Below are 144,179 nucleotides of genomic sequence, written 5' to 3' on the forward strand. Positions count from 1 at the left end.
TATCTATTACTCTGTGTACATTTTTTTTTTTTGTTAGTTATTTTTTATTCATTTTCTAATTTTCTTTTGAAACAACAAAATTTCAATTAAGTTCCCATTATATGTATTTAACATAATGCGGTGAATATGTATCATCAATCTGAAAACAACAGACTACACGAATACAACAACATAGAAAACAACAGACAATTGAATAACAAAACCATGGAAAACAACAGACAATTAAATAACAAAACCATGGAAAACAACAGACAATTAAATAACAAAACCATGGAAAACAGCAGACAATTAAATAACAAAAACATGGAAAACAGCAGACAATTAAATAACAAAACCATGGAAAACAGCTGACAATTAAATAACAAAACCATGGAAAACAGCTGACAATTAAATAACAAAAACGTGGAAAACAGCAGACAATACGAATACAACAACATTGAAAACAACAGACACTTAAATAACAAAAACATTGAAAACAACAGACAATTAAATAACAAAAACATGGAAAACAACAGACAATTAAATAACAAAAACATGGGAAACAACAGACAATTAAATAACAAAAACATGGGAAACAACAGACAATTAAATAACAAAAACATGGAATACAGCAGACAATTAAATAACAAAAACATGGAAAACAGCAGACAATTAAATAACAAAAACATGGGAAACAACAGACAATTAAATAACAAAAACATGGAAAACAGCAGACAATTAAATAACAAAAACATGGGAAACAACAGACAATTAAATAACAAAAACATGGAAAACAGCAGACAATTGAATAACAAAAACATGGGAAACAACAGACAATTAAATAACAAAAACATGGAAAACAGCAGACAATTAAATAACAAAAACATGGGAAACAACAGACAATTAAATAACAAAAACATGGAAAACAGCAGACAATTAAATAACAAAAACATGGGAAACAACAGACAATTAAATAACAAAAACATGGAAAACAGCAGACAATTAAATAACAAAAACATGGGAAACAACAGACAATTAAATAACAAAAACATGGAAAACAGCAGACACTTAAATAACAAAAACATGGAAAACAACAGACAATTAAATAACAAAAACATGGAAAACAGCAGACAATTAAATAAGAAAACCATGGAAAACAGCTGACAATTAAATAACAAAAACATGGAAAACAGCAGACAATACGAATACAACAACATTGAAAACAACAGACAGTTAAATAACAAAAACATTGAAAACAACAGACAATTAAATAACAAAAACATGGAAAACAACAGACAATTAAATAACAAAAACATGGGAAACAACAGACAATTAAATAACAAAAACATGGGAAACAACAGACAATTAAATAACAAAAACATGGAAAACAGCAGACAATTAAATAACAAAAACATGGGAAACAACAGACAATTAAATAACAAAACCATGGAAAACAACAGACAATTAAATAACAAAAACATGGGAAACAACAGACAATTAAATAACAAAAACATGGGAAACAACAGACAATTAAATAACAAAAACATGGAAAACAGCAGACAATTAAATAACAAAAACATGGGAAACAACAGACAATTAAATAACAAAAACATGGAAAACAGCAGACAATTAAATAACAAAAACATGGGAAACAACAGACAATTAAATAACAAAAACATGGAAAACAGCAGACAATTAAATAACAAAAACATGGGAAACAACAGACAATTAAATAACAAAAACATGGAAAACAGCAGACAATTAAATAACAAAAACATGGGAAACAACAGACAATTAAATAACAAAAACATGGAAAACAGCAGACAATTAAATAACAAAAACATGGGAAACAACAGACAATTAAATAACAAAAACATGGAAAACAGCAGACAATTAAATAACAAAAACATGGGAAACAACAGACAATTAAATAACAAAAACATGGAAAACAGCAGACAATTAAATAACAAAAACATGGGAAACAACAGACAATTAAATAACAAAAACATGGAAAACAGCAGACACTTAAATAACAAAAACATGGAAAACAACAGACAATTAAATAACAAAAACATGGAAAACAGCAGACAATTAAATAAGAAAACCATGGAAAACAGCTGACAATTAAATAACAAAACCATGGAAAACAGCAGAAAATTAAATAACAAAAACATGGGAAAACAGCAGACAATTAAATAACAAAAACATGGAAAACAGCAGACAATTAAATAACAAAAACACGGAAAACAACAGACAATTAAATAACAAAAACATGGGAAACAACAGTCTATTGAAATGCAAAAACATCAAAAACAAAAGTCTATTGGAATTCTAAAACATAGTTTTTGACCCTGATGATAAACTTAGTAAATAATCAATCATGAGTTAAGAACACATATTGATATTAAGCCACGTCAATGGAAACTAATTACGTATACACAATATTGAAGAAATACGTACATGTCTATTTTAGCGCCATCTATCAGAAAACCATAAACGAGGAACGAATCTTGTCGAACGTGCAGTAGTTTTCATCTAAGTGTACACAGTAAATTCACAAATATCGATGTTTATTGTGCCCCATTCTTTCAGTTCGGGCAAGGATAATGTGGGTGTTGAAGCATAGACTTGAGTCTGGTTTTGCAATATTTGATTTTATATTACCAGACTTAAATTACCAAGACTGTAGAGACCACGTACCGTGAGACTGAAGAATTCAAGTCGTACATTTAATAAATTGGACAGTATCACATACTTTGAATGAGGGTAGATATTATAAACTTCTTGCATATCGCATGGACAACTTTATTAAACACAACTAGGACATGTGAACTATAAAGGTACTCAAATTACTTGGGAGGCTGACCAAAACTAAAATCTACCACATACATCAGGCACACACGTAGATTTTATGAAAGTTGGCCAAAACAAAGACTTTTTTTTTTTTTTTTACATCACACACGCAGGCAGGTTTTATGAAAGTTGGCTGAATAAAAAAAATCGAACAAATACATGTAGTATAATAGTGTTAATAGTTTTGAGAAGGAAAAGACTTGGTACATATCTTCTAGATAGCATTAACAGGTGTCCTTTACTTGTTGTTTGCTTGGTAGACGGATGCACACTAATCATATGTAATTCATCCATTTACCCCTCCTCTAGATCCGCCGCTAGAATAAACTTTTTGTAGCTATCATTTGACACAGCTCTGAGAACGGAAAAGGTGATCAAGGTACATTTCTAATTGAAACGTTTACATGGGGGCTTTACACAACAATCAGTTGTATGTAACACGGACAGTGATGAACCAAACCTCATTCGTGACAATGCAAAATCTAATAAAGCTACCAATGGTGACATTGCTTACTGATTTTGCCCTTTATGCACTAATGGTCTTACGTGATCTATGTACAGTAACAAGAGGGTAGACCTTCTCACTTCATTGAATTCAATGTTGTTTTGGCAAATACTATCACAATATGTCATTGTGTGATAATCAGATTTTCTGTGTATTGGTACCTGATCCCCGGTCTGGTAATTAACAGTCTGATTAAAGTCAATCACACGCCTTGTACCATGTCTGTACAGAGCGGCATGTCTCTCCTGTGGATAGAAATTGGTGTTTGGAAAAATATCAATTTCCGGATTAGAAGCGGCAAAAGCAAATCATTAAAATCCTCCTCTTAGGTGATGCGGTATAATTCTTAAGAGCAACTATTAACACAAGCATGTCAGGGGCAACTTTAGACTAGAAGAAAGTGCCACAAAATTGCACATTTCTCTCTGATAATCTAAGTTAAAATTTTGATAGCTTGTTAATTTGAACATGGCACGGACATATTACGCCATAATGAAATTATCATTGCCCGACCAGGGAATGCATTTTGATGCAATCTTGGCGCTCCTCATTCTGAGCACCATGCCACTTTTGACAGACAACCGCTGATCACAGATGATGGTGTATCGTGAAGAAATCCGGGTTAGTGAATACCGTGTAACTTCTGACATACCTCAGTGTGGTACCAACTCTATTTTTGTCCGACTCCTAACAAAATGTTCAATACAATACAAACACACACACCTTTCATGTAAAATGTGCTTAGTACTAAAATTAAATGAATGAAGTATGTAAAGATACCCCTTTTCTCATTTGTTGACAAAAGTCATAAGCATCAATTTCTGTGTATGCTTCGTTTTTCACTACTTAAATTCATGCTATTATACATGCTTTTAATCCGAATATCAAAAACATTTTTAAACAATCATTTTAAACTGTGTTTGAGGAGAGTTGTATTTTTTTTTTTTTAAAAAGCGACTATATATAGTTGCGTCAGACACACTACGAACAAAGAGGAAAGAAAAAAAAAGTAAAAGCTACCAAATACTTTTTTCTTAATATTCTAATCCACTTTGATATCGGTTATGACTTAGTCATGGCAGTCTGAGTCTAAAAAATAAATCAAACTCCTTACCTGAAAATATCGGTAAGCGCCAGTATTGTTCCGTCTTAACCAGACACCAGAAAACCAACAATGATGCTGTACGATTAACCAGACGGCGAAGCGTATTAAAACATCGGTGGTGGTTGTTCTAACAAGACGTTTTATTTGATTGCACAAACGCTTCCCCTGCAGAGTACATAATCCTACGAGACCAAAGACTATCTAACAGTGTGGAATCTCCCGACTTGACGAGCATGTAAACCAGCAGGATTTGTCACAACAAAGCATGTCAAATGTCGTTCCTTATACCAGGAACCGCTGTAGTGGTTGGCAATGATTTTATGAACAGTGTATTGAATGACTCTTTTTCTGCAGTGAACTCAAATCGTCAGATCGCCTGGTGATCGATGCCACCAAGTGTATTGGCTAATATAATCCCTCCGCACCGAGAGAGTAACGCCGGTACAACGGAGTAGACTTAATTGTAACTAAAATAAAAGCGAGGATAACATTGAAGCCTTCTTTGGGGACTTGCTTCTAAAGTAACTTTTTGTCTCTTTAAACGAAATCAACGTCGGCTTTCACTTTGCACTGTGTCGATCAATACGACACACAACTAAATTCCTTTTTGAAGACAGAATAATTCCGACAAATGAATTTAATAACGGATCCGAACAACTTGTAATGCACATTCAATAGTCAGTACCCCCTTTCCCATGAATAAAGCTAATTTCAACGATCGTTTTCCACTGGGTGATGAAATATGCGTATCTTGAAAAGTTTATGATATTATCACCAATAGATGCGGTCTACAGATCAATGAAGAACCTTCCATTTAAAGTCATTGTACTTAATGAGTATTCCATCTGTAGATCATCTGAGTCCAAGGCTCAAGTGAACTCTTCTGACCAAGTTTTGCCCGGCGTCAGTCTGTCTGTAAGTCCAACATAAATTTTTCAGAATTTCAACTTTTATTCCGAAGACACCGGACCATTTTCAAATGATGTTGTCACATATATCCTCAAGTAAAACGGGTTTAAGTTTATGGTGATATTTTTAAAAAACAAAGAAACATACCCTTCTCAATGGAAATATAGTCAGGAAGTAGCAAAACTAGGAAGGGGGTCATTTAATTAAGAAATTTCATGTTTAACAAATTACGCGAGGGTTTGAACTGCGATGCTTCATGAAATGCCTATGCAAAGTATGGAATTCCCAACGGTTAAAATTAGGGTACCTGTAAAGTGCGAAACGAAACGAAATCTACCGAAACGAAACTAAATCTACCGAAACGAAACCCACCGAAACGAAACGAAACCCATCGAAACGAACCGAAACGAAACAGATTGTATAACCGAATTCTTTTAATTATAATAATTAAAAACGGTATATTAGGCCCGTGTGAACGTTACCACATATAAATAAAATTCGCCTCCTCTTTGATGTAGGCTTTCGCCTTGACTGATACAAAGTTTAAAAAGTTGGAAGGGGGGGGGGGTGATTAAGCACAAAGTACGTATCCGAAGTTGATTAAATACCACGTGTAATCAGTTTTGGTCCATAAATTTCAGAACGGAGGGTTACAGTCTTATAAGTCAGAGATCTGGGGAAACACACTAAACGAGGGTGGGGTTGCCGGCGTTGGATCCACCTTTGGGCATCATACATGTTTCAGTATTTTTGGCTCTAAAGACAAATCTATGTATACATGTGGATATTGTGTATTTGTATGTAGTATATCAAACGGTGGATTCTGAGTATGTCCTCCCTTTATCTTTGTAATTTCTGCTTCCCTTGTTCATAAGCCTTTTGATTTTACAAAATGCTAACATCCTCCTGATATCATTGCATAACACATTTCCGTTTTCCGTCCCATTTTCAATTCCCCGTCTTAGCAACATCCTAAATGTATAGAGTTATCTTTATACTCACTACATACAGTGTATCCATAATAATTTTTAATATATGTATATATATCTTACCGAATTGCATTCATATAATATGGTATACTATTTAATGTTTTTCTATTATTGAAAGCACTCGTACCTCAGCAGTTAGAGATAAAATAAGGGGTTAAGAGATCTTCCTGCTTTCAACTTTCTCAGACACCAGCTTCTTCAAATAATGTATCTATACCCAAAGGCGGATCCAACGCCGGCGACCCCACCCCTCGTTTAGTGTGTTTCCCCATATCTCTGAAATTGCAACCCTCCGTTCTGAAATTTATGAATCCGAAACTAATTGCACATGGTATTTAATCAACTTCGGATATGTACTTTGTGCTTACTCAACCCCTTCCAACTTTTAAAACTTTGTATCAGTCAAGCCGAAAGCCTACATCAAAGGGAAGGCGAATTTCATTTATATGTGGTAACTTTGACTGGGGCCTAAGATACCATTTTTAATTATTATAATTAAAAGAGTTCGGTTATACAATCTGTTTCGTTTCGGTAGGTTTCGTTTCGTTTCGGTGGGTTTCGTTTCGTTTCGGTAGATTTCGTATCGATTTCGTTTCGCACTTTACAGGTACCCTTAAAATTAGTCGTAAGTTTTTATCAATATTCATTGTTCACAACTCAGCGCATTCATGACGAAATGATTTTCATTACTATTTTTAAAGATATTAAAGGCAAAAACATTAGAAATGTTGATATTTAAAAACGTCACATCTCGGTGTAACTTGTCAATACTCCATGTAGAAGATTCGAGTTTGTTGAAATTATGGCTCTGGGGGTTAGAATGGAACAGCAAGAAAAATTAATATAAAAGGACATTTACCAAAACATTCTGCAAGCATTCTCTTAAAGTATAAAACCGTACACAGGTCTAGAAATATTTTCGGGGGAGGGGGGGGGGGGTCCACCCTGGTAATTTTGATACTAAGGATCTAACATTTAATATTTTGAAATTTCATCGACCTACTTCAAACTCAAACCATTTCTTACAACATGTAACCTAGACCTTCTGAACTGGGGAAAAGGATAGGGGTAATTTTAAAATCAATAGAGACTCTTGATATGAAGTTTCATCGATGAAGCTCAACAAACAGTATTAGATATGATCCAGAAAAAAAAATGTGTTGCAAACAGACAGACAGACAAACAGACAGATAGACAGAGGGGCGTATATACCCCACGCTTTTCTAAAAGAAGGATACATATTAAAGCATCAATTTGCAAAATAAGAGCTCACCTATTGAATTTTCCTTGTCCCAGGACTATTCAGGCTAAGACAAACTAACCCGTATCAATAGTAATCATTTTGCATCATAAAGAGATTAATTAACAGAAACATAGTCAAAATCACATAAATGATCATGATTTTTTAATTATTCAAAGGACCCCCTAACGAAGTAAAAATTACTATAGCAAGCTATTATTTGATATAGTTTACTTGGGTAAAAATTTTGATGTTGCTTTAATTTACTATAGTACAATATATGATACTTTAATTTACTATTGTACAATATATGATACTTTGGATTACTACAGTACAATATATGATACTGTGATTGACTACAGTACAATATATGATACTTTGGTTGACTACAGTACAATATATGATACTGTGATTGACTACAGTACAATATATGATACTTTGATTGACTATAGTACAATATATGATACTTTGATTTACTATAGTACAATATATGATACTTTGATTGACTATAGTACAATATATGATACTTTAATTTACTATTGTACAATATATGATACTTTGGATTACTACAGTACAATATATGATAATTTGATTGACTACAGTACAATATATGATACTTTGATTGACTATAGTACAATATAGGATACTTTGATTGACTATAGTACAATATATGATACTTTGATTAATTACAGTACAATATAGGATACTTTGATTGACTATAGTACAACATATGATACTTTGATAGACTATAGTACAATATATGATACTTTGATTGACTATAGTACAATATATGATACTTTAATTTACTATAGTACAATATATGATACTTTGATTGACTATAGTACAATATATGATACTTTGATTGACTATAGTACAACATATGATACTTTGATTGACTACACAGTACAATATATGATACTTTGGATTACTATGGAAAAAATATATAATACTTTGGTTTATTTTGATACTAAATTGAATATTTAGAAAGAGCAGGTAGTCCTTTACAAAACTTGTAAATTTAATTATCCCAGGGGTAGTGGTTTTGGTATTAAGATGGAGCCAAAATGGTCAGGTATTAAATGTGTAAACAGTAGAAATTCTTAACTTCTTCTTGATAACTACCATTCAAATTCTTTTCAAATTTGATACACGAGTAAATAATTTTTGACGTGTTGAACCGTTTTCAATCAGGGAACAAACACATCGTGGACCACCACTTAAAACTGGTTGTTGACGGAGTGTTCTCTGATCGATAAACTCAAACATGTCTTTCCCATCAAGTTGTTTCTTCTTCCACGACGAAAGTAGGTGGGGGTAATCTGATGTAGATGCTGTTACCTTGTAGGAAGAACGCCATTAAGTCAGATTCTCGTACATCCAACAACCAAGTTACAGATCAGTGTTGCACACGCCTCCGACTTAGATGACAATTTCCATAGAAAGTTCGTGATTAACAAGTAAAGGTAAAAGGCCCTCTTTACTGTATCTGGTGTTTTCTGGGTATACAGATTTCAGTTACAAAGCTTATTTACTTACCACCTCTAGAGATGTTTTTTGGCGTGAGTATGTATCGGGGTTCGTTTTGGGTGAAACCTCGGCTCGTGATTGGGATGAGAAACTCGGTGAATTCGATACAACATGAAATGAATCTAAACCATTTGAAATTGCACTCGATGCAAAGATACATGTTTGCTAGAGAGCAACACGTGTTCTTATTGATTACTAAGCGTATTATGCCTTTGTAAAGTTCTCGTGTTCTACGAAGAACAGGATTTCAAAGTGGATTTTACAACAAAATGCACAGGATATTTTAAAGCTGACATGAATACTTAGATGTAGTAGAATTTTCAATGACCGCCATATTTCTTTGTTTATCCACCATATGTTTTTTTAAAATAGCAATATCACCCCAAAATTTCCTATTGGTATCACCAAAATCTGAAACTGATGACGTCAAAAATCACCATCACACGTTTTGTGGAAATTGATCGACTATATCACATACAAAACTGTGCACACAATAAATAATGTCACTTTATGTTTGTATTTTCCCAGTCAATAATTAATTTGTTATCATCTAAGCTAGCTAGTATTCAATTGGGTATTTAATGGATATAACGTTAGTTATCATTGCAGTTTTTGCGATTGGGGTTTAACATGATTTTTGCGTTTTCTTTTTAGAAACTGTCTGTGTCTATTTCGGCGAGGACAATGTCGTAATATTATAAAATTCTACACAATTAATTGATCAAAAGTGTTTGGCAATGTTTCCCTTTTCAGTTCCATGGCGTTTGAAATATTCTTCTACAATGATATTTCATTTTAAAGAAGTCAATTTTGTATCATCCAATGAAATCCATTGCAGCCATACTGAAATTCGAATCCCTCCAAAAAGTAATTCACTACTACGGAACCACCGTGGAAATTATATGACTGGGAATGCTGTCATTTAGTAGTAGTACATTTCCATTACTCCATGTGCTAGGAGTTTGCCACTTTCAACCCAAGACCCATCAGCTGACTAGGAGCTTGGTCCTACAGTGTGCAAGGTATGATCTTAAAGGGACTGATTCACGATTTCCCCAAAAATTTTGTTTTTCCCCTTTAAGGATCAAAATCTACTGTCTAATGTGTTTAAAAGATTGCACACATAAAAATTAAAGTTATACATTATCAGTATGTTATTGTTTACGAAATTTTCAAAAGAAATGGATATCAATTTAAGTTTATTATATCTTTCACATTTCAAGCATTCTCTAGGTAAAATGTGTCATTTAAAAGTTAAAATTTGTGACTATGCAAAATTAAGATGCTTTATATTACAAAATTAATATTTCACTGGTTTGTTTGTATACATAAAAAGACTCGAGTCTTTGTTTACATAACACAGATTTAAGCCTAAAATATTGCTTTTATTCTTACATTCAGAAGGTCAAAATTAACAATAAATGGCTGATATTCTTAAAGGGAAAGGAAACCCTAACCACATAGTTGCTTTTATGAATAAAGTGTTACTTTCTGATATTGTAAATGACAGTCTTTAACAACAAATATCCTTGCTTAATGATTAAATGAATATTAATCTATCATATATTTTAAATTACCCGCCGCTAAGAGAGCGGTCATTGGAGTTTAACTTATGACGTCACACATTCGGTTCCGGTTCATTTCGTCAACACCATTGTAAACATGACAAGTCACGAACAATTAAGTTTGGAGCCGTATTGATTTGAGCCCGTTATTTCACAAGAGAAAACGTTCAGTCGAGTCGCAGACCAGGCAGACGGTGCAGTTTCTTCATATAAATGTCTCGAACCTCAACTACAAATGATGGATCCACCGTTTACATAGGCCTAATAGTCTTTTCTTTTCAGATGACTTGGTAGGGTCAGGAATTTCGAAAAAGAAACAACTTTTTCCCCAACTCCCCTTCGCATTAGTGCGATGAATTAATAGCTTGATAGGAAGGTATCAACATATTTATTCGTAAAATCTACCACATGCACATCTTTGATGATCTTATAAAGAAGCTCATCAAAACCGGAACAGACGGTGTGACGTCAAAATCATTGATTTTTGTGGTCTTGAATACAAAAGAGTTCCACATCATGGCAGCCTCTATAGATGACGGGAATTTCAATTTTCAACGTTTTCAAATTAGTACTGAAGCTTACCTAGGCCGTACTTAGCAACATAATAGTATGACAAATTTGTATAATATAATTAAACCTATCATTTATCATAACAAATTCAAAATATTTTTTTCTTCAAAAATCGTGAACCAGTACCTTTAACACGATTTGATTATGTATAGCTATAAAATTCCAGAAGGAGGCAAAAGTGATCTATTTTTGGGTTACGACCCCCCCCCCCCCCCCCCCCCGCGCGATGTCTCAGATGACCAGGTTTTATGGTCTTAGACTCAGTGGAAGATATGACACGAAAAACCTAACAGACGGACAAACAGACGGGAATGGCCACAATACGACCCGTCAGAAGACAGGCATCTAATTCATAATGCATGTAATTAATATGATACATCATTATATTCTATATCATTACATTTATATTCTTATTGAACTCCTACACACACTACAACTATGTTCATTCAAGCATTCATACGATTCATTAGTACAACGTTCATCTCATTCATATTCATTTGGGGTCAATGGATCACGTTTGTTTGTTCGGTTTTTATGTTTAAGCGCTGAACGTAAGCGAAAATGTGCTCACTGCCATCAGTCGATTTGCAATCGATTCCCTAACGCTTCCGGTCCAATGCATCTAGTGCGTAATGTTTTACTAAAGAAAACTGACTAAAATTGCGTCGTCAGTTATTAGGAAACAGTTATGGTCAGTTTTCAAATTGAATTCAACCATGTGTGGTGTGTGCTAATTATAATAAACGCATATTATCTTGTATTTATTTCTTCTTCTTTTCATCAAGTTTTGATGGGTTGTACGTTTAGAACTGATGGTAATTATTTTGAACAATATTACACCAAAGTAAAGCCAAATTTCACGCTTATATAAGAAATCACACGCTTAAACCACTAAATACTACAAGTACTTTTAGTCTATGTGATCCCTTTGAGAATTTTTCAATCGTCGAGATGCACCAACTATAACTAAAGTGCAAAAAAAAAAAAAAAAAACCCACCCAAACTAATGCATGGCGCTCACAGCCATAGCAGTGAGGATCCTTTATTGTGTCAATGCTTGCCACGGGACCTCATTTGTCATCCAAAAGATACTCCATCGAAGTCAACGGTTTTAATTCAAAAGATTAGGATACGATATATTATTCTACTTTGCTCTTTAAGCAAGAGGTTCAATGGACATCACTGGACACCTTAGCCCGCTGTTGTTCAGCTATTGTGTTTTTTTTTGGAACATCTTTTTTTTCATTCTTTATTTCCATAAAAATTTTGACCCCATATTGTGGCCCCAACCTAGCCTCAAAGGGTCACGACATAATCGAATTTGAATGCACGCAACATGGTGATGTCTTAACGCCAAAATGACTAATATGACCTTGCTTTTCTAGAGAATGTCAAGGTCAGAAGGTCATATATTATGGCATGAAATGAAAGGTCTTGTAATGAAAGCTCTATCTTAAATAGTTCAGGAAACATTGAATAGAATATTTTTTTAAAGTGGGTCAAATTACAAGATCACGGTGAGAAGTATCAATTGAAAGGTATTCCAGTAAAGAATTTATAATGCAAAGTATGAAACCTCTAACTTAAATAGTTCAGGAAGTATTTAGTAGATAGGCTTTCTTAAAGGTAGGTCAAATTCAAAGGTCAGGGTCACAAGGTTAGAAACAAAACGTTTTGTGACAACCAATGCAGATATGAAATATGAAGCCATATCACTCACTATTCAAATGTTATGAGTAAGGTTAAAGTTTTCGAATTTTTGGTCAAACTCCAAGGTCAAGGTCACAGATCATGTATGAATATAAGGCTTTACCATAAGGATTTTATATGCAAATTATAAAAGTCCTACCTTGACAAGTTAGGAGATATCAAATATTTTAGATTTTCTTAAGAGTAGGTCAAACTCCAAGGTCAAGGTAAAAGATTAAAAATTTTGGTACCAAAATATGGTCTTGTCACAAAAATAGAATAGTTGCGGGGACGTAGAAAAGTATTGAATGCACACTTAGGAGTATTTGCATTGTGATATGATTTAATGCGACCCTGCTACACTTGAAAAGAATTTTTAAAAATCAATTATCTGTGTACTCTCATGTAAAACTTTGATCTCCTATTGTAGTTCCACCTACCTCCGGTGGTCCCTGAATTGAACAAACTGACTTTGAACTATCTAAAGAAGTAAATCATGGCCCTGCTGCTGTTGAGATGAAGATACGAATAGATGCTTCCCTGTATACTCTCATTAAACACTTTGATCTCCTATTGAGGCCCAACCCTACTTCCAAGGACCATAATTTGAACAAACTTGAATCTGCACTTCCCAATGATCCTTGTATAGTTGTTCTTGAGAAGAAGATTCTAAAATATTTTTCCTAATATATCTCCATGCAAAACATTGCTACCCACCCCCCCAGGAGCCACTATCTGAACAAACTTGTATCTACTCTATGTCAGGAAGTTTTCGTGTATATTTCAATTTTTCTGGCGCAGTTGTTCTTGGAAAAGATTTTAAGCGATGTTTCCTATATATCCCCTTGTAAGACTTTGACCCCCTATTGTCGCCCCACCCTACCCCCGGGGTCCATTATTTGCAATTTTGAAAATTCATTCATTAAGGAAGTTTTCACATAAGTTTTGTCTTTTCTGGTCCTCAGCGGGTCCAGGACAGGGCCATGACAGGGGCTCCAGGCGTAGCCTCCTGCCGAAAATGGATTTAAGCATTCTGAAATGCCACAAGATGGCCGTTTTATCTTCATATTGATTCAGGCTTGAGGGAACATTTTAATCCCCTGATTTTAACCTAGTCGAAAATTTCAAAGGAAAATTAAGATTACAGCCAGGATACAGAAAATTTTGAATATGCATGAACAGTGCTTTATTTTTGTTGGGGCTCTGTATCTTTATCCATATGTTATGGGGAACTTGCCGTTCATTGAAGAAGCATGGGTCGCCTTGGACTGTTGATTTGGTCCAGACAAAGGATGCAGCCTAGTACCGTTAATTCAATGTTATGGTAAATGGAAATAGCATACCAAAGTGACCCTAACCAGAAAGTGTGGAGATAGGCATAGATGACCTTTTTAAGGCATAGACGACTTATTAATTCATTTGTTTGATAAAATCATGTGTAGGCCCAGGCTTTTGTGCTATCGTTGATGTTACGCCCCTTTGGTCCATCGGTTCTTTAGAAGATATTTAAAAGATTCCACCATATTTGAGTAGGGCGAACACGGACTCCTGGAAACACCAGAGGTGGAATCAGGTGCTTATGAGGAATAAGCATTCCTTGTCAACCGGTCACACTGGCCGTGAGCCCTATATCCTGATCAGGTAAACGGAGCAATCCTTAGTAAAAATCAGTGTGTAAAGGATGGCCTAACAATTGGTATGAAATACGACAGACAGCATTCGACCCAATGACATGTTGTATTTGTATATTAAATCGTTATGAAAGGTGGATATAACGAAAAGTGATCAATCTCATAACTCCTATTAGCAATATAAAATAGAGAGTTGGGTAAACACGGACCCCTGGATATACCAGAGGTGGGGTCAGGTGCCTAGGAGGAGTAAGTATCCCCTGTTGACCAGTCACACCCACCGGGAGCCCTATATCTTGATCAGGTAAAAGGAGTTATCGGTAGACAAAATCAGTGTGCCAAGATCGGCCTAACAATCGGTATGAAACACGTCATACATCATTTGACTTAATGATAGGTTGTATTGGCAAACTAGATTGTTATAACGACCATAGAATTTGCGAAATGCTGATTTTAAACGAGACTGTTGAAACCCCTGCACTGTCAACTTGTTTGTCAGTAGCCTGTTTCGATTTGAAAACTGATCATACGCAGAACAAGCTCTTGCTTATCGAATTGAGATCTATACACACCATATGCAGGTGATAATGGAATATTGCTACATATATATGGGAAGTTGACGATAGAGAAGCTGAAATCATCCCATTGTCATAAAGTTGAGTTGTTAGTTTGCCGGATACTTTCAATAAAATATATAAGTATGAAGTAGAAGTGGACGACTCTGTGGTGTTTTTATTTCGAGTTCACAGGGATATATCGAATCCACATATGAATGAAAATTATTATAAACATGTATTTAAATGTCGAATTGAAGGCCACAGCAAGAAATTTTTCTTCTCGTGTAGATTGATTGATTGTCTCGCTCGAGAATTTTTCACTCATATAGAGACGTCACCAAGATCGGTGAAGGGCTTCAAATTTAGACCTATGCTCGGCGCTTACGGCCATTGAGCAGTGAGGGTTCTTTAGCGTGCCACACCTACTGTGACACGGGACATCCGTTTTTAAGGTCATCGAGACATTTAAGGACCCGTGACATTCACACCTGATGCCGAGCGTTTGGCGATGGAACTGTCACTACCTGTTTTAACGACTTAGGACTGTCGTGGTCGGGATTTGAACCCCGGCCTTCCGCATGCGGGGCGAACGCTCTAACCTCCCGGCCACCGCGGCGGTTCTTCTCACGTAGAAGTTTTTTGAATAAATTCTGCTTCACAAGAATATAAAAACAAGGCTAAGAAAGGAGCACAATTCGTGCCCATGGGAATTCCAACAGACTGTTGGAAGACCTGATCACCATAGACTACGAAGATATTGTCAATGAGGAACTCCAGCATATTTTTATTTCAACTTTAGAGTACTTGTGCGTGGAATCAGAGTGGTGTTTAACAAAGAAGTTTTTTTGGATGATGATCATTAGATACGAATACTCCCTTTTCCATTTTTTATTGAAGAAGCAACTGTCTATGTCAAAAAGTCTAGTCTTTAATTTATCGTGAAGAATCGTTGTGTAAAGTGTTGAAAAGTCATACGTTTTGATGTTGCTGTTTTGAGAGAAAAAAAATTGCGATTTCAGATTTACCAAAAGTTCCTTAGAATTGTTTAGAATCCACATCTGATTTGCACCACTTCTGGCATGTGTTGTAGCACAATAAGTTTGAAGTTTCTCCCTCACGACTGTTAATATTTTCGTGAGGAGCAAAGACAGGGGCTTGGGAGAAAATTTACTCGATCCAGCAATGTATCTTTTTTGTAAGGATTTTTGTGAAGTTTAGGAACTGTCGTAAATGTGGTCTTGTCTTGAGAACCCTTTGCTTGACAGAAATCAAAGTTAGTACACTGGTACATTGTGAGGAGTAGATGACCCCTATTGATTTAGAAGTCACATGGTCAAAGGTCAAGGGTCATACTGGACACATGAAGATACTGTCTGCTCAATATCTTGAGAAGACTTTGCTTAAAAGACATCAAACTTAGTACACTGGTACATTGTAAGGAGTAGATGACCCCTATTGATTTTGAGATCACATGGTCAAAGGGCAAGGGTCAAATTAGAATAGGAATATATTGTCCATTAAATATCTGGAGAACCCTTTGCTTGACAGGCATCAAACTTGGTACACTGGTATATCACAAGGAGTAGATGACCCCTATAAAATTTGGGTTCAAATTGTCAAGGGTCAAACTGGATATAGTGATATATATTATCTCCTATATTTGCTTGATTGACATCAAACTTGGTACATTGATACATCATAGGGAGTAGATGACCATTATTAATTTTAGGTCACATGGTCAATCCACTTGGATATAGGAAGACATTATCTACTCAATACCTTGAATTGATCAATTAAATGATGCATGTGTATAACCCTTTTCAATTTTGCAGCACGATGAACATATATGTTTTACAAACATTTCTTGTTCTGTTTTAATTGGCCTATTCAAGAATCAAAACTGGTTTTCTTTAAAGAGATCTTATAAATTTTAGGCCAGGAAACCGTGAAATGATAGGTATACATATATTCTGTTCGAGATTCTGGCAATAGCTTGCATTTTATGCCTCCGTATTAGAATATTATATATATAATTCAAATATAAGTATAGGAAAATCTACACAAGTAGTAGAATAATGAAAATATCACAAAGCCGATTGAGTATACCTACTTTCTGTGGAAACGAGGGGGTTATTTATATTCGGTCTTTCGAGGGGGATGGGAAAGACCGAATATAAATAACCCCCTCGTTTCCACAGAAACTAGAGTATACCAGACTGTTCGGTAGTTTCGGTAATTCTTCAGGAGTCAATACTACTGAAAAATTATAGAAACTAGTCAAGGTCTTTACATCTAAGATTCTTCAGGAGCTGATATTCCTAAAAATAAAAATTATAGAAACCATTCGAGGTCTTTACATCTTACATACATTTTTACAGACAGATACTAGTTGAGTATACTCTCAATCGGCTTTGTAACAGGAAGGAAGAAAATGCATCGGACCAGACCGGGATTCGAATTCAGTAATTTAATATATGTATCACGATCGAATAAACAAGACTGGTTAAATAATCAATATAAGCGCCATTCCGTTCAATTTATGTGCCATTCCGGTTTTTACACCGTCGTCCCGGCTATTAGGCGCCATTTCGGAGTCTACTCTCCAGCACAGCAAGGTAAATTTATTACTTTCATTTTTACAACTACGTGTATCATTCCCGTTCTTCAGGTCGGTCCATATAAACATGCTGTTAATTAGGCAGAGTAATATATAGTATATGTCATTCGATTTGTATTTTGTAATGTTTGCCCTCACTGTGACCACAGGGCTGTGACTTGCTTAACTTTTGACGCGCGACTTGTTCTGAACTGTATAAAATTATGCTCTTTCCTAATCTCAGCGAGATTCGTCGAGGCTGGATAATTGGACTGACGCCTCTTCCGAATCTCAGACCAGTGTCACATAAAGTGATTCGGGAAATCTTGCCTGAACTTCGGCCGCTTGTTGCGATTAAAATGGGTTAAATTGAATTTCTTGCCCGCTTCAACTTTTCGCCTCAGACATCCTATTAACTCCCTATCACAATGAAACATGCATTTCTTACCTTTACAAGGTGTAAATCCCACAGTAATTCAAGTTGGCTATTTTCGAAGCCATTGCAAACGGCCACCATTTCATATTTTACCTTCTCAACACTGAAGAGTTCCGATAGTTTAGGACGCCTTCTAATAGATTGATTAAATATTACACAGTTTTCTTTTTATTGCTTTTAATTTTTATGCTTAAATGCTTTGTACAAAGTAATTGTCAACCAGTAACTTCTGTATTTTCAATCATAGTACAAATTGTCATGAAGTAGTATATCGGAACTCTTCAGTGTTGAGAAGGTAAAATATGAAATGGTGGCCGTTTGCAATGGCTTCGAAAATAGCCAATTTGAATTACTGTGGGATTTACACCTTGTAAAGGTAAGAAATGCATATTTCATTGTGATAGGGAGTTAATAGGATGTCTGGGGCGAAAAGTTGAAGCGGGCAAGAAATTCAATTTAACCCATTTTAATCGCAACAAGCGGCCGAAGTTCAGGCAAGATTTCCCGAATCACTTTATGTGACACTGGTCTGAGATTCGGAAGAGGCGTCAGTCCAATTATCCAGCCTCGACGAATCTCGCTGAGATTAGCTCTTTCCATGTCACTAATTGTGGGGTAAAAATGCCCAAGTCTTGTTGTAAAGCTTTCAGGTTTGTAAAATTGTGTGAACAACACTGCCTTTGAACATAAAACGCATTTCAATATAATGATAATTTTAAATAAATACATGCGTGGATCCTCTAAACACCCCCCACCACCACCAATGCGTGCCTATCTAATTTTTGAAAAATGAAATTCATATAACAATCCCATTGTAGCAATGGCATGTTTCAGAATAGAAAATTAGAACAATATTTAAAATATTGTACATAATCCTAATTTTAATACAATGATGAAATATTTCAGCATTCACATATAATTATAGAATAAATTGCAACATTGTTGAGCCCCTCTCCACTGTTGTTGTAAGGATATATTAAGATTTATTCACAAATTTAACTAGAATTAAATAATGATTTTTCAGTTGCTAATAGCAAGTGGCATGGTTATCATTGGGGGGGGGGGGGGGGGGGGGGGGGGTCATCGTGGTTTGCATTTAAGCAGCTCTTATTTTTAGACGCGGAAAAAACAAAGATTTAAATAATAATGTTTTCGATTCGGCCGAATTTCATTGATTTTTTATATCTTTTTTTAAACAGCTTTAATTCAGTGTGCCCCCATCACATAGTCACAGGTTAGTCTCTGTACAGTGTGCCCCCCTCACATAGTCACAAGTTAGTCTCTGTACAGTGTGCCTCCCTCACATAGTCACAGGTTAGTCTCTGTACAGTGTGCCCCCCTCACATAGTCACAGGTTAGTCTCTGTACAGTGTGTCCCCCTCACATAGTCACAGGTTAGTCTCTCTCTCTCTTTTTTGTTCGAATAATCAATTCCTTTTGAGACTTTAGTATTTTAATCAGATTTGTGGTTTGCAGAGGATTATACACAAATTGTATTTGATGCCATATTACGTATGCCTTTTGTATACGTATATTGTCACGGTAGCATGACTTTTACAAATGGAAATAACAAGTATTTAGATCCACCACTGTCAGTCTTATTATGACGCACGCCAAACGTAGACATGACGTCACACATCTTAGCCTGCCTTTCATAAACATTGCACTTCGTTAAACATTACGCCTTATGGTGCACTTAATTTTCGAACTAGGATACCACAAGATTAGGATGATAATCAACGTAAGTTTACAATCATAGTCCAAGGTGTGACGAGGGACTTCTGGGATTGGCGTCAAAAAAATCTTCTTGTTAAAGGTTTCGATTTAGCTCGGATTATTTCGTGCGCTTTTGTCATTAGAGCTCGCATTACGAGCCAACGCTCTGCGCTCGCTATAACTGTACACATCAAGGTAAAGATGTGTCAAAGAAATTAAAAGAAAAAATATTCTGTGAAGAATGTTCAGATTATATTGTCCAATTTTTTGTGAAAGGTCTTAAAGTTTAGTCAAGAAAGTAAATGTGACTTTGTGGTTTAATTTTCTTTTACATGGATTCTCATTATTATGTTATCTCTATTGTAGATATGGTTCAGATATTGTTTTTACACCCAGACTTGGGAATTGGTGGTGCAGAAAGGGCTGTTATAGATGCAGCACTGGCACTGAAATCAAAAGATCACCAAGTACAATTCGTAACATCTCATCATGACATTTCACACTGCTTTCAGGAGACCAAGGATGGAACATTAAAAGTTACAAGTGTTGGAGATTGGCTGCCACGGAAAATCTTTGGCAGATTTTACGCGCTGTGTGCTTACATCCGAATGCTCTATGCAGCACTTTATGTTATCATTAGTCCCTCTCTCAACTATGACATTATTTTTTGTGACCAAATATCTGCATGTATTCCAGTGCTGTTACTATCCTCTGCAAAAATTTTGTTTTATTGCCACTTTCCTGATTTGCTTCTCACCACAAGAAAAAGTTTCTTGAAGACTTTGTACAGAAAACCCCTAGATAGACTGGAGGAATACACCACTGGGCTGGCCCACAAAGTCCTTGTAAATAGTCATTTCACAGGTACTGCTTTCAACTTGGTTGTACATGTGCATTAGAGGTGCAACGATTCTCCTTGTCCAGTGAATTGAAAGTCGTATTTTGGGATGCTGATTTGAATTCCAACTCGTGAGATACATGTATATTGACTGTAAGGAAAAAAGTACCAAAGGAATAAAAACACTTGAAAATATGTGTTACGTCGATTCGTCCGATGTTCGACTTAAAGAGATATGCATTACATTTTATTGCTTTATTTCACTGTCACGTATCTCTTTATGTTTAACATCAGACGAGCTAACGTAACAATTCTCAGTTTAAAATCATTAAGAAAAAAAATTAAAACCCCAGTTGGACTCAATAGTGTGATCTTATTACCAGCCTAATGTTTTGATCCACTGAAGTAACAAGATAGATGATGAACTTTAAAAGGACAAAGAATATATATCTCTTATTTGTTACAATGACATAAAATTGAGATATGTTATTCCTCCTTGACATATTTTATTTGGCACAGAAAATGATTAGGACATAAAAGTTATAAATCTTGTATATTTTAAACATTGATTAGGAGATTTTCAGATATATATGATTTCTATTTTAATCAAATTGATAATAGGTCTGATTTGAAAATTATACTGATCCGAGATATACATGAATCTTTGCAACTTTAATGTACACTAAGGACATGGACAATATGTCTCCATATTGATGTATTGAATGTAACAATGCCTATATTAAGATTTTATCCCCTTTCAATGGAATGGGAAGGAATATAATAACTAACTTTATGTACAAGTGTGGGTGATCAAGTGCTTCCGTAACACTGATAAATGCATGAGACTAGATGCTGTTTCACTTTGCATTGCTCTTGTAATATTACTTGCATTTTTAGGTCACCCGAGTCTCTTGACTGACTTATTGCTATCCATGCCCAATTTTTGTAAACTTTTAAATATTTTTTACTTCTCAGAAACTGCATTGCTAATTGTCACTAAAATTTCTGTGGAACATTTTTTTGGATAGGAGTAAAAATTGTTAATTTAGTGGTCCCTGCCCTTTTGGGGCCATAAGGGTAGGACTCAAAACCTCTTTAAAATCTTCTTCACTCCTGACATAACAAAATGAATGTGTAGTTTTACTGACCATAAAAGCTGCTAACATAATTGTAAAATTCAAGGTCACCGAGTCAGGAGTTAAGACTCTAGGGTGGGGATATATGGATCATAATTATAATAAAAATTATAAGATATTTAACAAGAAGTGTTTGTAAAACACTTTAGTGGATAATTTTCAAAGTAGGTCAGAGGTCAATTTCATGGTCACAAGGTCAACAAATTTGGTTCTAATGGAAAAGTTTTATCACAAGAAATGCACATGATAAATATGAAAGCCATGCCTAAATGGTTTAAAAGAAATGGCTTATATTAGAATTTTCTAAAAGTAGGTCAATGTAAAGGTCACCAGGTCAAGACTTTTGTACCAATGGAAAGGTCTTGCCACAAGAAATACACTTGCCAAATATGAAAGCTGTACCTCTTATGTTGTAAAAGATATGATCAAAGTGAAAGATTTTTTTTTTATTTTCAAAACCTTGGTCTAGGTCACAAGGTCAATGTTAAGGCCACCAGGTCAAAGATTTTGATACCAATGGAAAGGTCTTGCCACAAGGAATACACATGCCAAATATGAAAGCTGTATGTATTGTAATCTGTATTGTAAAAGATAATGACCAAGGTTAAAAGTTTTTTGTCAACAGACAGGCTAAAAACTAGATGCCCCCAAAACTTAGAGTTCTGGGGGCATTAAAAACCTTTAGATCATCTAAGAAATAAACTAGGTGCTCTGTTATATTGAACATAGTGGCCTATACCTGAATTATGAAATTCAGTAATCAAGGGTTACGGCACCAGGACAGGGCTACAAGAATCGTACAGTAAAAATGCGCTTAAATCATGCACTCCAGAATTTTAACAATCTGATTAAAATCAGCTCCTCGATCCGCTCCTTTATTTCTTTTGATTTTGTAATGGCTACTTGAGTAGCGACAAATCAAAAGAAATAAAGGAGCGGATCGAGGAGCTGATTTTAATCAGATTGGAATTTTAAGCACAAGAAACTAGGTATGTAGTAATAATGGGCATGGAGAGCTCAACTTTCATTTACTCCTGGGCATCAAACAAGCAAACTGTTGGCATGATAATAATGAGCAATGACCCCTCTTTGAAAACTAAAATTTCATTTGCCCAGTGTTCAGGCCCCAGGTGGGGCCGAGTTGATCAATCATAATTTTTAAAGATGCATTATTTTTAGAAATTGTCTATACTTCTGGACATTTAGCATAATAATATTGAGCAATGTTAGAGCCCTCTTCATTCTACCAAACTTCAGAAATCCATGGAGTCTCGATTGAGGCCCATTTTGGGGAAAAGTTGAATATTTCATTAAAGATCTTCTGTTTAAAATTTCTAGACATCCAGCAGAAAAATTGTTTGTATATTATAATAATCAACTGGCCTTCAACTAAAATTGTGAAATTCATGTCACATGGTTAAAAAGTAGCTTCTGGTTTCAGGATAGGACTGTTTTGATTAAATGTTGACAAATGGGTTAACTTCTCTTAAAAATTTCCTCTTTATTCCTGTACATCAGGTACATAAACTATGTGCATCTTTATGAGCATTTGGTTTTCTACTAAATGTACTGAATATTTAGGGACATATCTCCCCAGCTCCCCAAATTGGGAGTGCTCCAAATGAAACCTCCCATTAATGTACTGCATAGTATGGAGGAGAAAGCATGAGTAGGAACATAGACATTATGAACTCTCATAAGCCACATTGGAGAAGTGTTCAAAAACTATCTTACACCCTCCACCCCTCAGATCCACTATAACTTTAAGGAAAACAATTGGACCAACCTGTCCCTACAATATGCACATTTGCAAATGGCATTGAAATATTGTACAAAATTTCAAGTCTATTGGATAAGCCATATAGGAGGAGAAGCGTTCACAAGCTATTTTAATATACTCCATCCCTCTTAGATCCACTATAACTTTTACGAAAGTAATTGGATCCTCCCATCCCACAAATATGCACATCTACAAATGGCAATAATGCATTGTGCAAATTTTCAAATCAATCCAATAAGCCATATAGAAGGAAAAGTGTTCACAAGCTATTTTACATCCCCCACCCCTCTTAGATCCACTATAACTTTTAGAGAAATATTGGATCCTCCTGTCCCAACAATATGCACATCTGCAAATGGCAATGAAGCACTGTACAAAGTTTCAAGTCTATCCAATAACCCATATAGGAGGAGAAGCATTCACAAGATTTTGTGACAGACAGACGGATGGACGGAGAGTACAACAACAATATGTCTCCCCTGAAAGATGGGAGACATAATTATCAATTATGCATGATAGTTATAATACTGTATATCTATCATCTAGTACAAAGTATCAAAATGGAGAAGTATAAAAAGCAAAGGTAACACAATGAATTCTAAAGACTAATAAATTGTACACACTCAGGTGACCATTAAAGCCCATGGGCCTCTTCATTTATATTTGCAATAATTGTAAAATATCACGATGCATATCAACTACTTTACCATGCACAATATCGCTAGATATCTGTATCACACCAGCCCTAATGTATAAACAATGTTTTAATGGATACATTAGTCATAATGTTTCTAATCTGTTCTCATTTATTTTCTTTAGCTGGCATATTTAAAGAAACTTTCAAGTCACTGGGTCATGTGCAGCCTGCAGTTTTGTATCCAATTCCCGACTTCAATGGCCTGAACAAACCAGTAGATGAAGAGTTCATAAAAAGCCTTCCTCAAAAGCCTTCTTTATTCCTTTCTATAAACAGATATGAAAAAAAAAAGAACATATCTCTGGCAGTAATGGCTTTTGGTAAGATGTCACATACGGTAATGGATCATAAGAATTTTGTTCAATAATTGAATCACTCTACAGATGTATAGTTAGTGAAACTTGATTGTTGTCATCTTGCCATGTCAGATTTATTTATTTATTATTCATTACTAGATCTATGTACTGGTATATACACAAATAATATATTCACAACAACCTCCCATTGAAGCATCCTTTTCTAAACAAAAATATAAAGTTTTCACAAATAAGAAATTATCTACATTACATGTAGGTTTATATTGCGAGAAGAACCGGGTATTTGATACGGATGTTGTAAATTTCAGAGCTACTGGTAGAGAAGCACACAGCCTCAAATGCTCACCTAATAATTGCTGGTGGCTATGATGAAAGAGTGTCTGAAAACAGAGAGTACCATAAAGAGTTGACGGACCTTGTGGGCAAATTGGGCCTCACAGAAAATGTGACTTTCCTCAGATCAATCTCTGATGCACAGAAACGGTCCCTGCTGTCTAGTGCCACCTGTTTGCTGTACACGCCTGAGAACGAACATTTTGGAATTGTACCAATTGAGGCCATGTATTTACGATGTCCAGTTATTGCAGCCAACAGTGGGGGGCCCCTGGAAACTATTGCTGATGGTGCAACTGGTTACCTTTGCGATGCTGCACCTGATCAATTTTGTGATGCTATGAGTAGATTTGTGACAGATGAGAACTTGCATAAGAAGCTGGGATATGCAGGAAAAGAGAGAGTGATAGAAAAATTCTCTTTTTCACAGTTTACAGAGCAGCTTTGTGGTATTGTTGAAGAACTTGCACAAGACAAATCTCACAATATTTCTCCTATCTGGATCTTGACATTCATCTCTCTGATCTTCATAATAATCATTACAATGTTACCTTGGTGGTAATTGACATGCAATTTCGCATTAAATGTACATATTGTAGACATCAATTTTTTCGCACAGTACAAATTTCTGTGATATCTGGTGTCCTAAAAAATCTACAGAGTTTGGTACCAGTGGATGTAAGTTCAGTTGTAAATCCTGATTTTAAATCTAGGAAATGTTTGCAAAAATCAAACGGTGTTAGGCCTATAATTGAATGTGAAAATTATAGAGACGTTTAATAAACACTCCAGTTTACACATGTACATGGATATCATTATTACTTAATTCAAATTAGAATAATCAGAAAATAGGCTGTCTTATTTGAAGTACCGTAAATTACAATGTACTTATACAGGAAAATTTTTGTCCAAAGTTATTTCTTGCTAGTAATCAATGAATTTATTTTCACTCAATTTTAAATTCCCCATCTAGGATATGGATGAAAATGAAATGGCGGCAACATTTACTGTGTGTGCAGTATGTTCTTAAAATGAATGCACTTAATCAAAATCAGTAGTTATTACATCCATGTTCAGTTTGTTTCAAACTGTCAATAATTCACTGTGCATGATAAACATCAATGAATAACCCTCAAGCACGTGAGGACTAACTACCGTATATCAGTTTTTTTCTGCGTGTATCTAATATCTGCTTTGTTCGTGAGGATTTCTGAATCGTGGAAAATAAATCTGCGTAAATTTGATACAATGTTTTGTTTTTGTAATAGAGTTATATAGCATACAGGTAATAGTACGGTGAAAGTTCTGTGGTCAGTGTGCTTTGTTTCCCCCTATATCTGACAAGTGCCAGGTAATGGGTATGTAAGCCTCAATGTTTATTTAATAATTAAAGGACAAGCTAATTAAATGGGCCACATTCTTTGCTTCATTTATGTATAATTATACCCGAGCTACTCATACCTGTAACGGTACATGGTTTATGGCTGTTTTAAACTGAAAATGATTATTGATAAATATTTTGCATTAGTACCATTACAGCTAACGAACAGCGATTACGTTACTATACCGCCAAATTGTACATATTTATAATATACTTGAGTGTAAACAAAAGTGCAAAATTGTTTTTGGAAACTGGTACGCAGCACAGGTGTGTGATCAGCTGAGCGCGTCTTCCGAAATTGATGAGGTGAAGGTCGATCTATCTCTCACCTGGATGAAGTCACTTTGAGCGAAATGGCTGACAAAACTCTCTGATTACATATGTACATGCGAACAAAACCTGAAATCGTCAGAGATGGATTCAGAGAAGCAGTAATATCATCCATATTGAGATTTGATTATAATTGCGACAGTAACTCGGAAATTGTGTAAATCGTTTCATTCACTGCATAAAAATTAGGAGTTTTTCATACAAATGCTGGCTTTTTCCCCAAATTCCTGCATAAGTTTAAATAATAGTGAATTATATTTTTGCTAAGACTTTGAAATAGTGAAAATTTGATTCGCGTAACTTTAATATACTGTTTTAGGTACCGAGTTGCGGAAAAAACATGATGCAGAAAAAACCTGATATACGGTACTTCAATCTTGTTAACTTTCATGCACGATAGTATATTCAAATGTCTTAAATAAGGATAATTGGAATATTTTCTGTCAGATGGGATAATTGCAGTTAAAAGTAAAAGCTGTTTGAGCAAGTTTAAAAATGGTCCAAGTACAATTCTCAACGAATCATGGGGATCTGCCAATTGTTGCAGTAATGTTGACCAGGCATACTGAATTTTTTTTATCTCGTACAACAAGTCCATGAAATCATGACCTCATGGACAAAACCGAATGGGTGAAGTTACAGAATTATGACCTGGGGACAAAAATATGTCTACAGTATGTTCAAGTACAAAGATACATCCGACATTAAAACTAGCCAAGTTATGTTGATATATTTTATTGGGAATGAAGCCATTATACATTTGAGGTGTATTAATAAAACAACAATGTTATCAGACAACCAGATTTCTAATGAAAATGTCGATTCTAATCCTGTAAGAATGAAGGTAAATTTTCTTTTCAGTCTACTGTTCACCCTTACTGCAATCTGACACAACACTTGTACATGTCCATTGCATGACACACATCCAACTAGATGTGGAACCATCTCAATTTCCTATCAGTGATTGGGAGGACACAGTTAAAACAAATTGACCTGCAGTCTGTTAATTTGTCAGGACATTTGAATCACACTTTTTGTTTTTTCCATAATGGTTCATCATGATCTTCCTCCTTTTCTTTATCTTCCTCCTCCTGGAAGATTTTTTGAGGCTGGGTCCTAAAATGATTTGTAGAATTTAGATGTCAACATTTTTCATGTAAAAATAAGATCAAACCAGCTCATGATAAAATACAGGTAAAGTATTTAGCATTCATTGGATTTGAAGGAAACACTTCATGCTTAAACTGCATTAGAAAATATGCTGTTATAATTCAGAATACGGAGAAAGAGATAAGCTGTTGTAAATATACATTGCAATTAAGAATACGAGTATGGTATGTTAATTAAAACTTGTATAGTTTACTTGTTGTAAGCTGGGTCAATCCAAAATGGGTTTTCTGCAGCCTCCTTGGCATGTCTTAAAATGGCTGCCCTAGGGTCATTTTCGTATTTATCTGGTTTCCGCTTCACCAGACTCTGAGCCACATACTGAGCTAGTGTGGCTCCTTTCACACCCAACCGACCACCCTCACCTGGGGAGAAAATGCATCTCATTACACAAAACATCATCATCATCTGAACTTCAATGTAGACTTCTAATTACAAAAATATGAGATGATAAAGTATCCACATTTAATTTTACATGTGCAACACTGTAGAGGGTACACATGAAAGTTTTCAGTTAATACACCTGAAATGGATTAATTGTGTTCATACCTGGTCCAGTCACAGGCAATTCTGGTCGCTTAGATTTAATGGGGTCCTTCCTAACTCTCTCTTCAAATTTCTTGGTACTGGTAGATTTGGTTTCTTTGAACATCGGCAAAGCATAAGCTGCAAGGAGGAAGATCATTTTTGCATATAAATTTTGAAAATAGAATCATTCATTATAATGAGTGTGGAATAATGAAATTTCACCCTTGGGACAAATTTTATGGTCTAGGATGAGGATTTGCCGAGTCTTGAGATCATGAGTCTTGACCCCCGAGTGGAATTTCACTGTCCCTTGTAAGTTTATAATGAATGATTATTTTTCTCACATGATATTCACAGTTTAGTGCATTAATTCAGTAGTTTTGAGAAAATTCAAATCGGCAAAATCCTCACATCAATTTCTGCCATTTTTTCTAAAACTAGTATGCTCATCTTTGAACGAGACTTATTATGGTATAGAGATGTCTGTATGTTTGTCTGTCCATGCGTATATGTTGCAATTTTGATTAATTTTTTCTTCAATTTTTGAGAAAATTACAGGTTGTTAAACTTGGTCAGTTTTGATGAAATATTACAGAGAGGACATTTCTTCTTTAAACTCCTCCCACAGTTTTCAAGTGAGGACATTCTTACTTTACAGAATGTGTTTATGGGTATTGTGGATGTGGCAAGGATTTTGATTTTCTTCAATTTTTGTTTGTTTTAAAGAAAATTGCAGGTTGTTGAACTTAGTAAGTGTTGAGGATATATTACAAAGCAAGTACATGGTTTGTCCATTTAACTTCTCTTACAATTTTCAAGCAAAGGCCTTTGTAAACAACTTGATGTGTGTATTCCAACAACTTTGATTCAATCCAATTTTCTAATTTTCTTTGTTACATGAAAATATTACTGTAACAGAATGTAATTTTGGGGTAGTATTTGACACAGGGCTCTTGGTTTGTCTTCCTACCATCTGTTACAATTTTAAGACTATGATACTTTTTTCATCATACGATGCAAAAAAAAGTATATCACAGCTATCGTAGATGATGGCTGATACTACCTTAAGTAAAGTTCTACAACTCGTGGCTTAGAAATACATCCTACATGTACAAAAACTTGTGAATGGTGTAGACCATTTCCGATACTCGTTTGTCATCTTCTTGATATACATGTATAATTTCTGAAATGGGTTTGAATTTTATGTAGTAATATTACTGTAATTCTTATATTGGTCTGGTTAACTCAATGGTTAGATCACAAAAATAGTAATGCAAGGGTCCCTGGTTTGATTTTCAATTTTAGCTGAAATGTCACAAAAAATTATTGTTGCATGTTTCCTTAAATGCAAAAACTAAGTAGACAATCCGAAAGAAGTATACCTGAAAATGATTTACACTTTATTTAAGCTAAAAAAAAAACAACCCAAGGCTGTCTTCCAGAGAGCTATATCAAAACATGTAAATCATAGACAGGAGGCTCATTCAATCATCAAAGTTGGGTTGAAATTCAAAGATTGAATACACTCAATGACATTCAAATCTAGGCATGCTATGTACCTTTTTTTTTTTTAATTTACTCATAAATTTATTAACATTACAACTAGTAATTCCCATGTCAAAATCAATGAAATTTGCACATCTTCAATACCCATGCATCACTCTGAATTGATCGAATTCAAGCTTGAAAATTGTGAGAGGCATTAGAAGGACAAGCTGTGTTCTCTATAACTGTACTAAAACCACCCAAAATTAAGCAAATTGCAATCCATGAAAAGGAAACCAAAATCTGTGCTATGTACTTCTTCAATACCCATACAAGTGATGTTGCTGTATCAATAAAGGTTCCGTCTAAAGATGGGCATATAAAAAATACTCTTAGTATAATAATAGATAATTAAATAATGCATTATTTTTATGGCAATAGACTTACGTGTGATTATTTGTTGAGATGCTAAAGCTAGCACCTGCTTAGATTTCCTGGGCTGTTTCACCATGCACAGCATTGCTCCCCTGTTAAAAACATTTAATGATGCAAATTGCAAAATAACTTTTTGAGTCAAATACCATACAACTACATGCATTGAGTTAAAGTTGTACCACAGCAGTATAAAGGATAAATCTTACCTGTGACTTTTATCAGGATCATAATACAGATGAGCCTTTCCATCACTACAGCCAATGACTATCTGGTTTAGTTTGGGATGCCATATACACCGTACAACACTCTGTCACGAAACATTGGTAACAATCACTACCCAATTAAAAGAACCACTCTGATGTGTACTTTTCAATGGACATACCCTTTTTAACAACTAGCACATGTATGACTATTCTATAGATCTTACTTAACAAAGTATTCAATATTTACCATTACCAAAATTCTATAAATCTTACTTAACAAAGTATTCAATATTTACCATTACCAAAATCAGATGGTTAAGAATAGTCCAACACATGGTTAAGAAGAGTCCAAGACTGTAATCTTAAGAAAACTTACTGATTCAGCCACAGTAATTTCGGACACTATATCTAATGACTCTCGTTCCATGAAAAGAAGCTGACCATCTCCCTGTTTCTTTACAGAGGTTCCTGTTAACACCATTCTGTCATTAGGACTAAAAATGCAGTCAGTCCTGTAAGATAAACATGTACATGTGTTTATATCCAAGTATACAGGTTGATTCAAAATATCAGGTACCCTTTTTTTAAATTTTGACTTTAAAAAGTCATGGATAATGAAACACTTTTTAAAAAGGAAGAAAATGCAATGGACATAACTGAGATTTGAACCCAGGCAGGTGCTCTACCAACTGAGCTATCTAGCATCGGTGATTGAACCCAGCTGACCACCACACTACTATTTACAATATACAAGAAAATATGGGAAAATGTTGACATCATAACATACCTTGTTAATTCAGTATATCAATTCAGAGGCCTGCTGAAATTGTTCAATTGTATTTCGAGACTATTTTTAACTTAAACATTCACCATTCTCATACTCATTCACCATTCTCATACTCATTCACCATACTCATACTCATTCACCATACTCATTCACCATACTCATACTCATTCACCATACTCATACTCATTCACCATTCTCATACTCATTCACCATACTCATTCACCATTCTCATACTCATTAACCATACTCATACTCATTCACCATTCTCATACTCATTAACCATACTCATACTCATTAACCATACTCATACTCATTCACCATACTCATACTCATTCACCATACTCATACTCATTCACCATTCTCATACTCATTCACCATACTCATTCACCATTCTCATACTCATTAACCATACTCATACTCATTCACCATTCTCATACTCATTAACCATACTCATACTCATTCACCATTCTCATACTCATTCACCATTCTCATACTCATTAACCATACTCATACTCATTCACCATTCTCATACTCATTCACCATACCCATACTCATTCACCATTCTCATACTCATTCACCATTCTCATACTCATTCACCATACCCATACTCATTCACCATTCTCATACTCATTCACCATTCTCATACTCATTCACCATTCTCATACTCATTAACCATACTCATACTCATTCACCATTCTCATACTCATTCACCATACTCATACCCATTCACCATACTCATTCACCATTCTCATACTCATTCACCATACCCATACTCATTCACCATTCTCATACTCATTCACCATTCTCATTCACCATACTCATTCACCATTCTCATACTCATTAACCATACTCATACTCATTCACCATTCTCATACTCATTAACCATACCCATACTCATTCACCATTCACCATACTCATTCACCATTCTCATACTCATACTCATTCACCATACTCATACTCATTAACCATACCCATACTCATTCACCATTCTCATACTCATTCACCATTCTCATACTCATTCACCATTCTCATACTCATTCACCATACCCATACTCATTCACCATTCTCATACTCATTCACCATTCTCATACTCATTCACCATTCTCATACTCATTCACCATTCTCATACTCATTAACCATACCCATACTCATTCACCATTCTCATACTCATTCACCATTCTCATACTCATTAACCATACTCATACTCATTCACCATTCTCATACTCATTCACCATACTCATTCACCATTCTCATTCACCATTCTCATACTCATTCACCATACTCATACCCATTCACCATACTCATTCACCATTCTCATACTCATTCACCATACCCATACTCATTCACCATTCTCATACTCATTCACCATTCTCATTCACCATTCTCATACTCATTAACCATACTCATACTCATTCACCATTCTCATACTCATTCACCATTCACCATACTCATTCACCATTCTCATACTCATACTCATTCACCATACTCATACTCATTGACCATACCCATACTCATTCACCATTCTCATACTCATTCACCATTCTCATACTCATTCACCATTCTCATACTCATTCACCATTCTCATACTCATACTCATTCACCATTCTCATACTCATTCACCATACTCATACTCATTCACCATTCTCATTCACCATACTCATTCACCATTCTCATACTCATTAACCATACTCATACTCATTCACCATTCTCATACTCATTAACCATACCCATACTCATTCACCATTCACCATACTCATTCACCATTCTCATACTCATTCACCATACTCATACTCATTCACCATACTCATACTCATTCACCATACTCATTCACCATACTCATACTCATTCACCATACTCATTCACCATACTCATTAACCATACTCATTCACCATTCTCATACTCATTCACCATTCTCATACTCATTCACCATACTCATACTCATTCACCATTCTCATACTCATTCACCATACTCATTAACCAATCTCATACTCATTCACCATACTCATACTCATTCACCATACTCATACTCATTCACCATTCTCATACTCATTCACCATACCCATACTCATTCACCATACTCATACTCATTCACCATTCTCATACTCATTAACCATACCCATACTCATTCACCATACTCATTCACCATTCTCATACTCATTCACCATACTCATACTCATTCACCATACTCATACTCATTTACCATACTCATACTCATTCACCATTCTCATACTCATTCACCATACTCATACTCATTCACCATACTCATACTCATTCACCATTCTCATACTCATTCACCATACTCATACTCATTCACCATACTCATACACCATTCTCATACTCATTCACCATACTCATACTCATTCACCATACTCATACTCATTCACCATACTCATACACCATTCTCATACTCATTCACCATTCTCATACTCATTCACCATTCTCATACTCATTCACCATACTCATACTCATTCACCATACTCATACACCATTCTCATACTCATTCACCATTCTCATACTCATTCACCATTCTCATACTCATTAACCATACTCATACTCATTCACCATACTCATACTCATTCACCATTCTCATACTCATTCACCATTCTCATACTCATTCACCATTCTCATACTCATTCACCATACTCATACTCATTCACCATACTCATACACCATTCTCATACTCATTCACCATTCTCATACTCATTCACCATTCTCATACTCATTCACCATACTCATACTCATTCACCATACTCATACTCATTCACCATTCTCATACTCATTCACCATACTCATACTCATTCACCATTCTCATACTCATTAACCATACTCATACTCATTCACCATACTCATTCACCATTCTCATACTCATACTCATTCACCATACTCATACTCATTCACCATACTCATACTCATTCACCATTCTCATTCACCATACTCATTCACCATACTCATACTCATTCACCAGCAAGTGATTTGCACAATACAAAACGGATATCCATCAGACACTAAGCCTACTAAAAGTATGTAGGTTGGTGTCAAGTAATTTCAAAAGACAGGTTCAGTTGAGGACAATTGCTGAAAAAATGCTGGACAGCCTCAGAGAAGAAGGGGCATTGAAAACATTGTACACTATTTGTCCAAAGAAAGATTTCAGAAATGCCACAAAAGTGATCGCTACTCAATCTTGCTGAGGTGTAAATTGATCTGTGCATTACACAGAATAATAGGTTATCAAAGTATGATTACAGTCATCTAAACAAAGGCAACTTACACAGAATAATAGGTTATCAAAGTATGATTACAGTCATCTAAACAAAGGCAACTTACACAGAATAATAGGTTATCAAAGTATGATTACAGTCATCTAAACAAAGTTAACTTACACAGGATAATAGGTTATCAAAGTATGATTACAGTCATCTAAACAAAGTTAACTTACACAGGATAATAGGTTATCAAAGTATGATTACAGTCATCTAAACAAAGTTAACTTACACAGAATAATAGGTTATCAAAGTATGATTACAGTCATCTAAACAAAGGCAACTTACACAGAATAATAGGTTATCAAAGTATGATTACAGTCATCTAAATAAAATTAACTTACACAGAATAATAGGTTATCAAAGTAAGATTACAGTCATCTAAACAAAATTAACTTACACAGAATAATAGGTTATCAAAGTATGATTACAGTCATCTAAACAAAGGCAACTTACACAGAATAATAGGTTATCAAAGTATGATTACAGTCATCTAAACAAAGGCAACTTACACAGAATAATAGGTTATCAAAGTATGATTACAGTCATCTAAACAAAGGCAACTTACACAGAATAATAGGTTATCAAAGTATGATTACAGTCATCTAAACAAAGGCAACTTACACAGAATAATAGGTTATCAAAGTATGATTACAGTCATCTAAACAAAGGCAACTTACACAGAATAATAGGTTATCAAAGTATGTTTAGTCATCTAAACAAAGTTAACTTACACAGGATAATAGGTTATCAAAGTATGATTACAGTCATCTAAACAAAGGCAACTTACACAGGATAATAGCTGACCAAATTTTCTCGTACTTTCAGAGGTTTCTTGAAATTCCTTATATCCCAGAGTTTAAGTGTGTCATCACCTGCAAAAGAAATGCCCAGTAATCGTGTGTCATGGCAAAGAAACTGGATTTATAGCAGAATTTCCTCTCTCACAATGATAGTAAAACATACTATAGATTCCTTATTTTACGCGAGTACTTAATATCAGGAAATGACTCGTATGGGTCAAATCGCGAGAGCATAAATTCGCAAGTGCTCTGTTGATCAAGAGTCTTTACATGTATTTTAGCTATATAAAGATAAAAGCGAGTAATTTTATTTTGCGAGCGATGCTTCTCGCGAAATTACGTGATAATAAATTTCACGCGTATATTTAGGAATTTACAGAATACAGTGTAAATAGTTTATATACAAGACTCGCCTCCTCTAGATGCCAGACATTGTCCATCGTATGAGAAACACAAACAGGAAGTATCAGTACCATTCATATGACATCCTCTGTTCATGAGTGCTACATTCACCTGTGTAGTAAATAAATGTACATTATATTATGACAGACGTCCTTTGTCCCCACTGATTTTCTCTTCTTCTGTGGAATGTGTGGCCTTTGTGTTTAAAAATACATGTACAATATGTACATAGTTTTAAGAGTGCAAGTCTTTCAGGCTAGGTAATAGGTATCCTGATTACCATCCATTCACAAGAACAATGAAATGTTAAATAACAATCTTACAAATGATTTGTTATGATCCCAGATCTGGATGGATCCATCCTGACATGCAGCTGCCACCCAGCGGCCATCGTTGCTATAGGTACAGGCTGTGGGGACTATTTTCCTCCCCTGCTGGGATTTAGGTTTGATACAGTTTTTGTGTTTCTTCCCCTCGGAGTTCACATCCCACAGTCTCACAGTGCTACCAATGGAATAAGCATGCATTTTTATTTCAATAAATTCCAGAGGGTATTATGCATGTGTTTAACTGTAGAAGAAACTTTCTGTCAGCTTGAAGTAACTAGAAATAATCTTTTTCTAAGGAACTGAAGAATGACGGTTTTGATTTATGAATCTTTGAATAAAGATGGTCTTGGGTACGTGATTTCCTGTTTTAGTTTTTAAGCTAGGACCTTATTAACCATCAAGTGGGTGATACACCATTTACATGTAATTGTATTATAAATTCTACAGTATCTAAGGCTGTCAGCCAAAATATGACTTAAATATTTAAAACTATTCCACATTGCAAACTTGGTGTAGAAGATCATACTGCAAAACAATAAATTGTACAGCAGATGACATTCGCACCTGGACACCCTACATGTATGTAACTTATTTTTACAAAAGTTTAACAATCTGCAATTTCTATGTATTAAAGTAAATAAAATCAAAATCTATGCAATAAGTATATCTTCAATACCCATAAAACTCTGAAATGATAAGGTCCTCGCTTAAAAAACCCAATTAAAACAGGAATTGGACAGAAAAATCATATACCCTCTATACAATGTACCTTCATTCAAAAATAAACAAGAGGCCTATGGGCCACATCATTCACCTGAGTTACCCTAGCTCTGCTGATGTTCTGTTGTGATGTTTTTCAGTCTTTATTCCCATGAAAAATTTTTGACCCCATATCAAGGCATCAACTTAGCCCAAAAGGGTCATAATATAACCAATGTTGAATTCACTTAAAGTTGTATGGTCCAAATTTCAACAAATTTTGTCCACCTTGTAAAAACACTGTTTAATCATAGCACGTACATATTTATGAGGCTGTACGACATGTCATACATTATTTCACCTACTTTAACCAAAATTAATTAGTTTTAAATTAAATTACAACAACTGTCACTCGGCCATTTCTAATGCAAATCAAGTGACAGTCATGTGTCCTGTTTGAGGTAAGATCATGATTTGAACAAACTTGAATGTACTTGATGTCAGGAAGCTTTCATGTAAATTTCAACTTTTCTGGACCAGTGGTTTTTAAGAAGAATTTAAATGACCCCACCCTATTTTTGCCTTTTCTTGATTATCTTTCCTTTGGGGGGAGCATGGCCTTTCATTTGTACAAATTTCAATCCTCTTTACACAAGGATGATTTATGCAAAGTTTGATTGAAATTGGCCCAGTGGTTCTTGAGAATTTTTTTAAAAGATACCACAAAATTTTCACAAATTCTAAATTACATAACTTGAATCCTCTTTACCCAATCATGCTTTTTAACAACTTTGGTTAAAAATTAGTCCTGTGGTTCTAGAAAAGAAGACGTAAATGTTAAAAGTTTATAGATAGATGGATGAACAAACAGACACCAGGCAAATGGTTCAGAAAAGTTCACTTGAGCTTTTGAACAAAAGTTTGATGATTTGTAATTTTCATAAAAATTAACGATAAATCAAAATTCATACAAACACTGTGTAAAATAAGAAGTTAATTGCTTGAAAAATTTCAGAGTTAGTTTAAAAACCGGCATTCCACATAAAGGGGCATAACTCTTGCAAATGTTGAATGTGGAGTGGAGTTTTTCAGAAAACCTGGACAGAGGACAGCCAGCCAGCCATCCCTGTACCATGATGCATCCTATCCAAAAATAGGCACACATAAAGGAAAATTTTACAAACCCATCATTGGAACAAGTCATAAATTCTTCTTTCATTTTTGGATTCCAACTGCCCCCATTTAACATAGCTGTATGTCCCTGCAACACAAACCAATCATAAGTTACAATGTGTTTCAAACAAATCAGATACTATAATATACTAAAAATTGGAAAACATGCTGGAGCATTCAATATCACTACATAATAATGACATTTTGAATATACCTTGCCAAAACAGTAATCGGTGCACTGTGTTAAAACACTGACAACTATTTTGGCATAGTACACACAAAATATAACATTAATATCATTATTATGCTGACTGTCAATATTTTTTTCAAAATATTAGGGTTTGTCATAGAGCAGAGGGTGATCACTCATTTTATTTGTCCATATCATTAAAAGTGGTCACAACTCATCATTTTAGTGCTATTTGAATATTCATAACGGTTACATTGTAGTGCTATTTGAATATTCATAACGGTTACATTGTAGTGCTATTTGAATATTCATAACGGTTATATTGTAGTGCTATTTGAATATTCATAACGGTTACATTGTAGTGCTATTTGAATATTCATAACGGTTACATTGGTTAGTGGTAAACTTTAGTACATACATGTACAGGTTAGACAGTTTTAATCACCGGTGCATGCATGGTCATTCAGTTCAGTTGGTAGAGCACCTAACTAGAGATTTGGGGGATATGGGTTCAAATCCCAGTCTGTTGCAGGTGAAGTCCTGCCAGGGGCAAAAAGAATCTGAGTTGTGTGTCTTTGAGGGCAAAGACATATTAAAGATGGGGAATGTAGTGGTCAGACAGGTTTTATCGCCGGTGGCCAGATAGCTCAGTTGATAGAGCACCTGACTAGAGATTCAGGGAGCCCGGTTATATAATTTATCCATAATCAGTTTAGTGGTTCTGTGGACTAGTGGACAGTGTGTTTGCTTGGTGCTTGGTCCTGGAATCAAGTCTGCATTTTGGAAACTATTTATCTGAATTTCATGTTGTTCTAGTTCACACTATATTAAATATTTGAACAAGGCAAAAAAGAGAAATAGTGATAGTGCACATTTGTAAATAATGGCAGGGTATTGAATATCACAAAATGCTGATCATACTTGTATAAAAAATTTAATGTACTTTTAAAGACATGTCCTTTTTACGAAATATAAACTATTCTATTGTGATACATTATTGAAATCAGCCACCAAATTTATTAATTGTAAAAACAGCTGTGCGCCTCTTGCGGTATATTTACGATTAAACAGTCCTTAATCTACCAGTTATCTTTAATAACCAATCACTACCTTAGTACTAGTCATGTCTACAATGTACGGGTCCCCCTTGGCACACTCCAACTTCTCAAATCCATCACGGTCAACCACTTTGGCCCGGCAATTACCAGCTATGATCAGAATCATTTCACCTGTGGCACTATACTGCAGTTGCTTCAGGAGATGACTGTGTTCAAGAAAATGTTTGTACCATTCATAAAATCCCACTTTGAAATCTTTCAAATGAAAATTTTACTTTTTTCATCTTCCACGAACTTATGACGTGTACAAGGTTTAAAAACAGTATAATGATCCTAAACAATATAAGCAAGTGACATGTTGTAACTGAAATACACCAGAATAAAAATTAATTAAAAAATCCTTTTATATAAGAATGGACGTTACAAACATAATAAAGTTATTTCAATCTCAATTTCAACCTTTCATAAATTTTAATGTTCTTGAATGATTGCTATGAAGTTTGAACCTCTCACATGTTTTCGGTTCCTACATGACTAAAATTTTTTTAACCTTTCACATGGTTTAATGTTTCGAAATGATTGCAGACTTTGGTCCATTCCAGCAAAATCCCAAAACTTGACAATAAAGTCATGTCCTCCTGTGACCAGTCGAGCTCCGGATGGATCCAGGGCTAAGGACGACACCTACAGAAATAAAAGTCAGTAAGATGTAACTCAAAATCACTATCTTCACAACTATCATTTTTGTTGATGGATAAAAAGAAAGGTGTGATTCATGTATCATGTACCTTAAAAATGGTTTCTTTTCCATAATTCTTTGTATCATATAATTGCTTAACATTGAAGAAACATTCAGAACAATTAAAAAAAAACATCTTACAGCTTTTAATCCATGGCCCAGGGAAATTTCATGAGATGAAGGTATTTTCTTGTCTAAAGTCTGGAAGAAAAGAATAGAATATGAAATAATCATGCAGTACCTTCTTATAAATATTTAACCTTGGTTAAATTTGAGAAAATTTGAACCATTTTAAAAGAATGCATTGACATAATTCCTACTTCTTCTTCTTCCTCTTCATCCTCATCATCTGAATCTTTTGATGTGGACAATCCAGGAGGTAATGGAGGTCCTATCACATCATCATCTGTTGCGGTTTTGGGTCCCTTGGCTATATCTGGAGGGAGTGGGGGACCTATCATATCCTCTTCATCACTATCCTTCTCTTTGGACAAAATCTGAGATTGCGAAGGTCCTTCCTGGTCAACAGTTTTGGAAGATCTGTGAGCAGCCGGAAAAGGTAGACCTCTGACATCATCATTACTGGTTCTAGCATGGTCTACATTCTCCTCAAATTTACCTAGATGAGGCACATATAATTTGCAAGCTATAGTGAGTGTATCACTTCTTTTGTTTTTGCTTGTTTCTTTATTTTAAGGGAAAGTGAGGGTCCACAGAGATGAAAAGAAAGATTAAATATAATTTGTTTTTGTTAAAAACAAATATTTCCAAGTCCCCCCCCTTGAAAGTGCTCCAAATTACACACCCTTCCCCTTAGTTTTCTGCAAGGTATGGAGGAGAGAGCATGTGCAGGAAAGTCTTAAAGATTCAACATCAATGTGACCAATGTCATTCTTGTATATCAAACAAAAGTAATGACTGTTATGTTGAAGTACCAGGAGAAAAGTGAACATACCTTTGTACATGAACAAAAGGTATAAAACACTCCTCTTTGATCCACTGTAAATTGTAGGAAAATATTAGATCCCTGGTTCAGAACAATGTGAACATCACTAAATGATGATGAAATATTGTATAAAAAAAAAAAAAAAAAAAAAAAAAAAAAAAAAAAATTTTAAAGACTCTCTGATAAGCCATATAGGAGAAGTGTTCACAAGCTATTTTAAACCCTCTACCCCTCTTAGACCAACTATAACTTTAAGGATAGCAATTGGATCCTCCTGTTCTGACAATATGCACATCTGCAAATGGTATACAAAGTTTCAAGTCTATTGGATAAGCTATATTAGAGGAAAAGTGTTCACAAGCTATATCACATCTCCCCCCCCCTCCCCTCTTAAATCCACTATAACTTTTAGGAAAATAATTGGATCCTCACGTCCCCATAATATACACATCTATGAATTGCAATGAGACATTGTACAAAATTTCAAGTCTATCTGATAAGCCATACAGGAGAAGAAGCATTCACAAGATTGTGTGACAAAGTCAGACAAGCAGACAGAATGTAAACAATATGTCTCCCCCTGGAAGAAGTGAGACATAATCATGGGAAAACATTTAAAGGGTCAAATGACTTCATTCTCCTAGTATGCAAGAGATTTGTACATTAACTGTGTGCAAAATTTGAATTTAAATTACTTTCTTCTGTGTGTGGTTCAATATCAAAATCATAAATGTCACTAAACATAGCCAAATCTAACTGTTGTAGTAAAGATGGTAATGACATTTGACCATGACCCCATAATATTTGATCTTCACTTTATTACAAAATACAACTTCTTTTCATACAAAGGATAATAATTTTGCAGCTAACCTGTAGTGCATTTATAGTTATCTGTAAACACCACTATACTTGTTCTATAAGTTCTTGGAATGTGTAGAAGGCATATTGATAGGAAAAATGATGAGGTATTGGAGCGAGTTGGTAAAATAGTTGAGTAGAGTTGGCATATCAGTTGGGGCAAGTTGGTATATTAGTTCAGATGAGTTAAAACACAGTTGGGGCAAGATGGCAAAAAATTAGGAAGAGTTAGTTAGGGCAAGTTGGCAAAGAGGCAAGTTGCCCTGCAAGTTCTTCCAGGCTCATTTTATATTCTTTTAGCTTTTATTTTACAATTTACTGAACTGTTCACAGTGAATAAAAACACCACTGGTTACAAGTAATACATGGAGTCACATGCTATTAAAGGGACTGGTTCATGTTTTGTGAAAGAAATGTTTTTAATTTTTTATGTTAAAAATTAAAAATATAGCTCATTTAATGTTGACAACAAAAATTTGGACGGTCTGAATGCATGGATAAGAGCAACATTTTAGCTTTGATTCTGTGTTATGTAAACAAAGACTCGAGTGTAATATCTTCTCTTCAGAACTTATGTCTCGTAAGCATCTATTTCATGTGTTTAGTTTAAATGTCTATTTCTCATTGTGTTGTCAATGTGTAAAATCGTATTTAACATTATAGTCTGAGGTGAAGATAACAAACAGTGATCAATCCTATAACTCCTATAAACAATACAAAATAGAGAGCTGGGCAAACACAGACCCCTGGATGTTTCAGAGGTGGGATCAGGTGCCTAGGAGGAGTAAGCATCCCCTGTCGAATGGTCACACTTGCCATGAGCCCTATATCTTGATCATTTGTAAGAAAAAATGTTACACATATAATCTTAGATAAATAACATATCATTATACCTTGATTACGATCTATGGCTGATTGTCTGGCCTCCTTAAACATTTCCATGAAGTCAAATGTACGGGCTTTCTTTTGAGAAGCTAAAAAGTGAACAATATGAATAATTGAATATGATGAAAATAATCACACTTCCAATGTATAACTTAAGTTATTCAGCATTTTCTTAGAAACATGCTTGTTGTAACTAAATATTCATAAAAATAGGAGCAATTATCCATAAGAATAATTGCGAATGCACACAGTTCTCACAGTTATAAAGTGTAATTTAACAAACCATCATCCATATTGTCTGTCATTTCCGATTATAGTCGATGGAACTATCTACTGCTAACTTTGTGGCATCCCAATATCGTCTGATTTGTTTAGTTAGCTGTAATATGTATAAAATTAATTCACAGGTCATTGCATACACATCAGCTTCTTGTACGGTGCAATGAAAAATTCGAATTTTCTCTACACTTACTAATTTTACTATCTTCACTGGCCATATACGTTAACAAGAGGAAATTTACGAATAATACATTTAAATCTGCAGTAAATAAATGCCATCCTGAATAAATTTGTAACTTTTTCTCACACGATTTTCTAACATTGATGTTTACCTATATCTTGTAAAAAGTTGTTTTCCTCCAATATACCGGAAGTGGATTTTTAAAAAGAGAATTTGAACCATAAATCATTCGATTTTCGTTTTGCTCTGATTACACGGGCGCATTTAGAAGGACATGGTGTACAACATTTTTTGGAATATAATACGCTTTATTTTTTGAAATACGAACTATTCAAAGTGTTGAATACTTATATTATTAGAAGAAAAAATAATTAATACTAAGTAGGCTAATATATTTTAAAATTCAATGTTTGCCTGCCTATATACTATCCGTCCACAGGCGCTTGTCTCATAAACCTGGCAAGCTATATATGATAACAGTTTATATAGTGTAGCTTGCCAAGTTTATGAAACAAGCGCCTGTGTGTCCGTCATACTTGTGTAACTAGCAAAGAAACCGCAATAGTGACCACATAACTAGTCCGAAATATATACCCTATACCATACATATTCTTGCTGCATATGTCAAGATACATTTGGGCATTCTGTTGGTCAACTGCCTTGGGGCCATCCCAACCCCCTATTTCATAATTGTTGAAATATATTTAAAACAATATTGAGGTCTTGACTCCTAAACCATATATATTAAGAAGAATTCTGGGAACCAGGTTTTTGTAGAAAAGAGTAGTTTTCGACCACATTTGGCCCCCAGGGTGAAAAATGAAAATTCCAAAACCTTATTGCACATCTGCAGGACACCACCAATCATTTTCCAAAAGATAATTTGGCTACTGCATAAAATGTATGAGAAGCTCTGGGAATCAGGTTTTTCTAGAAAACCCCCACACGCCCCCCCCCTCCCCCCCCCCCCGCCCACCTTTGACCCCCAGGGTGAAAAAAAAATCGAAACCTCATTGCACATCTGCACGGTAACAACAATATTCCCGAACTTTCTTTAGAAAATGCGGGTTTTCTACAGAGTAGGAACAATCTATATTTTTTTCTTGCAATACTTTGTTGATTGTACCGGCCAGTCTCTTTCAGGGATGAAAGCCAATTTTAAGATTTGTAAAAATCGCCTAACCCTAGCTGTAACCCTAACCTCTAACTAGTAACCCTAACCCTAATTCGATCTTTCATACCCTTTCAAACGTATTTTCAATAGGCCTATATATCATTGGCCTATATCTTTCTTGACTGTGCCTTTGATATATGATTTGATTTACCAAATACATTTTTAGAATTCCTTTTTGTTTTTTCAAAGTCTTGGGTTGATATATATTCAAGAGAACTTAAGCTCCGTTTACGTGCGCCTTTTAATTTATGGTGTAATGTGATATGGGGAGGTGGGGTGTTAGCAAGATTTGTGCGCGAGTATATTTGCCCAAAATTTACACTTTAGCCCTATACTATTCACATGTGACCTTTGACTAATGCAAATTTTACTCCCGACATGTAATTGCAATTTTTGCGATGCGTTCACCTGCACTACCAACTGTGTATAAATCAGTATTTATTTGTTTATTTCCAAGTAATATAACCTGATCAAAATAAAGGGCTCACGGTGGGTGTAACAGGTCGACAGAGAATGCTTACTCCTCCTAGGCACCTGCTGCTACCTCTGGTATACCCAGGAGTCCGTGTTTGCCCAACTCTCTATTTTGTATTGCATATAGGAGTTATGAGATTGATCACTGTTCGATATCTTGACCTTTCATGGATACGTTTTGAAGAAGAAGACGGGTACTTCCTCGTTATGACGTCATACGTATGTCATTTCTTGTTCAAAATGATATTTGAACGTACCGAACACAGCAGAGGGTTACTACACTAGAATAGAATATTTTGTAGCAGGTCTGGCGTTCGTATAGTCTGTACTTCGCGTTGTGTTTGTTTTATTTTATGTTGATAGTGGCGACTCCGAAACGACCCAACTACACTATGATTTTAAACTTGAAAATAAATTCAATTGAAATGAAAATAAGATAAATAACACTTTACGAATTTATTACCAGTATGAATGTGACAAATACACACTCCTAAAGCCTAGAACTTAGCGTAGAAACTATCAAGAAATTCTCCCAAAAGGTAATAATAATAATTTAGTAAGTAAAAATGGGCAAAGTAAATGAAAACGTAATTCCAAAATAGGAATAATGGAAGGAGAAGAGTAGCTAGCAAGGCCAGCTGTCTCGCTTCGACGAATAATAAGCTGCATGGCTTTATATAGCAAATTAAACAATAGAAACTGTCATTAAAGTTATTGGCTGAAAGATAAAGTGGGCGTGGTCAAATACAACGGGTGAATAACTTACATCGGGATCGAAATCCAGAAATAAAAGTAAAAGTAAAACCCAAACTACCACAATTTCTTCAACCAATTTGGGCCCACGGAGGTTTAACATCACAGAAACATATGACAAAGGAAAACAAAGACAATAGCACTGCATGATGAACAGAGAGTTAGCCGTCAAATCTATCAATGCATATGCAATACATACAAAACATAATGTTCATATAGTACAAACATAGTAACTATGTTGCAGTAATCAACGTGCATGTTATGAACTTGTACATAACTATATTGTATTGAAGTTACTACCCCTTCTAATAAAGTACATGGTGCAGTTTTGAAGAAAATTAATTATGCAATAAATTTGATACACTCGTAACATGTAACCCTGTACATTTGTATCTGATACTCAGAAGAAGAAGAAAGAAAAACTTGATTTTCACGATTTCAAAAATTAAGTTTAGACTACATGCATAATGTACCAGGCCACTCGCCTGGCTGCTGACAGACGGCTGTATCTCCCCGCGACACCCACTGGTACAAGCGGAAGGAAAAAGTAAAGTACATTGAGAAAGTATAATGTATTGACACATAAAATGTATTAGGCTTGTCCTTAGTACTGGAGAATGGCAAATGGCAAATACCAATCTGACTAAAGTTCAGACCTATATTATACCAGATAGAGAAGAGGAAGTTATGATTTCATTGGCCAATGTTAATGTAAAGTTCACCAGAACAAGACCTTTGATGGGGAGTTATCCGATCCTATATATATATAATATAGGTCTGTACTTTAGTCACATTGTGGCTGATACGTCATAGGAGTATAAATATGGATGAAGGTCAGTTCTACGTTCCCAGGGGATCCGAGGGTCGACCAACATCGTCGCCTCGCCGCAACAAGCTTACTGTAACAAGGCCCCTACTGGGCAGTCTGCATTATAAATCTCTATACACCATCGTCGTCTACGTCACGAGTGCTGGCACGGAGCTCCGAATAGGGAAAATTCCCTCTTCTGTGCAACACCCTCTTTACACGAAAGCTTCCTGACATATTTATATAGTGCAGATTCAAATTTGTTGAAATCATAGCCCCTGGGTGTAGGGTGGGGCCACAATAGAGGATCAAAGTTTTACATGCGAATATATAGGGAAATTATCTAAAAATCTTCTCAAGAACCACTAGGCAAGAAAATTCTAATTTCATTGAAAGCTTCCTGAAATAATGCAAACTTGAGTTTATCACCCCGGAGGTGAAAGATTTAGATGAGAAATAGCGTATAGGGGAAATCTTTAAAAATCTTTTTAAAAACTACCGGACCAGAAAAGTTGAAATTACATGAAAGCTTTCTGATATAGAGTAGACCCAAGTTTGTGCAAATCATGGCTCTCGAGGGTGGGGTAAGACCATTATTGGGGAAAAAGTTTTACTTTCGGATATATTGGGAAATTTTAAACACTGGGTCAGAAAATCGAAAATTTATATGAAAGCTTCCTGACATAGAGTGCATTCAAGTTTGACCTAGTGTAACGTTGATAAAAATCTGACCTATTCAATATCTCTTGAACTATCTACAATAGAACTTTCATGTTTTGCATATAGATTTCTTATGGCAAGGTCTTTCATATCATACCATGATCTATGACCTCGTGACCTTGGTCTTATCCAGAACATGTTGAGGCATCTCTGTGTTATGTGAATTCATTTTCAGTTATGTTGTGATCCTTTGAGGCTAGGTTGGGGCCACAATATGGGGTCGAAATTTTTCATGGAAATAAAGATTGATAAATCACAACAGCTGAACAACAGCAGGGCCAAGGTGACCCAGGTGGGCGATGTGGCCCATGGACCTCTTGTTCAAATGAAGTGCGTTCTTGGCCAATGAGATCAAATTCATAGTTTCAAAAGTATATGTAGTGATACCCAAAAGTTGTTTTCCAAATTCCACTGAAGAGCCGCAAGATGAAAGCGCTGTGGATAAATGTGAAAACTTTTTACCATATTATACATATACAAAGGATTTATATATATATATATATATATATATATATATATATATATTAAGTGATGTTCATCTCTTAAATATACCGACGAGCCCGCAGGACGAAAGCGCTATAGATAAAAGTTTGAGTATTGGATTTTATTTTTTGACTTTACACACACACACACACACACACACACACACACACACACACACACACATACATACATACATACATACATATATATATATATACTTTAAAACATGGGTGTCAATTACGTGTGTGTGGATTTTTTTTATGAATAGCACTTTAAATAATTATTCATTTGTCTGCTCACCATGCAACATTTCTCATAAAACTAATCATTCGATGCTACAAGCTTCTGAAATGAGCATGCATGGATCTTCATAAAGTCATTAACAATTGGCCGTACTGTGTAGTTTGTTTTATTGCTTTTACCAAATAAAAAAAAAATGACATTAGAATTGAACTGAAATTTTATTATTACATGTATATTGAGATATCCACCAATAATTTGGACAAAATTGTATCGATCAATTAAAGCGCTTCACGTTTCATTATAAAGTTATCTTTATAACTTTCGACTCAAACGTGTCCTGTCAAACCGCGCGCGTCATTTCCGTAAAGATGCCGAATAGAGTCTATAGACCAATAAAGATTCAACATGTGCATGTGGCAAAGAAACACGTGCCCACTTGTCGCTGGTCACACTCTGTTAATGAAGATTTCAAACTGCGGCACCACACTAGGCAATATAAGGACGGAAATGGGCTATTTGTACGTGCCGAGCAGAAAAGGCTAAGATCCTTTATGTAGACAGTGAATGCGGTTTTTCGTTTGATTGGTCAAAGGTCATATCAATGGATGCTCTATCAATCCCACCATATTTGCATATATTCATTTAATGTATTTCATTATCAAGAATCAATGCCTTATTTTAATTAAAGAGCCCAGGTTATCATCGTGAAATCCAACGTGCATTTACTCAACTCTTACATCAACATTTTTCTTGGTATAACCTTCGTTCATTAATTAGATATATATATTTATTTTTATAGCATGCTACAAGCTTTACTATCAAACTACTTTAATGAAACAAAAACATTTCAATATTAACAAATTAAAAGACCATTACGTCACGGGAAAATGGATTATTTCCTACGAAATTTCATTTGGCGAATAGGTTAAACTTATCCAAAAATAGAATGGTTTAATGTCTTCCACTGGTTTTCAATCTGTACGAGATGAAAATAACAAAGTTTGTAGTTCCCAAATTTATTCCCGTGCATATTAGATGAGGGCAAAACGACCCTTGACTTAATCCATGTTAACATCACTGGTTTTTTTTTTAAAAAGTCAAATCCGTGTAACTGCGGCAGGAAGGAAGAGACGATTAGTATTATACAATGATATTCGAAAAGAAAAGGAAGTAGCACTGAGATACTGATGTCACGTGGTGTCCCAGATTCCCGATAGGCGGGCTTCCGTATTCACCAAAGAAAGTTCAGAGAACCATGTGGGTAAGTTGAAAAATATCTTCAAGTGAATTTGAAGTTTTTACGAAGTTCTTAATGACTTTCCTAACTAAATCAATTTGAATGTGATGAGTGTATTTTGTAACTCTTATTTTGGTAGGGTGTTTTATTGATACATTTCCAGGATTAACTTGTTTGTATGCGGTTTACACGTGTAAGTGGATATACTGACTTCAAAGATACTTTGAAAGAGTTGGGGAGGAATAACTCAAAGGATACTTACTTATGGTCCCTGAGCTGGCGTTAGACACGCCCCCTTCGGTATATATTCTCCTCAGCATCTATGATCATCATAGAACCACTGACTGAAAATATTTTGAGTTTGGCATTTTATTCAATGGTAAGTAATATATTCATTTATTTATATTTTGAATTAACTTTAATTCTAGATTAAGAGTTTCTAGTATATTCCAGAAATGCTTGTACTGGCACTTGTTCTCTAGTCCAGTTTCGTTAATTTGTTTGAATATTCTAAAATAATTTGTTTTATCTCTTGGTAGATTTTCGATGACATTATACACAAGATATTTTTTTTAACGGCACGTATTGAAAAATTTCAAAATTGTACACTGAAAGAAATATTTGTCGCGTCTGTTTCTCAAAAATTCTCGGAGATCCGTGAAAATTGATGGACAGAAGTATATTTGTGTGTAAACAACTCGGAACAATGGGTCCTTATGTTCCGATAAGAGCACGTCTCTTATCTCATTTCTATTCGACATCTTATATATGAATACTTTTTACCGTTATCTAAAAATCTGGAGTAGAATTTGGAGTGATGACGCACGAAGACAAGGACCCCTTCTTTTCCTGTATCCGCTGAAGGGATGGATGTCGCCGATCTCACTGATCGGGAAAATACAGAGCACAGGAAAAACTGGCTCAGCTCGCTTCTGTATCGCTGTGTCTGATCTTTATAAAATAAGTTATTTTGATGGAACTGAAGATTATGAAGAATTCCGATTTATTAAAATCTATTCTATTACATTTTATAACTTAAAAATATATTCAGAAAGATTATAAAAGAGGGAAAGTAAAGGGTCAACTAATCAACGACATAAAGCAAATGTATATGCATAAATATAAGCTTCAACATTCCATGCAAGATTTCTTCGTAATTACTGGAAACAAAATAATTGTCTCTTTCGACTCTCACTCAAAACATTCACAAGTTATACTTTATAGACATTCGACTGCAAAGCGGTGGGCTTGGTTTTGTAAACGTTGTTTTTACATATTCGATCAGTTCACGTCAGTTACTAATTTCTTTCTAAAATAATGCACCTAAAATGTTTAGCCATTTTGATTTATTTTTCATATGCAAAATGTATATTGTTAATTTTTATGCAGTAATATTTATTATCTGAATATGATTTTTTGTCAAAAATTAAAAATAAGGAGACATGGTGAAAATCAAAGATTGACAAATATAAAATTTACCCTAAACGATCTATCCAGTATAAATGTAATTTTGGAAACTTTATGATACACTTGTTATAATTAAGACGATGAAGACAAGTGTAAATTATTATAATAGTTTATTTTTAAGTTGACCACGACCTACATAATACAAACATTATACTTAATTGTAAATTAATTGTTATAACGTTAATCCTTATAAACCTTATCCTTATAATCCTGATCCTTATAAACCTTATCCTTATACATGTAATACTTATCCTTATAATTCTTATAAACCATATAGTCCTTAATCCTTATAAAACCGTATCCTTATAAACCTTATCCTTATGAATTCCTTAAAAAACTTGAATAGTGACAACATTCATACTGGTACTGGGTGACCAGATTCTCAGCAGAAGTTGTAAAAAGCATTTGTATCACAGGAGGTGTCTCGAATAACCGCAGTACATTGGGTATTAATAACTCATTGTATATATAAATGAACGATGATAATATGCTGTAAACTTTTTAACACTATTTATTGAAAGTTTCACATATTGCGAAGAAGTTTGAACAATTTCCATTAATTGTTCTGCAATCAGCTGAGAAATACTTTTTAAATATGAATATGACCAAACAAGTGTTTTTCAACTGAAATGCAAATTCAACACTCCATGTGATTATTTTTTTAAATTACATTCGTACTTCTAGTTTCATTCTCTCTTCTTTTTTCAGTGATGAGGTAAAGCAATGACGTCAGATTACAAAAGTGGTGGCATTTCCTCTGGTATTGCCCCTGTGTGCTTCGGTGACGCTCTTTGTCCGAGTATCTGTAAACAAACAGAACCTCGTAGTTCCACCAGAAGTTTGTCTTGTGACCGAGACGAAATTTTATCAAAGGAATGTGAGGACAGTGACGATAACGTGTTTTATGACGTAAAACCTAAAGACTCTGGCTTTATATGTCTGCAAAGTGTACCCCTTCTTACATCTCGATCTTCATATCACAGTTCTTCGTCAGACGGTCTGCCTCAGGACGGACCCCTGGACCTTAGACAACGTCGATCAAGTTCCTCTCAAGGCAACGATAACGAAAACGAACCCATCGCTGTACAGAAATTACGACATAAGCGAATGTTCACAAACAGCCGCGAACGGTGGCGACAGCAGAACGTCAACGGCGCGTTTGCCGACCTACGTAAGTTGGTTCCAACTCATCCACCAGATAAAAAACTAAGCAAGCACGAGATTCTTCGCTGTACTATAAGGTACATTAGACTTTTGGAGAATGTTCTGGAATATCAGAATCACGGAGACGTCAAACGCGTGAAAACTGAACACGTCATTACTGACAGTTGGAATCGGGTTTACCACGATGACTCTTCTGATGACGAGAGCCTGCACTCAGCGTAGTTGTCTGTGTTTTATTGAGACCGTGTTTTCATATACATGTAGTATTACCGTGGTTTTTAGAGGTCGAGATAATAAAAGATATATACAGAACATGCTCACACTGTATACATCATAGTTCTGATTGTATTTTGTTCCTTACTTGGGAATTTTTCACTCTCCTTTTTTCATCATTACATCGGCATCAAGAAAATACACTTAATACATGTACTTAATATAAATCTAGATAGTTTGAATGGCGTTAGACAACTGGATGTTACACATGATATTATTAACTACTGATTCACGATTTCCCCCAAAATGTTGTTTTTCACTTTTAATGATCAAAAACTACTGTCTAATGTGTTTAAAAGATTTCACATAAAAATTAAGGTTATACATTATCACAGAAGCTCATTTTAGAGAATTTATGATTTGTTTTGTAAACAAAGATTGAAGTATGTTATTGTTTACAAAATTTTCAAAAGAAATGGAAATTGATCGAAGTTTATTATATTTTTCACATTTCAAGCATTCTTTGGGTAAAATGTGTCACCTAAAAGTTAAAATTTGTGACTATGTAAAATTAAGATGTTTTATATTACAAAATTAATATTTCACTGGTTTGTTTGTATACATTAAAAGACTCGAGTCTTTATTTACATAACACAGATTTAAGGCTAAAATATTGCTTTTATTCTTGCATTCAGAAGGTCAAAATAAAATTAGTTATATTTTTAATGTTTTCCATCAAAAATGAAAAATATCTTTATCAAAAATCGTGAACCAGTCCCTTTAATGTGGCGTCATAGGTTTTTGCAAAATTTTTGATTAATCAAACTTTGTACAATTTATAGAAATATATCTTTTGTAGGAATTTTATTTACTGGGTACAATAAAGGATGTAGTGAACTATTTGATACTGATAAAAGCTATCAAGGGGGTCATTCATATATATATATATATATATATATATATATATATATATAAAGCACAAACAAACAATTATAACACCCAACCTTACGTTTTACCCCTAGGATCTAAACGATAAGTGTGATAGTCAATTAATTAATATATAAAGCACTAAATAATCACAACTAGGTACTGAAAATTTTCGCCCCAGCCCGGGGTCGAACCAGCGACCTACGGCACCCACCGCCTAGCAAGACTGTCAAACCAGTGCGTAAGTCCACTCGGCCACAATGTCGTTTGACAGTCTTGCTAGGCGGTGGGTGCCGCAGGTCGCTGGTTCGACCCCGGGCTGGGGCGAAAATTTTCAGTACCTAGTTGTGATTATTTAGTGCTTTATATGTATATATATATATATATATATATATATATATATATATGTGTGTGTGTGTGTGTGTGTAAATGTCCTCACAATCACGTCCTCATAAATGTGACCTACAGCATGTGAAAGCTGTAAATACGAAACATTAGCTTAGTGAGGACAAGTGGTGTGAGGACATCCTTACTAATATTCTCTCTCAAAAACCTTTTTTTCATAACTCGAAAGAGAGTATTAGATAAACTTTTATAGGTATCCCTATAGCTATACCTAACATAGTACTTTTTTGCCTTTAGAATAATTCTCTTCTACACATTATGAGGGGGCGATAACTCCTTTGCATGTATTTTCTCTATTGTATGTCTATTACAGAATGATTTCCCTGATACATCCACATTTATATGTATTTATAGATTAGCAGTTCTTTTTAACTGTTAAAATTTTATTATTTGATCAGTTTTCATGTATTAATTTTTATTATACTGTTTAACGAAAATTTGTGATTTTCTGATGCTGATAACTTCTGCATGTTTGAATATATATATATATGTCTGACTTGTTTTAAAAGTGACAACATATACATTTTCTTTGATCAATGAATAAATTAAACTATATTAAGTGGAAATTAATACAATTTTTCTACTTTGAATCCATAATGGTGCTAAGTTACATGAGGGTGGAGTTACCTTAATTATATGACGTATGCAGCGTGTGTGATAGGTTTCTAGCATTCTAACGAACACCATACGAAAAAACCACCACCACAATCTACTGTAAACAATGGACTTCGTGTCTTGCTATTCCATGTATATTCGAACTTACACGTTGCTGCAGTTAACCCCTATAGCGGTTCCTATAGGGATGGAAGTACTTTAATGTATAGTTTATGGTAGGTAGACATGAAAGTATTCTTATGACATGAAATGAGCTGCTCGCAGGTTTTGATGCAAGTGATGATCTAAAAAAATTCTTTCGATGCGGAGAAAAATCTTAAGGTGTTTCATCTGTGATAAAAAAATCGCAAATCGAAAGCACTACGGAGAGGAAAATTATACTAGAATGTCCATCTTTTTCTTAAACCAAAGTACACGCCGCAAAATTTAGTCTCTTCCAACCGCGGGAAAAGGTTCCAGGATAGAATAATCCCCGCTGACGTCGGCGATATTAGATATTTTTTTGAAAAATTTTCTTATTCATATCCAATTACATTTTTCTTGCATGTCAATATAATCAAGTTGCATGTTGACATATTTATGTTGTATGTCGACATAATTATCTTGCATGTCAACATAATCTATAGAAAAACAAATTCTTTTTAGGAGACAGAAATATTGCACCATGAGATACATGGATACTAAATATTAGCTTATTATACAAAGGATACCCGTGCTTGATTACGCTTCGTTCCTCTCTCTCCGTCACATAAAAAAAAAATCAATTTCTAGCAAAAACCATTTTTATGCTGCTTGTACATTAGCTGCAATAATGTAGCCCTATCCGATTTTTTTTTATTCTGACGTTTTCGGGATCAAAAAAAAAAAAAAAAAAAAAAAAAAATCAAAATCGGAGAGGTTTACATTATTGCAGCTACTTGTACACAATCATCGTCGAATATTCACGGTTGATTACGATTCATTATCTATCGACACGGTTGATTACGATTCATTATCTATCGACTTATTAGTTAAAACTGTTGGTCGGAAAGGGAAACCAAGGATAACTTTTTAGAACATTTTGATACCGCTTTCAGTTGTAATATGGGTTTGAACATATGTTATTGTCATATAATGTCAATATCGGAATTGGACGCAAGTTCTATAAACTTTTGTACGATTTATAATACAAATAATATCTGCATGTATGACACAGAATCATAAATAGATACAAAATATACAAAGATTACTTAATTCTTGACTAACATTCAATCTTGTTGATATACATGTATATCGTTGAATCTCCTAAAAGAAATGAGTTATGCAATCGATGAATTAACCCCCAGGTCGATTTTTCCGCCATGGGTAAAAGTATGCTGACTTCGTGCATGGCGAAAACTCTAAACTAGGGCACTTTCGCCCTTTGGGGGAAATCTGCCCTGAACCCATTTTCCGAGGGGTGTTTGCTTTGGGGAAATCTGCCCTGAACCCATTTTCTGGGGGATGCTTGCTTTGGGGAAATCTACCCTGGACTATTTCCCGGGGGATGCTATGCGAATGGAAATTCCACGAAGCTCCAGGTTGGTCGATAAGAAGGAATAAACGAAATTTTAATTTATACAATTGATATACAGTGTATTCTTTTTCATGTTGCGTATATTCTTCTCGGCTTATTAAACCAAAAGTAAGAAAAAGTCTGAAGGTAAGATCACACTCGTTTTATATCCGATCACGTTTTTCTTGCATGTCAACATAATTTAGGTGTATGTTGACATATTTATGTTGTATTTCAACATAACTACATGTATCTTGCATGTCAACATAATCTATAGAAAAATAACTTGTTTTTAGGGGGCAGAAATACGCCACCACAACATTGTAAAACAAAATATCGATTGATGGATGGACACCCAGTCAGCAATATTACAGCCATGTCATTAGTAAACAGTACAACAAATTATTTCATGTTATGATAAAAATCCTGCGTGGACTAGGTTTGAATTTCACATAGAAATTGCATTGGTGTGGACCTTCTCATCCGAAAGATTTTATTTATTCAGTAAAAAAAAACAAAAAACCCAGTAAGGCTTGCTTTTAAAAACTGTCGTGTTGAGCTCTGCGATCTTTATACAAATTCACATGGTATTTAAGGTATATTAGCAAACATATAAACATCAAAGTATCTAGCATATATAATGGTATAATGTTTTTAATTACAAATACTTTGACATGTACATATGATGTATGTATGATCATAATTTGATTTTGTTTCAATGTTTGTTCAAAGTAACCGTCCCTTCTTTGACATTGATCTTATTTTTATTTTTTTTTTTTAGGTTTTAATTGGAGTATGTTTTAAAGGAAAAACTAATAATTGCAAACAGATTCGTGATAAATTTCTTTGTACAGTATGTCCCACAAAAAAATTAGCTGTTGAAAATTAAGAATATTTTATCTCTCTCTCTTTCTCTTATTTTTCTCTGTCAATTCCCCATACTTCTTAAATCCCCACGTTAAGGGATGGGGGGGGGGGGGGGGGGGGGGGGGGGGGGGAGTATCGTATTAGCATCTGTAGCTCTACTGAATCTTTAGTGTTTGACGAAATTAAAGTAGTGCTAAGTGTAGGTTTAGTTCCCTATTGTAACTTACATTGTACAGGGTATGCTGCATTAGCACGTGTGTAAAGAATTGTGTATGGAGAAATGCTGTATTTTCTCAAAACTTAAATTAACACCAGAAACCCAAAGCTAGCTGAAGATTCAAACAATTTCCCGGAAATATAATCAACACACATATGAGTTTTATGATTTCCTTTTAAAAGTTTACTTTTAGAGGGTTTTTTTTTTTGACAGACACACTGCCCCTTTTTGAAAGAGGGCGTTCCTTCCCTGTAGTTACATCCTTGATTACTTTAATTGACCATACATTGCTCGTATCAGAGAGCGACTTCCAAACAATCTGATAAAAAAAACAAGAGGCCCATGGGCCACATCGCTCACCTGAGTCACCTTGGCCCATATCTGAAGACTTTCCATATATATTTGCATGTAAAACCTTAGTCCCTATTGTGGCCCCAACCTACCCCTGGAGGCCATGATGTTTACAAACTTGAATCTGCACTATGTCAGAAAGCTTTCAGGTAAATATCAGCTCTTCTAGCTCATTGGTTCTTGAGAAGAAGATTTTTAAAGATTTTGCCTATATATTTCTATGTAAAACTTTGATCCCCTATTGTGGCCCCAACCTACCCCTGGAGGCCATGATTTGAACAAACTTGAATCTGCACTATGTCAGGAAGCTTGCAGGTAAATCTCAGCTCTTCTGGTCCGATGGTTCTTGAGAAGAAGATCTTTAAAGATTTTCTTTATTTATTCCCATGTAAAACTTTGATCCCCTATTGTGGCTTCAACCTACCCCCGGAGGCCATGATTTGAACAAACTTGAATCTGCACTATGTCAGAAAGCTTTCATGTAAATCTTAGCTCTTCTGGCTCAGTGGTTCGTGAGAAGAAGATTTTCCCTATATATTTCTATATAAAACTTTGATCCCCTATTGTGGCCCCACCCCACCCCCGGGGGCCATTATTTGAACAAACTTGAATCTGCACTATGTCAGGAAGCTTTCAGGTAAATACCAGCTCCTCTGGCTCATTGGTTCTTCAGAAGAAGATTTTTAAAGATTTTCCCTATATATTTCTTTGCAAAACTTTGATCCCCTATTGTGGCCCAACCCATCCCCGGGGCCATGGTTTGAACAAACTTGAATCTGCACTATGTCAGGAAGCTTTCGTGTAAACGTTAGGTCTTCTGGCTCAGTGGTTCTTGAGAAGAAGATTTTTAAATGACCCTACCCTAATTTTGCATTTTTGTGATTATCTTTCCTTTGAAGGAGGCATGGCCCTTCATTTGAACAAACTTGAAAGCCCTTCACCCAAGGATGTTTTCTGCCAAGTTTGCTTGAAATTGATCCAGTGGTTCTTGAGAAGATGAAAATGTGAAAAGTTCACACCGACGACGATACCGACGACGACAGACAACGCATAAATTTTGATCAGAAAAGCTCAGTTGAGCTAAAAAGTACATGCATGTGTCCACTGTAACCTTTTACAGTTTTTGAAATAAGATTGGGTATCAAATAAGATTAACGTGAGTGAAAAGTACGTAGTGTATAGCAAATTAAAGATCTGGATATCACAAACTTTGAAATGTGTGATGTTGAGTATAAAATATAAATAAAGTAAAATTTAGAAGGGAGATAACGACGTTCCGGGCTGTCTAGATAGACAATGGAGTTTTGCATTTCTTTTACGGGTTGGTAGATCTGTTTGTGTCACATAAACAATTTGTCACTTCACCATCCACAGGGGCGGATCCAGGAATTGCGGTTACGGGGGGCGCCACTAATTGAGGTAGTGGGTCCAGAGTGAAGCCCTGGTGGGGGTCCAGGGGGCGAAGCCCCCGGAAGCTCCTGGGTTTTACAGATTTTATGGGGCTTGAAATATTTCTCCTATTTAGTCATTTGTACTATTTTCTATAATTTTAATAAGGTGAAATTAATAAAATGAACCAAATTTTAAGGGTTTTTAGGAAAAAATTATGTTCTCCCAATAAAGTAATTCAAGAAATCAAAATATTTTGTCATTTATTTCTCCGGGAGTGGAAGAAATTATTGCTTCTTTTATCGTTTAGTACATTTTCCGAAACAAGATACCGCGATTTATCTTAAATTTGAAAATTTTAGGGGGGGGGGGCGGCTGCGCCCCCTCTAAATCCGCCACTGATCCATCAAAATTATGGCCCCAAAAGCCAAAACTCCAACATTTAAAGTCAACATCCATTTCCAATGAAACACAACAACGAATGCGTAACCCGGATGCAATTTTACCCAAGATTGAGCAGAGGTATAAATATCTTGGAGTAGGATGATTGGCTAATTGTTTGGAATTGAAAGAAATAATACAGAATTAATTGTCTGGATGAAAAAATATCCCGCAAAACCGAGAAAGACTGAGGACACCAGGTACCATGGTAGGGGTGTGTTTGAAATGAAGGGTGTAATTTACTGTAGATTGTTGTGTTGTAAAAAAAAAAAAAAAAAAAAAAAGTTACAAAAATGACATATAAAAGCAACGGGACCCTATATATTTTTATTAGCACTTGGAATGAACTTTGAAATGTTGGCGGTCATTTGTCTAAAATTATTATAGTTAATTAGTGAGAGGATCAAAGGTTGGTATTGAGGTCTATGAGAAATGAATTGTTTCTCTTTTCCATTAAGAAGAGCCCGAGTTGGTCATCTTTAGTGATTATCTTTTTTATTGGCACGGATTGCATTTTAAAAATGCTTACAATATCATAGTTTAATTCTCCACGCGTGAGTGAGACTCACGAATAAAAGAGCTTTAAATTGAATTAAGAGTTCGAAGTGTAGCACTTCATTTACCGCAAGGACACGCTTCATCTTGTCGGCCCAAGTTTCCTCTTGACATCTTTATTCGTGTGTTTCCCTTTTTGAATGCTTTCAAGAAATCACTTAGTAAAACAGCTATATCTTTATGAATTTCGGAAGTACTCAATCGTGCAAACTGGCAGATAAGAGCAGCGTTGGGTACGTTAGGCGGCTTTTGTGTAAGGCGACTTTTTTGTTTGGGGATCAGGCCTATATCAAGGCAGAACATCTGCGGCCAGCGTGTCTCGGTGTTTGATTTATAAGCTGCTAATAAAGAAATCAATTCGAACGCCATCAAAGATTTGATTGAATCCGTGAATTTTTAGACGTAACGCAATGTGGTTTGCCTATTTGGAACTTTATCCATAGGAAATTATTTCTCTACCAATGGACTCTTTTAATTATTGCTTTTATTTCCACTGTCCATAGATAGCTTTTAGTAATAAAAGGGAATAGTCAGTTTGATGTTTTTCATTACGAGAGGTAAAATTACACCATATCCGGAACTGTTTTGAGATATTCTTTCGCCATTGCTCTTCCTTCAACGATTAAAAAAAAAGGTGTTTGAAGACATGGGTGATTAAAAATATCAACAGCACTGTAATGCAAGCCTCTAGGTTATATATTTTTAAAAATGAAATTTGCAAATATGTTTCAAAGGAAGGACCACCTTTTAACCCCCCCCCCCCCCCCCCCCGAAAAATAGCTCAGGATAAGGTGATGCGGATCTCTCCTACTCTAATAGGTGAGAAACGAACCAGTTTTCCACTAAAACCATACAAGCTTCGTTCTCAGTGTTTACGAAATTCAAAGCAAAAGTATTGCATGTAGTCTGTTTAAAGTAAACTGTCAATATCAGCTGCTTAGAGTGCGTTCCAGATGTCAGCAAATAGGTTGAAGTTTTGATTTACCATCACTGTTGGTAGTACACTTATAGTAATTCAAAATGACATGAGTGGAACTGGCAGTAAACTTCTAAATAAGGGACTCTGATACAGCATCTCGAGAGCAGCAGACGATAGAATCACCCAATCCTGACACGGGCACACAGTCCTTGTCACGTAACGAGATCATATCACGCCCTACTTTGTTTTTCTACATGTACCATACTTTCCGAACTTCAACTTTTATCAACATCTCATCTAACCCTCTTACTGCAATACACACACATATTAATTAGCTGATGCCACCGATTTCAGATTACCATAGAAATCTGCGGTACATGTTCAAATGGAAAAATACATTTTTTTTTAGTTGATTTGTTGTTGTTGTTTTTATTTTATTGTTGTTGTTGGTGTTGTGTTTTTTTGGTTTTTTTTTTTTTTTACATTTTTATATTGTAGTGACAAGACAATTGACTAATGATATGACATATATCACATTTTTGATAACTTGCTTGATTTTTAATTCACCGGCAGAATGTACTCGATCCATTTATAAAGAAATTTGCCTGGGAGCCTTAGGAATGTTTCCCGACCCCAGGAAAACACAAATCTCTACGTCAAAAGTCCGTGACCACCACCTGGTTTTAAGAATACTATTCATATACACATAAACTAATCAATATTTTCAAATGAGATAAAACTTGTAATTTCAAAATTATTCATTTTATGACAGATCCCAGAATGTTTACGTACCGTGGCTAAACTTACTCGAGTACTACCATTCTTCGTAACCGAGCCCTTCTCGCGTATTGTTACACACACACACACACACACACACACACACACACACACACACACACACATATATATATATATATATATATATATATATATACACACACATTTCTTTATATAGTTTTTTTGGGGGGGGGGGGTGAAATAACACACACACACACACACACACACACACACACACACACACACACACACATATATATATACACACACATTTCTTTATATAGTATTTTTTTTTTGGTGAAATAACATCCATCCCTCTTTGAAACTGATCGAGAGGTGAATTTTGAAAGTGCGAAGTAGCATAAAAGGCATCACTGGCAAATGAATTTATTTCCTTCTTTATGGAAAAAATAGTCAAAATCACAATTTCTCAGTACCGCAAGGCAGCATATGTGGCCCAATTCTGTATACCGTTTATGCAAATTGCACGCTTCGAAAGTTCATCAAAGGAACTGGTGTATCACTGCTTGGGTATGCTGACGACTATTGCGTATCTGATAGTACACGTGATACAAAATCCTCCACTGAATGTCATCTGATAGTACACTTGATACAAAATCCTCCACTGAATGTCATTTGATAGTACACGTGATACAAAATCCTCCACTGAATGTCATCTGATAGTACACGTGATACAAAATCCTCCACTGAACGAACCTCAACAGCCTCAAACTTAATCCGGAATTTGTTTTGTTTGTAAGTCAGCAGATGTTATCTTTGTCTTCTATCCCATCAAGCGTGGTTGGAGAAAATGTACTTAGATTAACTTGCATAAAATACTTTGGATGCTACCTGGGTGAACATCTAAATTTTTAAAAAAATGTAGGTGAAAAATGCAGGACAATTTCGTTCATTATATTTCAAATTGAACAATTCGGAAATACCTAACCGAATATTCGTGCAAACAGCTACTGCAATCTTGAGTGGTCATTCATTTTGATTATGCTAAATAGTGTTCTCTACGGCCTGCCAAACTGCACTATCAAAAGAATACAACTGCTTCAAAATTGTGCTGCAAAAGTTGTGCTCAAATGGAATTCTACCGACAGTTCTAGAGAAGCCCTAAAGATTTTACATTGGTTACCAGTTTATTTAAACGGCGGCGTAGAAAGGCTAAATAAAAAACATTCGTTCGGACGAATTAGCAATTTGTTCGGACAAAACAGAAATTCGTTAAGACAAAAAAGATATTTGTTCGGACGAATTAGCAAATTGTTCAGGCAAATTAGTAATTCGTTCTGTCGAATTACCAATATGTTAGGACGAAATAGAAATTCTTTTAGACGAATTAGCAAATTCGTTCGGACAAATCATTAATTCGTTCGGACGATTAAGCAACCTATAAGCGACATTTTCGTCGTATCTTTACAGAGAGCTCATTTGATACAAGTAGGTATATAAATAGGCCTATAGGGGGTGGGGGTGGGTTGACAGCGGAGACTCGTCAGGGACGTCGCAACTGGGGGTGGGGGCTGGTCCCCTCCCCACTTTAATTGGAATCTTCCCTTTTTTCTTCTTTATACATGTTAAAATTCTTTTTGGTCAGGCTGCCCCCCCCCCTCACTCCTTTTTGGCTGACCCCAGCTCCCCTTTCAAAAATCGATTCTACGCCCCTGCTCGTGTCCTATTCTCACTTTGAAATGTAGGGGCAAGAGTATGTTTGTGCTCCTTCTCACACTTTTGGGATCCCAAACGAGATCCTCATCTTTATGATAAATGTTGTTTGATAACACCCTCGCCTTGATTTTTGTGGTAGAAATGTCTGTTCTAAAATTGTTATTTGCTATAAAGATTGGAAATCCAGATTTGCGTTGACCAATCTTCAATAGGCTCTAATTGACGCATAACTGCATTGTTGTCGTCCTGTACAAAACTGATTTCTTATTGAATGAGTTTACTCCGTTGTACAGAACATTTTCATTTGATAAACTTTTACGCTTGATGTTAGTATTATTAGAAAATAATCATAACACAATTTTACAGCAAAATAGAATTCTTAAAAATACAACTCATATTGCTTTAAATTATTGATTTCCAAGTTAAATTTTCTACGTTTTTTTTAAATTTTGGCCTAAGCATGCGCCTACACCCCCCCCCCCCCTTTGGATTGTATTCCATCTAATTAACTTTGACGACACTGAAGTGATAATACATGCAAAAGAAAATATATGTAATGGGAAAGGGGGGGGGGGGGAAGAAAGCCATTTGATTGAGCTCCAGCCCTTATGAATACACAAGTCTGAACAGTATTCACGTGACAAGCCCGGAGTTCAGCTCTTTACATGTTTGACTACGCCATTGACATTACCTCATAGCTAATAACAAATCCGTCCGATCAAATTGCCAACTCGTCCGAACAAATTACTAATTTGTCCGAAATAAGTTACTTACCGGTATTCGTTCCCACGAATTTCTATTTCGTCCGAACAAATTGGCTAATTCGTCCGAACGAATTGCTGTTTCGTCCAAATGTATTTCTATTTCGTCCGAACGAACGACTGATTTGTCCAAACAAATTGCCAATTCGTCCGAACAAATGGCTACTTCGTCCGAACGAATGATATATATTTTTTTCATTTGGCCTTTCTACGCCACCGCAATTTTTAAATCAAATTTAAAATCGCTTGTATTGCTTTTTAAGTGTCTCAATAATAGCGAGTCCTTTAGATCTTTGAGAAATGTTGAGCGCGAGGTCAGCATACAATATCCGATCTGTTAGTATTGAAGCCAAAACACTCAATGTTCTGGTCGTTAAACGCAAAACGTTCGCATCTAGGTCATTCGCCATATCAGGGCCTACTGTATGGAATGAACTGTCGCCAAATATAAGAACAATAAGTGAATACAGCAATTTCAAATAATATTGTTTTACTTCATGTACAGCGCCTTTGATTGCAGTTTATTATAAAATTGTGCGCTTTATAAATGTTAATAATAAAAGGTAAAGTTCATATTGATATTGAAAAAAGTTTATTAACGGAAAATACACTTTTAGTGAAGTTAGCTGAAATGGTTATATTCAATTGCAGTTTTATAAATAGGAATGGTTATAGGGTATGTTGCTCATCAATTTCCGTAATTTCGCGGTTAATTGAGCTATTATAGATCTGTGCAATAAAAGTCTTTTTTATAAGTAAAGTATGGGAAAACCTCTTCATTGCGTGATTGCTAAATATGAATGGACTAGCCACGCTAAACCCCAGCGATATTCGTCGAGGCTGGATATTTGACTGTCGCCTCTTCTCGAGATATTTGGACTGCCGTCACTTTGCCGAGACTGGATATTTGGACTGCCGCCTCTTCTCGAGATATTTGGACTGCCGCCTCTTCGAGACTGGATATTTGGACTGCCGCCTCTTCTCGAGATATTTGGACTGCCGCCTCTTCGCCGAGACTGGATATTTGGACTGACGCCTCATGTCAGACCAAATATCCAGCCCCGACAATTCTCGCCGAGATTACGAGACACCCACTGCAAATCCTAGCACGAATCTTTTATCATTGCTTTCGGTGGAGAAAGTCAAATATAGAATATTCCATGATGAGATTTCTTCGAGTTGCACGACTACAACTCCCAATGAAGAGTGGTCCATATCTAACATTTTTAATAATTTTTCTAAGACTCAAGTTTCTCTTACTAGACTTTTGAATATCAGTACATCGTATCACAAATACAAGTGCTCCAAGGAACAATACTTGTGTCAGACAATTTGTCAGACAAATTCATATGCCATGCTTTATAAGGAACATCATCATGTGAAGGGAAGCATGTATAATGCAGCCATTTTACATTTTCTAGAAATAATCAAAGACAACACAAAACACACATGCACAAAATATGTTTGTTTTTTAATTATAATGAACATATCTTTTTCCTAACAAAAAACATACAGCTGCTTCTTTGCAAATAGGTAATATATAAATAAAACAACAGGTCACAGTCAATGTGGACAGGTTTTATAAAAAGAGAAACTTAAAAGAAAACAAAGCAAAACAAAAGCCTTCTCATTTCCAGTAAAATAAAAATAAAATATTTCACATGAGTCTGATTGGAATAATTGTAAATTCCATGAAAAGTCTTGCCATTTGTTTCAACTACTAATCAAACTATGCAAGTTTGCTTTAAAAAATTGAATTACTTTCTATGACAGAAATCAATTACACAGATGAAAATTAGTTAGCAATTGTTCAGGAGTGATGAATAAAAGAAAGCTTAAATCATTAAAGTGGTGTACATTTACATTTGTCTGTTTTGCTTATCTATATGTACTAAGAATTTACTTTAATAAATTTGAAACCTAAAACCACAAATATCTATCATTTATGATTGCAAATGACCAATAAATCAGTTTACATTTACTCAGGCTGGAAAATTGAGGCAGTGAGCGTATTAAAAATAACACAGCCAAATCTACTACACATCTGTCTATTTAGTGCACACTACCTAGCACACCTTTTACCTTGTCATAATAAGTAATTGATTTTACACCACCCAGAATGTCATAGTACTAGGTAAAACAAAGTCACTAAAACACATCACTGACATATAACACCGAACCAGACAACAACTAGTCATCAACATGTCTGCTGTCATCAATAAGAACACACAGTGGGGGTAGTATTGTACAGGACACCCAGTCTCAGCGAATCCGGGTAAACAAATTCAACACCGACTTTGACTCCTGTAGATAAAAAAGGAAATCTTCCAGTGTCCATTCAAAACTAAATATCTGACTCATAACAATCAAACATTTTGAATTTATAATACAATGATTTTAAGCATTTGTTTTAGCTGTAAATAACTCCTACCTTGGTTGAGCGAGTCTTGCTGAAAACATTCCAGAATCGAAGTGTTTCATCCCCGGCTCCTGTTACAATGGCCTCTCCATCTGGAGACATGGCCTGAAAAAAAAAAATAAGTTCATTATTACATGGACCCATTTCTCAGAGACAGCAATCTCTGTTCATTTTAACATGATGGATTTACCTGGTATTCAAGGAATTTAAATATATAAATTGTTTGTATCATGGGCGTCTAAAACAAAGAAATCATGGATAACTTGCATAATTGGCAAAGTTTTGATAAAAGGTGTAAATTTCTGTATGTGTGTCACTTTCTTGCATTCAATTGTGAGAAGCAAATGAACTTGCATTCAAAAACATGGACACACAGACAGGGATCTCTGATCTTTGTGCTATGACTGGCATCATGCATATAATCTTGAAATTGAAATAAAACAGATGACATTGTGTCTTTTTCAGAAATGCAATAACACTTGATTTTCAATGTGACATATATTCAATCTGTTGGTATGAAAATTAAACATGGAAAGTTTTCATACTGCACTTATATTCCCAGGCTGTTCTAACTTTACACAACCCTTGGCTTTTGTCTGATTCGTCACTTTGACATTAACAGGTGTGTTATGTCAGATGATATAAAGATATACTGCATGAACCATTCAGAAATACATGCCTATATTAATGTCTCAACTCTGGAAATGTGCATCTGCTCATAGGCAAATAGCAATACATGATGAAGATCATAAATCTTATAAATAACATCTCTTGTAATGACTGGAAGAGGAAAATATTTAAAAATTGTTATGAAAATTCTCACTGAACGTATGAGAAGCAGATGGACTTTTTCATAGGAATTTCTGGAGAGGGAGCAGAGGTTGCCTAGTGCATGTACTGAACACTGACTGTTTTTAGGATGATTGTGAATGAATGCGTTAACTCTGTATTCTTAATTAAAGTATCTTAATGGCTAATCTACAATTTTCATGACTCTTTATGTAAATTAAGAAAACATATTTTCATCATTAACTGCATTAACAACAGTTTAAAATCATTCATACACATATATTTAAATTCACTAAGTGTTTTCTGCTTGATTTCTATTGAAATCCATTGCTGGTCATTTGCAACTACGAGGACACATTTTGTTTCACTCTCGTTAGATATGCATTGTTTAGTGCCATCTGTCTGCATGTGAATTAACACATCCTACTAACTCCACAACCTATTTCGCAGCTACTACGATCTTGAACACAACCATGGTTTTTCAGTAGCCCCACTTATGAGATCTCACGATAACAAGCATGGCACAGCAGACGAAGCACGTTGTACATGATATTTAATGAAAGACACCTTTATTAGACATGACCAAGTGCAAAGTTGGTACTCTTTAGTGTAAACAACATTAGAGACAAATACACAAGACATTATTATAAGCTATTCATAAAAAAAGTTTGCACCATTGCGAAGATCCTATGGAAATGTAACCCTCTCCCGAAAACGTCAGTATAAACAAAAAAATCAGAGAAGGTTACATTATTGCAGCTAACATTCTGCTTAATCTCTGTTGAAATCTAATGTAACAATGAACACATCTTTTGCGAATTATCGCCACTCAATTTCATTGCCATTTTCATTATAAACCATATTTTTCTAAGAACTGCTATCGCCATTTGCCACAGTGTTTTTATTACAAAAGTCCATTTCAAAATATTAATTATTTCGATAAACTGCCACGGGTGCATGTGGTCATTGAAGTGGTAAATTGGTCATTATCGATCTCCAGCGTACACCTGGACAGAAGAATTCCAGAAAATGCTGTATTAAATGAACTAGAAAATTACTTTAAATGAATTTTTGTCTTGTTGTTTTTACATCATAGAAAAATATTTCAGTTTAGCTATGTCTTTGCCATGCAAGTGGTTTCTGATGAATTTTGAAGAAAATAAGCAAATTATTACATACCACAGAAACCATTCAAAATGAACAAAACAGGAAATCAACATTCATTTGACTGTTTTATGGGAAAATTCCATAAAAAGGAGGACAAAGGTGATATTTTGGCTGCAAAGAATGAAATTCTTGTCGACCTTGATCCAGATAATGACAGCTCATTTGCCAGAAAATGGCCATGCAAAATACCTACACTGTATAAGGTTTTTAAATAACTTGGAACATACTGTGTATATATGTTTTGTACATGTACTGTACTGTTTTAAAATGAAGCCTTATTGTTGTAACTAGTATTTTAAGTAAAAGGTAGGTAACTCTTACATATATATATCTTTCTGCCTAAGATGGTAGAAATTCAATTCATCGCCAAATTCATTATAATGCCATAAATTCAAAAGAACAAAAGGTGGCATTTGATCGAGAGTTGACAGTAGTTAGATCTGTTTTTTTTAGTGCTGTCTGTGTGCGTATGAATATATACATTCCATTACCTAGTTTTCAAACTATTTGCATATAAACAAATGTGTTAAAGCAGTATGCAGTGATATGTAAATCAACTTACAATTCAATAAAAAAAAATGCATTTATAGTTTGTCTTTGGATTATTTTCATTTACCATCACTCAAATATGAAAATTGTTACCAAATACACGTATAGGGAAAAGTCAAGGTAAGGTGATTTTCAAATGTTATGTTTAAACAATTTACAGGTCAATAATATCTATATTTCACATACTTTAAAGTATTTACAGTATACTAAAAAAAAAAAAAAGAACACACATAAAAATTTATAAATAAATAAAAAAATTAATAATAAATAATGTCTCTCTTTGGTTTGTTAAATGCAATACTTGTGACTTCATCTCCTGTTAAACAAAGCAAAGAAAGCATTTTATATCATGTGAATATGTATACAGCTGGGTTATTTTTGCCTTTCTACATTTGTTGACAGTTTCACTGTTTTAAATTCGCCCAGACACAATTGTGTTAAAGCTGTATGACCCGATGTTCATGTATTATTTTTGTACATAATTACTTTAAAGCAGATTAATTACTTTATAAAGTTATTAACTTTCCCTTAATTACATGCTTGAAAACATCTGCATGTAAAAGAAAACAGTGAGAATATTATTTAGGAAGTAAATATAGTGTGGTACATATATAAATCATCCCATAAATTATACAGTGTTAGACGTCTATATATAGACCCACGGGCGTCAGGGGAATCCCAACATGATGTATTAACTCATACACAACTGTCTAGTTTAAAGACTGAAAGAGCGTAAAACATCGCATTACTAAGAGGTATTTGATATTTTTATTTCTGTTAAACTTATGGCACGGTACTGTTGTAACAAAATACACAGCTTTACACAGATAAGACCACCGATGATCTGAAAGTTTGAACTGGTCACGTGATTGTCACTTGGAATGGAAGAGTGACGCTGTTATTTGTAAACATTGTTTTAAAATCAAATACTTTTGGTTAAAACAGGTGAAATAATGTATGATATATCAAACAGCCTCATAACTAAATACATGCGATGATTTAATATTGTTTTTACGTGATGGAAAAAAATATTGTAATTCGGACCATACAGCTTTAAAGAGAGATATGAGAAGAAGAAAAATTTGCCCACTGACAACAAGAGTGAAAGGGGCAAAAATAAAACGGGGACGAATATTTCCCTGTATATGGTATTACTGAATCCAATGTACTGAATAATGTAACTTGGAGTCACATGCATGTTTGGACTAAGTGAATGAAACCCTTACCAAATATAACACTCTGAAGGTATGACCGGTAAGCTTGGCGATCTGAACAAGGGAGGGATACTTCCACACTAGAATCTGATTTTGTGAATATCCATGAGTACTGACCTAAAATAAAATTTTTAATGAAATTTCAATTATATGCATGGTTCTCTTCAGCCGTGAATTTCACAATGATTTATCTAAGCTTTAAATCATTGAACTTACTAATTCATTGGAGTGTTTGGACCAAGCCAAATTGCAAACTTGAGAGCCAGTGTCCACACATTGCAAAGGTTGGCAGGTCAAAGTATTCCAAAATCTAATACAACGATCAGCTGTACCCCCACCACTTGCCAGCAGTCCGTGTTGATGGGGGGACCAGGCTATAGCCTTCACTGCTGCTAAATGCTCATTATAAGTCTGTACTGGGTTAGTGCTAGTCATATTCCACACATACAGTTTATTGTCATTACCACCAGAGGCCAAATGCTGGTGATCAGGTGACCATTTCAGTCCACACACTTCCTGTCTGTGTCCTGTTAATTTGCGGTCAGGAAGAACACATGGTGTCCGGATGTCTCTCTGTAGAATCAGTCTGTCTCGACTCCCAGATGATAAAATGTCTGTATTCCAAGCTAGAGCACCTGTTATACAATGTGGTGTTACAATTTTACAAGAAAATGCATATCAAGTTTAGTTTCTTGATACTGAAACACACTTTTCCCCCCAAAGAAAACCCTGTCTCAATTTCCTATAAATATAGCATTCAAATTGTTCAAAATTCCTAACTTTAACCAATACATGTATATACTGACCAACTCTGGCACTGTGACCCTCTAGTGTGTTCAGTTTCTTAGTTGCTGCTACATCCCAAATTTGAACATATCCTTTGTGAGTACCCACAGCTACTAGGTGTCCCTAATAATGTATAATGGCCAATGTAAATATACCATTATCTAAGCACTCTATGCTATATCACAGGTGTCTGGATGATCATAATAAAAATCTTTGCGTTAAATCTTTAAAAGTATTTTGATAAACTTTTATAAGTGTTAAATCTTCCACAATGGTATGTTTATTATAAATATCCACAAAAACTAACCCTCTCTGACCATGATACTGAGGTCACTGTATCGTTGTCACTGGAGAGATCACATAATCTGGTCACCTATAAATATACCGTTATGACAATTCATTATACCATTTACTATTGATACCCAAACCCCCCCAAAAAACACCAAGATGTGTTTATGAAACACTGATGCCCCCCATGGTAGCAAAGTAATCACAGCACCCAAAGTCTTGTCACAAGGAATATACATGTAACATAGAAGGCCCTATCACTAACCATTCAAAAGTTATCGCCAAAGTTAAAAGTTTTTCAAAAGTAGATCAAACTTCAAGGTGAAGGTTATGAGGTAAAATATTTTGGTACTAAAAGCAAGGTCTTGTCAAAAGGAATACACATGTGAAATGTGAAACCCCTATCACTAACTATTCAAAAGTTATGGTCAAGGTTAGAAGTTTTTTAAAAGTATGTCAAACTCCAAGGTGATGGTTACAAGGTCAAAAATTTTGGTACCCAAAGAAAGGTCTTGTCACAATGAATACACATGTTAAATATAAAAGCCTCATCACCATCCATTCAATATTAAATTAAAAATTTTTAAGGACAAACAGACAGACAAAAATTTATTTGCCCCCAAATCTCTGATTACAGGGGCCATAAAAACCACAGGGTATTTCAACATGCTGCAAGACTTAAATCACTACACATGTAAATATCTGCAAACAAGAGCACTGCTATGCAGACCACTCCCTCGCGATATGAAATAAATATACCAGGTATATAAATGCATTATAAAATAAATACATATAAATGTATTAGTAAAATCTGAAAATGTAATGAGACCAAATGCTTTTGTGGAAATCAGGACAGATTAGTTCAGATGCATTTTCAGAGTAAGTATCTTGCAGAATCTCTCTCTCTCTCTCTCTCTCAGAAGGGAGTAAGTTTTTTGTATTACAAAGTAAGTATCTTGTAGAATCTCTCTCTCTCTCTCTCTCTCTCTCTCTCTCTCTCTCTCAGAAGGGAGTAAGTTTTTTGTATCAGAGAATGAGATTTTATAGACATACAGATGCATATTAAACATTTTTATTATGCATTTTAAAAAAGGTCTATGGTTTGTGACCACTACAACAAGCTATACCGTGATGCTTTAAAAATAATATCAATGTTTTAAGAAATTTCATATATGTTTTAAGTTCGTCATATAATTTTCTGTTGACAAATATTATTTTATGCCTCGTTCACACGGATGTGCATTAAATTTTACTTCGCATCAAATTTGATGCGAAGTAAAATAATGCGCATTAAATTAATTCGAATTAAATAGCGTTCACACGGCGGTAATATTTAATGCGAAGTAAACTTATGCGCATTAAATTCGTATGCATCTCTATTAAAGGGTGCGCGAAATAAATTAAAGAATAGACTATGTTATTGAAAATTATTTTTATAGATATTTTAATGAATATTGTGTAGATCTATACAGAATTCTTTGTTCAAAACGCTATATAGGCCTACATGTAGTATACTACATGTTTACAATTTGGGTCTACATACATAATTCTGATCAACACATAAGGAGTTTTTTTGTCGTGTTTATTTATATGTTCCCAAGAATTACTTGTTATTTCCTCCGACAACCAGCATTCAATCTAGACAATATATTGTTTCTTCATGGGCCCAATTTTAAAACTTCGGAATGTCTTTTTCACCATTCCGCTGACTACTGTTATGACGTAATTTTTAATTACTAATACGTATTATAAGTCTACTATGACGTCATATGGTATAAAAATTAACAATGAGCGACATATGTTTTTAAAAATGTAAAAAAGAAAATCATATTATCACTATTTTAAAACGTTGTTGTATTTAAAAACAATTCCTTCCACATGTATTACTCAGTATGCCTATGCAGAGCACAGATTTACGTCTGACATTATCTAATGACATGCTGTTTGTACATGTTTTTAGTGATTATTATCATTTTGCTTAGTTTTTCGTACAAAACTAACATTAATATATATAGCTGACCATGGGTATGATGCATGTGACCCAAATTGGCCATTACGCATGCGTCTACATTTAATTCGAATTAGCTTCGCTTAGCGTTCACACGGAGCTAATGCGAAGTAAATTTAATTCGCATTAAATCGCGACGTCAATTTTAATTCGAAGTAAACTAATGCGCATTAAAATCTCCATGTGAACGCAGTTCAGATTTAATTCGCATTAACTTACGTTTAATGCAAATTAAATTCTTCGTGTGAACGAGGCATTAGATTTCAAAACACGCCTCAAGATTTATGTACCCTAACATTTAGTTATACAACAACATACACACAAACTTTATGATAAAGTGATTAAAAGGTATGTTGTCAAGATTACAGAAGTCAAAAGTTAACTTGTGCACTGTTTAGACATTTTCAACTTCCAAGTTGGAAAATAATATGCAATGCCTAGAGATTTATGTACAATAACATTAAATAAAATGTCGAAATACACACACACAAAGTTAGCTCACCAAACTACATTCAAAGGATCGAAAGTCGCATGTTAAAAAGAAAGCCCAAAAAGATAGTTAACTCGTTCATTTATTATTTTGTATTGTTAAGTTGCACATAAATTCAGTCATAATTATTATAGCATGAATCATAATTCTGATAAATATTTCATCAATGACATTAACATTAAATAGGACTCTTCCTCATTCAATTACAAAGAAGTATGCAAACTGTGATCATTGTCAATTTTATGGAATTGTCTTGGATCCATTCCATAACAATAGTTGTTTCAGAAGACAACATAGCTTGCCAGGAAGCATGACTCTACTTAAACCTACCCCCTGTGGTTTAAAAGGTTTCAGTTTTTGAAAAGTAGACTAAAGTCCAAGGTCACTACATCAAAAGTTTGTCCAGATGAGTTAAATAGTCACTTCTCTGAACATTGAACTTTTCCAAACATCACACAGTACAGTACTTTACACAATACTCACTTGACTAGTGCATGCACTCCACAGGTATACACATGTTCCCAGCCCTACACTTAGCACATTTTGTGAGGACCAGTCGACTAGATTTAAATAAAAATCATCTTGCAGCTCAGGGGCATCTAGCACCTTAAAAGGGATTTTTGAGATCTTTCTTACAGCCTGCAAAAAAAGTTGTACTTTTTATGGTTATAATTAAAGAACTTTCATCATAATCACAAACTAAAGTGTTCCAAGGAACACATGTTAACTGTGATTGTTACCTGTGATGTCATCAGTATGTGAAGACATCAGTGATCATTACATATAACAAATGACTTTATCATTAAAATGTACACTGCTTTTTGACATGCAGTTCATGAGCACCTTGCAGCTGTTTATTCATCACCTGGATGAAATAATGAGTGACAAGATTTAAAATCTAGTAGTTTCTGTAACTCCTCTTCTTTAGCTGCCTTTATGAAATTCTTTTCTTTCATTTCACCCTCATCAACATTAGGGCTGTTCCATTCAAACATATGAGGTACCCGGGGACGGCAATTAAAAAAAAATCTATGGGTGCACACCTCTATTATGATAGTTCATGCCAACTTGAAAGTGTCATTCATATTGAAGGAGAATTGAATGAGTTATGGCTAATTTTATATCTTGTATTTCAGACTGCATTTATCGGCGCCATTGGCGTCCGTGAAGCTTTGGGAGGTTTTTTTAATTGGTTATATATAACTTATGGATAATTTTCATCACATATAAGATCATTAATTCATAGCAACTTCTTTGTACATATCAATTCTGTATTTCTGTGTCTTTTAAAAGTCAGTATTCAATTTCTCACTTTATTTCACAAACATGATAAGATTCCACAATTCGTCTGCAAATACCTACATAATGTGAAATATAAATCAAAAGCAAACATTATCCAAATACATTATTTATCAGACTTCCCTGCAAACGTTCACACCTTTTTATGAAACGCCGGCCCAAATTTTCGACATCCTGTATACAAACAACTGTGTTATTTCCACCACTCGTCGGTACATTGTTTCACTGCACATGCAGCACAACTTTACCAAATAAAAGAAGGGTCATGAACAACGACAATCACATGCCAGTAATTTCAATTTGATAAATAGTAGCAGCTCAAAGAAATGTGTACCATAAGCAATGGGGTTTCTTTAACGTATGGTTTCCATTGCAATTAAAAAGGTGATTTAGATTTGCTATATAGATCTACATGTTTACACAGTGGCGGATTTAAGGGGGGGAGGGGGGGGGGGGGGGGGGGCGCATTTTCAAATTTAAGGTAAATCGTGGTATCTTGTTTGTTTAGATAGATGTACTAAACAATAAAAGAAGCAATAATATCTTCCACTCCCGGAGAAATAAATGACAAAATATTTTGATTTCTTGAATTATTTTATAGGGAGAGCTTGATTTTTTCCAAAATCCTTAAAATTTGCGACATTTTACTAATTTCACCTTATTAGAAATGATGGAAAATAGTATAAATGACTTAGATAGGAGATATATTTCAAGCCCTATAAAATCTGTAAAATCCGGGGGCTTCGCCCCCTGGGCCCCCACCGCAAGGCGGCCCCCAGACCCCCTGCCTCATAAAGTGGCGCCCCCCGTAACCGTAATTCCTGTTACATGTAGTCTTGAAATATTTATAGGTTATAGACTTTGTATGGGAAAATATGACGACCGAGTTTTTTGGCGCGTAGACGGACCGAGCTTGCGAGGTCCGTTCGCGACAAAAAACGAGGTCGTCATATTTCCCATACAAAGTCTATAACCTTTTTATTATATACTTTCAATTTCATTTAGAAACTAACAATAATTTTATTTTTAACAATAACTTTATCGGTTTAACTGAGTAAAAGATGAAAAAGATGAAAAATTTGAAAATTAACGGCGTAGAAATTTGATTGTGACGTAATGTTTGCGGGCCGGAATGTTTGCGGGCTTATATCGTGTGATATATGCCCGCAAACTTTTAAAGAAAAAAGAAGAGATGAAATTGAAAGTATATAATAACACAAAATATTCAATTGACGATTGAAATAAAAATGCAGACGTTTTCTTGTTTATTTATAGTGACTCACAAACTTGCCCGTCTTCTGAATGAAAGTTGTAAAACAAACTTACTAGGTTTTGGTCAGTTATAACATAATACAGGGGGTAAAATTCATCTCATCTCGGCTAGCCATGGATTTTGGGTCAACTGTGCGTTTAATAATCTTGGCTAGCGAAGATGGAATAAAAAGGTTATATCGAAAAATTATCCAGTACCGGTAAATCCAATGAAGTTGTAGTATAGCTTGTATTTATTTTTGACTGAGAGGGAGATAAACAGCTTAGCACGTAACATCGATTTAGAAAGGGGGGGCCACTCCTTCATTACTCCTAACCCGGACTCTTAACAGCCGTAAAATTTAACATGTAAAGAAAACAAATTGGGATATAAAAAGAATTATTACAATGAAAGGGGATGGATAATTAATCACAAAGAAATTGTACGTAAAAGATTTATACTGAACTTTTTAAACTTCCCGTATCTGCATACATACATGTATATTATAATCAATAATTACCGTTGTTCTCTCTCTCGATGTTGCTTTCATTATTCAATAGATCTAAATCAAAAATGATTTCATATAGAAATTAAAACTTTTGATAATCGATAGCGTATATGAATAGAAGCAACTCAAATGCAAATCGTTTAAGTAATTTTTGTTTATATTAATATTAGTCTTTTTTTCATGAACTAGTTGCATTTGACACCGAGGTTTTACATCCTTAAATATTGATTACAGGCACGTATAATCGGAGTATGTAATATGAAAGTTATCCTTGTAGCGACCTACCCACTGCACGATTTAAGAAATTGAAGTCAGATGGGGAAACTGAGACAGTTTGAGTGGATGAAAACTACACCCCCCCCCCCCTCCACCCACACATGTACACAATCTAAGGTTTTCATAATCGGACAATTCAAGCACCATTAGTTGTTGTTATCTTATTGCTTGTCAAGAATTTTACACAAATTAACCGGCAACATGCCCCTTCTGATATATTAAAAAATATAAGTTATGTTAGCACGGGGCTCTATAAAGTTTAATCTGCAGTTTGGTCATACTTCGTCATTCAATAACTTTTTTTTTTGAAAATGTTTGTCGGGTTAGCGGGACTATGATCTATGACTATAACAATGACCTGTGTATAAATATTCAGTTGGTTTTCCTATCAGTTACGGACATCGTATTTTACACTTTACTCATGACCCCTTATTTTTGTACAGTGGATTTCTTCAATTAGGGATCAATGCATAAAAAACTGCTGTGTATTTTATTTCTATATTCAATGACATATCAATGAAAACATAAAGCACGAGAGAATAATAATTTATGATCACAAAATCAACGATAATGACTTTAAGCTGAGTTAGCGTCATCCATTTTTTGGATGTCCGTAACTACAGTTACCGATATCACTTTGACCCAGTCTGAGTTAAAATCAGACCCTATACTCATTATCATATCAACGATATGATAATGAGTTTATAGGGTCTGATTTTAATCAGACTGCACTTTGACCCCCAGTGATCATGCCCAATATCACTTTTTAAAATGTAAATCGTAGTAGTAATACAGATTTAGGATATTTTCTGTAATCAAAATTAAACACTTTAGAAAACAATTTTGTGAATTTTTTTTGTTGGTCGACTAAATCACAGGCAATTGCATCGCTTGGGGGTGGAATTTATTATATATAGAGTTTTATATAGTAAATTCTACCCCAAGCGATGCAATTGCCTGTGGACTAAATGCAAATCGGCCCTAAGGCACATATATAAGTGAAAGTGCTTTCATTCGAAATTTAACTGCGTCTCTCTCTCTCTCTCTCTCTCTCTCTCCCCAGTGATATTGGGTTAATAAATATAACTTTTATTTTGGATTTATGCTTGTTAAAATACATAATTATAGTCATGTCGAATTTGAATTCGCCAATGGCGCCGACAAATGCAGTCTGAAATACAAGACATAAAATTAGCCATAGCTCATTCAATATGAATGACACTTTGGATATATGTATTTACAGGCATGAACTATCATCCTAGAGGTGTTTTTTGATTATACATTGGTGTTTTCGGGAATTACCTGGTGTTTGCGGTAATTCCATGGACCTCATCAAACATGGCGCACAAATATGAATGGAGAAATTGGAATTTATCGAAATTGTTGAAAACGGTAGAATTTATATTTATATATTGACTAAGAAACATAGAATATCATTTTATTTACGTAAAGAGACACATTTTCTTGTTTTTTAATACTCAAAATACTAGTCAATTTTAAAACTTTTAATAGTTGTTTTTGAACATTTACAATACTAGATTTTTTATGAACAGGTAGACTTATAAAATTAATTTAGTTCATCATGTGTAAGAAAGACAGTCTTGATAAAATAAATTGATGGTTCTATGATGGCCAGTTATTTGAATGGTGATGACACCCAAGATACTCTTCTCTTTACTATCATGCTTGGGAACATCTGAAAATAGACCTCTATTCAAGTGTTATAAATAGTCATTCATACATATTGAATTTAAAGAAAAAGTGTATTTCACATTTATTTCACTTCTATGGGTGGTGCCGCACTATCTAAAATTGCTTCTGTGAGTGGTCCCTCATTACATTTTTATGCTTCTATGGGTGGTTACCCAAATTTTAAAGTGCCTTCCCCGGGTACCTCATATGTTTTAATGGAACAGCCCTTACTTATATTGACCTCTTGTTCATCAATTGACACTGACAATTGGTCATCTACTACATTGTCAACATTTTTCCATGGTAGGCGACCAAGGTCAACACTTTTTCTGTCTTCACTTACGTCATCTAGTATGTTGTACCAGTTCTTATTAGTGCCTGTTGCTTTTCCTGCTCTACCAAGAACAGTTGCTTTTCTCCAAGGTTCATCAGTATTTAGTTTGTAAGCTATTTTGTCATTTACTTTAAGATGCACACTTCCTGAAGCACTGTCTACGTTTCTGGTAGATTCCTTATTGACTATAATTTCTGACAGCTCGTATTCACTTGCTTTAGAGTTTGTTGTCTCTCTGGCATTCCAGTGTTCACTCTCAGTAGTTTTCTTTGCCTCTTCATTTCCTGTTCTAGAAGAACTGTCCTCAATTTTACAAAGTCTGTTAGGTGACACACAAACAAACACACTGCCATGACGTACAAAAACCACTTTACCATCTTGGAATACAACTTTTCCTGGTCCTAGCCATCTTTCTTTTCCCTCTCTTTTGTAGAATACACTGTTTCCATTATTGAAAACTTGCTCAGATGCTCTGACTTTACTTCTCAGTGCACGCCGTATTCTTTCCTCAACTTCTGTTTGGATGTAAGCTTTTCTAGATGAATGCAAAGCGTTCAAATGTTTAGCAAAAATTTCACTGGTTGTTGTGCCCATAAGTGCCGGTAATTTCTCAGTCATAATATTAGGCAAGTTTGGATTGGTTCCAAAAACAAGTTGGTGACTGCTGAATCCGTTCCACATTTGAAGAGAATTCCGTGCCATATTTACCCAACATAGTAGAGCCTGACAGTCTTTCTTTCCATACTCGGCTTCGAGCTTGATTAACATGTTACCAGTAATTGCATGTACCCTTTCACACAATCCATTCTGGAAAGGACTCATTCCAGCCGTTGTACAAGTAGGGATATTAAGAATGGACATCACTTCTCTCATTTCCTCAGAGCTGAACTCTCCTCCATTATCAGTAAATATGGCCCCCATTACTCCAAATATCCCTATCCAATGTGTCATCAAAGCATCAATTACTTCACTCGGTTTCTTTCTACTTATGAACACAGATACAGCATATCGTGACCACATGTCAATAATGTGCAGAATCCATCTGTCATTCCACTTTTTTAGGTCCATTGAAACTTTTTCATTAAACTCTGTTGCCAAAGACAAAGCTACAACAGGTCGTGGTGGAGTTTTGGCAAACAACTTGCAAATGTCACATTTTCGCTCAATATCTGACAATGTCTCATGATATTCTTCCTTCCAGTTTTTCGCATCTTTCAAAAGAGCTACTAGCTTCTTCATTGGTGGATGAGCAAACTGTCTATGAAGTTTGAGAAGTTTGTCCTGAGAAAGTTTTCCATCATTATCTATTGTTTCCGCCTTGCATACATCTGCAACTGCTACAGTATCACACTTATCTATTGGAACACAATAATGGCCAGCTGTTGTCAAGTTTAATGCTATGTCTTTTCCAAATATTGTGGCTGTATCATTCTCCAAGTCCATTTTCACGCTAGCCTTTTTTATGGAATCTTTAGACAAGAGTAGGGGTATGTCAGATTCTACAACATCTGTTTGAATGGTTACAGCTTTGTCTGCTAGAACAGCGGGAATGCTGAACTCTCCTGTAGACTTGAGACAAGTTCCTCCTCCAAATTTAAACACTTTTTTACTGTCAGAACACTTTATCTTCTTCTTGTCCATATCCCTTAAAGACTCAATATAACTGTTGAACCATGTTTGACCACAAACTGTACTACTACATCCACTGTCAAGCACCGCACAGTTCTGGGCATCCACACATAAACGAGACATGTCTTCTCGTTGAAATCCAGTAAACAACACTGCATGTTCTGTGGTACACATATTAACCTTTGCCATGTTTTCCCAGCTATGTGGACAATCTGTAATCATGTGCCTGTAAGAGCCACATGACTTACAGGTCAATAATTTACCATCACTGCCAGTAGGATTTATGTCCTTCTTAAGTCCTCCCTGTTTTGGACTAGGCATGGATTTGAATGAGTTGTATTCCGGCTGACGATAACTATGTGACTTCGTGCTATCATAGGCTCGACCACGTCCACCACGTTTGCCTCCAGAAAATCCAGGTCAATAAGATTGATTTCTTACATACCCAGCTGCTAACAAAGCTTCTTCATTCTCAACAAGGAATGCAGGCTCCAACTTGATACTTGGTCCAGCTGAATGAGCAGAGCTGGAATCACACACTTCACCTTTAAACTTTTTCAAAAAGCATTTTGCTTGTTCATGTAAAGTAGCTTTCTCATCATAGTTCATCCCTGTTAGCACAATCATAGTCTCTTCTTTTGAAATGTTAGCTTTGCGCAGTAACTTGAATGCCAAGATTTCAGGTGGCAATTTCATCTCCTTTTTTTTCTATTTCCCTGTACTTTGCATCAAACACGCTTATATATTCCACAATAGTCTGTCCCTCTGCTCTCCTGTAATCTTCAAACTTTGTTAAGCTATCAGCCAGATCATCCTTTGCAAGGTGTTTATCTAGAAATTCAATTAATGTTTCAAGCCCTGTCTCCTTCTTTGGGTCGTCCAGTTTAATTTGATCAAACACTTTTTCACGAATTTTTGATTCATCATCTTCAGGTAATGTTAAGGCCATTGCTACTCCCTGTTTCTTCTTCTCTAATTCTGTAATTTCTTTCCATGCAAGCAACTCCTGTTTGTATAGCTCATAAGATTTTGATGGACTGTATTTTGGTGGGTTGATTTTTGTTGCCATGTTTTTCCTACTCAAATCTTATGCATTCACTTTGAAACACTGATAAAGTTATCACTCACAGTTTAATCCTTCATTCACACTAATGGAGTGTCCTTTTCCTTCTCGGAACCACGCTATATGCTACCAATTGTTAATTTACACAACACCATGAGGTTCCCTCCATTTTATATTACACTCAAAACTAACTCCCCAAACTGAAGAGTTACATAAACACAAAAGTAAGGGTTATCTGACTTAGCATAGAATTAACAGTACATATTGAGAGTTCTAAAAGATATGATGCACCACACCGTGAAATCAGATGTAAATGGTGTATATGTCATTTGACAAAAACTGAGGAGAATTTAAGCAACTACAATTATGTAAACTGTATACAAATACCTCATGAGAAACTGTAGTTTTAGTAGAAATTGATTAAAGAAATTGAATTTAAATATTTCCCTTATTGCTTCATTGAAATACCTGTATATATGGCAGGTGTTTCATAACAGAATTACTGATAGCTAATATTAGTGATATTGTTTACACTAGATACTAATATAGACGGATATTAAATGTTATCAAAAACAAACAAAGAAATTAATCCATACAAAATCACTTTCAGTGCAAAAACAAAATTTCCCAACCCAAATAAATATTTACAGCATGTCTTAATTTAGCATCAGAAACTAATTTTGAGTATATCTTGTGTATTTCATTAATTTATGACATAAAGTGTACTGCTTGGGTACATGATACCCTGTCTGGAACTACATGTACAGGATGCATATCTATGTTTGCACATTCAAAGTTACAAACTGTGATGCTGTCAATTGTAACTACATGTACATTGGAATAAAATTACTGTAACATATGTGAAGTTCTCTATCAGCAGACTAGGTTTAATGCAGCTACAGTGTGCAAGATAAGATCTGGACATAATTTGAATATGTAAAGCCATAAAATTCCAAATTGAGGCAACAGTGACATAGTCCTGGGTTGTGAAATCCCCCTCCCTCCACAAGATGCACCAACTGACTAAATTTGATAGTCCTAGATCTTACAGTGTGCAAAGTATGATTTGGAAATGGTATGAGTATGTAGTGTATAGCCATAGAATTACAAGAGGCCACAGTGATCTATTTTGGGGTCACAACACACCTTTCCCAAAGATAAAACAGCTGAACAGGTTTGATAGCCCTACGCCTCACAGTGTGAAAGACATGACCTGGACACAGAAAAGCTAACAGACGGTCAGACAGATGGACAGGAAAGTCCATACCATAACACGACCCATCAACAGACAGGCATATCAAAATTAATTCTAGGATAAAAATCTTTGTAAAGATATTGTTAACAAAATCACTTTCAATATATTGAAATGGATGATACATGTACAACAAATGTGATTTTTTAAATTTATGATTTAAATGCTTTACCTGAAATGTTGGATGAAATACTTACTTTGCGTGGTGATCTCAAAAGTTTTTGGCTTTTGCTCCCCACAGGGGACAGAGAATAAGGAGAAGAGTCACTGAAATCTAGACTTCTACGGGGCACATGGTACTGGAAGACAAAAACAATCTGGTTTGTAATTCACTGTGTTCATTTGATACTTTGTATTACATCTATATGTCAATAAATACCATATGAATCATATTGAGTTAATATTAGTTTATCAATTAAAATCAGAGAGAGGTCTTACCCTAAAAAGATTCTGACTTTCCTTTGGAACAAGTATCTTTCTGTCATCAGACAGATGGTCTTGCTTTAAAAAAATAACAGTAAAACGTATTAGATCTTCCATAGGGAACAATAGGCTCCATTTCCCATATTGTCAATAGACACTGTTTTTGGAACACTCTTTCAAAAATGTAATAGTGACAAATTCAAACAATCAAATAAAACAGAATTCTATTTATATTTACTATCTCCTGTTAAATTTTGTTGTTTTAATTTAGCCAAAAAATCTTTAAAAATGGCATTAAATTACTGATTTTAATCAAAATATGAACAGAGTAAATTTTATGTCATTTTTATGAAGTCATTATCAATTTATTGAAAGCTAAATCAAGTAAAAGTAAAATTTCTTCATGAACATTGATGACAGCTTTCAGCTGTCAATTGAGTCTGCAACTATTGCTAAATCACTAATGTTAATAAACCTAGAGAAAAACGATACGATTTCAAATGCTGGCCTAAACAATATTGGTAATATCTGAAAAGCCTCGAGTTAGATATCAAAGATGCTTATAAAAATAAATACCTTGAGATCTTCTATGCCTGCTGATAACAATTCATTTTTTAGTAAGCAGGAGTAAGCCAACCCATCTTTAGCCGTGTCATTTGCCGAGTCTTTCGATTTTGAGGAGGGGGTTGGTGATGAATTTGGACTTCCCTGAAATTATTGAGAACTTGTTCATGCTTCTTAGTATAGAACAAAGATTCAACATAGATATATTAGATAGCCAAACATGCTCTGAAAAATAGCATTACCCTCATCCTTCTTAAGTTGTAAAACATTTTTATATCTTTAAAAAAAATAGTGTGAATCTTTACAGAATTGTGGTTAAAAGAGTTGGAATTTTTTGACTCATAATGAGATGATCAGAGATCTACAACATATTTCTTAAAAAATTGACAAAATGGTGAAATCTTAATTTTGTATTCTTTTAGCATTAATTCTCTTTCTCTCTGTGTGACAGTGTGTGTGTGTATCTCTTTGAATTTTCAAACAGTTTCCTTGCTTTCACACTGTCAATCTCTGTTATACTCTCCCTCAATTATAGCCAGCAACTCTTTCCTGGGAGCGTTTGATAAGCTGCCACATTTTCTTTTCAAATGTGATCTTAGTATAGATAACTGCTTTAGGAAAAGCAAAAGTAAATAAGAGGCCCACGGGCCTTTACAGTCACCTGAGTATCATAGCCCAAACAGGGAGTCTCATATTTGCATTTAATCCTCAATATGAAGTCCTTTGTTCACATGTTTGTGATCTTTCAAAATATGCATACAATTCCTATTTACAGAGGAAGGAAAAATGAAAGTTTGAAGCATACAAATCATTTTGACCCCTCCCCGCCTTTCTCCTGGGCCGTGAATTTCACAATTTCAGAAGAGGACATTACAGACATCATAACCATACATTCAGTTTATCTCCCATGACTGTGAAAGTAGAGAAAAAAGGGTCTGAAAAGTAAAGGACCCCAAGATCCATGAATTTCACAATTTAGGTAGAGAGCTTCATGAACATCATGATTGTGCATTAAGTAAGTTTTTCTCAAATATATATATATATTTTATTTATTAATATATGTTTATTCACATGTTTATTCACTCTTCATTTTATATATGAGAGTAGAGAATTAGATTTTCAAAGACATAATACTAGCGGCAATTTCTCGATTCATATTTGTGCGCCACATTTGATGTACTGAAGTTTCAACTTCTGATTGTCAAGTTATTTGCATATGCCATATGAGGTAGTATTTACATCAATGGACAAGTATGGAGGAGAAGCTATTTCGTCAGTATTAAAAAGGTTTAGATTTAATATCAAGTTAAAAAACAAACAGCAGAGTGTAAATTCTTTCTGCAACCATATGATTTTCCTTTCTTTGTCGGAGTGGCTCAAGTAACTACATTTTCGAGCAGATTGTCAATGTTTAGGTTTTTCAGTAGATTCACCTAGGAGATCTCGTGACAACAAGCATGGTGGAGCAGATGAAGAATTTTGCATGCTGTACATAATGTTTAATGAAAAACACCTTTATTAGACATGCCCAAGCACAAAGTTGGTACTCCTTTTGGTGTAAACAACATTTGGGACTACATGTAATACATGGAACTTATTATGGATTATTCATACAATTATTTTGCACCATTACAGAGATCTTATGGAATTGTAGCCCTATCCTGAAAACATCAGAATAAAAAAAAATCGGATAGGGCTACATTATTGCAGCTAATATAATACATTTTCACTAAATGGCCATATTGGCCCCGACCTGGGGCCATGAATTTCACAATTTTGATAGAAGGTTTCATGGACATCATACCCATACATTTAGTTTTTGTCAAATATATGTAGGAGTAGAATAGAAGATTTTCTAAGATTTAATACATGTTCACTATATATGGTCATATTGGCCCTGCCGGTAGGGCCTGAACTCCTGACCAAGGGGCCATGAATCTGCACTATATCAGAAAGCTTTCATATAAATCTCAGCTTTTCTGGCTCAGTGGTTCTTGAGAAGAAGATTTTTAAAGATTTTTCCTATATATTTGTATGTAAAATTTTGATCCACTATTGTGGCGGGGCATCCAATCCCCGGGGGCCATGATTTTAACAATTTAGAATCTGCACTACCTAATAAAGCTTATCTATAAATTTCATCTTTTCTGGCCCAGTGGTTCTTGAGAAGATTTTTTAATGACCCTACTCTATTTTTACCTTTTCTTGATTATCTCCCATTGGAACGTGGCCTGGCCCTTTATTTTAACAATTTAAAATTCCCTTTACCTAAGGATGCTTTGTACCAAGTTTGGTTAAAATTGGCCCAGTGGTTTTTGAGAAGTAGTCAAAAATGTTAAAAGTTTACAGACGGACGTACGGAGGACTACGGGTGATCAGAAAAGCTCAGGTGAGCTAAAATCCTGGAATGTTCTCGGGAAAAAACTTTGTTTGCTGTGTGGGCAACCGAGTTTTCAGTATCTGATCACCCACATGAAATTTCAAATGCACTGGCTAGTGGTTAACCACAACCTTGGTTTATATACCTTTGAAATGTTGAAGTTGATTTGCCAGCTAGCACCTGCTCGGCTAGGGATAAACCTGTCACCATATTTGTCTTTGCTTGGGGAAGCTATTGGACTGGCAGGGCTCAGCCTGGGACTGAGAGATAGTGGCTGTCAAAAAAAAGTTCAGTTTATCAAAAATATATCTATTGTATTTTATAGACTATGTTCTATAAACCACAGTACTACCACTTACAAGGTATGTCGTGTCCCCCCCCCCCCCCCCCCCCCCTATCAGTTCATCGAAATGCAGTCATCTTTATATAAGCCACTATTTATTCGAAAACACAAAATTTTTGTCAAATTGAAAAGATTTTTCACAACAAACAAATCAATCATCTCACTGATGCATATGGTGAAATTTGTCCATTCTGCTGCCTTAGTAGGCGCTTCTCATACTCTGGATCCATCAATCCAAATATCCATCAATGTTTACTTACTGCAACAAGAGAAATAAAAAAAAATTCTGCAATGAAAGTCTTTCCATTTCTTGTATACAGTTATATATGACTGTATACAATGTATAAAAACAAAAATAAAAATATTTCCACACGTAATATTGATCTGTATTTTTACATGCACTGAGTAACCACATAATAGGTGAAATTTATCTATGTATGTATATCATTGGTAATAATTCTACAAACACATGTGTCAGCACCCAGGGATTTTTTTAGGGTCCATTCCCAATGCTGAAAAGCAGGTATTTACCTCCAAATTATGCCTAAAAATTCCAAAATGATGGATGCTTTGATGAAAATATGCCATGAGGGGCCATCGAACCTCAGTGTCACTCTTGCATAAAATTTTTGACAGTTTTTTCTCTGCCAAAGACCAAACATTAAAGCTTGTTTAAGCCACATTGATAATGAAATATCAAATGGTTAAAGGACACAACGCATGTTTCTAAACTTTTTCATTTTTTCAGCAAAATTAATTCTTTTTATGCCTAAAACTACTTTAAATGTGTTTTAAATGAAATATTTTGCGTAGGTTTTGAGTTTGAAAGCGATGAAATTCAAATCTTGCGATATGCATATTTTCTTTCACTAGTTTACGCGCCATTATTTGTGATGTCATATGCGCCCTCGGGTTTGAAAACATCTATTAGCCATTTCATAAACAGATTAGATTTAATCGACAAAAAAACAAACAATTATCACATTAACGGCTTGTAAATAATAACGCATAAAGATGTTTTGTGCCATGCTCGGGTGTACTAGTTGTCGGTAGAAAGGATTTAGAATGAGTATTTTTCAATTTTTCAAGGAAGGTACGAGAAAAAAGATGTGGATAATTTTTTTGTTGGAGCAAGAACTTTACCTTAAAAAACACACCCAGTAACCTTTTCAAAAACCGCTTGGACAGAGACCCTCATAAACTGCAAGAAAATGGATATATCGAAGCTATAAGCACTGGTAGGCCTATAGCATACATTCTGTTTTGCTCTTCAAATTCAATACACACTCGGACCAACTGACCTTCACCTTGTAACAACATCAGAGTTCTTGAAAAGTGTCGGTAATGTCGGATTATCCGATAAAAGTAGTAAATGTCCGACACAAATTACTTAATTGTCGGTCCTGATGGCCGATAAAAGATCGAGATCGAAGTCCGTTTTTTACCGGGAAAAATGGCGGCCATGTGGCCCATAAATTTTCAAACCGATGCTAAATCCGGCAAGACATTGAAACGTAAACGTGAGGAATCTGTTGTGAGAACTACAAGGAGAAAAGAAACCGGGAATCTGGGAGACAATGACTTTTGTTTGATGCGGTTTTACCTATTACTAGGTGACACCATCTGCTCAAAGTCGCGAGACCAATTACACCCGGGTCAAAGTGAGAGAGAGTAATTTAAACGATTGCAGAGGACAGAGAAAGATGAGAAAGAAGTTGAGAGGAATAGACAGGACAGAGAGAAAAGTGGAGGGTGAGAGAGAAGTGGAGGGTTAAAGAGAAGTGGAGGATGGGACAGAAGTGGAGGACGAGAGAGAAATGGAGCAAAAAAGTGACTCGGTGAATTGAAGAAGATTCAGAGTGTGAGGAAGATGCGAAAGGGTATGAAAGGAGAATTTATGAACGTATAGCTGAGATGGAGATTGAATACAATAACACATGTAGTTGATTATAAATAAAATTTATAAAAACCTCAAAAGCAATGCATTTTTTTCTGGACTGACAAACTTTTGTTTGGGCTGACACTATTTCTAACAGTATCGGACCAAATGTCTGACACTTCAAAAGAAATTTCAAGAACTCTGCAACATATATCGACAATACAATGTAACATCTACCAACTGGTAGATTTACAAACAAAAAAATTAAAGATACAAAATAATTGAACTTTTAATTATACAAATAATAGAATATTGTATTTCCTAACTTTAAATCGAATTATAAAATTATTGCAGATCACAATTCAAAAATAGTAATAAGATTGCTTTATCAAAATAAAATAATGTGATTACCACTTTAAATTTGAATATTTTTATTGATTTGTGTGTGCGCTGTCTTTCTTTCTTTCCGAAATGCACTCGTGACAATAGCTTGGCATAGGCCCTACTTGTCAACAATTTAACATATCATAATTTGTCTAATCCAAAAATAAATAATAATAGCACTGTTGATTTTAGAAAAACAGCGCCAATTACAGATGTATAAAGGACTAACATCACCAAACAGTTTGTAGACAGCGACCCATATGAACATTATTTACTCACAATATTGCCGATTTCATACACGCTTTACTCACTATATTTGGGTATTTATATCGTTATATGTGTGCACTGGTGGCGAACACATATAAAACTCGGACAATTTGTCAACATCGATTTAAATGTTGCCCATGGTAAATAAATTAGGCCCCTAAAAGTTGAGTTTTTAATAATATCTCGCAGTACTTTCACAATCCAAAGAGCGCATGTGACGTCACTGTACCATGTGACTACCTACCTAATTAACTAGACTTTTTGAAATCGGGGCTTAGATTTAAGTCTGTATTGTGGTTAATTATCGCAAAATTTCGGCGAACAAACTATTAGAATTACTATAAGCATAAAGAAGACGAAATGCATGTAATGTTGTATACTTTGAAAACATGAGATGTGTCCTTTAACTTTTTGCTTGTTTCTCTTATTTATTTGCATGAAACAAATTTCCCAATTTCAATCAAATATCGCTATTTTCCCCAAACTTGAAGGCCCTGGGCCCTTGGTTCAAGGAGTAAAAAAATCCCTGGTACCGGTTTGCAAACTTTAATACCTTCAAAGTATCGAGATGAGAGATATTCAGTACGACTGCAACAATTCCCAATAAGATACAAAAATAACTATAATATTCAGCTAACAATATGATATGTACAGTGATGTCACTTTTCATAGTCGGTAAAACAACGTCTGAATGTAATCTGTATTATTGCTGATGCAAACTCAAACTGATCCAGGATGTCTTTATTCTCGCTAGAGAGGGATAATCGCGTTTTAGCGAGAAATTGGAGAATATCTCGCTATAGGAGAAGTGTTCCCAACCTGTTACAATATATTCGTCCCAAAACAGCATCGTATACTGATCCAATACAAATAAAAGAAAAACAAGGCTTGCCATTATTTCCACTACAACGCTTTCTTAACCCTTAAGTTCTGTAAATTCAGATGTTCAAGTTGATATATCAGATAAACGTAAACAGAAGATGACTAGGACATCAGCAAGAGAGGAGTACGACGTTTAAGAATGTACGCATCTTTTTGCACTCAACTAACGGTAGCATCGTCAACATTTAACAAGAACTAGTTACACAAAATAGAAATTATCAATAACAAACCTGCATATATCTTAAATTTACTAAAAAAATCTTTTGTTTTCGTTGCACTGCACAGTAAGTTTCTCTTGCAAGATGGCGTCACTTCCCGTTATGGTTTTACTAAAGACCGGAAGGTATACCTTTTTGAACAGGACTTGCTAATTACAGGGAAAAATTATAATTATTTGCTTGGTTTCTAATTTGATTTAATGAAATTGGAAGATAATGATATGTATTATGGTGTACCTTTACTATTATTACATGTAGTGTTGTTATGTACATGTATATATATTTTCTGTGTGTATTTCTGACTGTTTTGCATTAGGATACACGGTGGTACTTACATGTAATACAAATAAGTATTATCATATTCAAAATGTCTCATGTATGAACAATGCTCATACTAATAGTGCATATTTTGCCCTTATTTTGTTCTTTTCTTTATATCATCATTTTTTTAAAATAAACATTGCACATTGAAATGTTAACAATCATGTATGCTGTATGCCCGAGGGGGCCCTAATTTGGAAATAATTTGGTGTACTCCTTTGCAAATTGAAGAGAAATAGAGAACACGTTCCGGTCAAAGACTTTGAAAAAACAACAACAAACAAAACAACAACAACAACAAAACACCTACTCCACTCCAACGGTTCAGCGCTTGTGCTTTCAACAAAATATGGTGTGATTTTTTAATATCTTAAAGTTCATCGCAAATCTGTCTCACTGTGAATAAAAAGAAAGAAAGAAAATGAACATTTCTTGATGTATAAAACCAATACTGGTAGTTACAGTTTTAAGTTTTCAATTGATCGGGAAATTATGTAACATATATTCAATGTGAACACGAAAAGAGGCCCACATGCCTTATCGGTCACCTAAGTATAGGTTAAAAGTATCACTAGCCTTAAGGCCTATGAAAACTACAGTAATTTTCTTGCCTCCGGAGCTTTGGTACATCTCTTTCTGCTTTTCCTAAAATATGCATTTAGTTTTTATGTAGGCCTATATCAATAAGGTACACTGAATTGAGAAATCAGGACAATTGTGCTTAATCTGAAAATGTGTGTTGTATTATACATACTAGTATATGATGTTAATTCATGATGTACGCCTCATGTTTGGTAATCGTCAATAAAGCATTTGAATTTGAAAATTAAAGAAGTCTTTTGAAAATGATAAGACAATATAAATATTATGATAACTATGGACCCACACTGGAATCAAAACCACCACCCCTTGGATTATGAAATTTACAATTTTGGTAGAGGGCAACTTGCTCTTTCTAAATATCCATTTAGTTTCAATTTAGTATAGATAGCACTGAAGATGTTATTAAAATGCTTTACACATAAATACTATGTGCCAAGTTTGGCCCCGTTCTGGAGTCAGAACCTCTACCCCCAGGGATCATAAAATTTACAAATTTGGTAGAGGCCTTCCTGCTCTACATGACTGTGCATTTAGTTTTTCTTACATATGTGCAGTCGTAGAGAAGATTTTTGAAAATTGGTCAATTTAGACAGTTTTTGCCCGCCCTAGGGCTAAGGGCCCAGGGGTGCAGGTGTCCTGCTCTTTTCAATTTATATTCCACTTGTCATAAAGATGCTCCATACCAATGTTCAACTGTTAACACAGAGATATTTGAAATCATCATGACCATTTTGACCCCACTCTGGTACCGAATTCCCAGGGATTATGAAACTTTAAATCTTCGTATGGGCCTTCCTGTTCTACATGATTCCCCCCCCCCCCCCCCCGATGTATGGAGCGCCAAATTAACATAAACTCAAATAATTGAAGATATCTTCAATTATTTGAAGATATCATCAATTCTATTATTGCTCTCTTTAATTGAATTAATGCGCGCATTAAATCAATTATTGCTCTCATCAAATGAATTAATGCGCGCTTCAATTCAATTATTGCTCTCATCAATTGAATTAATGCGCGCATCAATTGAATTAATGAGAGCAATAATTGATTTAATGCGCGCATTAATTCAATTATTGCTCTCTTCAATTCATTTGATGAGAGCATCAATTTAGTAGAAATATTGCTCGCAATAATTAATTTAGAGCTCGGTATAAATAATTTGATGATCTCTTTAATTCAATTGAAGATATCTTTAAATATTTACAATGCCTTTGTATAAGGAATTAATACGCGCATCAATTCTTTTAAAGAGAGCAGCAATTCAATTAAAGATATCATTTAATTCAATTGTGGATATGTTGAATTGAAGATATCTTTAATTATATAGTTGCTCTCTCTAAAAGAACTATTGCTCTCTTCAAATGAATTAAAAATATAATTAATTCAATTGAAGAGAGCAATAATTGAATTATTGCGCGCATTAAATCAATTATTGCTCTCATCAAATGAATTAATGCGCGCATCAATTCAATTATTGCTCTCATCAATTGATTTAATGCGTGCATTATATCAATTATTGCTTTCTTCAATATAATTGTTGATATCATTAATTCATTTGAAGAGATCATTAATTCAATTAATGCGCGCATCAATTCAGCTGAAGAATTAATGCTATCATCAATTCAATTAATGCGCGCAATAATTCATAATTGAAGGTATCATTAATTATTTGAAGAGATCTTTAATTCAGTTGTTGCGCGCATCAAATGAATTGATGATATCTTTAAATAATTGAAGATATCTTCAATTATTTGAGTTTATGTTAATTTGGCGCTCCATACAGTTGTGTGGTTGTAAAGAAAAGGATTTTTGAAAACTGGTCAATTTATGACAGTTTTTACCTCCACCCCTCAGGCTGCAATGGTGCAGATCTAAGTCCTGAAATTTACAATTTATATCTCCCTTGTCTCAAAGATGTTTCATGCCAAATTTGAAAAGCATCAAGAACTTAAAAATGTTCAATTGTTAACACACACACATAGTAATCACCATGACCATGTTAAACACAAAATACCAAGTTTGGCCCTGCCCTGAACTCAGAACATCTATACCCAGGGATCATGAAATTTATAATTTTCGTAAAGGGCTACCTGCTCCTAATCTAAACATCTACTGGACATTTAGTTTCAATTTAATGCCAATAACACGGAAGAGAATGTTATTTAAATGTTTTACACATTTACTATTTATACCAAATGTGGCTTTGCTCTGAGATCAGACCCTCTACCACAGGCATTTGTTTCCGTAAATGACTTATGACCTCTATATACTACTAATAATACGTGTTATTATTAGTATACAGAGGTCATAAGTCATTTACAGAAACAAGTGCCTGTGCCCTCTACTCCGGGATCATGAAATTTACAATTTTGATGGAAGCCTTCCAGTTCTACATACTGTAACTATGCATGTAGTTTTTCTGACTGAGTGGTCAATTTCTGGCAGTATTTGTCGTGGCCCAAGGGCCAAGGGGTACAAAAATCCTGTTATTTACAATTTATGTCCCCCTTGTTCCAAAGATGATTGATACCAAACTTGAAAAGGGTAGTCATCTAGAAAAAGTTAAAAATGTTCCAATTGTTATCGCACGACGGACGACGACGGATGCAAACCGTAATAAAAACCCAAACAACAACATATACCCCCCTCCCAATATTTTTTTTTGAACGGGAGATCCTTATGAGTCGTATCACTCACCTATGGCGATGGGTTTCCCACAAAATATTAAATGATTTTTATGGACCCGTCCTGTCCGGGGTGTATGCATCATAAAGTAATCTGTATTTTGATTCCTCACCATTAGATGAATGCATATCAATTTCAAATATTGTTTTTATTTTATTTTCAATAAAAAGATTTCCTTTACATATATATTTTTGTGAATCTTGAAACCCCTCGTCTGGCCTCGCCCATTCCCCGGGGATGACGGCGAGGATACCCTTCAATTTACATTACATGAGGATTCTTGAACATTTGACACGGCACTATGGCAAGCCCTTTTACTATTCATTCATAAAATAAGATATCTCTTTAAAAAAGAGAGATATTTCTTTTAAAAAGAGAGATATCTCTTTACACTAGAGAGATAACTCTATTGGTGGTAGAGATATCTCTCAAAGTTAGAGATATATCTTTTTACGCTAGGGAGATATCTCTTTAACCAAGAGATATCTCTTTTACATTGATAGAGATATATCTCTTTACGCTAAAGAGATATCTCTTTCTCTTTGAGAGATATCTCTCTAGCTTTATCTCAAAGAGAAAGAGATATCTCCCTAGAGTAAAGAGATATCTCTTTTGTTTAAAGAGATATCTTCCTAGCGTAAAAAAAAATATCTCTCTAACTTTGAGAGGTTAAAACCAGTCTAGCTGACATATTTTATCAATTTATTGTCCGTGTTTTTTTGTTACCTGTATACACTTCACATGCAGTAAACGAAAATTGCAGCCATCATGCTAAGATTTGCTTTGGCGGGCTTCCAGTTTAGGGAGAATTCCTTAAGTATTCAAACTAATAAAAATATTGGAAAGTGATATCTTTTTCTCTTTGAGAGATATCTCTTTTTCAACGATTAAAGAGATATCTCTTATACTTTGAGATCTATCTCTCTAGGAATTCTTATGATTTTCTGTCATTTTTAACAAGGGAAATTAATAAAATGTCGCAATTTTTAAGGTTTTTGGAAAAAATGTAAGTTCTCCCAATAAATGGATTCTTTAGAAAAAGATCAAAAAACATTTCCCCTATATATTTGTGTGTAAAACTTTCATCCCCTATCATGGCCCCACTCTACCCATGGCGGGCATGATTTTAACAAACTTGAATCTACACAATGTCAGGAAGTTTTTTTGTAAATGTAAACTTTTCTGTACAAGTGGTTCTTCACAAGAAGATTTTTATAGATTTTCCCTATATATTTGTATGTAAAAATGTGATCCCCTATTGTGGCCCCACCCTACCCCCGGGGACCACGATTTTTTAACAAACTTAAATCTGTACTATGTCAGGAAGCTTTCGTGTAAATTTCAACTCTCCTTGCCCAGTGGTTCTTCAGAAGAAGATTTTAAAAGATTTTCCCTATATATTTGTATGTAAAACTTTGATCCCCTATTGTTTTCACACCCTATCCTCGGGGGCTGTGATGTTAACAAACTTGAATCTGTACTATGTTAGGAAACATTCATGTAAATGTACTTTCCTGGCCCAGTGGCTCTTGAGAAGATGATTTTCAAAGATTTTACCTTTATACTTGCATGTAAATTTTTATCCCTCATTGTGGCCCCAACGTACCTCTGGGTAGCATGGTTTTAACAAACTTGAATCTCTGCATTATGTCCGGTAGCTTTCATGTAAATTTCAGTTTTTCTGACCCAGTGGTTCTTGAAAGGGATATTTTTAAATGACCCACCCTATTTTTGCAATTATCTCCCCTTTGAAAGGGGTGTGACCCTTCATTTGAATAAACTTGAAAGCCCTTTATCCAAGGATGTGTTTTGCCAGGTTTGGTTAAAATTGGTCTGGTGGTTCTGGAGAAGAAGTCGAAAATGTAAGAAGCTTACAGACGGACGGACGACGGACAACAGACGATCAAAAAAGCTCACTTGTGCTTTCAGCTCTGTTGAGTTAAAAATGACTACATAGGAGATATATTTCAAACCCTTTAAAATATGTAAAATCCAGGAGCTTCCGGGGGCTTCCCTCCCTAACCGTAATTCATGGACCTGCCCCTGCATATCATATCAAATGACATCCTTATAAATATAGTTTGAGAGAATATTTTTGTTCAATAATTCCTTTATCCTATATGTAAGATTTTGAATCCTCTACCTAGATTCCAGCTTGAACTGTACATGTCTTGGGCGAAACTGAGAACTTCGTTCTCCTATACCCTCGGAACAAGAACAAAATCACTTCAAATAACAAGAACAATATCCAAGAATAGGTTCCTGAAACGAAACCCCTGCATCACCCAAAGAGCAGGTATCAGAGGAAGAAACTGTGCCAATAAACAAATTATTTTCCATTGGATTTTTTTTTTTACTTATCATCATAATTGTGTGTGTATATCTTCTAACATAAATTACAGTAATTCACAATGATAATTGCTCGTGGACAATATATAATATACACTTTATTTTCCAAAAAAAATTTATATTCTCGTTGTCCAAGTTTAAATCCCGTTAAAATAAGCAATAAACTTACAAATATTAAACCGTGTGCTGTTCAAATAGCATTGTTCCTTCGTGGTGCTAGAGCGATTTATTTTCTAGAATTAGATGAATATGATATTGTTTGCTTGTAATAAAAATAAATAAATAAACCCATTAATCATCGCCCAAAGTCAGCCCAGTACACGAGAATGTTGGCATATTTATTTAACAGTTTGATAATTGTTAAAGTTCTTACTACATATTCCTGTGTAAAACAAAAAATCAAAACTTCTCTTGCGGCTCAGCCCTGACCCAAGGGTATCAGTGCGAACAAACTTCTTGAAGGTGTACAAATCAAATGAGGTGGTTCTTTAGTAGAATGTGTGTATATGTATGCATATGGGTATGTATGTATGCACAGGTATCTGAATTTTAATCAGTAAATAGATATAAATAGAAAAAAGGGGGATCTATATCTGTATGTATTTATATATAGATAGGATTTTTTAATTTAAAAGTGAGTGTCTTAAAATATGTATGTTTTTAAAATCAAAATTGGAAAGATCTAACTTTATATGAATTTGACTTGGTCCTTACAGTCTGTAGCCTAATTCTTAATGATCATCTGATTGACCTCTTCCGTTTTTATATACAGATTGGAGGAAAAAATAGGAGTAGAAAAACACAAGTATTACAACATTTTTCGTCGTACAGACCGTTGTGAGGTCTTCTCTAAAACGGACCTAGTATATCTACTCTGGCGTAGTCATTTATATCGGGCTCGAACTTCCGACTCCACTGTCCTAGCAACCATTCAACAACGTTACGTAACATCCGGGGAAAACAAGAAAAAAATCATGGCTAAAGCAGCTTCAAAAGAAAAGGATCCTGTAAATTTTGTGCATCAAAATGCTATTTTATGTGAAACAATCACAAAAGAACAACGGCATCAGAAAATGTACACAAATTATAGTGTTAATCCGTTTAAGAAAAGTAAGTTAAAAATTTAGTTCTCTATCTAGCCCTTCGCTTGCTTTAGAGGCTCGACCAGTAGTCGGAGAGCTCCACTAAAAACCGTAAGATTGTATATATCTATTTAGTCATGATAATAGAAATGTACCCTTTAAATCCCTCTTGCACATGAGATTGGGTGTGTGTGTTTCGCCACCTCTCTCTGCATACTTTATAAGATATCAGTCCTTTAAAAATGTAGCAAAGTGAAGTAAAGTTTACGTTAGGGGTCATGTACTTTAGATATGTGTATACAGGGTGTACCTATGTAGGTCCCAAATAATAAACTCATTCACTTTTGGGGATGTAACTTACTTTGGGAGAGATGTACTGTAGTTTACATAATAGACGGATATTTTTAATAGTAGTACGTACCTTATACTTTTTCCTTCTCCATGAAAGTAAAGGGTTGTACCTACAGCGTTATCTCCCTGTGATATATAGACTTAAGTAATTGTGCACAGTGATAGTCCACATGCAAGTATATACATAGAACAACAGTAATTTTTTGGATAACAATTGGCATGTACTGTATATTGCCCTGGTTGCAGGGATTCAGTGTAATTGACACAAATCATAACAATAATCCATTCACATCGTCGGAAACCCACGGTTGATTACGCTTCGTTCCTCTCTCACTCTCACGAGAGAGGAACGAAGCGTAATCAACCGTGGGTTTCCGACGATGATCCATTCAGTACATGTAAACAATTGTAAATAGTTTTTGTACTTCTTTACAGTTCATGTGATCACAGGAAAACCAAACTCCAGACATGACACAGAAGAGGGAGAAGAAGATAGTAAGTAATGCTGACTATCTGTGATTCATCAATTAAACATATGCATTCATTTGTTAATCAGATTTAAAAGAACAAGAGGTCCATGGGCCACAATGCTCACATTGGCCTTGGTGTTCTTCATCAGAAGATTTTCCCATCCAAATTTTTGACCCCATAGGGTCATGATTTAACTGAATTTGAATTCACACAACAGAGGAATGAATTTTATAACAATATTACCAACATGATTTTGCTGTTTTGTCCTGGAGATGATTTTTTTGTGTGTGTTTGTGTACTTTATATGTCAAATTTGCCCCTCCCCCATTCTAGCCCAGGGTGATCCATAATCAAAATAAATAAGTAAAACAACAAAAAATAAATGATAATAATAAATAAAAAAACAATTAATAAAATAAAACATCAAAAAACCAACAACAAAAAAAGGGGGGGGGGGGAATGTTTGCATTATCATCAATATGATTTATTGTGGTACTACAGCTCATGAAAAGAATATTTTCAAACCTACGTATATTCTCATGTAGAACTTTAAATCAATATTTTAGCCCCAACTTAGCCTTAGGGGCAATGATTTGATTTATAAATGTGAATCTGCACTACTTTGGAAAGTTTGCATATTTATAATCATGGCCCAGAATATATTTGCATGGTAATAAACTTGTCTCGAATCTGCAATACCTAAATATGCTTACATATCAATATAAACAATCTTTCTCTTAAAAATATTTTTTAAAAAGATTTTCTCCTAATTATATTGTAAAGTAAACCTTTGATTCCCTATTTGAACACCCCCCCCCCCCCCCCCCCAAACCAGATACAAGAGGCCCATGGGCCACCTCGCTCACTTGAGTCACCTTGGCTCAAATTGAATAAATTTGAATCTTTATTTTTTGATTATGCTTTATATCATAAAACTTTGTTCACCTATTGTGGCCCCACCCTAACCCCTGTGACCATGATTTGAATAAACTTGAATCTACTACCTGATGATACTTGCATGTTTAATAATTGTATTTACACTTTCATAATGTGTATGAATCTTGATAAGTATGTAATGTCTATTTTAACAGCTTGAAATTTCAGTAGAAAATATACAAGGGTACGAATTCCAGCTCTTCACACAGTATGCTGGCATGAAGCACTCCCCCTATGCATTTCATATATATCCCAATGAAAAATTTAATCCCCTATTGTAGTCCCATTAACATACCCCTGGGGGCCATGATTTGGAGAAACTTGAATATTCATTTTGTCAGGAAGCTTCCACATTTTCTCCAAGAAGTATTATCAATATATTACATACAAAATGCCCCCAAAACAAGCCATTATTGTATAAATCTTTATCTAATTTAGGGAATATTTCATATGTAATATTACAATGTGTTGCATCTCAACAAAAAATAAAGTCAAACAGTCCCTGGAAGGTTATCAAGATGGTTGAGGACTTAGTGATTAATGTATACATTTATTGCAGTACAAATATCTAACAGGTTGTGCATCAATAATTAAGGAATGAAAATTGGTTTGCCCATTCATTCTTCAATATTTTTTGGTTTTGTGTTAGTTTTTTAATTTTTAAATCAATCACCAAATTTTACAATTTTTTCAAACTAGAGAAATGTCACCCCCCCCCCCCCCCCCCAAAAAAAACCCAATCTGCACCATAGCAAAATGGATCTTGTATCTATCTTTCTATCTATATATTTACATAAATATCATATGTGAAAGGTTTTAAGGTCACAGGAGAAAAAATTCCCAAATTTCTTGTGTATAAGCTAGACTTCGAATGTCTTTCATATCAGATTTTGGAAGTGACTGTATGTGTGCTATCTGGATTCTTAACAATTTACTGGTATATATTTAAAAACAAATTCAATGGAGTAAATTTTATGTTTTCCTACCCATTTGACTTTATCATACTGTAAAAGGTCAAGGTCACTGGTAAGAGCGCTAGAATACCCATGTTATGAAGTCCTTGTTTTTCAAGAAATCCCCAGAGCCCAAAGGGCAAGGTGTTTATTTTCAACAATTAATATCTTGAGAGTTGCATGTGGTTGCCCACTCAGACATGTGGGTTTCCTCCAGGTACAAAGCTATCCTCCCACACCAACTACTTTGTGCCAATGAGAAGCATTTTAATTTTTTTTAATCTGAAGACTGGTTTATTCTTCAACAAATCTGTCAAGAAAATATATCTATTTTATGTTTGTAACACATACAAAGTTCTTGAGAAAATGTACAACCATAATGGCATGCGACGTCAAAATATAAAATCTCAAATGAATCACAACGTCAAGGGTTTCCAATGCTTTTGAAAGTATTTATAATTGAATATCCTTTTGCAACAGGTCATTTCAAAAATGTGATCAAAAGAGCTAACCAAGAGCCAGTAAAGAAGTATGTTTACCCCCAAACAGAATCCCAGGAAATAGGATGGATTACCAAGCCTCTGGTAAGGGACACTAAACCCAGAACAGTTTTACTTGGTATCTTAATATTCCTTGAAAAATGTTTTGAGGTTCTAATATATAATAAACAGCTTCATAAACATATTTTTTTTCCAATTAAGTACTTAATAGGGTCTTCTTAATATAAGATGTAAATTGATACTTTTTTAAAACTTGTTCACCAAGATAATTAATGTGGTAAATCTTTGTTGAATGTAATTTTATTCCAACTGCAATAAATATGTAATTGTAGATTGACTCGGATAGGTCAGATCGCAGGCTTAACTTCTACAGACAGAATACTCCCATCACTAAATATATGGATGCTGCCTGGAGAGTTAAGGAACAAACAGAAAACATGAACTAGGGAATTGTGTTTTAATCAATAACTTTAAATTCATCTATTTTAATCACTGTAACTGTGTGTTTGAAGTGCATGGCAATTTTTATCCATCCAAATGCATGACATTCTGCAAACTGTCATTGTCACACAGGTGCTGACTTGGAACCATGTCTAAGTACAGATGTTATTTGTTATATCTAATGCAGGTTTTTGGAATGTAAAAATGTGCAAGACCTGTTTTATGTACCTATGTCATCATTTTTAAAAATAAAAGAAGAATATGTACTTTTTGAATTTTTATTGAGATAACTGTAAACTTGTAAACAAGATCTTGCCAGAGATAATGCATTATTGAACTGATAGTTATCTCTATCAGCTTGTTCAATCTGATAAAAAATGATGTAAAAATATTTCAAGTCAGTCTTTTTCATCATATATACAATATGCAAGGTCTTTGATATTGGAATAGGTTTTTAAGCAGCACCAGAACTTTTTCTTTCCAAAACAAAAATCGAACTTCCATTTACAGTAACAGATGCCTAAATTATTGTCCTTCATTTCTTTTTACTTCTGGCTTTCTGTCTCCGTGATTTCCCTGGTCTCTTATTTTTGTTGCCCTGAGAAAAAACATCAAGAGGTAAAATTTGAATAAATGAGTATTAGAATAAGAGCAACTCTCACACTGCTAAATACACTGTTGCATATATTCAGTAATACAATAGTAATCAAAGAAATGATAGCCAAATAAACCATTATTTGGTCAAAAGATGGCCATGACAGCATGTTTTTTAAAAAAAATACTTTCTCTAATGTCAGTCTTTTAAAAAAATGATGTTGTTACTTATCAAATTGAAGAAACATTCCTTTCTAATAAAGTATAATTTGAAAAGCAAAATTGTTACTTTTCAAAATATACTTGATACCAACACCATGGGGAACATGTACACAAAGTTTGATGATTCTTGCCTTATTTAGTACTGTTTTTCAGTCATCCATGGCATCTTTCTCTCACCATGGGGAATATAAAAACAATGTTTCATTATTCCAGCCATACTAGTACTCTTTTCATCTTTCCCACAAGGTGCTGATTGATGTACAGACAGACACAAAAACACTGCACCATAATACATCCTATCTATGATAGTCAAATATGTACATGTATATCTAGTTCAATTATCCTAGTCTTATTAGTACTGTTTTTCTATCTTGTTTTTTGCCTACAAAATTATCCATGTAAGTTTGACCTTGCAAAACAACAGGCTTCTTTCTCTAGTCATTGGGAACATGTGTACCATACTTGATGACCCAAGCCTTATAACAATGTATGTTTGACCTTGAAAAACAATTGGCTTTTTCTTCTAACCATTGAGAACATGTGTACCAAGTTTGATTATCCTAGCCTTATAAGTACTGGTTTTTATCAAACTCGCAAGGTGCTGGCAGATGGGCTAATGGACAGACGCAATGCACCATACAACCAATCTATGATTGGTGTATAAAGATATATATTTTTAAAAAGTTAGAAATGCTTATGAATAACTACAAATTGTACTGTATTATATGCCACCATCAGATCATTTGAATCTGGTTTGGTTACAGAGGAGATGTGGAACTCACCCCCACTCCTACTGGAGACTAAACCACAAGTTCCCATCAAATCATAATATTCCCTCACTTTTATGGAGGTGTATAAATGTATCCCCTTTGTTAAGATGATACATGTAGGAGCTTTACTCAAGCCCCACTGATTCAGTATAACATAAAAAATCATTGAAATTTCTTTCAATATTTTCATCCACAAATGCACATATGAGCTGCCATATTTATACTAAGCAACTCATTTGCTAGGGATAACATTATTGTTACCAAATTAACTTTAATCAAGTCAATTTGAAGTCAGTGTGAACAATTACATTGTATCACGACAGGTTGCATGTAGAAGATGATTTGTTTCAATCTATTATGATGGTTGATAACTTGATATGTTAACAGTAAAACTGATATCACACTTACTGGTTTAGGTTTTCCTGGTTTCTTCTGGTTAATATGTTAACAGTAAAACTGATATCACACTTACTGGTTTAGGTTTTCCTGGTTTCTTCTGGTTTATTTTGGGGTTGAAGCTAGACATATCTACAGCACTGTTCTTTGTATTAAGTTTTGATCTTTTCTTCTGTCCTCCAAATCCAAATTTCTTGTTTTTAAACTCTCTTTTTTTATTTGGTCTGAAATAAATTGATGCAAGACTAATCAATGGAAATACTGATATATACACAATATTTAAATTGCAGCCTGAAACAGTTGCCTATTCACTTCCCATTAAAGTATGTCACACATTCCATCCCATCTCCCAAGTTCTGACAATTTCTGATTATTTTCACACACCCCTCCCCCTTGATATTGTGATTTTCTTATGCATTCCTTTACAAACTTCTATACCAACAAAAAAATCACCCAATTTCAGATTGTTAACGACAGTATATGTCATTGTTAGAGAGTAGCAAGACCAGACCAACCATGTTACCTGACAATGACTAGAACTTGAGAAAGAAGAAATTTATAAACAATTACACAAAAGGCCTTGTATGCCTTACAGCACAGTGAAAGATATGTGCCAAGTAATTCTAAACATCTTTACAAGGAAGTGACATCACTAGTAAACACATCTGAAAATAGTCATATTTTCAATATTCAAAAACACCAAAAAAGTATCTTTTCATCTACTTAATCAAAACTTTCCAAATTGTCCCTACACCACAGTAAATATGACAGAAAAAGCCACAGAGTTTTGACACAATCTAAGCAAACTGGTATATATAATACATTGTGTTAAAACCCAAGAATCCTCAGTTTAAACTCAATGAATTCATGTGTTTGTCTAATACAAGATATAAAAGTCATTATATAAAGTTAACTGTATGTCGTGGTGGACTGACATGGGATAACTCGGTTCACCTACTTTCACCAATCTCATAATTTCCTTAACTGACTCATCATCATACCTAAATTTATCTGTGCTATTCTTGTTTCCCTTATTTTTTGACTCCCCTGGCAGATCGTCTAAGAAATCCAGTTTATCTTTCTGTCCCTTGCGGTACTTTTTAACAGCATCAAGCATATCCTTCTTCTCCTTCTGTCGTTTCTGAAGAACTTCAACTTGGACCTACAGAGTAAAATCCTTAGTTAGCAGTAATCATACACAAGTTGTTCAGAGACATTGTACACAAACACTCTCTAAGTAGCTCACTGTAATGGATTTAACTCTACAACTGGATTATAGATTAACTTACCTTTTTACCATATTTTCGAAGTTCTCTCAGTTTCTTTGCTTTTTCAGATCTGTCCATGGCTGTTTGCTTTTCTAATAACTTTTCTCTTACCTATATTGGAATGAATATCTTAAACCTTCATAATACATGAATGCACTCTAAGTCATATACTGCTCTATATTCCAAATGATTGTTTTATTTACTTTCTTAGTTTTCTATATGGTAAATCATGTTTACATTTGAATGAACATTAATCCTTTCTGCAATTGATTCCCTTCATTTACAGCAGTTGATATCATCTATATCTTAAACAATGAAATGCAAATCTATACTCTGATAACACTTTTCCTTCAACAGTACCTACAACCATAGCGTAGTTTCTAAAAACCAAATAAAGCACATGTTCAACTAATAGTTATGGTGAGGTTATACTGCTAAGGACGCACACTACATTCTTCTTACACGTTTCATATGGTCATCAGATTTAGCCATCTGTGCAAAGTAGTCTTCCGGTCTCTTGGTAGGCAAGTTCATACTGTGGAGTCTGGGTATAGCTTCCAGAACAGTCGCCTGTGCTTGACAATAGCTGTATAATGTATATAACATCAAAATACAATTTTAACAAGAGGCTCTACAACTTCATAAAATTCTAAAATTTGATCCGTAATGGTAACATGACATGAACTCTACATTCAAAGTAGATCAACATAAATATGGTTTTTATTCAGCAACAGTAAAAAAAACTGTATCTTTTGTGAACTGAGAGGTTTAAAGTGTATGGCTCAATCCTGATGTTTACAAACACTAAAAATTATTTTTACCATCTTACACACAAAAAATTTATTTCAAATTACATGTACATGTAATTATTTTTACCATCTTATATAAAGTTTCAAGAAATAATTCATCATGTCATGGTTCAAACTTGCATATAAAATTCATCAACACAAGTAGATGGGCATCACCTGTAACCCACGATCAGTATCACAAGACAAACTATGGGTTACTTATGATGGTAAACGTGAAACAATCTATTTGAAGCAAAAGTAAAAGTAAAAGTAAGGATTCTTTCATCTTCAATTGATATATTGTAGTCTCGCTGTTCTATGAAGATTTTGGAGTGGTTTCCCTAAATGTTGCTATGAAAGTTTCAGACTCCCTTCGTGGTCATTCTAATCTCAAAACTATCATTTGAACAAACTTGAATCTACACAATATGATGACGCTTCTGCCTAATTTTAATTTTTTCCTAATTATCTCCCTTTGAAAAGAGAAACGGTCAAATACATATACCTAAGGATGCTTTATGCCTAGTTTGGTTCAAACTGGCCCATAAATGGTTGTGGAGAGAATTTTTTAAAATGCAGCATCCAGTTTTACAAAATTCTCAATCATTTCTCCTCTAAAGAGGATGTGTCCCTTCATTTTAACAAACTTGAATCCCCTTTATCCATTGAAGGATGTTTTGTTGAAATTGACCCATCAGTTTCTGGAAAGCTAATTATGTGCAAAATTAACGTCAACAACAGATAATACAAATTCATAAGGTGAGCTAAAATGTTTTTAAAATCCCAAAAATGTTTATGTGAACTTTTCCTGGAAAGTCTAGCAAAGGTCTTAGGGGGTTAACAAAAAACCGTCTAACTCCATGGACCATCAAAAGAGGTCCCCAACTAAGGAACATCTGTAAGTTTGAATTTATGAACTGAATCTATTTTACATGTATGTAGGATGAACACTGCCCCAAAGTTTTAATTCTTTTTTTTTTTTAAATTAATGTAGTATTATAATGTCATCAAAAATTACAAATTCAATGTACATGAAATAAAATTCTGATTTGTGTGTAAAATACTATGCATAGAGAACGATTGTTATAAAACTTCAGAGTTATTGCAATATGTTAACCAATACTATTGATGTCATTATCCTAGTACTCTTAACTATATATAAAAAATTTGTCAATAATAATTAACCTATTAATGTAGAAAAATAATTTCTCTTGGCAGAACAGAAACTCAATATGTCAAGAGAAGTGAGAGTCTCATGCACAGATATTGATAATATACCCTAATCAACTTTGCATAGAGTTAATATCAGGTGGTTGTTCTTTAAAAACCGATAGCCAGTCCAATATTTTTATAACAATTAACACCCAGCTCAGGATAGTGACCAGAGTTGAAAGGCCAATTGAATATTACCACACAGATAACTGAATAAAAATAATAGTGGAAAAATGCATTTTGTGGTTTTAAAACAAAGGCTGTCTATATCTGGATTGCAGAAATCAAGACAAATGAGACAAAATAACAATTAATAAACTGTTCCCAAGAAAAATTGTTCAGAAGGTGAAATGTCCAGATGCCAAGAGGGTTCACTGCATTTTGACAACTAAAAAATAACCTAAAGAGTAAAGAGATTATAAAAGAATTCTAGATGCTTAGACACTTAATATTGGGGTGTAAATTAATGATAAAGAATTCTTAAAGAGGCTTAATCAGATTTTAAAAATACAGTCCATTTGGACAAGTAGGACATACAATCGTAGTTCTCGTTTGAAGTCATCATGGACATCTATTTCACCCTGACTAATGAGGTCTTTGTGGGTTGCTGCTGGTTTACTGGTCACATCTAAATGTTCCACCCATGGAAGATCTTTCTTTATTGCCAATAACTTTTGTTTCAAGCCTGCCTGTAATTTTATATATAAGGCATGATCAACACTTGTTTTCTACTCTGATATTTCATTTCTTTTCTATCTTAAAAAGTGCTTTAAAAATATTATTAAAATATTTCAGTCCCTATTTCTCAGAAATATTTCAATTCGACCAAAAGAAGTTTGTTCATTTTTCAGTGCAAATACTCAAATTGATTTAAGAAAATTCTCAGTATCATTACAAATACAGCTAAAGAATACATTTTCATGGAAATAAACTCTTATTTAATATTATAGTATTCATGCTATGATGCTATACAAATTTTATAGGCATATAGTATTACATCATATATTAATGCTAATTATTCTGTTACCTCAGTTAAAGTTAGACATTGTGAAATACAATACTGAAATGTACTATTTACCAACGACTTACCGTGTTGTTTATAGTTTTTGATGATGCTGGTAATTCAAGGTTCAAGCCTGGTTTCAACTTTCCAGCAGCAAATGCCTCTTGTAACTGAATAACAAACAAAGATATTTCTATTTGTAAGCACGTACTCAGGCAGAAAGCATATAAATAATAACAAATTGGTTGAATTTAAATCACAAGAACAGAAGGGAAGTGTCGGTTTTCTCTCCAGTCCAAGTCTTGTTCCGTGATTCGACTGTGAAAACTGTATTCAGTTACAAACCTCTTCATCTGAATCAGAACTTTCCACTCCAGAAAAAGATTCATCTGAATCCATTGCAATTTCCTCAGGTCATATAATATTTCAGAGTGACAAATTCGGACAAAACTTTCTTTCACGTGTTGTAGTAAACACAAACGTTAGGGTGACACAGATCAAATATTAAGGCGAAAGTTTTTCACGCTCAGATCTGAAAATTCCGAAATGACAGTGTGTATGTGTGAGTTCAAGTTGCTTAGAATATAACTTTCAGTTTTAAAGAAGATATTTTTCTAGATATATTTGTCAACGTGATTTGATAATTTACTATAATGATGCATGCAAACTTTGCAGATACCGTTGATTTTGTGGTTGAAATCTGCGAGTTGCTGCTACGTACAGGCACCTAAAAGGACAACGTGCATATACCCCCCCCCCCATCCCCTTCCCTATATATGGCAAGAAATAAGGACTCCATTTTTTAAGTAAGACTGTATGTACAGTATTAGACATATCTCCCTTCTACTGGCAAAGACAATATATCCTTATTATTTGATGTGGTAAAATAAATATACCAGATAAATGGCCTCTCCCCACTTTTACTAATTGGGAATTTGAAGTAGAAAAAAAAAAACTAATAAATTTGGTATAGAGAATTGAAAACCCCCACCTATTTCTCGATTTAAGAGAATCGGGTTTGGCAAAGTAAGTTTCTTGTACTTTAACACACGCACACGCACGCACGCACGCTCTCAACAATATCTTATAGGATATACCCCTAAAGTCCAACTTGAAAATAATTCAAAATAAGCGCTTTCCAAAAAAAAAAAAAAAAAAAAAAAAATCCTCACTGGTTATCATAACAGAACAAGCTTGTTTATTGACTACTTATAGTCGTCATCTTCATCCCAAGTATGATGTAGCAGTGACCGATCACTATGGAGCGCCAAATTAACATAAACTCAAATAATTGAAAATATTTTCAATTATTTGAAGATATCATCAATTCATTTGATGCCCACAACTAAAGATCTCTTCAAATGAATTAATGATATCAACAATTGAATTAATGCGCTACAATTCAATTGAAGAGAGCAATAATTGATATAATGTGCGCATTAATTCATTTAATGAGGGCAATAATTGATTTAATGCGCGCATTAATTCAAGTATTGCTCTCTTCAATTGAATTTATGATATCTTTAATTAATTTGAAAAAAGCAATAATTCTTTTAGAGAGAGAGCATCTATATAATTAAAGATATCTTCAATTCAACATATCCACAATTGAATTAATGATCCCTTTAATTGAATTGTTTCTCTCTTTAAAAGAATTGATGCGCACATTAATCCCTTATACAAAAGCATTGTAAATAATCAAAGGTATCTTCAATTGAATTAAAGAGATCATTAAATTATTTATACCGATCTCAAAATTAATTATTGCGAGCAATATTTCTGCGAAATTGATGCTCTCATCAATTGAATTGAAGAGAGCAATAATTGAATTAATGCGCGCATCAAATCTATTATTGCTCTCATTAATTCAATTGATGCGCGCATCAAATTGAATTGAAGAGAGCAATAATTGAATTAATGCGCGCATTAAATCAATTATTGCTCTAATTAATTCAATTGATGCGCGCATTAATTCAATTAAAGAGAGCAATAATTGAATTGATGATATCTTCAAATAATTGAAGATATCTTCAATTATTTGAGTTTATGTTAATTTGGCGCTCCATAAAGGTTAGCACGAAAAACCTGCTAAACAGCACTTTATTACAGCCGAAAACCCTGCTTATTGTATCTCACTTTCTCCCAGAATTCTAATTTCATGCAAGCGCACTTGAAGTTCAACTCACTTTCATAAATCAGCCCGCTAACAATGCTTTTTAAGCATTGTTTCGATCAGTATCAAAAACAAACAAAATACATTTTTGTTAAGAATCATTAATACTATAAAAATACTTATTTAATTTAATGCTTTAATTATCTAAGGAGGATTGCAAACAGCCCTAGGGTTAGGAATATGCTCTCCTCTAAAACACGTCTTATGGCAGATATAAACAGCTATAATAACATATTAAAATCCACCTATGACGTCATTCTTTTGTTCGAACACTCCATTATTTTTCAGGAATGGAGTGTTCGGAAAGTAGGTCAACCTTTATACAAGTAGATATAAATGCATATAACAAAAGAATGAAAAACGTAAGACATGATTTTAATTTTAAGGAATGGAGCGATACTCGTACATTAACCCTTACGTAATCCCGCCCAAACGCATAGCCTCTTAAATCAACCGATCGCCTCCTGACAGCCGGTAACAAGAACTACCTCGTGACTTTACGGAACCTGCATAGAACAGAATTTTAGAGTGTAATGATGAGCACAATACATTGACTGATGAACAGTTCCAATCAGAATCATCTATAGTTATTGCAATTTTAGTTTTACAATCATGAATTAACAAAACTCTGGAAGTAAAAACAACAATGTTGTTCTGTAGATTTTCAAAAGGCGTTTGGTATTATGGTATAAGTTATGGTTCAAATTGTTTAATGTTGGTATTCGAAAAAAAAACCTGCTTCCAGTCATCCCAAGTCTTTGTACAATAGGATGAAATCATGTGTAAAACACGATGGGGTTTTAAGCAAATATTTTAGCAATGAAATGTCGTATGCAGGGCGAAGTGTTATCACCATTACCTTTTGCTCTTTATGTCAATACGTTTGAGATAAATGTCATTAATAACAATTGTCCACCCGTTTAATTACACATTGATTAACATTTTTATATCACTGTATGCTAATGGTAATTATATCGGAGACTTCTACAGAGGTTACAAAGCATGTTAGATACTCTCTATAATAATTCTAACGATTTGTAAATGTGTCAAAATGTGTCAAAAACAAAGGTCGGGTTTTAAAAAAAAAAAAAAAAATAGTGGAAAAGGTTTGGAAACAGGAAAATGGATGTAAAAGGTATACTATCAATGCCTTGAAGTTGTAAATTTAGGAATTTGTTTAACTATGATGGATTTTTTTTCAAACACTAAAACATGTTGTATAACAAGGACGTGAAGCACTTTTTACAATTATCCAATGCCTTGAGAAATCGTTATTTTAATGTTGAAACACAACGTTAAATATTTGATACTTATGTACACAGTATTCTTTCTTATGAACGTTACTGCGTATTAGAGAGGGGGCTGAAATCCAACACAGATCGTGAGTACTTTTGTTTTGGTTTATATATTTGCAATAGTATCGGACATCTCGGCACTTTTTCTTCTTTTTCACGTGAAACACGAAATAGATGTACTCCTCGGGTATTTTTCTCGGTTTACTCTCGCGAGAGGAAGATAATCGCGTTTGAATTATATTGTGGCAGGTGACACTGCAGCGGTCTTTTACAGGAAAGGATGCCACAAAACAATTATTTGTCAATGATCTGTTTTTCTCATACTGGAAAAGTTTTAGTACCCTCAATACAAGCATGTCCAAATCATGTGAGAGTTCTTGCATAGACATATTACGGTTAAACCTTTAATTGTATGCGCATGGATTTACCTCCCCTCAAAATATGCGAAAACTGATTAAGGTTACACTTTCCGTGAAATTAATTTCCGTTTGAAATTAATACAGACATTAGAGAATGTATATCCTTCCAATACCCTTTTTTCAGATTTAGTGGTTTGGACAAAAATATAGCCAATAATACAGAAAAAGCAGTTTACACTATTGTTCTAGACACATATCTGATTTTATGAAGAAGAAAAACCCAAAGAAAAAAAATTTGCCAATTTAAAAAAAAACCCACTTTAAATAAAATATTTCATAAGAAATCTTTGTTGATTTCAAGAAGGTGTTTGATAGGGTGTGGCATGAAGCGCTGTGAGCCACTATGAATAAATACAACATGGATCAAAAGCTTACAAGTAGCCGTATGCAGTACTTATTCAAGGCTCAGTTGGAGACTGGTTCCACACATCTGTTGGGGTCTGTCAGGGCTGTCTCCTCTCACCAACCCTGTTCAATGTCTTCTTGGAGCGCATAATGAGAGAGGCCCTCAAAAATCCCCATGGCACAGTCAGCATAGGAGGAAAGGTTATCACAAACCTACGATTCGCTGATGATATCGATGGGTTGGGTGGAGATGAAGAAGAGCTGGCCAGTTTTGTGAACCACCTGGACAAAGCATCTTCCAGATTTGAAGATCAGTACCGAGAAGACAAAAATGATGACAAACAGCACAAAGCCAATTGAAAGAAAAATTACTGTCAGTGGACAAGAGTTAGAGACTGTAAAGCAGCTCAAATTCCTTGGCAATCAGGGCTCCAAGACGGAAATCCTCGCTAGAACTGCTCAAACAACAGCAGCAGTGGCAAGACTGAAATCTATACGGATGTATATTTAATTGCTGTTATAAAATTTAGAAATTAATTTCAAAATTAAGGATTATCTCCCTCATGCATAGCTCTTATCCTTGGACGAATTTGGCTCCACTTGTTTGGCACGCTGTTTTTGACTATATTTAGATCTAAAACTTCATAGTTATTTCGGATTTCAAACATTTCGGTTGAGCATCACTGAAGAGACATTATTTGTCGAAATGCGCATCTGGTGCATCAAAATTGGTACCGTATAAGTTTTACATGAGAGACAAAAACATCAGTCTTACATCCAAACTGAAATTACTACATGCACTGGTCATTTCAGTCTTTCTGTATGAATGCGAAACATGGACATTGAAAGCAGAACTGCAGAGGAAGATCCAAGCAGTGTAAATGAGATGTTACGGAAGACTACTTGGCATCTCGTACACAGAACAAGTCACAAACAAGGAAGTCCGGAAGACCTTCAACCAGCATGTGAGTTACTATGAAGACCCACTGGCCACTGTAAAGAAAAAAAAATGAACTGGTACGGCCATGTCACTAGAGGTAGTGGACTGTCAAAGACCATCCTCCAGGGAACTGTGCAGGGAAAAAGACGACGAGGGAGACAGAAAAAGAGATGGACAGACAACATTGTGGAGTGGACAGGGGATAATTTTACCACGACCCAATTCTTCGCCCATGACTGTCACCGCTGGAAACAGTTGGTGCAGCGTTCAGTGATGCAGTGCCGCATCGACCCTAGAGGTTTAAGGGATCAGTGAGCAGTGAGTGACCTTTATAGCCTTTCTTGGCAGCCAGCCGAGCTTCAGTATAACGGGACATATTATGGTGTAGCGTCGTCCGTCTGTCCGGACCTTGTAGGCAACATGCAAAATGAACCGTAAGCTCCAGAATCGTACAACTTGGTACAGTTGATCACCATGATGAGAGGAAGATGCCTATTCTTTTTCAATGTCAAGGTTGTAGTATTAGTTAATATAAAAGATTTTTAAGCAGATTACAGATCGAACTATTGGGGCTTGGACAGTCAAACTTGGTACACATATTCCTCATACCAAGTGGGGAACGTCTTTTGTTCTTCAGGGTCAAAGGTCAAGGTTGTAGTATCACTTATTGGTAAATCCTTGTATGCAGGATACAGATCGAACCGTTGGGGCAAGGACCGTTAATCGTTGTACACATACACCTTATGCCAAGCGGAGGATGCCTGTTGTCTCTCGAGGTAAAAGTTGTAGTATCACTAAGTAGAAAACCTTGTTTTCCAGACCTTTTTGGTATGAATACAGGTGACGCACTTACTTGTCTTATGCCTTTTGACAAGTATTCCTCGAGGAATATAGAACTGCAGCAACACTCTTCCAACGCACACGGTTCTGGCTGATCCTCTTCAGCTCGGCTGTCATTCCATCGGCATTCACCTCAGTGTCAACGCTTCTGCACCATGTCTGTCTTGGTCGACCCACTTTCCGTTTCCTTTGTGGGTTCCAATCCAGGGTCTGTCTGGTGACGTTTGATGCAGTCTTTCGTAGTGTGTGGCCAATCCATCCCCATTTCCGCTTCTTGATCTCAGTTTTAATTATGACTTGTTTCATCCTATCCCACAATTGTTCATTGGCAATGCCTTCCAGCCACCAGATGCTGAGGATGTTTCTGAGACATCCGTTCACAAATGTCTGTAGTCTGTTGGTATTGGTCTTTATAACTCACCAAGTTTCTCTGAACTATATAGTAGGGCAGACTTCACATTTGTGTTGAATATCCGGATCTTGTGGTGGAGGGAGAAAGCGAATGATATCCAGATTTGTCGCAAGGTGTTGAAAGCATGTCTTGTTTTGTTGATGCGACATTTTATGTCTTTACTGACCATACTGCCCAGGTAAACGAACTTGTCTACTTCCTTTATCTCTTCTTGGTGTTGTCGCACTGGAGCCTGCTGTTTGTTGTTCACTCTCATGACCTCTGTCTTCCCGATATTAATTTGGAGCCAAGTTTTCCCTGCTTCTTCTGCAACCGACACAGCTTCTCTTGTGCATATTGCTGTTTGTGGGAGGGAAGGCCGACGTTGTCTGCGAAGTCCAGGACCTCCAGCTACTTTGTGAAGGTCCACTGGATACCTGCCCTACCTGCTGTACAGTGAAGGGTTCTGTTAGGTTCCCTTCACGGATGACTTGACAGGTGGTATCTTCATACAGTTGTTTAATGATGGTGACGAACTTAGGTGGAAAGCCGTATTAAATACATCAGTCTCCAGATGACATCTTTGTTGACGCTGTCAAAAGCCCTTTGGAAGTCGACGAAGATTGTGTAGATGGGGGGGGGGGGGGGGGGGTGCCACTCTCGGGACTGCTTGATTATGATCAGCAGTGTTGCAATGTGGTCCATGCATGACCGGTCTTGACAGAAGTCTGCTTGTTCATCAAGTGTTTCGTCAAGAGCGGTCTTCAGCCTCTCGAGGATGATAATTGTCAAAACTTTCCCTGGAACAGATAGCAGCATAATTCCCCTCCAGTTGTTGCAGGGTGATATATAGCCTTTCTTTAGCAGCTTCACATTGTGTCCTTTCTTCCAGTCTTTCGGTACTCTCTCCTGCTCCCAGATCTTGCGTAGGAGTGGGTATAGTACCTCGGTTAAAATCTGGATGTCTGCCGTTAGTGCTTCTGGTGGTATTCCATCGGGACCTGCTGTGTTACCCGACTTTAGCGATTTGATGGCTTTAGTGATATCTGCCTTGGTTGGGGGATTGGTGCTGATGTCAGGGAGCTGGGTTGGTGGTGGGATATCTGATGGTGCCGGTCTGTTAAGATTGATTGATTATAAGTTAGTACGTAATTATTTATTAGTGGCATGTGCATTATTATAAGTTCACACATATACAATGAATTATATTTATACATACAATTTGCACCCGGCCCATGGGATCTATATGTCACTTTGCATATTTAAAATATCTATACATGTAATGGGATATCTCAGTAGTCAGTAAGGATAATTAAATGGTATAAATTATATTTTTGATTTATATTCAGATGTATTTTGTTACTAATGGATATATGTTTTTCTTATTAGATAGGCTGAACTAACACATCTGGCTGTTTGTAAAGGGTAGTCATTATTGTATATTGTTTAACGTTCCTCTCGAGAATCTTTCACCCATATGGAGACTTCACCATTGCCAGTGAAGGGCTGCAAAATTCAGGCCTATGCTCGGCGCTTAAGGCCTTTGAGCAGGGAGGGATCTTTATTGTGGCACAACTGCTGTGACACGGGACCTCGGTTTTTGCGGTCTCATCCGAAGGACCGCCCCATTTAGTCGCTTCTTACAACAAGCAAGGGGTACTGAGGACCTATTCTAACCCGGATCCCCACGGGTCTGTTGAGTAATTCTTTGAAGTGTTCAGCCTTCTTGCTCTCTGGTCTTCTTCGCCTGAGATGGCACTTCTATTCTTGTCCTTGACAGGGTAGCTTGGGTTACTTGTCTTACCCGAGAGTATTCTGGTGATCTCGTATAGCCTCTTCATGTCCTTTTGTCCCGAATACAGATATCGCCCTGAAATTTTATCACAACCTCCCTCTAAGAGAAATAAATAATTAGTTCACATTTCAACTTGATTGATGAACTGTGACCTACTTTACGGCTAAAAGTAGGTAAAATAGTTTTCTGGACTTTTTCTCACATGGATACAGATATATTGCACTGAACGTCTAACGGGCGTATGTTGTACCGTTTGCGGTACTCTTGTTACATATTTCTCTGGGACTAAATTTTACACGAGTTTATGAATGCAGATCACTAAGTGTAGTTAAGAAAGATGTCATCGTAGTGCAGCACTGTATAATGTAGCGCGATTGACAACTTCTATCATTAGATACATTGTGTGCAGAGTTCGATGTGTACATGCCCTTTAATGTAAAACCATGGTTTTAGATATCCGATTTTCCTTTGATGAAAAATATGTTGTTGTTTATTAAATTAATCATGTATCGGACACTTTAATACAGTAAAAGATTTGTAATTGATTTATAATTAAGAGCATGCTGGTTTGTAGGAGCACGGTATTAGAGAAAGGGGTATTTACATGTACATTCTCTTCAGGTGATAAACTATATCTATTGTTTGTTCACCGATCACAATCAGACGATAAAACATCACGAAACTGAATTAATTTGAGTTTTTCTATTACATTTTCGGCGAATAAAACTTGGGGCTTTCATCAGGTTTAAAATATTCGTTAATTGTCGGTAGAATAGTCCACGGGGACTCGTCCCACCAATTATATATTTACTAGGCATGATAATTCAATTGATTTTAACAAACTGTTTGTCAGCTCACGGTGTAAATGGGCATTATCAGACCCCATATGCTCGACAACCGAACCCCAAGCCGCTATTTATCAACACAAGGCCGAAAGAGGTGACTGCCATTTTCCGCTAGAAAGCGACGGGAAATCATGTCGGAACAGCAGGTAATAGATAGCTGAAAGTGATGTAATGCTACTTACAATTGTCAGAAAAAGTAAGGGTGTACCATTCATACGTATGTTGCCAAAATCAAGGAGTTACTCCTTACTCCTGGATATTTTGTCGCATATTGCATAAGGTTGGTATTTTAGAGAGAATGAGATAGAGAGGAGAGGGGAGAGAGAGAGGGGGAGAGGGGGGAGGGGAGAGAGAGAGGGGAGGGAGAGAGTAAGGGAGAGATAGAGGTGGGTTTTTTTTTTGCCATACTAAGAACAAAAATAGCGTATACATAAATGGATCGTAAAAGGTAGACACAGTTTATGAATGGAGATCACTAAGTGTAGTTTAGAGAGATGTCATCGTAGTGCAGCACTGTATAATGTAGCACGATTGACAACTTCTATCATTAGATACATTGTGTGCAGAGTTCGATGTGTACAATCATGCTGTTTAACAATCTGGTTTTCATTTCACTTCCTTGATTCTATATTTAAAGTAAAGTGCACGGACACGTTCTGAAGGAATGGATACTAGCACCGTTCCTCTCCGTGACACAGACTTCCATGGGAACGTCAAGTTGCCTAGGAGATTTGCGGTGCCTGGAAGTTGTGACGATTCGGTGGACCGTCTGGAGGATTTAGCCCGAGCGATGACTTGGGTACGACAAGAACTGGTAAGTTATGCCTTGTGGATGAATGAATCGTTAACCGAAAGCTTTGTATGACGAATATCAGCGTGGTCACTTAATGATGCATCTTCGCACAAGACACCGAATATCTGCAATGTTTCAGTCTGCCCATCTGCTAGACTGTAGTCACGTCCAATAATTAGCATCAGCACCGTCATATTTTCTAGGTATCTCTGAAAACCAATTACCGACATGCGAAAAATAATTGAAAGATACGTTTATATTTTTAAAATCCTTTTTAGTAAAAGTTACTTGAAAAGTTGGAAGACGATATGTGTATTAAAGAGACATTAGCTGCCCAAAATCATATTTGATGGTTGGTACCAAGTTTGTTAAAATGCATTACGTTAAAAATCACAACTGACATGGAATGAATAATGGTATATTCTGAAATATTTTGTTGTAATTTTTATATAAACTGCCTAAACAATATTGTCTGAAAGTAAATCATCTCTGTGTTTTTCACGAATATAGAGAAATTCCCAAACTTTATGTGAAATGCCTGGCGCTCATGGTTGTAGCAGTGAGGACTCTTTAACGTATCGACGCCAACTGTGACACTAGGCATAAGACCAGTGGCCTTCGCCCAGTCACTACGCGTGTTAAGCTATAATGTACAATTCATGGCGGAGAATATATATTTTTTACACTATTTTCACAAAATTATATCAAAGGTCGCACCTTTTCTCGACTTCTATGGAGACATCATCTTTATCTAGTTGTGATTTTTAAAATTTATTGAGTGTTGTACACTAGTTTCTGGACGCCAACTCGCGATCGGACACGCGAGTTTCCTCCAGGAATTCCGGTTTTCTTCCTCATCACTGACCCGAGCCGACGAGAAGCATTAATATAAGTTGTAGATAATGAAATTAAACTACCTAGTATCTGGTTGTTTTTTACTTCAGCATTTTAACCATGGTTCACAAAAAGAGTTTTTACTCTTAGTTGACAGCTAATTTTAAATTCCTAGATATGTTAAAATCATTTGATTCACTTACATCAATTTATCTCTCAGTCAGTGACCACTACGTCATTAGTTTACCGTAACTTATACTTCAGACTTCGATATTTCTTGTCATGATACATAAAATTAACTTACACCTCCATCCAAAATAAGCCTCGGTTTGCTTGCAGTGTAACAAATTCACGTACATAATGGATCAGAAATTTTAATCACAAAAGCAATGAATGATTTGTGTTTTGTTATGTTATAGATACAGTTGCGACAACATGACATTCTTTTGAAGAGACAGTTTTGCGACATACAAGACACAATACGTTCAATAAAGAAAACACGAACTCCACGTCATGAGAGTATGTCCTCTAACTCAAGCCTACAGTCTACTGCCAGTAGTGTGGACATAACAATGGAGAATTACGGTGTTAGGACGGCGACTAGTGCCACTCTACTTCAGAACTGTGAGGACTGTGCAGACGATACGTTGTCTTATAGTCGACCACGTACATCATCAATGAAAACGACACGTGATCTCGCTGCGCTTGCGCGGAGAAGAGGCAGTAAAGAGTTGATCTGATATCAAATTTAGTCTCTTTCAACCAGACACTCCTTGTTAAATCCGATCGCAACTTTTCGGGGTTTCTTTGGGCAATCGCACCTTCTTGGGTAGCCTGGTGCAACTGCAACCACCGTGTAAGTCACTAATTATTAATCATTAATATTTGTTATTGTACCATGGGGAAATTTCATCATTCATTGTAAAAAAAAAAAAAAAAAAAAGACCATAGATATAAAAATGGAAATTATTGTGATACATTTGAGGCCCGAGAGTTGCAATCTTGTCAAACCACTAGTCTGGGTCTTCCCGACGTTTAAATGCGACAAGCAATTTACAGAATTAGCCGAGCGTCTGGTTGAACGAACGTCATAATACATTTTCGAAACGTGACGTGTAAAGCTAGCCTTGATCATCCCGACGTTTGTGTATACTAGCTAGTGGACCAATGCCTTACAGGATATAGGAAATGCATACCAATCCTAGCAGAGACCATACATGATTTGCGTCCACATCTCAGTACCAACCGACCAGCATTTCCAATCCTCCTTCCTTATTGCAAATTGATTGTACTGCTATTTATCAAACATATATCGTATGTCTACAAAAAGCAAGCTTTCAAGCACCTTCAAGATTTTTTTTTATTAGCGACAAGAGGTAGGCACATTGGTGACTGGATTAAATCATAAAATATTTCCTTTGGGTCGCTTATGATTTAAGACACTCAACTACCAATAAGAGCGACTTCGGTTTTGTAATCGAGTTTGCAGGGTAAATATTCCTATGTTCTTTCTTACTCCTTATGAGTGAAAAATTCTCGAGCAGGACGTTAAGCAATATACAACCAACATGTATAATGCCACAACCAATTACATCCATCGTTTGAAAGCTGACACATGCGCAATATCATTACATTATCGACATATTGCAAAAACACACTATCCCTCGTAGACGGCGGGGTTAGTTGGGTAGAGTTCAAATATCACAGAAGAGTTGAAACTCCCTCCGTTCGATTGCAACTCGAGTAGCCCGAGTTCATACTCGGGTACGAACCGAAGTCGCCCTGAGTTACAAATGCTTAGATCCGATTCGAGATTATGGAAGTTTAATACATGTAGGACTACACACCATGAAATAAAACAACTCTGTTGTAATACCTTTAGCATTGTTGTGATACAGCCAAATACATGTACACACTATGGAATGAAACAAGTTGCAATGAAACATTTCCATACATGGGTTTTAGTAAATTAGTAAATTCATGCTAAAACAAATTTTTCACATATTTCTTGATGTAACCGATATCATCTTTCAACAATCATGAATATACAGTTTTCTGGAAATAAAATTTTTGTCCCCAAAGATGAAAAAAACACCCAACCCACCCACCATATATATATGTGTGTGTGTATATAACACCAAAATACCTCTTTATATTTAAGATTTCGTATCACTCGAAACCAAACGATTGAATGAAAGCGATTTTGATTACGCCGAAAATAAAATCACAACATTCAAACCCGACTTCATTAAATGAGACGATATCAAAAACTATTTATTCTGAATTCTATATTACACCAGAATAGCAAAACTGACACTTGGTATACACGGTACCTATGGTACTTGGTACAAACAGTTTTAGTCTGTATTGCTTGGCCAACTCCAACACGTTATGGAGACCTTCGATGTTGACACGCATGGCCAGTGGAACATTGTTTTCTCCTATGGCACTGAACAGCGCGCTGAAGTGGATTATCCAGTCTATGTTGTGGTATCACTATCAGTTCCTGAAGCTTCTTAAAGTCCAAAATATCGGCAAAGACATAGGGACCTGGTCATAAGGAAAATCTATATACTTAAACTGAAAAATGGACTTCATCACCAGCAACTATTGTAGCAGAAAATACTTGACTTTCTACATACCACCTTTATATTATTTGAAAATCTACACATATATGTACTGCAGATGTTGAGACTTGTATCGCCTATTGAAAATAAATTACAATGTAATTAAAACGACGACAAATGCAACAGACCAACACCATTATATCACACTTCATAGGGCAAGTCACTTACCACTTTCCAGAATCTGTTTAGATGGTTTCAGGATGTCGGACATGATAAGAGTGTTCTGTCCATAACACTGTCTGTAATATATCTATAAAATATCGAACTTATTACATTTAACACAAATCTACAGAAGCATTTTGAATTGTGTCTGAAAATCGGGAGTGGAAAAGGAAAGCAAGATGAGTTTGAAAAACTTGTGGCCAAGTCCTTTTGTAGCAAGGCTAGCCTTAACAATATAACCTTAGTCCTGACATATGAGCTTTACCCGACAATGTTTGATCTCGACTTTTTACTTGACTTCATACACGAAACAAGTCTATATCACGTATACTTCAGAAGAAATGCCCAATGTTAAAATTGTAAATCACAGAATAATAATGGCAGCAACCCTTCAACATCTCCATAATGATACGCGAGCCTGGTGTTGTGGCGCCTGTCTTGAAGAGGTGGTAGTTCAAGGTCGTTTAGCATTGTTGTGATACAGCCCGGGTCCTTGGTGGTATAGTCTCCAGATATGAATCTAACAACGTGTTGTACTCCCTCAATGGTGTTTATGTCCTTGATGTAGTACGAGTCCCATACAACTGAGTCATATTCTAGGATTGGTCTGATGAGCGACAAATATGCGGTGCGTCTGTTTGATTTGGGGAAACTGCGCAAGTTCCGACGCGAAAAGCCTAGGGTTGAATTGGCTTTCTTGGTGATGTTATCGATATGGGTTCCCCGCTTGAGGTCCTCTGAGATTGTAATACCGATGTATGGGTCAGAGGAAACCTGCTGAAGGATGATATTGTCCAGATTATAAAAGTTGGCTTTTCCCCCGTTACTGGGGATATAGCGTTTTTAGCATTAAACTTCATGCCCCACGACTTGGCCCTTTTTTCCAGGTTTTGTAAGTCCTGTTGTATTATGGCGGGATCTTCCTGAGACTAATTTAGCGGTAGAGCAAACAGTCATCTGCCAACTGTCTTGTCTGGGGGCGTATATGCGTTGGAAGATCATTAATATGGCATAAGAATAAGATAGGGCGGAGGAGGGCCCCATGCGGGACCCCAGAGTCCACGGTAACTTGTTTTGTTCTCTGGCCTTCTAAATCAAACTGCAATGCCCTGTTTGTGAGGAAACGTGTCAGCCATGCATGTACATATATCTGACCGTCTATACCATATTATGTCAGTTTGTGTAATGAATGTTTGTGCGGCACGGTGTCAAATGCCTTGGAAAAATCTAATATGTCACAGTATTTTGGGTGTTGCTATCGTATGCACGTAGGAGGTCTTCCATGGTGACTATGAGTTGGGATTCACATGAGCAACCGGACCTGAGTCCATCGTTTAGGTTGGTGAGTATGGCGTTGTCCTCTAGGTGTGTCATAAGGTGGTGACATATGATGTGCTCAGGTTAGTGTTCTCTGCATTCTCTGAAAGGTGTTTGTCTCCCTTCTTGTATACACTGGAGATGTTCACGTTAAGCCGGTCAGTATCGAGCGATATCTGGGAAACTGCACTGATGCCGGGCGAGAGTTCGTCGGCGCAGCCAGATTTTATTCGGGATCAAATCCGGTCCATAGGCTTTAGCTAGGTTTAACTTTAGTAAGATATTGTTGACTCCATTAACGTCGATAATGTTTGTGAGTGGGTGGCTAAATCAGCCTACCCCTTTTTTTTGCTGCATCGCGCCTCAGTGAAGCCTTTGGCTTCATATAAACCCCTCCCCCATTAATGCAAATCCTGGATGTGGCCCTGATCATGTGTCACATTATAACAGAGTATGTTGAGACATGTTGTACACATTACGTTGCATACATTTTAATTATGTCTTTCATCTATACACTATCCACCGCACAGCAAAGCATAACAAGAAGCCCATGGGCCACATCGCTCACCTGAGCAGCAGTTCATAGCGATAAACAAGCTTGAGCAAAGCTATCATTATACAAGCAGCATGGTTCAGAAAAAAATCTTTTCAAAGGTAACGACTAAAAATTCATTAATTATCAAACTTAATTATTAAACTTTACAACAAATTCATTAAATGTCTTTCTTTTTTTTTTTTTCTTTTTTTTTTTTTTTGCATTTTGTGATTATCTCCCCTTCATTTGAACAGACTTGAATCCCCTCCTTCCCCTGAGAATGCTTGGTGCCAAGTTTGATTGAAATTAACCCAATGATTCTGGAGAAGAAGATGAAAATGTGAAAAGTTTACGACGACAACCACGGACAACGAAAAGTTTGATCAGAAAAACTCACTTGAGCCTTCGGCTCAGGTGAGCTAAAAAGTCTTCAATTTCTATAATGAATATAGGACATACTAGGTTGGAAGCTGAAAAATGTAAGAATCCTTCCAAATTAACAGATAAATTCAATGAGATTAAAAATACAATGATGGATATAATTATAAACTTGCATATCGGCAGATTCTTTTTCGTCATTTTTTTCTTCCTTGTTTTTTTCTCCTCCTCGGTACCAAGTCGCTTATTTTGATTCATAAATAAAACTCTTACATAACTTTCTATTTGTAAAAGAACCAAGGAATTCCAATAGTTCTTCTTCTAATGCATTTGCAGACGTGTTGTAAAATATATTTTAAAGAGCTATTGATACGTGGAGATTTTGCGAAAATACCCTCCTTAGTGTGCCTATTGTTTCCCCGTTCTCCGCTTAGCTGGTTATATCCGGAGTTCGTAATATAATATACGCTGAAATGCGTATGGAGTCATATAAACAATACAAGGAGCTTTCCCTTGACAAATAAATGTATTTTAGTTGTTGTTTTTTTAAATATTCAACACATTTAATCTTCATCACTTTATAACGGTTTATTGAATAGCCACAGAACTGAACAGATCTCGGGAGGAAGGGAAGGGGGTTTATCCTCACCCCCAAGGGCTACGATTTTGCAGAACTTTACGCCCTAAACAGAAGTATGCTACGTTGTGCGAATTAACCTGGGGTATTTTTTTCTTCAGTTGTAAATCCTCAATTGCATTTTTTTTTTCGTGAATTCTTAAATGTTCCTTCATTACCCGCAACTATACTTTACGTATAACTAAGTCCATAGGTAGGGTTTGTCTCGGTATCATCTTACATTGTACATGTGCATAGTGTTCTGTTTTACGTCACTTTGTAAATGTTTTCTGTGTTTGTTTACAATTTCGGACTGTAAATGTATAATAAATTATGTTCCGTTGTGGGCCCCCCATATTGGCTGAATAAAGTATTCTATTCTAATCAATTACTGTTCTATAAATTGGGGAGGGGGGTTATGATGAAGTAATTATGGACGTATTCTTGACTAAACTTTGTACATGCCGCTGTCAAAATAATATTCTATTAATTTAATCACAAGATACATCTGTATTTTAAGGTATTGACTGCGATTTTACGTTACAAGTGAACCTCAGTTGTTTAAACAGACCTTTCATTCATGGATCAATGCTCTTCTGACATACGTCACAGCGCAATAAAAACCGGATGTGTACAATACAAGCTCTCCGAACAAGGCGATTGGTTAGAGAGGACAAGCCCCCAGTCCACGAGGTTTGGCAAATAAGGAAATATACCCAAATAAAGAATACCCAGGTAAGTTTTATCAGTTCTTAGCTTCGAGAAAGTTTCTATGCGGTTTCGTTTGATCTGTGAGTAATTGATTTTACGAGGATCTAACCTAGTAGAAACGCAGAGTACGAGTTGATTTTCAGAATCAACATATTGAAGCGTTTCAGCACATATATATATACCACACTATGTCAAAAGATCGCAGGGTCGTGTCATTATATTGGACATGGTATATAAACATCTCTTCTAGATGGTCATGGGCTTTTAATTTCCAACCATTTGACAATATGTACATGTTCGTAGTACGTATAAATCGCATATTTTGTATCCGTTTGGTTGTATGACAAAGAACTACATGTCTAAACTGGTAACACGGTAAAAATAATTCATGTAGGATACCAGAAACCAATGTGCTCTAGTTTTCACATATTACTGCAGGAAAAAAAAATCAATAGTCATTCAAGCATAAATATTTTTTTTTATCGATCCAGGAAATTCATAAATATAGTGATGTGACAATGTATGCATGGAAAATGAAAGGAACGATTTTCACTTTTTTAAAGGCAATATAAGTTTAGTTACATGTATATTTTCTGGAACAATGTTGCTATAGTAACCAAAATAACATTTGCAATAATGTTCTATATGTGTGATATATTTAGCGAGTTAATTTCCTTCTTGTTTGGAGTCAAAGAAGATTTGGAGAGATATCAATCGCGCTTATGAAAATTCAGAACCGGTAATCATTATTCAAAGTTGACAATTAATGACAATTTAGATATGTTGGTAGAAATTATGCTGCAGTTATATTAAAGTTCATAAATGAGGACAGTGTGGTACTAAAAAGAATTGTAACATATTGACATAGCAACTGAAATTGGTCATATTGTAAACAGGATGCTAATCTCTCACGTTATTGTATAGGGGACTTGTATCAAATTTTATAATCTTATGACTAGATTGAATTAAAAATGTCGTTAAATAATGTATGTTGACGGGGGCAAAATGGTTTATAAATACTGAAATTGTGTATTAACATTCAAGCTTAAGGGATCTAATATTTTCCTACAATTTACAGTGGATCAAAGAGGAGTGTTTTATAGCTTTTTTTCATGTGCAAGGATATGTTCACTTTCCTACTGGTATTTTGAACAACATAACAGTCATTCAATTTTGTATCAGATACAACAATGACATTGGTCACTTCGATGTTGAACCTTTTCTCCATCCTCTTCCAGGGGGAGACATATTATTTTTGTACTTCTGTTTGTCTGTCCGTCTGTCTGTCACACAATCTTGTGAACACTTCTTCCCCTGTATGGCTTATCAGATAGACTTGAAACTTTGTTCAATGCTTCATTGCCATTTGTAGATTGCATATTGTCTGGTCGGGACGTAAGGATCCAATTATTTTCCTAAATGGTATAGTTGATCTAAGATGGGTGGGGATGTGAAATAGCTTATGAACACTTACCCTTTATGGCTTATCCGATAGATTTGAAACTTTGTACAATACTTCATAACCATTTGCAGATGTGCAGATTGTCGGGACAGGAGGATCCATTTGTTATTCTTAAAGTCATAGTGGATCTAAGAGGGGTGGAGGGAGTAAATACATATACATGTAGCTTGTGAATACTTGGCTTATCGGATAATCTTGATTTTATACAATACTTCATTATCATTTCATGATGTTCACATTGTTCTGACCCAGGGATCTAATATTTTCCTACAATTTACAGTGGATCATAGAGGGGTGTTTTATAGGTTGTTTTTTCCATGTACATTGATCACATCTATATTGAATCTTTTCTCTGTCTTTTTCCTGAATGCTCAAAGTGCAGTTCATAATGTCTATGTCCCTGCTCATGCTTTCTCCTCCATGCCATGCAGTACATTAAGGGGGGGGGGGTGGGTGGGGGGGGGGGTGTAATTTGAAGCTCTTTTAGTATAGGGAGCTGGAGAGACATTTGTTTTTAGCAAAAACAAACTACATTTTTATTGCAACGGGAATGAAAGGGGGATGGGTGTAATTTGGAGCACTTTCAATTTGGGGAGCTTGGGGGACATTGCATTTGTTTTTAACAAAAACAAATTATATTTTTCATTGTTTGGTTTTATATTCAAGATTTTATTTCGATCGTTAACAGACTCTGGAGGGACATTGGAATGAGTGGACTGCCTGTTAGGAATTTGTTGCGAAGCTGTGTCCCCCGGGTATGTCTAGCACGCCAGTACAACGGTGTCAGCGGTGTAGGACCAGAGGCGACAGACAAAAATGAACATCCCAGAGTTCTGATCACAGGTAGTTCCAACCATAGCTCTCCCTGTTACAAGATCACAAAGAACATAACACACGCTCATCTTCCCTTTGAAAGCCGTGGCGTGCGATGATGCTTTGACATTTGAATAAAGTTACCCCCCCCCTTTCCAAGATTTTGTTGCTGTCTCTTTCTGCCCCCCCCCCCAATTAAATCATCATGGACACTGCATTGTTGACCTAACTTGCCCAAATTTCAAAACATTTTAACAAAACTTTGCTCATAACTTTCGAATGATGAGTGATAGGGCTCTTACATATCAGATGTGTAATTCTAGTGAAAAGACATTTCTTTTGGTACCAAGGTTTTTGACCTAGTGACACTGACCTTTTAGTTTGTCCTACTTTAAAAAAAGTTATTAGATAACATCTCCTTAACTATTTAGAGTTAGTACATTCTCACAATGTTAAGGTTTTGTGATTTCCCTTTCTGTGGAGGGTATGTAATCACGAAACCTTGACATTGTGAGGATGTATAAAGTACGACATCCATATCTTATATAGGTTTCTTATGACAAGACCTCTCATTTGATGCCATGGTATTTTTAACCTTGGAGTCTGACCCAAATTTCAAATCTTTAACTTTGCTCACACCTTTTGATAGCGTTCTCATACTGTATTTCATATATGTTTATTCCTTGTGACAAGGCCTTTCTTTTGGTATCAAAGTTTATGACCTTGTGACCTTAACGATTGACCTACTTTTAAGAAAAATTAACATAGGCAATATATTCTGAACTATTTTGAACATGAGAAGACCTTTCTTTTTTTTCTTTTTTTGGTCATCAGGGATATTGTGTTTCACAAACACATTTGTTTTTATTGTATCTTGAAAATACAATCCAGTAAATTTTGTGTCAAATAATGATAATATATATTCATGGCATCGTATATTTCACAGGAAGTCTTGGACAGCTGGGGACTGGACTTGCTAAAGTAATGAGGTAATGCTCTGTCTACAAAGCATACATAATACTAATACTATTATTATTATGTTTATAATTGTATGGCTGTGGTCTCAGTATTCACTGCCACCATGCACGGATCTAGAAAAATCTCTGACCGGGGAAGGGGGGGGGGGGTTCTACTGTAACAATTTTCCTTAGAAGAGTCTGACCTATCTAAGGGATCCATTTTTTTCATACCTTGAATAGAACCAAAGAAGGCACAAGTATTTCTTTTTGTCAAACATTATGTTGGCTTTTGATCCCTGTCTCATTCCTCAGGATTCTGGATATCGTACTTGTTCCTGATGGTATAACTGATGATGAAACAGAAGTGAGATTTTATCGATATTGGATAGTTCAGGCTTCGTCCTCTCTGTTGAGCGTAAAATTGCAATATGATAGTTTGTAGAGATACCTCTCAAACAGGATAAGAAGATGAAAGGGAAAAAAAAGTTTGGAACAAAATTGTTAAATTGAAAGAAAATGATTGCAGGGATTGAGGTGGGGCCATTACATTAGTATTGATGTGATAGATTTCAAGGACAAAATCCACCCAATAATTATGCTTTCAGTGTTTTCGTCGTTGTGCAATTTTATATAATCAATCTAGAAAATAAGTCTTAGAAATCTTATGATTCGTGACACAAAGTATTATTATCTATTACTATTCTGGTCGATGAATCCAAACAAAACTGTGATTTACAATTCTAATACATTGGTCATTTCTTCTGAAGTATACATGATATAGACTTGTTTCATGTATTGAGTTAAGTGAAAAATCGAGATCAAACATTGTCGGGTAAAGCTCATATGTCAGGACTAAGGTATTGTTAAGGCTAGCCTCACTACAAAAGGACTTGGCCACAGGTTTTCAAACTCATCTTGCTTTCCTTTTCGACTTCCGGTTTTGGACACAATTCAAAATGCCTTTGTAGATCTGTTTTAAATGTAATGTGTTCGATATTTTACAGACAGCGTTATGGACAAAATAATGTTATCATGTCCGACATCCTGAAACCATCCAAACAGATTCTGGAAAGTGGTAAGTGACTTGCCCCATGAAGTGTGATATAATGGTGTTGGTCTGTTGCATTTGTCGTCGTTTTAATTACATTGTAATTCATTTTCAATAGGCGATACAAGTCTCAACATCTGTAGTACATATATGTGTAGATTTTCAAATAATATAAAGGTGGTATGTAGAAAGTCAAGTATTTTCTGCTACAATAGTTGCTGGTGATGAAGTCCATTTTTCAGTTTAAGTATATAGATTTTCCTTATGATCAGGTCCCTATGTCTTTGCCGATATTTTGGACTTTAAGAAGCTTCAGGAACTGATAGTGAACCACAACATAGACTGGATAATCCACTTCAGCGCGCTGCTCAGTGCCATAGGAGAAAACAATGTTCCACTGGCCATGCGTGTCAACATCGAAGGTCTCCATAACGTGTTGGAGTTGGCCAAGCAATACAGACTAAAACTGTTTGTACCAAGTACCATAGGTACCGTGTATACCAAGTGTCAGTTTTGCTATTCTGATGTAATATAGAATTCCTCAGTATTTCACTGCAATGATTTATTGTATGTTGACCATATTATTAGGAGCGTTTGGTCCAGACTCGCCACGAGACCCCACTCCCGACATGTGTATACAGCGCCCAAGGACGATTTATGGAGTGTCCAAGGTTCACGCAGAACTAATGGGCGAGGTACGCTTTTATTCATTCTATAAGCATGTTGTTTGAAAATGATTGATAAATTCTTGTATCATGTTTCGGAACGTTCATATTTACAGTACTACTATCACAAGTTTGGTCTAGACTTCCGGAGTTTACGATTTCCAGGTATCATATCAGCAGACACAAACCCGGGCGGTGGCACCACAGGTACGCGTCAATATAACTTCGTTGGGTGTCTTCTTTGAAAAGTTCAATGCTCTCTTTTTGTCAATTATAGACTTATGGACATTCAATTACTCGATGTTTCTGACATTTTCTCGAAAAGTATTTTTTAATCTCCTCGAAAAGAAGAGTTCTTGTGTGATTTCCGAAATACTGCCATACTCTGTATATTGGCTTGGGTAGCTCAGTAGTTAGATCACCTAACTACACATGAAGTAATACATGGGTCTCGGGTTTGATCCCCGATTGTTCCAGAAGATTTTTCTCTCTTCTTCGCAAACTTTGTAATGTCCATAATTATATATAACCTTCTGTAATGCATATGAGCTGACTTTACATTTTTACTTGCAACAATCAGGAACTATGAAATCACAATACCGGTATGCTACATATGCAACTCTAAAACAGACATGATAATACACCCCAAGATTTTTTGTAGAAACGAGATCGAATGCAAGTGAAATGTCACGAAAAAATTTATATTATTGAGAAACGTCGCGTATGTCCTTTAATGGGGCATGGACACGATTTGAGCTGAAAATTTTCAAATTTTATTTTTCCATTTTTATTGTATTTCGAATCGTTAACCAAACTTTGAATATCAATTGTTCAGTTACAGGTGAGATACAGCACTTACAATTCCTTGTTATGTAAACAAGGCTGTGCATATATAGATTGCTTAATCGAAAATTTCATGATTAAAACAAAATGAGATATGTCAAACACTAGAAACTATTTAATTGTGTTCAGAATTAACTGGTAATTTGAAAAACTCTGCTTGAAACGAAACTTTTACTAGGATATTTAACCTATGTTAACAAATACTTGGCACAAGCCTTATTTACATAACAGAGAATTGCGAGCTCTGTATCTCCCATGTACCTCGACAAATGACATTCAATTTTTTGCTGACCATTAGAAACACCTTATTGAAGCATTCTAAACATTAAAAATGTTAATTAAAATAACATAATTTTCTATACTTGTAGACTACGCGGTGAAAATTTTCCACGACGCTCTGAAGTCTGGTCACTTTAAGTGTTACCTGCGCGATGACACCATGCTTCCTATGATGTTTATTGACGACTGTCTGCGCTCGGTTGTGGAGTTTATGGAAACCCCTGAATCGAAACTCAAAATGAGAACGTACAATGTAACGGCAATGAGTTTTACACCGAAAGAGATTGTGGAGGAAGTCCGGAATTATGTACCGGAATTGAAAGTGACGTATGACATTGATGGTCGACAAGCCATAGGTAAGTTCAACACCATCGTCGGAAACTAATAGCCTGGTTTTCTTCCTTAAAAGAAAGTGGATTTTAACCGTTTTTAGTGCATGCTAAACCCATTTTCTAATCTAGAACACTGTCGACAGATTCATGAACATCAAGAACAGAACATGTGCATGCATGAGCGTTAACAGTTTTTTACACGAGCGTTTTCGTTTTGCTTTAGAACGAACAGAAAAATATAGTACCCGTATGGTATGCACCAGTATAAAGCATTGTATAAAAAATTATTGAGTAGACCTATAGTTTACGAATGGTGGGTTTTTCAATGTTTAGAAACGTGGTACATGTATATTAAAGCTTGTTCTCATGCCATTTCATGTGATGTAGTTTATATAGAAACGCATCACATCTATGAAGACACTTAACTCTGTAAAATACGTAAAACACGTCTGAAACTTTCGTAGCCAACTTATCAATGCTAACGTTCGAGATGAATATGCTCACATGTTGACATGCAATTTGTTTATATGCCAACGACATAAGTCGTCACCATTGTCGGTGAAGGGCTGCAAAATTTAGACCTATGTTTGGCGCTTACGGTCTTTCAGCAGGGAGGAATCTTTGTCGCGCCACACCTGCTGTGACAAGGGACCTCGTTTTTTGTGGTCTCATCAGAAGGACTGTCCCACTTAGTAGGCTCTTAAGCACTACTATTCTGACGCGGATCATATTTAAGTTGCATGTTGAGATAAATAAATAAGTAGCAGTTCTCAAGGAAAATGACACATTTAGGTGAAAATACTCACAATTTGCTCATTGAAACGAATTTTTTAAAAGACTTCTGTATCTTGCATGTTAACAAAAATATGTTGCTAATTGACAAACTTATCTTGCGTGTTAAAGCAATACAAGCTGTAACTGACAATAAATAAAAATGAAAAATAAAAGAACAAATAGAATGACATATTTGGGTTAGAATGGAATCAGAGTGGATCTGAAGCAATAAAACCGCCAAATCAGCAGAAAATGTCGATTCTTCCAGACAGTAATATCCCAGAAGAGAGGCATTGCGCACGTGTCAGATTTGTATACAATTTAACATAACAATTTTCTCAAAATTTCATATGAGTGGCACATTTACGTTTTTATTGCTTAGCGATTGTAATATTTTAAAACAAAAGAAATGTGTAGTAATTCACATTTGTTTCCATCTTTGTATGACCTCGATCTCAACAACCCGATTATATCCGGCAATCATCGTTCTCGTGTCCGATTACATGTATATGACAGTTGCGTCTGAGGCTCTCAAGCAATATTCCCTTGTTTATTTTGCTGAATTTTTCATCAGATCTTGAGGATTGTATTAGTTATACTGATAGGTGTTAATTAGTGCATACTTGTTGAAAAATACCGTCAGTTACAGCTTGTATTGATTTATAACCTTAAGAAATATGACATCAAAGATGCGAGTTCTCATCGTTTGAAATCGACATGCGCAGAAAGCGAAAATTCCAAACCAGCTCTAAGATTGATAAAAACGAAAGTCTCAGTCAAGTTTTAGGTATTTCCATGGCATAATTAGAGAGAATTTTTCACTCATATGGAGACGTCACCATTGCCGATGACAGACATGTGATATATACATTTAAATGTCTATATTCCTACTGTAGCAAACATTTTGTTCTTTATAAAGAGTTACGTGGGTTATTTTCTCGTTCAATGTTCTCGGGGTTCGCGAACACGATAACGGTAATCGAGAACACGTTCTCGACGTCTTCCAACCTGTTAACAGTAACTGACAAACAGATAAAACGGATCCATCACTTGTTCTCCAAGTATGGAAATGTCACAACATACGACTGTTTCTGACTTTATATGATTGAAATCGCTTTTCATATATTGGTGTCCACTTTCGTTTCAAAACTCCATTAAATTGTTAGTCACTCTCCTCATTACAGCTGATACTTGGCCAAAACGTTTTGATGACAGCAACGCACGAGCTGACTGGGGGTGGAAACATACTTTGGATCTTTCTGGGATGTGCAAGGCTATGTTTGAATTCCTGGCGCCATCTCATCAAAAACAGCAGAGGATAAAATCGTGAACTTTCCATCGACTGACAACACTTACTAATCAAGTCCTTCTTACAGAAACGAATCTCTTCAACGCAAATGAATCTCAATATTTACCACATTTAATCTTTTTTTCCTTCTTTTTTTTTTAATGAATTTCCATGCGTTTTAAATAATATATTTTTTGGTTGTTTGTTGTTACCAACTTTGTGTTGTTATTAAAGACATTTATTTTACGCTGATTTCACTTTATTTGCGTTGAAGAAATCAATTTTAGTTCGGAAGTGTTACAAAACGACGTAGTGATCTCCAAGAATAAGATTTCAGTCTATGAAATCCGTGCACAGGGGACTACGTCTCACAGTTATTGGAATATCCCAACTTCAAAATATGTTTTACTGTTACTAATCGATTTTCTTGCGAAGATTCTTTTCAATGAAAAAAAAAATTGTGAACCTTTGCAACGTCACGATCTGGGGTTATGTGCATAAATACAGAGCCAATACCAATATGTATCAAAGAGATACCTCGGTAATATTCAAATTCATCATTATTTAAAAAAAATCTTTTATCCTTTTTGATAAACAAAATGAACATTTTCAACTTTGTGTTGTCAATTTTTGCAACAACCAAAAAAAAAAAAAAAAATACCATTCACTATAAATTGATCCCCAAATAGCATCATCTGTCATTACTTGGTGTTCCGTCACTTTTTCTCATTTCATAAGGATTACAACCCCAGTCACCATTCACGTATTCACATACAACTATTCCTCAACTATCCAACCGATTTGTTGTTACATTTTTTTTTTCAAAATTGCAAAATGTCAAATCACTGTGCTCGCTTCGGAAATTCAATGGTCCCGCAGATATGAAATTACTTTCCTGAGCAATCCGAATTTCAACATGGCTAACGTAGTTTCTGATTGGTTGAGACAAAATCGACGTCTCCGAAACGGCTGTGCATGTCAAGTCACTATGTGTTTAGTATAGGTGTTTTTCAGTATCGAAGAAGTAGTTTGCTAATTCACGGTGGCGAATCACGTGACTTTGGCACGACCCATTACCCGGAAAAAATGACAAAAGCCAACACAAGGGAAAATTCAAACGAATAAGTAACACCGTTATCAATAACGAATTGTCACATAATTTAGACCAACATTTGTACATGGTAGTTCTATGTACGATAGAAGGGGAGAACATTGACACAGTTTTTTGACAGTCGGAAGTTTTTGACTGAAAAAAACCCCACCCTGTCAATGTTCTCTGCTTCTATTGCACGTAGAACTACCATTTTAGTATAGGTTTGTTCCTGAGAAAATCCTACAAATTTTGATATAAGCTATGAGGCAATTTGTTATTGATAAAGGTGTTACTTACTCGTTTGAATTTTCTCTTGTGTTGACTTTCGTCGCCATTTTTTTCCCCGGGTAATAGATCATCGTAATTCGTAACCGTGGTATTGCTGCCATAATCTCGACTGAGATTCGGCTTGGCTGAATATTTTGACTGACGCCTTCACCGAATCTCGGAGCAATCCTTCATAATTCATGTTGGAAATCGGCCGGTTCTAGCAATTAATGTGCACTTAGTTGACACTGCTGTTAGCTTCAAATAAGTGATTTGACTGTTAAATCAACTCTCTATTACTATTAATTTTGCATTGCTTACCGTCTAGGTAATCCTAAAATGAAAAGAGTCCCTAAATTTTCCGTTCAATTAAACGATGACATCCATAGCACAATATTTTATCTACTGAACTTGAAGAGTTCCTATAGTCTGTATTATCTAGTTACTGATACATTGTATCTCAACATACCGTCTTGTATATCACTAATCTAAAAAAAAAATAAACTATTGGAAATCTTCAATTTCGGGAGATAAAATATTGCGCCATGGAAGTCATAATTTGAAAATAGAACGGAACATTTAGTAATAGTTTATTTTTTGGAATTTACATACTTGGAGCTTTGATAGTGACATAGATTTGGTTTAATAGTCAAGTAACTTATTTGAAGCGAACAGCAGTGTGATCCAAGTGCTTATTAATTTCTAGAATGGGCCGAAGCTGAAAGTAAATTTCCAGACATGAATTATGAAGTACTGCTCCGAGATTCTGTGAAGGCGTCAGTCCAAATATTCAGCCAAGCTGAATCTCAGCCGAGATTATTGCTGCCATGGCTTTTGATTGGATGGTTCACATCAAAACAGGACATTTTGTTGTAAGTGAATTTTAATCAAGTCGGAGACGTTGTATATATGTCTCTGATGAAGTTGACCGCTACATTTGCACTTAATTCAGCCAAGTATTGTAAGCGTGACACAATGTTCAGGTGGTGTACTCTTAACATCACAAAGGTGGCAGTCATTGGGTTCAAAGCAAAGCCCTGGGGCCCAAGTGAATAGGTCAAAGTTCATGGAATTTCTACCATGCATACACTCATCAAAGTTATAGATTATGGAAATTTCTTCTATGGCAATGCAAACACAAGTACATGTAATTTTCCTGTGACCTTTACATCTGAAAACTATTTTGGCAAGTTTGATCAGAATTGTACGTAATTTTAATCTTGTTCACAAGAGCACGCGCGAAGCACGAACACACATGAACTAACGAATGGATAAGTTGCTGGATTCTTCTGCAATCCTGTAGCGAGGGGAAAACTAAAAAAAAAAGCTTGTATCTGATTTTTAAATTAAGTTTTCGACCAATATAATCGTTGCGTTAAAGCACTGAAAAACCACTCCGCCTGTTTTGAATGAGAGCATAACTATTTTGATAATTTATAGCTTTTGTAAATTAGACCAGTTTGAATTCGCAGACTATCCTAGCAATTGGGCAACGCATCTGTTTGTTGCTACTGGACAATCTCCTATGATACATATATATGTTTTGTTGTAATTTTTTTTTTTTTTTTTTTAGATTTGCTCAATGTAAACGCGAAAAATTCAACATGACAACTAATTGCCATCTTGTAATTTTGTATGTAGATTCATCCAATAACAGGTATCCAAGCCAAACCTGCTGTTAGGGACATCGTTCACTCCTTTGATGCACTAGTACCTGGTAAGTAAGCCTGGCTGTGCAACAGGTTGTTTTCATGTAAAAATCAATGAACATTTGTTAATGCAATCACCTATTGATCTTGGAGATTTTAGCTTTGATTCCCAGAGCTTCCCGTGCTTTGGTTAATTTTCAAATGTCACGTCACTTGTTTTTCTGTAATCACAATGTTTCGAATTTTCTGCATGTGATGTAAAAAAAAAAAAAAAAAAAAAAAAAACCCAAAAACAACTGTACCGTAAAATGGCACTCAGATGGTACTAAATAGTTCCAAATCATAGTTTTCCTTTGTAACATTGATATTTTATGATAAAGGTCGACCAGACCTCAAAAATGTTGATTAGTACATTTTATAATGAAGGCGATTTTTATGAATTATATGGTCTTGTTTATCCTGTGAAGTAATTGTGATCATTGCTCAAATAATCTGATAGCTAGGTCACATGATTTCTCTCCAGACCTCTATAAAGTACAATTACTCTTAATGAAATTGATTGTACCCAGATATCGCTATTTTTATTTCTTCCGACGGGGAAAAACGAAACGTGATGCGTGCTCTGTAGTATTAAAGTAAGAACAAAGTCAAGACTGGCGGCGCAGATTTCCTTCGCTGAAACATTCACTTTCTATCACAATTTTATGGATATATAACAATGATGGGAGGCAAGCGCCGAATATCCGGGAATGTCTTGTAAAACCCAAAAAAAGAAAAATCCAGTGATTCTATGAGTTATTTGTAAAACATGAATGCAGACACTGGGAGGCAAGCTTTGATAAGAAATAATATGGAGAGGAATGGTTTACGTATGAAACTCTCAAGACTTGATGGGGAGCGAGAAGAAACTCTGTTTGACATAAGGAGAAAGGAGAAGTCAATTCTAACAAAAAGAAGGAGTTTTCGAATAAGGAGAGACAATTGTAAGAGTGGAGAAAAGGAGGAGAGTAAAGGTCATGACGTAGAAAACGTGAAGCAAACCATAGAGCGCGGCACGTGCCACTCGGTGCGTCACCTACAAGGTTCACTACGCAGAAGTCGGACCGAGAGTTGTCTTCCCTGTATACCCACGCTTCCTTCGTATAACCAACGGATGCAGAAATTAAGGGGACAGCAGCTCGAACATTCCCAAGCCGAAACTCCAGTGCCAGACGTTGACAACGAAGCAGCAGACCAAGAACACAGAGGAGGAAACAAACCAACACCTTGGGAAAGTTTGAAACAAAGCACAACAAAGACTTCTCTTGATCTAGATTTGACCAAACGAGTTTCGTCCGAAGAGAAGTTGGATTATTTAGTGAGAAATGTGTTTGAACGGTTGTACCATGGAACCAGGAGTCTAAAGAAGACACAGGAAGCTCATCTTGATGACGACTTTAATTCTCTACGATCATGCCGTTATTTAAGACTACCAAAATTAGAATGAAATAGCAGTTTACTTCTTTGAGCTCATGGGATTGTAGCATGCTACTCAAATTAATCCAGATGTGAAAAGACCACTGTTTTTACATAGTTGTGTACATTTCTTGGATACAGTTATGAGTTGCGATGCCAGTTTTCTGTGAATTGACTTTATACATGACGATATTGCTGTGGGGGATTGCAATCATTATATCACCTTAGAATTTCTTGCCGTGTAATTGCTTCACACACATAAATTTTAGCGTAATTACTGATATTTTTTGTTTTGTTGTAATGAATTGCAATCGCAAATGTGATCTCTTGTGGCCAGTCGTTATTGATTTCCGATTTCTATGGCAATTTGTAAACATCTCGAAGCTTGTTTACTGAAAGTGCACTGCTGTTTTATCATGTAGGCCTATCTGTTTTCATTCAACAACAAAACATTCTTGTACGGTTAAATTTCCTTTTCTTTACATTCGGATTAATGCATGTTCAGTATTTTGTTTATCATAACCCCTTCGTTATGATATAGACCAGCTATTCGCATATTTCAGATTACGGGTACCTATCTAACCAAGCTCTCTGTTCAACATCCTTGTAATCAAATCGAAGATTTTTTTTAATTAATCGCGATATTTAACAATTCGAGATTAAAAGTAGGCTCCTGTCAGTTTCCATGACTGACTTAATCCCAACACCCCTTCCAAAACCCTAATTCGATACGTCTATTAAAGAGAATTCGCACTTTTGACCGTCCTTGATGTCGGATAGGTCGACGCCCGACTCTACCGGTAAGTCTTCTCCCGGTATCCATGCATTAGTAATGGAAGTCGGATGTATAATCAAACTGTAATTAATTTAATGTGCGCCAGGACAGGAAGGTTTGCTTTTCGCCAAATTGTCTGGTTACAGCAAATATTGTTTGACATCCCACCCAATGTGCGCTTACCAAGGTCTCCGTAACGTCTAATTTTGCAACAGCAGCTCCGATTGTATAAAAAAAAAAAAAAAAAAAAAAAAAAAAAATTATCGTGTCGATACTAAATTACGTATGGTTAATTTCAAAATCAGAAAAGCATGCACTTATATTATTTCCAATCTGGAAAACTAATTCTAATAAGATTTAGAATAGTTCGTACTTTTCCTTTTGCTCATTTTGACTTTGATATTCACACAAACATCAAAACATCATAGAGCATGAGAATTAAGCTTCAAATGTGAAAAACAAGATCAAATTGTACTAACAAGGAACCTTGTAACACTATTAAGACTACGGATTTAAGCATAAGACTTAGCGCTTAACTATAGCACGGGCTTTATAATCCACTTTAATATAATCGTATTTCAATTCCTCAAAGTTCATTCTGACTTGCTCCTTCAACAACTGTGTGGTGTAAAATTCTGGATCATGAAGAAAATAGCTTTGTTTTCAGAAAATCTAAATTCAGCAGAGATGCTGAGACGCCTTGAGACAGTGACAGATTATAAAAGAATACACAACTTGGATGTGCACAGACAAAACCATTTACAAAAAGACAAAGCGGAATTAGATTACCAAAGAGAAAGGCGTATTCAAGAAATTCAACTTAGCAAACGTAAATTTGTTAGGAAATATCATAAATATTTGTTTCGAAATAAAAATGAAGACAGGAAAGGTTCGGCTACAAATAAAGATGATGTCAAAGGAAAAATAAAAATAGAAGTACATCTTCCAACTGTGCGACTGGAGCGGGAGAACACTTTTTTCTCTTCAGATGACATTGTTTTAAGTGAAAGTGAGACTGATGACGATGGCAGTGACGTAGTGTCAAAGCAGCGATCAACAGAAAGGAGGCAGAGAAAGACCAAAGTGATGACGGTAAGACCGATGTCGCTTTCTTTACCGGATATTAACGAAAACGCAGCTTTTACGTGGAGTAGTAGTTCTGTTGAAAGTGGAATCTCTGGAAATGAACGCACACCAACCCCTCGCGAACGGAGCGGCAGCTTAGGTGCCCTGGCGAGACCACTTCAAGGAAGCGACCACCAGGTAAATCCTAGGGACATACATGTACCACCATTTAGAGACAGAAGTCAAAGCTTAGCTGGATTGACACGCTCTCAAACGCAATTTCCAAAAATTAAGGAAGAACCACAACCATATTTACGAACAAGAAGCAACAGTTTTCACACTATAGGCCTTCTTCAGAAAATGGATGGAAATGATTTTGAAAAGAAGACTCTTCGTCGCATGTCCCAAGCTAATACGGGAATGTTAAAGTTCAAGTACTTTGCAAAATTAATGACCCATAGCATTAGAGAACTCAAGGAAGAGTTGTCCGACGACGATCCAAAAGCGTCTGATGATAAGCAGGGTCTTTATAGAGAAATGTCGGCTTGTCGGTACCTTAGAATTCCGTCAGAGGATGATTAGTGTGCACATTGGATAGGACAGACAAATTACAAGTAATTCATGAATACGGGTTAAACTCAGCAATGAAGTTTCAAATGTTCTAATGATCGGAGTAAATTGAATTTACTGTATTTCTTTTCAATTCAGTGCACTATGATTACCCCCAAAGATGTTACTTATGAAATAATTTGAAACCAACTCTACTGTCACTGTTTCCACTAAAGATGAATCTCCATTATCGCATTGCTTGTATCAAGTCTTCAACTTTTTGAAAATACTTTCAAGTTGAAGGCACTGGATACCCGAGGTCCGTTTTATGAAATATAATACAACTACGACTGGTATTTTTTATTCGTTAAAATTGCCATCCGTGTGTAAAATTTGGGAAAATAATGTTTATGTATTAACTTCTTCATCTCTTTAGAAACCCATAAATGGAAAAAATAAAACAGTACACTTGGAAAAAACACAATATGAAATTAAGTAAACTTGATCTTAAGTCGTAAGAGCCTTTGTAAAATGCGACCCTGGCATCTATTACATTAAAATGAAATAAAATTAGTTACTGCATTTTATAAATATGACATTGATGAAAGGACCATATCGACGTTAGTCTAATGGAAATAAGGTGCATCAATATGAAAATTACATATAAATGAAAATAAAAGTAAATCGGTGTCTTTGAAAACTACAGGTAATGGGGATTTGAATAATCATAATGATAATATTGTGCAAAGATATACGATTTTCTTATGTATACTGTAAAATGGAAATCACATTTTCAAATTTTAAAGCCAAATCGATAGTTTTCATTGAGTTCGAAATTAAATTGTATCTCAAAACAATAAAATACCACGTTTTTGTTTGTTTGTTTTACGTCCCGTCGAGAATTTTTCACTCATATGGAGACGTCACCAGTTGTAGGTGAAGTACCACAAATTTAGATCTATGGTTAGTGCTTATTGGCTTCTTTAACTTGCGAACATCTGCCTTGACACGGGACCTCCATTTTTAAGGTCATATCCGAAAGACCCGTGATTCCCACTTCTAAATGCCGAACGTTTAACAAAGGAGCAATCACTGCCTCTGTTTGACGCGGCAATGGCATAGGCGGGGCTTCACGACCTCCCTGTTACGAACCAAACTAATAAAATACCAATAATTGAAATGGTATTGACAGAATATCACTTAAATGATAAATTACTAGAAGTTAGCTGAGAATTGAGGCATAATTATTTTTCACTGAATTCGAAAACAAGATGTGTTTTCTCGGATCAGGACAAAACTGTCGCTTTTTTGTCAATAGGTCCTACAAGACGCATAATAGTCCGAAAATCAATTTCACGCCGCATTTTAGATGTTTTATTAACATGCGAGTTCGAGAGGGTTTCCATATTTGAACTTTTCTTATCATTCCGAGGACACTGTAATGCTAGCTGGATGGAGGACCGAGTGGTTCATTGGACCAGTATTTACTGTCTAGAATTTATAAGGTTACAAGTATTAAATTGAACTGATTAAGTGTCATTAGAAATACGAGCACTTCATTAATAAGGAATTAATTTTGGCCAAACACTTACTTTTTCCAAGTAAGCCAGGCATATTGGTATGGCGAGCGAAAATAAAAAATGAACTGGACATACACTTAAGAAGACTTGTTTGAACGGAGACAGAAACAAGTAGAGTGTTTGGGTAAGTCATTTACGTGTGAGATACAGGTACTTCTACGTTTAGGATTTATCATACCAACATATAGATATGTTAATCAGGCACTTATGATAACACTTGCGTAATAACTATAGATTAAAACAGGCTTACCATGAATTAGTCTTGTGTATTTATTTATAGTTCATATGTATACATGTTTGACCTTAAAGAATAACAAAAGACTTAGGGTTAGTTAAAGATTTCACATACTTGTGTGCTGTATCTCTTTTCCATGTGGAAATTCCATAAGTTAATCCGTCTAAAAGATTAACTGAAAAATAAGATTAAAAAGTAAATATTAAAATCATATAAGTGTACTTTTTTAAGTAGTGCATTTTTCTAATCTTAAAGGGTAAATTCGACCGATTTAACCGTTCCGAAATAAACAGTTTCCTCCTTATCACCAGAATGTCAGTAAAACTGATGGATCCTCCCCGAACTGATCTAATCAATGAACTACATGTACTTCTCTTCATATGACGAACGACTCCCTCAATGATCAATAACTGTTGAAATATTGAATTGAAGTTTTTTCTCCTTAGGTGACCTTGACCTTTACAAAATAACCTTGAGTGACCTTTGTTTAAAAAGCCAATTGCCTATTACTTATTTTGTATGAGATGTGATCAATACCTGTTCAAATACTGTTGAAACAAAGAAACTTTTCCTCATATAAGGTTGATGTTTCCAGTGATTTTGACCTTTCCAAAATGACCAAGAGAGACCTTGGTCCAAAAGATCAATAACTGTTGAAATATCGTTGAAATAAAGGGTTTTTTCATATATAAGTTAAAGGTATATGTTCTGAGTGACCTTGACATTTACAAAATGTCGTTGTGTGTAGAACTTTGTCTGAAAGTCATTTGCCTGTTACAGAATGACCTTGATCTTTACAAAATGACCTTGGTCAAAAAGTCCCTGTCCCAACAAATATTTGTGATCAATTATGATCAATATCATTTGTTCAGAAACATACCAAATCAGTAAGTACATTTACAAACAAAAAAAAAAAAATCACATGCTATTTTTATCCGGGACACAGATCAATTGATAGAAATATCGACTGCCTTCTAATGTCAACAGCAATCAAAGTTAACCAATGGCAACCACTTTTTTGTTATGTGTGGCATATCAAACATTGTAATATCCGTTCTTTTCCATTTGAGTTGTATGTTTTTCATTTATATTGTATTACTTCCATCTATATTGTAAAAAACAAAATATAATAAAAGTATATTCAATCCAATGGGCCCCTTCCACCATTGGTGAGAATTATGCTGAAGTTTCCGAGGATGTTTTATCCCAACTAACATTGTATGCTTAACAAATAATGATCGTGGTTTCGTGTATGTTGCAGGATAATCTTCGAGGTCGAGAAGTGTTGTTTTGAAATATAAAAGTCGAGGCGATAGCCGAGGACAACATTTCGAGACCAAGAAAGTTATCCTGTAACATACACGAAAACAAGAACTTTACTTCTATTCTGCTACGGCTCAGAAATATACAGCAGACCGTTTTCCTCACAGGGGCTAAGCCCGTTTTGGGCCCGAACTCTATGATACCATAAATATGTAAATACATGTAAATAAATATACATAAATATGTGATATTAATAGAATCCTTCATTAGTACGAGTGTGGGATAGGGAAATTCCACCGAGGGGACAAGATTCGCAGTCGAGGACGAGGCTTTGCCGAGTCCTAGACAGCGAATCTTGTTCCAGAGGTGGAATTTCCCTATCCCACACGAGTAAATAATGAAGGATTATTTTTCTCACATTTTACCTACAGTTTAGTGCATAAATTTAGGAGCTTTGAGAAAATTCTAAATTATCAAAATCCTCATTTGAACTTCGATGCAAAAACTAATTAGATAGGCAGAAAGAGCATACCCGAAAATGGTTTACACTGTAAGTGTAAACTAAAAAACCCAAGGTTGTCCAACAGAAAGCTATATACATTAAAATTTAAAGATAACAATACAAAATATTTTTGCTTCACCGTGTAACGTAAATCTTCACCGTGTCACGTAAATCATAGAAAATATATGACGTCACAATCAAATGACGTCGCAGCAGTGTGAGACAGAAAAATCTCACATGGCTGTCTCACATGGGTAAAGTCTATCTCACACTGGTGATAATGTGAGAAATTTATGGTATCACAGAGTTCGGGCCCAAAATGGGCTTAGCCCCTGTAGTTTTCCTATGCAGCTACGAATTAGGTCACTGTGACGTCATGAGAGTTTTCGAAACGGCCTACATTTGTTTTTTGCTGACCAAAAATGGGTGAAATGATAGGGGTATTCTAATTTTTTTTTTTAAATATTTCAAGTATTTAGCTTGATGTTAACGGATTATATCAAATGCTTTGATTATACAGTTCAAGAAAAACTTGTCTGCGCATCGCCATGTTTACATGTATATCGCTCTCGGAATGCAGACGATTGGTTTATGAAAGGTGAAGATAACGAACAGTGATCAATCTTATAACTCCTATAAACAATATAAAATAGATAGTTGGGCAAACATGGATCCCCGGACACACCAGAGGTGGGATACTAAATGCTCTTCAGTCATTTATGAAATTGTTTTACATGTGAATTATCAGTCATCGACTTTACATTGTTTTTTGTTTTGAACATATTTTATGTACATACATGATATACAAAAGGATCAGAAACAAGACTTTACATTGCATTAGCAAAAGACGAAGTACAAGTGAGATGAGTATCAATTTTCTCATAATCAGTATTACGTATGAATGTATATTGTAAGATAATTACCGCGGCATTTCTTTGATCTTTGCAATAACCGTGGTAGAATTTCAAATAAATGATGAAAATTAAAAAAATAGATGAATAAATGAATAAACAATCCCTCGGACAAATATGATAAAATACAAATGAAAAAAATATAGGCCTACGTGTAATACAAATGGAAAATATACGATATAAGTGATTTTTTTTAAAATTACAAATGAAAAATTATGTATTATTTGTTTCATACAAATGGAAAAGATCAAATATTGCGATATTAACCGGTCCCCTATTTCCGTGCAGGACTGCTTCAGTCCAGAAGAATCTAGTTTTAAGTAGAACTGACCAGAAGCAGTCCTGCACGGAAATAAAAGCAATAAATTCTTTGTTTTGAAATTACACATGACATGAACTTCAACACTTCAAATATACAAAACAAATGAAAAAAAATTCAAAATGAATAAAAAATTACGCGATACAAAGGAAAAAGATCAAACATTGCAACGTTTGACATGCGATAGTTATGGTTCTATATTGTTTTACGTACCATTCAAGAATTTTTAGTCATATATAGACGTCATCAGTATGGAGCGCCAAATGAACAGAAACTCAAATAATTGATATGATGATATCTTTTAAAATTAATTACTTTGAAGATATCATCACTTCATTTTATGTGCACAACAACTCACTTAAAGATCTTTTAAAATAATTGTTGATAGAATTAATCATTCTGCTGAATTGATGAGCGCTAATTGAATTTTTGCTCTCTTGAAATGCATTGATGATATCAACAACTGAATTGATG

The 144,179-nt window shown here is 35.2% G+C and overlaps 11 protein-coding genes across 21 annotated transcripts in view; 7 read left to right on the forward strand and 4 right to left on the reverse strand.

Moving 5' to 3' along the window:
* The window catches only part of LOC125667891 (cAMP-dependent protein kinase catalytic subunit 1), a 54,000-nt gene extending 48,387 nt beyond the window's left edge, over positions 1 to 5,613 (reverse strand). The window contains exon 1 of one of the 3 annotated variants that reach the window (XM_048901559.2): positions 4,452 to 5,613. The gene's annotated coding sequence lies outside the window, so the exon portion shown is untranslated. Of the gene's footprint in view, positions 1 to 2,439; positions 2,540 to 4,451 lie in introns of those variants that run through there. The other 2 variants (XM_056161753.1, XM_056161754.1) reach the window with 2 other exon arrangements.
* On the forward strand, positions 1,294 to 9,041 carry LOC125668857 (putative uncharacterized protein DDB_G0286901). The gene is made up of 2 exons (XM_048903291.2): positions 1,294 to 1,996; positions 8,926 to 9,041. Exons 1-2 carry the CDS (start codon positions 1,294 to 1,296, stop codon positions 9,039 to 9,041), a joined length of 819 nt encoding a protein of 272 aa, XP_048759248.2.
* An 8,502-nt stretch (positions 9,042 to 17,543) lies between these two features.
* Positions 17,544 to 26,212, forward strand: LOC125667890 (alpha-1,3/1,6-mannosyltransferase ALG2-like). Of its 4 annotated transcripts, none has more exons than XM_048901551.2 (4): positions 17,544 to 17,734; positions 20,234 to 20,731; positions 24,441 to 24,638; positions 24,944 to 26,212. In XM_048901551.2, the coding sequence occupies exons 1-4, from the start codon at positions 17,551 to 17,553 to the stop codon at positions 25,528 to 25,530; spliced, it is 1,467 nt and encodes a 488-aa protein (XP_048757508.2). In that variant the 5' UTR covers positions 17,544 to 17,550; the 3' UTR covers positions 25,531 to 26,212. The 4 variants fall into 4 exon arrangements, with proteins under 4 accessions (XP_048757508.2, XP_048757513.1, XP_048757511.1 ...); XM_048901556.2 differs by lacking the exon at positions 17,544 to 17,734 and adding an exon at positions 17,739 to 17,787; XM_048901554.2 differs by lacking the exon at positions 17,544 to 17,734 and adding an exon at positions 18,196 to 18,527.
* A 1,186-nt stretch (positions 26,213 to 27,398) lies between these two features.
* On the reverse strand, positions 27,399 to 43,297 carry LOC125667889 (WD repeat-containing protein 70-like). Of its 2 annotated transcripts, none has more exons than XM_048901548.2 (17): positions 43,241 to 43,297; positions 42,913 to 43,008; positions 42,638 to 42,718; positions 40,261 to 40,559; positions 40,082 to 40,141; positions 39,752 to 39,885; positions 39,254 to 39,407; positions 37,965 to 38,041; positions 36,076 to 36,256; positions 35,764 to 35,863; positions 35,338 to 35,422; positions 30,874 to 31,009; positions 30,501 to 30,601; positions 30,307 to 30,386; positions 28,396 to 28,512; positions 28,043 to 28,211; positions 27,399 to 27,795 (listed from the first exon to the last, which is right to left on the reverse strand). In XM_048901548.2, exons 2-17 carry the CDS (start codon positions 42,932 to 42,934, stop codon positions 27,705 to 27,707), a joined length of 1,887 nt encoding a protein of 628 aa, XP_048757505.2. In that variant the 5' UTR covers positions 42,935 to 43,008; positions 43,241 to 43,297; the 3' UTR covers positions 27,399 to 27,704. The 2 variants fall into 2 exon arrangements, with proteins under 2 accessions (XP_048757505.2, XP_048757506.2); XM_048901549.2 differs by having other exon boundaries at positions 43,102 to 43,297.
* A 5,389-nt stretch (positions 43,298 to 48,686) lies between these two features.
* On the forward strand, positions 48,687 to 51,953 carry LOC125671396 (T-cell acute lymphocytic leukemia protein 1-like). 2 transcript variants are annotated; one of them, XM_048907125.2, is made up of 3 exons: positions 48,687 to 49,005; positions 49,145 to 49,360; positions 51,157 to 51,953. In XM_048907125.2, the coding sequence occupies exon 3, from the start codon at positions 51,172 to 51,174 to the stop codon at positions 51,832 to 51,834; it is 663 nt and encodes a 220-aa protein (XP_048763082.1). In that variant the 5' UTR covers positions 48,687 to 49,005; positions 49,145 to 49,360; positions 51,157 to 51,171; the 3' UTR covers positions 51,835 to 51,953. The 2 variants fall into 2 exon arrangements, with proteins under 2 accessions (XP_048763082.1, XP_048763084.1); XM_048907127.2 differs by having other exon boundaries at positions 48,955 to 49,005; positions 49,121 to 49,360.
* Positions 51,954 to 64,712: 12,759 nt separating this feature from the next.
* LOC125669659 (fizzy-related protein homolog) lies at positions 64,713 to 89,726 on the reverse strand. 2 transcript variants are annotated; one of them, XM_048904349.2, is made up of 13 exons: positions 89,628 to 89,726; positions 86,150 to 86,244; positions 85,788 to 85,916; positions 83,275 to 83,406; positions 82,714 to 82,776; positions 82,473 to 82,574; positions 73,454 to 73,609; positions 70,492 to 70,557; positions 70,205 to 70,307; positions 69,615 to 70,033; positions 69,411 to 69,515; positions 65,692 to 65,784; positions 64,713 to 65,564 (listed from the first exon to the last, which is right to left on the reverse strand). In XM_048904349.2, exons 2-13 carry the CDS (start codon positions 86,213 to 86,215, stop codon positions 65,523 to 65,525), a joined length of 1,476 nt encoding a protein of 491 aa, XP_048760306.1. In that variant the 5' UTR covers positions 86,216 to 86,244; positions 89,628 to 89,726; the 3' UTR covers positions 64,713 to 65,522. The 2 variants fall into 2 exon arrangements, with proteins under 2 accessions (XP_048760306.1, XP_048760307.1); XM_048904350.2 differs by lacking the exon at positions 86,150 to 86,244 and having other exon boundaries at positions 89,628 to 89,700.
* Positions 89,727 to 96,497: 6,771 nt separating this feature from the next.
* LOC125670922 (cilia- and flagella-associated protein 144-like) lies at positions 96,498 to 100,577 on the forward strand. Its single transcript, XM_048906361.2, has 4 exons — positions 96,498 to 96,686; positions 97,445 to 97,504; positions 99,850 to 99,953; positions 100,202 to 100,577. Exons 1-4 carry the CDS (start codon positions 96,551 to 96,553, stop codon positions 100,313 to 100,315), a joined length of 414 nt encoding a protein of 137 aa, XP_048762318.1. The 5' UTR covers positions 96,498 to 96,550; the 3' UTR covers positions 100,316 to 100,577.
* LOC125670921 (probable rRNA-processing protein EBP2) lies at positions 100,575 to 107,069 on the reverse strand. Its single transcript, XM_048906360.2, has 8 exons — positions 106,909 to 107,069; positions 106,650 to 106,733; positions 106,098 to 106,249; positions 104,023 to 104,146; positions 103,582 to 103,671; positions 103,294 to 103,454; positions 102,369 to 102,516; positions 100,575 to 100,908 (listed from the first exon to the last, which is right to left on the reverse strand). The coding sequence occupies exons 1-8, from the start codon at positions 106,960 to 106,962 to the stop codon at positions 100,846 to 100,848; spliced, it is 876 nt and encodes a 291-aa protein (XP_048762317.1). The 5' UTR covers positions 106,963 to 107,069; the 3' UTR covers positions 100,575 to 100,845.
* An 8,544-nt stretch (positions 107,070 to 115,613) lies between these two features.
* Positions 115,614 to 118,647, forward strand: LOC125672234 (uncharacterized). 2 transcript variants are annotated; one of them, XM_048908407.2, is made up of 3 exons: positions 115,614 to 115,752; positions 116,244 to 116,420; positions 117,653 to 118,647. In XM_048908407.2, exons 2-3 carry the CDS (start codon positions 116,271 to 116,273, stop codon positions 117,971 to 117,973), a joined length of 471 nt encoding a protein of 156 aa, XP_048764364.1. In that variant the 5' UTR covers positions 115,614 to 115,752; positions 116,244 to 116,270; the 3' UTR covers positions 117,974 to 118,647. The 2 variants fall into 2 exon arrangements, with proteins under 2 accessions (XP_048764364.1, XP_048764365.1); XM_048908408.2 differs by having other exon boundaries at positions 115,680 to 115,886.
* Positions 118,648 to 123,444: 4,797 nt separating this feature from the next.
* LOC125670634 (L-threonine 3-dehydrogenase, mitochondrial-like) lies at positions 123,445 to 132,288 on the forward strand. The gene is made up of 9 exons (XM_048905923.1): positions 123,445 to 123,603; positions 125,730 to 125,884; positions 126,801 to 126,843; positions 127,818 to 127,888; positions 128,134 to 128,349; positions 128,450 to 128,556; positions 128,643 to 128,733; positions 129,738 to 130,004; positions 131,939 to 132,288. The coding sequence occupies exons 2-9, from the start codon at positions 125,749 to 125,751 to the stop codon at positions 132,082 to 132,084; spliced, it is 1,077 nt and encodes a 358-aa protein (XP_048761880.1). The 5' UTR covers positions 123,445 to 123,603; positions 125,730 to 125,748; the 3' UTR covers positions 132,085 to 132,288.
* Positions 132,289 to 133,183: 895 nt separating this feature from the next.
* On the forward strand, positions 133,184 to 139,776 carry LOC125670633 (uncharacterized). 2 transcript variants are annotated; one of them, XM_048905922.2, is made up of 3 exons: positions 133,184 to 134,274; positions 134,976 to 135,119; positions 137,949 to 139,776. In XM_048905922.2, the coding sequence occupies exon 3, from the start codon at positions 137,969 to 137,971 to the stop codon at positions 138,926 to 138,928; it is 960 nt and encodes a 319-aa protein (XP_048761879.1). In that variant the 5' UTR covers positions 133,184 to 134,274; positions 134,976 to 135,119; positions 137,949 to 137,968; the 3' UTR covers positions 138,929 to 139,776. The 2 variants fall into 2 exon arrangements, with proteins under 2 accessions (XP_048761879.1, XP_048761878.1); XM_048905921.2 differs by having other exon boundaries at positions 135,044 to 135,119.
* The last annotated feature ends 4,403 nt before the right edge of the window (positions 139,777 to 144,179 follow it).

This window comes from Ostrea edulis, chromosome 4, assembly GCF_947568905.1.
Source record: "Ostrea edulis chromosome 4, xbOstEdul1.1, whole genome shotgun sequence".
Classification (NCBI taxonomy): domain Eukaryota; kingdom Metazoa; phylum Mollusca; class Bivalvia; order Ostreida; family Ostreidae; genus Ostrea; species Ostrea edulis.

What these genes read in the sequence shown, in the direction of transcription:
- LOC125670633 (XM_048905921.2), top strand. Translation starts at nt 134,230, where the DNA reads ATGGCTTTTGATTGGATGGTTCACATCAAAACAGGACATTTTGTT. An exon ending in TCAAAACAGGACATTTTGTT is followed by an intron (nt 134,275 to 135,043) that starts GTAAGTGAATTT and finishes TTTTGTATGTAG; the next exon opens with ATTCATCCAATAACAGGTAT. An exon ending in CTTTGATGCACTAGTACCTG is followed by an intron (nt 135,120 to 137,948) that starts GTAAGTAAGCCT and finishes CTTTGTTTTCAG; the next exon opens with AAAATCTAAATTCAGCAGAG.
- LOC125667890 (XM_048901551.2), top strand. Translation starts at nt 17,551, where the DNA reads ATGCATCGGACCAGACCGGGATTCGAATTCAGTAATTTAATATATGTA. An exon ending in TGTAAATAGTCATTTCACAG is followed by an intron (nt 20,732 to 24,440) that starts GTACTGCTTTCA and finishes TATTTTCTTTAG; the next exon opens with CTGGCATATTTAAAGAAACT. An exon ending in TCTGGCAGTAATGGCTTTTG is followed by an intron (nt 24,639 to 24,943) that starts GTAAGATGTCAC and finishes TGTAAATTTCAG; the next exon opens with AGCTACTGGTAGAGAAGCAC.
- LOC125671396 (XM_048907125.2), top strand. Translation starts at nt 51,172, where the DNA reads ATGACGTCAGATTACAAAAGTGGTGGCATTTCCTCTGGTATTGCCCCT.
- LOC125667889 (XM_048901548.2), bottom strand. Translation starts at nt 42,934, where the DNA reads ATGACAGACAATATGGATGATG. An exon ending in GATCCTGATAAAAGTCACAG is followed by an intron (nt 30,387 to 30,500) that starts GTAAGATTTATC and finishes TGTTTTTAACAG; the next exon opens with GGGAGCAATGCTGTGCATGG. An exon ending in ATTGCCTGTGACTGGACCAG is followed by an intron (nt 28,212 to 28,395) that starts GTATGAACACAA and finishes TTTTCTCCCCAG; the next exon opens with GTGAGGGTGGTCGGTTGGGT.
- LOC125670921 (XM_048906360.2), bottom strand. Translation starts at nt 106,962, where the DNA reads ATGGATTCAGATGAATCTTTTTCTGGAGTGGAAAGTTCTGATTCAGAT. An exon ending in GTTCTGATTCAGATGAAGAG is followed by an intron (nt 106,734 to 106,908) that starts GTTTGTAACTGA and finishes TTTGTTATTCAG; the next exon opens with TTACAAGAGGCATTTGCTGC. An exon ending in AATAGCACAGATAAATTTAG is followed by an intron (nt 102,517 to 103,293) that starts GTATGATGATGA and finishes AATTTATTTCAG; the next exon opens with ACCAAATAAAAAAAGAGAGT.
- LOC125670922 (XM_048906361.2), top strand. Translation starts at nt 96,551, where the DNA reads ATGGCTAAAGCAGCTTCAAAAGAAAAGGATCCTGTAAATTTTGTGCAT. An exon ending in TGTTAATCCGTTTAAGAAAA is followed by an intron (nt 96,687 to 97,444) that starts GTAAGTTAAAAA and finishes ACTTCTTTACAG; the next exon opens with TTCATGTGATCACAGGAAAA. An exon ending in AGAAGAGGGAGAAGAAGATA is followed by an intron (nt 97,505 to 99,849) that starts GTAAGTAATGCT and finishes CTTTTGCAACAG; the next exon opens with GTCATTTCAAAAATGTGATC.
- LOC125669659 (XM_048904349.2), bottom strand. Translation starts at nt 86,215, where the DNA reads ATGGATCCAGAGTATGAGAAGCGCCTACTAAGGCAGCAGAATGGACAA. An exon ending in AAATTTCACCATATGCATCA is followed by an intron (nt 85,917 to 86,149) that starts GTGAGATGATTG and finishes TTTTTTTGACAG; the next exon opens with CCACTATCTCTCAGTCCCAG. An exon ending in CAGTATCATGGTCAGAGAGG is followed by an intron (nt 70,308 to 70,491) that starts GTTAGTTTTTGT and finishes ATACATTATTAG; the next exon opens with GGACACCTAGTAGCTGTGGG.
- LOC125672234 (XM_048908407.2), top strand. Translation starts at nt 116,271, where the DNA reads ATGGATACTAGCACCGTTCCTCTCCGTGACACAGACTTCCATGGGAAC. An exon ending in CTTGGGTACGACAAGAACTG is followed by an intron (nt 116,421 to 117,652) that starts GTAAGTTATGCC and finishes GTTATGTTATAG; the next exon opens with ATACAGTTGCGACAACATGA.
- LOC125670634 (XM_048905923.1), top strand. Translation starts at nt 125,749, where the DNA reads ATGAGTGGACTGCCTGTTAGGAATTTGTTGCGAAGCTGTGTCCCCCGG. An exon ending in GGACTTGCTAAAGTAATGAG is followed by an intron (nt 126,844 to 127,817) that starts GTAATGCTCTGT and finishes GATATTTTACAG; the next exon opens with ACAGCGTTATGGACAAAATA. An exon ending in ACGCAGAACTAATGGGCGAG is followed by an intron (nt 128,557 to 128,642) that starts GTACGCTTTTAT and finishes TCATATTTACAG; the next exon opens with TACTACTATCACAAGTTTGG.
- LOC125668857 (XM_048903291.2), top strand. Translation starts at nt 1,294, where the DNA reads ATGGGAAACAACAGACAATTAAATAACAAAAACATGGGAAACAACAGA. An exon ending in TAACAAAAACATGGAAAACA is followed by an intron (nt 1,997 to 8,925) that starts GCAGACACTTAA and finishes GTTACCTTGTAG; the next exon opens with GAAGAACGCCATTAAGTCAG.